The sequence below is a fragment of the Centruroides vittatus genome, unplaced genomic scaffold, assembly GCF_030686945.1.
Source record: "Centruroides vittatus isolate TY-2023 unplaced genomic scaffold, ASM3068694v2 contig_388, whole genome shotgun sequence".
Lineage (NCBI taxonomy): Eukaryota > Metazoa > Arthropoda > Arachnida > Scorpiones > Buthidae > Centruroides > Centruroides vittatus.
The window spans coordinates 1,514,163-1,621,203 of NW_027122204.1; the positions used below are offsets into that span (position 1 = coordinate 1,514,163).

At 29.6% G+C, this 107,041-nt stretch overlaps 6 protein-coding genes across 8 annotated transcripts; 3 read left to right on the plus strand and 3 right to left on the minus strand.

The window, feature by feature from the left end:
* Positions 1-10,628: 10,628 nt before the first annotated feature.
* Coq7 (ubiquinone biosynthesis protein COQ7, mitochondrial) lies at positions 10,629-33,994 on the minus strand. The gene is made up of 3 exons (XM_067270916.1): positions 33,839-33,994; positions 24,419-24,737; positions 10,629-11,111 (listed from the first exon to the last, which is right to left on the minus strand). The coding sequence occupies exons 2-3, from the start codon at positions 24,729-24,731 to the stop codon at positions 10,831-10,833; spliced, it is 594 nt and encodes a 197-aa protein (XP_067127017.1). The 5' UTR covers positions 24,732-24,737; positions 33,839-33,994; the 3' UTR covers positions 10,629-10,830.
* Positions 33,397-65,683, plus strand: LOC136975792 (DNA-binding protein P3A2-like). 3 transcript variants are annotated; one of them, XM_067270913.1, is made up of 13 exons: positions 33,397-33,543; positions 38,064-38,152; positions 47,357-47,414; positions 50,928-51,106; positions 53,533-53,647; positions 58,834-58,911; positions 60,230-60,356; positions 60,474-60,623; positions 60,700-60,858; positions 60,949-61,155; positions 61,551-61,709; positions 61,805-61,997; positions 64,943-65,683. In XM_067270913.1, the coding sequence occupies exons 4-13, from the start codon at positions 50,929-50,931 to the stop codon at positions 65,158-65,160; spliced, it is 1,584 nt and encodes a 527-aa protein (XP_067127014.1). In that variant the 5' UTR covers positions 33,397-33,543; positions 38,064-38,152; positions 47,357-47,414; position 50,928; the 3' UTR covers positions 65,161-65,683. The 3 variants fall into 3 exon arrangements, with proteins under 3 accessions (XP_067127014.1, XP_067127016.1, XP_067127015.1); XM_067270915.1 differs by having other exon boundaries at positions 60,949-61,053; XM_067270914.1 differs by lacking the exon at positions 58,834-58,911.
* LOC136975817 (SCAN domain-containing protein 3-like) lies at positions 39,920-40,999 on the plus strand. Its single transcript, XM_067270963.1, has one exon. It carries the CDS (start codon positions 39,920-39,922, stop codon positions 40,997-40,999), a length of 1,080 nt encoding a protein of 359 aa, XP_067127064.1.
* A 254-nt stretch (positions 65,684-65,937) lies between the features above and the next one.
* LOC136975794 (ubiquitin-conjugating enzyme E2 N) lies at positions 65,938-85,605 on the minus strand. The gene is made up of 5 exons (XM_067270917.1): positions 85,492-85,605; positions 69,926-70,027; positions 67,640-67,784; positions 67,428-67,568; positions 65,938-67,356 (listed from the first exon to the last, which is right to left on the minus strand). The coding sequence occupies exons 1-5, from the start codon at positions 85,519-85,521 to the stop codon at positions 67,319-67,321; spliced, it is 456 nt and encodes a 151-aa protein (XP_067127018.1). The 5' UTR covers positions 85,522-85,605; the 3' UTR covers positions 65,938-67,318.
* A 162-nt stretch (positions 85,606-85,767) lies between these two features.
* Positions 85,768-86,493, minus strand: LOC136975818 (golgin subfamily A member 6-like protein 6). Its single transcript, XM_067270964.1, has one exon. It carries the CDS (start codon positions 86,491-86,493, stop codon positions 85,768-85,770), a length of 726 nt encoding a protein of 241 aa, XP_067127065.1.
* An 8,214-nt stretch (positions 86,494-94,707) lies between these two features.
* LOC136975828 (tigger transposable element-derived protein 1-like) lies at positions 94,708-97,129 on the plus strand. The gene has a single exon (XM_067270975.1). It carries the CDS (start codon positions 95,001-95,003, stop codon positions 96,915-96,917), a length of 1,917 nt encoding a protein of 638 aa, XP_067127076.1. The 5' UTR covers positions 94,708-95,000; the 3' UTR covers positions 96,918-97,129.
* The last annotated feature ends 9,912 nt before the right edge of the window (positions 97,130-107,041 follow it).

Here is a 107,041-nt window from a genome sequence, read left to right on the forward strand (position 1 = left end):
TTCAATTAGAATAGTTAAAAGTTAACAAATATTTACAGAAACACGCAAGAGGTCCAGCAATTTCAAAGGAACCAGAAACCGGAGAAGCGTGCGCAGTCTTTGTATGGATTATTATTATTATTATTAATGTTTATGTAATTTATTATAAAATTGAAATTGCAATATAGTCACGGACCAAGCAGTTCTTCAGGAAGTTAATTTCCTTTTTGCTTTATGGATGTTAATGCCACGAACCTGTATTGTAGTTGAGTTACGTGTGTATCCATTGCCCATACATTATTACAATTTAGCCTTTAATTGTTATACCGTGTTACTGCTAGCAAGTGCAACCGATTGGCCGAAATCCATTTATCTAATAAATTAATTTAGGCCGTCGTATGTACAGTACGGATGATCGTAAGTCTGGGAATTACCTTACATAATTACAATTACGTTACATTACTGATGAAAATGTAAATGAATAGAAATTAATATGTAATAAATTAGACTTTTTTCACGAAAGATTGGAATCTCACATAAAAAGCCATCCAGAGTGGATCTGGGGATTTTTCCCCTGGCCAAGAGAAAATTTTGAGGCCCTCAGTGGTTACTACTACTATAAATTAATGTTATTTTTCCTAACAAAAAGAAAGAAATCTTTAAGACTGCAATTTATTAATAAAGAAACATTCTACGTATTTCATTTGTTTAAAAAATGGCAAAAGAGGCGCTCGCTAAGGTTTACAAGGGGCCCTCATTAATCCCGGGCCTCAAACCAGCGCTCGGATGTGGGGCCAACGTAGCAGGCAGGATTTCTATTGCCTCGATATTTTACCCTTTGACATTGCAGGCTGTTAATACCGTTAACAAATTATTCCCCTATAACTAAAAGGTCCCCGCCCATATGTCTATGCGCAATCTATTCTATAGTATACTAAACTGCTGAAATTATCCGATTTAGAAATTATCATTATATTATAAATCGTATTTTTCAATCAGGAAACGGGTCACTATATAATAATTACATAATAAAATATTTTTCCAATGCAATGCAGCCTAAATTTGAATTTAAATTTTATCACGTGACACGTGTAATGTTTCTTATTGGTTGTTTCTTATGAAAACCGATTTTATTGGCAAATTATGACGTTATAAATCTTTATCATTCACTAAAATTACGATTTATATATATATATATTTACTTTTATCGTAAAAAAAATGGAATAAAAGGTAAGTTTGATAGGGAAACAAACTATTTTTTTATATTTTAGTCGTTGAAAACCGTTAATTAAAGTATTTATACTGTCAAAAACACGGAAAATATGAATGGTGTAAAGGAATTTATTATATAGATTAGATTACAGAGATCATATGATTTTAAATACTGTATTGAATTTTAGAAATACGAATTTCCTGCCATTAATTATTACGGAAGAAACATTCTGTATGCTATGATTGTTTAGAAAATTGAAATGAGGATTTTCAAAATGAATACAATATAATTGATATTACATGTATATTAATAGAATATAAATGTTATTATAGAGATAAGCTCATAAGTTATATAACAATGTACAGAATACTAGGAAGTCTACATATATTAAACTAGATTTTCCGGTTGCAAACTTTTTCATCTATGAGAAATACTTTCAAAAATATAATATTTATAGAGTAATATTATCTTAAACGTGTTAAAATGTTTTTAAAATATAAATCATAGCGCTATTACGATTTAATTATTCCTTAAAAAGTTTTTTTTTACACTTTCCGTCCTATGAACACTAAAGGGTCTTTTCCAGGCCCATCGTGGGTTCGATCAGGCCCACTATGGAGCGGCCGGATGGCGAAGACGGGACCAAACGTGTTCGGGACAGACCAGCCCAAAAATTTTCTGGAAGCTGCTCTCCCGGATGCCATCCCGGCTTTCCCTCGGCTACCCGGTCCCTTCATAAGCTGGAATGAACGAATGCTTGATTAGTTTTATTGGTATACGGCAACACGACACATGGTCGATCTGCCAAAGGGGAAATGCCTCCCGAGAGGTGTTTTATGGGAAACTGAGCCCCTATTCGGGTGTTACTAAAACCCGGAAAACATGTGGCCAGCCCGTTGGCAATGCGCGAACTGACGATATTATCAGTATTCAGGGCCCACCAGTGGCCAAGTGGTGCCGTTCCCTGAACACTGGGAGTTCGGTCGTGGGTTCGTGCCTTGTCAGGACGTGGGAGTTAGTTTTCCGGATTTTCTCCACGTCTATAACGCCTGAATAGAGACCAGTTATGCTTAAAAACACCTCCCGGAAGGCATTCCCCTAGGCAGCTCGCCGATGTTGTGCGTTTCCATAACTTAACTAAACAAAAAATAAACTAAACAACCAGTGTTCAGTGGTTTTATCCACTCTGCCCGTAAATGCTTGATATTATCTTACTTAATGGTTTGTTGCGTCAAATGTATTTAGATCGCGTGTGGGGCACTGAGGACAGAAAGACGTATGGTAGATGCCTAATAAATTCACTAGTCCTAATATCGGTAGTGTGTAAAATCTGTACAAGTTTTATACTAGTGATATCGGGATTAGTATACTTTAAACAGCCTACGGCCCAATAGATCGGCGGCTGTGATTTTAAGCAAGATAAACGCATCGATTACCTTAAGTTAATAAATTTGAATTGAATTGAATGTTGGTTGTAGAATGGGAAAATGATATGAAGTGAAAATGGGAGAAATGGGGCTTAGCAGTAGGCCAATCTTAACGGAATTAAATTCTCGCATAAGTTAAAACTGTAACTGATTGTAACCAAGGACGAATTTAAACCTCATTCCATTCTTTATACTGTAAATTCTTAACTGAAGAAGCCTGGTTAGTTTAACACGAAGTATTTTTGTGTTTTTACTAAAATTTCTATTGTTTAATGTTGCGGGTGATTTATTAACTGATCTTATCGGCGCTCGTATGAAAATTAATAAATATTAATATCGTAGAAGAAATTAAATATATTTAACAATGAGCAATTATTTATTGTGACATCGTTACAATGCCAAAAATTGATGGTTACTCAGCGTTGTGTAGGTTCTACTTAAATTAATTTTATTGAATTATTAATTATTGAAGTTTTTCCTATTATTTGTTATTATTTTATATATTTTAATTAAGTTTTTGTTAGCGACTCGGCTCTCCCATTGTGGACTTGGCCGAATTCAAGATGGACATGATTAAACGTAAAGGTCTTCTTGGTGCTTACAAGGCAAAAAGAGCAGGAGAGAAAAGGGCCTGACTACGGCTAGATGTAACCTTTGATTGATCAATCGTCAAGGGTTGCACGAAATCATCGATAGTTTTCAGGCCATCCACAGCACTACACAGGGCCACAGAACACCACGCCTGGGTCAAAAATTACTAAAGGCCTGTGCATGTAAGATTGTGAGGATAGTTGACCCATGCATGCATGCACGACACCAATCGTCTACAATTATTTGACATTTTAAAAATACAAATCGGAGTATTATTTTATTGAAATGAACAAATCGGGACATTAACTAGAAAATAATTTCCAATCGGAATGAAGTGTTCCAAATCGGGACATATGGCAACTCTATGTTAAAGGCTTTTTGAAATAGATCTTGATTCTCTTCGTGGTCTTAACGTTCCTTATTGAGGGCCGGTTAAAGCGTCAACCTACCGTTGTGGCAGATCCGGGTTCGAATACGAGGTAAGCAATTTCTAGGAATTTTCCATGAATAGTCTGTCCCTTATAAGTCAGGCACCATCCCTCACCACCCGATTGCTTCCATTGTGGACCTAGCCTCACTATGCCTATGATTGAAAACATCTTAGTTGTCCATAGGGAAGCCAGTCTAAACTGAAAAAGTTCCATATGTAATTATTTAAGCTGATAAAACTGGACTGTAATCTTTCATTCTGTCGAAACTCAACACCATTTTGAAGTAAACTTTGTGCTAACTTTCTTGAGGAAAATAAATTACGAATATTTTTTAAAATTTATTTAATAACAGAAGTATTCGAATCGTATGATAAAATTCACACTTTTTTAATTGATAGAAGTCATTCTTCCGTTTACACTGTACACTAAAACCAATCAGAATCAGGAAGTATCCGAGGCTATTCATTCGCTTTGGTAGAGATATGGATGGATCCAATAGAATATTCATATATTCGAAGAATGTTTTATTGAGTTACCTTTTCTGATGTTGCAAATTGTTTCTAATTAAGGATGAGGTTAAGGAATAACGTGCATTTTGCTTGAAGTGCAACTGGTATGACAGCCTTTCGGAAACAAAATACTCTCATTCATTTTTATTAAGTAGCATACCGCCATCCAGGATATTGGCATGGAGTGGGAAGTACTTCTATCAGGATGTTTAGTCTGGAGTTATACGTATGGCAACTAGAACGTGTTGAAGATATCACGTTGTACGAACTCGTTCAATGAGATCATTTACTGTTTAAGTCTCTTGGAGGACATGGATTTTCGCTTGGAAAAGATTTTATTCTTCTCCTTCTTCGGCGCTTTCCTTAGAAAATATGCGAAAGGGAAGATATTACCGATGGAAAAATGGAAGGTACAAAACGAATGCTTCATTCTACTGTTTACTGTCTTAGATACTTGGTTTCACTTACAATTCTCAATTAGATATTTTCAAATATCGTAAAATAGATCTATCACTTTTAAGAAATTTCGAAAAAATTCTATACTTTTGTAATGCATATACTTAATTTCAATTAATATAATTTTTAAAATTTTTAATTAACAAAATAAAAATTAATAACTGAGGAATTAGTGCATAGAAGCCACTGGAATCCGGTTGAGGAGGATCAACTTTTTAAAAATTTATCCTGCTCCTGCGGGCACTAAAACGGCTTTTTTTTTTTTTAAATTTAATCATTGGTTCCACCAGATCCAGCGATAGGATGGTGAAAGAAATCGGAATATAATGAGATAAAACCATCCATGATAATTTCCAATTGATCTGGTTTGATCTGATTATGTTCTAAACTCGTACTCGAAAGGCCCTTTATGCGAGTAGCAATTCAAACTTGAGAATATCACGTGGTGGCATTCTTAAAGAATGGGCAATTATTCGGCAATTGATGCCGAATGATTGCCTATTCTTTCCCTTTGACTCGGCACAATTTGCAGACAAGGAGTGGGAAATGGCGAATACAGAATGTGTGCAGCCGCCTTAACTCGTGATATTGTGACGTCATGTCCGAGTGATAGACATGCCGGATATGTAAATTCTCCACCCTCAATTTCCGGTCGATCTCAGCAGTGATGTCTCCTAACAATCAATAATCAATGACTGCGAAATTGATTGAAATCGTACAAATATTGTTAATTAAAAAAATATAGAAATGTAGTACATGATTGTATTTCCAATTGTATTGATTTACCGGTAAATATATTATTATTATTTTTTTAACTTAAAATATATGAAAATTTCCACTTAATTTTGGGAAAATATACAATTACAAATCAACATTTTTTTTTTAAATTTGAAGCTAAATGATAAATAACTAACTCTTTAGTTATTTATCATTTAGCTAAAAAGTAAGATTAAAATATAAAGTACATATTTACTACTTACTCTAACTCCATACTGTGCGTAGGCCTATGTAAAGTGTACGGCGAATACACCTACTCAACTTACACTTCAGAAGTTATACATTATACAGAATCTATATATTTATCCCACACATTTCTTTCCAGTTATCTTACAATTTTCTTGACATATAAAACTTAAATCATTTGAACTTAAACTTTGTGTTGTTTAATAAATAACTTAAACACATTAAATTATTACATAAAGAGAGATTTTTTTAATGTTTTAAATTTGAATTTGCTTGTAATTTATAGAAATAAATGCATTAATTCTTTGATTTTATATTTCTTCGAAAGAATCGAATCGGATTTCCTCAAATTTACTTTCATTTACACGTATTCCGGTTCTTTTCCTTATCGATATTAGAAATATATTTTATGATTTTATGTGCGAAAGATGTATTGTTTTTTTAAATCTTAAATTCTGTTAAAATGTTTTTTTTTATTATTGTTTAAACATTAAACAAAAATATTTCAAAATGCTTATTATTTATCGCGTAGTTATTTTAGAATATGAACTACAATTTTTACATTGTAACAAGCCCAGCAGTGACAGAGTGGAAACACTTGGTCGTGGGTTCGCACCTCGCCAACGGGCTTTCTTTACTTTAGTAACATATAAATAGGGCCAGTTTTCCATAAAAGACCTCTCGGGAGGCATGTGGCATTGACACAAATAACAAACAATTTCTACAATTAAAAATATCCGAACTTCATAAGACGTAATCTTCTGGAAGTCCGAGCTTTGAGACATTACAAAAAGGGTAATTTATTAATTCCATCTTGCAACAATTGACAACCTCCAAAAAGCAATTTTCATGCAGAAGTCTCCATGAAATGTAAAACTTTATGTAAATTGGAATGAAATGAATGTCCCGAATCATTCAAGATGTTAAATGCCATTAACATTAACCGCGTTATGATAGGATTTCAAGGTGAAGAAGAAAATCGCGAATTAATCAATGAATTAAAAACTTTTTCTAATAAAATGTTTAATTAAACTTCCATAATTAATTTCTCAGAAATAATTAAGTATTTTATTGTTGGTATACAGAATTAAGTTATTTATTTCCGGATATCGTTTATGTAATTAATTATTCTATGATGTTATGAAGGCAATTATTGGGCAGCAACTGTTATTCTATGATGTTATATGTGATCAATGGGCACAACAAATGTCAGTGCTTTTGAAATGAAACAGATTATGTCATTGGTTTGCTTATCCTGCTGTAGTAAAGCCTTTTGCGAGGCAACGATGCTTTGATAGCTTTCATAGTTGTGCTTTACATTCTTAATCAATTATTACATGGATATCCGAGAATAAACACGCAAAAATTTACTTTTTATAAAAATTATTTTAAAATTTATAAACATGGAAATTCAATAATAATAAGTAAATTATTGTATACATAGGCCTATATTGTGAATAACAGTAGTAAACAGGGCTGTCGTGTACCGGGCGTGAATATAGAGCGGGCTCCCACTTCTGCTTAGCGGGCCTCTTTTGTCAATTTTTAAAATATTTTTCGTTAGTAAAAATACTGTAACGCTAATTTATAGTGTTTTAAAACTGCTAGGGTCCCTAGTTTTCTCCAGGACCAGGGAAAAATCCCGTTTCCCCTCCCTCTCGAAGGTCTGGTAGTAAACATTAATACATTAAACATTCAAAACATTTTTAAAATCTAACGAAAAATATATTTAACTAACATTTTCAGCCTTTTAAAAGCTTATTTGTATAAAATATCTAACATAACATAACCTTTTATTTACAAAACGTAGACATAAAATCGTTATATATGTTACATTACACCACAGTTTCGTATTATTATTATTATGTATTATGAAGTTATATCATTACACCCCGTGTATTATGGAGGAGTTACAAGACATGATTTGAAAACCTGTCATTCTCAAATGTCTAAATCTCCGTAAGTGATGACATAACGTAAACTACATTTTGTATGCCTTTCCATCGAGACACGTCAATTTACGTCATCTTGACGTAGAATTTATCATTGTTATGAGACCACGCATATTACTTTGCATAATTTGAATTATTATAAAAGTCTTGTGTAATTTTAATAAAAGAAATAGTTTTTCGATGTGGAATATTGATGTAAAAAAGAATACAGCGCAGGAAAATTTTAATGTTGTGTGTTAAAACTTTCTCGTGTGTTTTGTATATTATTTCAGGAAAAATTTAACAATAAACAATTATTTATTGCGACATCGGGCTGCAATCTTCAATCGTGTTTATAACTTATTTAATTTAAAATGTTTTCCGTCTCAAATTAGTAGTGGCTTGCCCCTGTACGTCATACTTTTCCTTTAACAATAGAGTCGTGCAGGTCATCTAACGCCTTTGAATGGAAAATTTAATTGAAATAATATGTCTTCAGGAACATCATATGGTTAATCGGGGTCTCCTGCTCCTAAGCTTACCATATTTGGTCTTGAATTTCACTTATCTAACACCATTTTCGACATTAAGGAAAGACAGACAAACAGTGGGAATTCATAGGTTACTTTTTTCCAAACTGCAGCCCAACAACTTGTTGCGTAACGGTTTGTGAGTAAAACGTCATCAGGAAAAACTAAAAATATTTTTATTTTGTGTATTTTTATGAAAAGTTTATAAGTGATTATAGTAGCGTTGCTGCTATGCTATGATCGATCCAATTATTCACACAATTGTACCAGCTTACACTGAGAAATCAGGCATAAATTCACCTGTAATCTATTCACAACCAAGGATCAATACTTAGTTTAACGTAACCAATACGCATTCACGTATTAAAAGTAAACTTTTAACTCTTCGTCCTTGGTTGTGGATAGGACCGTAGAAGAATTTTAACTTAACTACTACATCCTATTTATTAAGATAGGAAGGCCCGTTATGGCTCAGCAAGTTTGGACTATTATTTTGACCAATGGCCAAAATAATAGTCCAAACTTGCTGGGCCGTAACGGACCCTCCTACCTCATATTTTAATGAGAGCCTGCAAGAAATATGAGTTTCGGAGTATATTTAAGAATGTTTGGTAATGATTATGAATCTTATCTCAATCTGTTCACTAATTGTAATTCCTTTTGAGAACAAGAAATTATTAATCTAGTTATTCTGTATAGGAAGTGCACCAAAGGTCCCTAATTCTTTTTACCTCTGCAATCCAATCAATGCACTGTACACGTGGATTCTGAGGCCATGAAACTTCCCTCCCCTCTATTATCGTCTGTGATTGTTTCCAATCTAAATATAAGAAAGATCTAGTTTTTCGAACTCAAAATAATGTCAGACGCGTGGGGATCGTCCTTTGGAATGCATGGGGGGTCCTATTTAGGGATAGGGAATGTTTTGAAATAACATAGCATCGTAAATTATTATGTCAGAAACGGTTAACAAAACACATAATCCGCTAATTGTATTATATGTTAATAGTGAGAAACGAACTCTAACCTGTTTAGAAGTGAAGTAATGACAAAATCACGTTTCAACAATTTCGTGGATAGCAAGAATGAAAATCCACGCACTTTTAACAAACGAGACCAACCATAACTGAGCAATAACGATTCCACGAAATTCAAGATGACAAGATTGTGAAGTATTTACTCAACTTAACGCTAGTCTGCAAGGTAGGGATGAGACGTTGCCGCTTTTCCTTCATAGATTTGTCGGAAATATCGTTGATATTTTTGACATTTGATTATTTAAATATATGAATTACAAAATAACAACCAGTATATGTTGTAATATTTCGTATGCAAATTGTTATTTATAAATAAATAAAACACTATTAACGAATATTCGGTTAATAGTTGTTTTATACATTTAATCATCATCGAATTTTTTAGAATCTAAAACATTTGATATCCAATAAGTAACACATCTCTTATCAGTAGCATTATAATACTGTATCATCAACATGGAAACTTAAAAAACTTATCATGATTTACAAAAGTATATGAAATAATTGTTCAGTTTCTTGGAAACTAAATATATTCATTAAACTTTCATAAAACGAATATACTAATTCTTCGAACTTTTCCTGATTAAAATTTCGTTTTGTTGTCAGAATTTAATGGAAAAAAAAACTTGTACTCGATATTTTCGGATAAGATATTAAAAAAATAGAGCGTTAGTTGCATTAAGACACTATCCATAAATTGCGTAAAGCAGATATGGGTGGGTGGGTACACAGGTAAGCGTTACTATGCGTTACAAGGGGGTGGTGATGTTTGTTTACGTAATGCTAGGGTCTCAACAATTGGGTAACAGAATGATTCATTTCTGCTCTAAGTTTTGCATAACAAAGCGTATTGTTTGTCACTGCTTTGTACCGTGCGTTATATATGTAATAAAATAATATACAACACAAGATATTGAACGTTCAATACCTCCTGCTGTATATTATTCCTTAGTAATTGTGCTAAATAAGAATAATATACAGCAAGTTACGTTAAGGGGTTGATTGAGAATATGGCATTACATAATTTTTGGGGTAGATTTGTGTGACGGCATTAGGGAACGTTACCGGGTAAAATGTATAAAAATAGCTTAACGTAATTTACAGACGATTCCGAACTATGGCAGTATGTCATGCCATTAATGAGGGGTTTAACTTCTCAATTTTTTAAATTTGTGCTCAGTGGCAATTCAGCAAATAATCTGGACCAGTTTTCTACTGGTCCAGATAGGAACTGTATCAGTAGGAGTGGCTAATTATTTTTAAAATCAGTAAAACCTTTAAATCTTTATTTCAAAAGATTTATGAGAGTTTAAAAAGGTTGGCATCTTTTGCTTAATTTAGAAAACTTGTATATTAGTGCCATCTGTTGGAATTAAATATTATTTTCTTCAACAATAATGATCTGTGTAGTTATCTTATTAATCCAGATAATAAGTTAATCTGTTTAGATTATGTTGTTGCAGTAATATTCCCAGAAATTTCATATTTATTAATGTTATATTTTGTAAGAGGCTGTTTTTGTAATATAAAATATTGAATTATTCATTTTTAGGTGGGTAAATAAGATCAAAATGTTTAAGAACTTTTTAATTAAAAAGTTTTAATGCTTAATTCAAAATAGCATTAAAAAAATAACAAAACTAAAAACATATTATAATTGTTATTTCATACTATGAAATAAACAATCTTAATATCGCAAGTGTGAGTGCATTTTTTATACTTTGCATTATTTTGTTACAAAATTTAGAATATTTACTATTTTTTTATATTCTTTCTGCTATCCAAATAGCTCCTCGACATCCGATTTTAATAGTTTCGGAGAGGATATTATAAAATGGAGCATCGGCTGCACCAAACTGTAGTCCGGTGTGATGGTGGTGTTCTTCATCATCACGAAATTGTTTCAAAGTATCCAGAAGTTCTTGGTTGGAATTAGGATCGTCGGCCATGAGTTCTCTTATTTGATTGTTATAATGCTGCGTTATGACATCTTCTACCGCAACTGTACACGCCATTGCACTTTCTTTTCCCAACAAAGCAGTACCTGCGCGGAATGAAAATGACCATAATTATTATATAAATTCAAATTCAATTTTAAAACAGTATAATATGACAATTTTTTTGAGAACTGATTATAAATTTACTACTATTTTAAGAAAGTTCTCTAGAAATAATACTTATAGTTAAATACTATGATATGAACAAAATTTAGTGAGCTAGGATGAAATGTAAAAATGTATACTGGAATATATGAAATTTTAGCATATCATTAAAAATGTCTCGTTTAAAACATAATATTTTAAAAATTATTTTTAAAATCAGTAAAATCTTTAAATCTTTATTTCAAAAGATTTATGAAGTTAAAAACAAAGATAGTAAGATAGTTACATAAAATAAGTATTTCAAAAGCATTATATTAGTATTTTTGGAAATTTTCCACTTCAATAAGGAAAAAAACATTTTATGCTCTCAAAACATTAGTGTATAATTCTTTATTATTGATCTATCAGTACTAAATGATTTTTGTTACTTATTCTAAAGTTTCACTTACTAGTTAGTTATTTTATTCTAACGTTCTTAAATTACATTTTCTTCTTCACCTGAAGGTGACATTTATAAAATGTTGAAAGTGCTTGCAATGACAAGTAATAAAAATTATTTAATGCTGATATACAGTGGTTATCTTGTTCTTTAAGTGAGTAGTGTACTAACATGTACTGTACCACCATATACAATACTCACTAGACAGAAATACTTGTTACAGTTCTCCATACATTGTTGGATCACATCTACAGGAAACATCTCAATCTTGATGCTAATGATTGGCAGTTACACCATGACAATGTGTGTCTGCATGCTGATAACATGACAACTGAGTTTTCGACCAAGAAAAACATCTTATGCATCCCGTACCCAATGTACAGTCCAGATCTGGCATCCTGTAACTTTTTCCTATTCCCAGCACTGAAACTAAAATTATGGGAAACACATTTCATCCACAACAACAATAGTCAAAGTATGGGAGGTATAAAATGTATCTTATCACTACTATCATTTATAATAATCTTATATATCAAGTGTCCAAAGTGCAGCTCATGTAAAACATCTATTAAACAATTCAAAAATTTAATTTTTAAAAAATATTTATATCTGTTTTTTAATTTACTTTTTTTGAAAAATAAAATAGAATGTTATAAGATCCAACATATTTATTGACTGTATGATCATCAGTTGAATTAAACTGATGACAAACTAAGATACACTTATAAATATATAATAAATATATATATATATATATATATATATGATTTACATAAAAGAAATTGTACTATTCTTTTCCTTGTATCTTGCTAACCTTGATTTAAATATGTTAATGCATGTCTAGTCTTTCAGACTTGCTATATAATTTTTATAATGACAAAACGTTAATTTTCTACAGTTTGTTGAATCTTATATATCAGACATGGGCAAATTCGGCTCTTTTTGAGTTACACGCGGCTCTTCCTGAAAGTGTTAATTTCTGTTTTTTATTATTATTTTTATAATTTTATTTTTATAATTTTGTGAAAATATGTTTATTAAAAAAATTCAATATTTGTTTTATATTATATTTATATTATATAATAAAATCGCATGCCTTACCATACTATCCACCATGATAGTACAGAACTGTGGCTCCCATGCATTTTGCAAAACCTACATTTCGGCTCCCACTGAACTCTTGCTTGCCCACCCCTGTTATATATCATAGGTTTATTCAATTGTTAATTTTTATTTCTGTAATTTGAGAAGAAAATTCTCATCTATTGATAGTAATTGAGAAATCAAATTTTGATTTAAAAAAGGAAAAATAAGAGAGAATTTTTCTCATATTCATAATTAAATAATAAAACTGACTAATGCTGACAATATAAAATTATTTATTTTTATTATTACATATTTTATCATATTTTTATATTATTACTTTTATTTATCAATGATTCTAAAGTATGTTGGGTTTCCATGTCCTATAATTTTCCAACTAAAAGCAGAATAAGAGTGAGATGATAAAAATCTGGATTTAGTTCAATTTTTTGAACTAACAATTAATTATTATATATCATTTTAAAAGAAATTTTATTTACAATACAACATTAATTCTATACTACAGGTATCCTTGTTTAATGCAGGATTTGATTAACATGTGAAATTAATTGTGGCAATTCCTTTGTATATGTGGCAGAAGTTTTAATTAACGTGACTTTACCAGTTCTCTTTACTTAACATATATACTGTATTTAAACTATCATATTCTGCAGGCAGTTTTATTCTGTTTTTCCAGTTGGAAAATTGTAGGACATGGAAACTGCACCAATTCAGAATCCTCTGTATACTTTTAATATTATAAAATATATTTCATATACTTCATACAGATTGAGATGATAAAATTTGTTGATGTACTTTTCTTATTTTCTTAAAAGTTTTCAGTAAAAACAAAGTTAATCTGCAGAAGTGTTTTTAATTCTTGTGATTCCACAGAAAATCTTTAAAACAAAACAGTCAACAATATATTTGAAGTAATGAATTCAGTTTTATTATGTTTGTGTGTATATACACAGTAACAAAGCATTTATAATAAGCATAAGAGAAATATTGCATGTTTACAATATATTCATATGGTATTCAAATATATTAATGCTACAGTAATATTTTTCTTAATAGTGTGATTCACATATTTTTTAGTATTTTTCAATCATCAATGTTTCATTTCACATTTGAATATCTATTTTGTCTTATTTATGATTTAATTAAAACAATTTTATTTAATATTTTTTATTCTGTCAGTCTATAATTCACCCTTTACTTTTAATGGAATCCATTGATATATATATCAGTAATTATAGTAGTAGTAGTAGATGGTCAATTAAGCTAAGACATAATTTTTATTAATATATACAGGTATACCTCGAGTTACGTCGTTCTCGATTATACATCGTTTGTCAAAAAAGTATATGGAAAAATAAAAATCAAGTTTAAGTCATTTCATTTCATTCGACTTTACATCCATTCGCCACAAATAATGAAGTCGTAATATCACTAGAAAAACATTAAAAGCACATAAAATCATATTAAAATATGTACATTTACAGTAAATGTTAATATAATTATCATAAATCCTACAGAACGAAACATGAAAACATCTGTGTTTCTGTGTTGTTGTCTTATTTAGCAGTCTTTAATTGCTCATTATTGGCGTTTTCCACCGTAGTTTCGACTTACACAAGTAAATTCGACTTACGTCGCCTCTCCCGGAACCAATTACTGACATAAGGTGAGGTATACCTGTACTGATAATTCAAGAAATTTGTCTCCTACGTAAGCAAAATAGTAATCATTGTATAAGGATGACAAAACAGTTGTGGCTAAATGCCATTTGTATAATATATAGTTATATTTTATTTTAACTTAGAATATATTTTTCCTTCTCTTTCCTATTCATATTATCTTTACTTCCTGGAACCCTTCCCTGACCGGTGCTTAACGGCTTAACAATAATTGACCCCATTATGGACAATAGGACTGTACGCAGCCCTGAGGGGTAGAACCAAGACAAAGAGTCACTTTTGAGTCAGAGCTGAAGGAGGAAAGACGAGAACGAGAAAGCTCCCGAATACGTCTTCGAGACCACGTGGGTGAAGACAAAGAGAACTTTATGTGTAGTGAAAGTGTTGACTGTTTTTTTTTCTCGTGATTAAGAAGAGATTCGTCATCTACACCGTTATATGTACCGTTATGTGCACCTCATTGCATTAGCACCAAAATAGTTGGGTACCCATTCCTTTTTTTTTCTTCTCCTATCAGTTATTTTATTGTCATAAATTCTTCTATCATTCTTCATTAGTTGTAATTAATTATAAGTTTAGAATTAAGGTCTATATACGTTTGTAATCGCCCTTTGTAAAATAATTATCTATGTATCGGAATAGTCGTCACGAGACCTGAGGCTTATATCATTATATTTTTGTCGGGTTCCGTACTAATACTACCTGTGTTAGAGATAGAGATATTATAGCTGGCATCCCACAACCCTTCCTGTATCTATATACGCGAATAAAAGATCCTGTTGTAAATATTTATACCAGTTTCTTTGTCTACCACATTCGCGATCCTCACAATGGCGTCCGCGACAGGATGCCAGTATTAATGGTCCAATTCGACTGTGAACTTATCTCTATCCTGACGGTGATTTATTCGGTCAGTAGCCCGATCTGTGACTTTGTATTATTTTTTTGCTATTGTAAAAAGGTCTGTGGTATTATGGCGACCAACTGTCCTGTCGAGACAACTACATCAAACAATATGACCACATCCAATCCTCCTCTTGTGGTTACTGGGTTTCTGGGGATGATCCCCACGTTCTCGAACTCCCAGAATGACTCCGTTAACATCCAACAATTCTTTCAGACAGTGGAAAACATATCACGTCTGGCCGAGTGGAACGACGACGTTAAGATAGCTGTCCTCCAGGCAAAACTGAAAGGGGAACCCCTAAATACATTTTTTTGCCTCCTCGAACAATACCCAGGTTCATTTAACGATATTAAACGCGATCTTGTAAAATGTTTCGAAAGGAAGGCCCCTAAAGAAAGGAATGTAATCGATCAAATTATGAGCATTAGACAAGGTGTTAACGAGTCAGTTACGGACTATGTAATTCGCGTTAAAACGTTGTTCTCCAGGACAATTAAAGTAAATAACAATATGGCAACTTTGAGGGACAATGTTATCTTGGAAAGATTCGTGAAAGGACTGAGTAATCGAATCAAACCCAATGTTTTGAGGCGCAATCCTAAAACATTAGAGGAAGCGTTTGACTTCGCAGAAAACGAGGAGCAGATCGAGGCTGAGTGTAGTAATTCAGCTGACAAGAGGAACATCAACATCGCTTCCCAACATCCTCCTAACAATCAAGGTAGTGAAGAAGATATACCGGGAGAGGAAAAAGGGCACGAAATAGATCGTATAAGGAACCTGGAAGAGGAAGTTAAGTTGTTAGCTGATTCTGTAAACCGATTAATTCAAACGCAAAAAGGAAATACTAATCGTAGCGAGCGCCGTGCTTGCTTCATATGTGGTGAACATGACCATATCGCCCGGAATTGTCCTACCCGAAATAAGCGTAATTTATTTAAACTGAACAAGGAGTATGGTGAAGGTCAGGACCATACTCTCTATTCCGAAATTAATCTGACCCCTGATGTCATAATTTCCAAAAAGGGTTTACCCATAATTGAGGGCTCCAGTCTCGGAAGGAAGGTAAGGTTCTTAGTCGATACTGGTGCCGAAAATTCTTTATGTGATCTGACTATAGTTGAGGCCATTCCTAGAAGAATATTAGAGGGCCTGAGCATTGAGAGCGCTAATTTCGGGGTTAGGGGTATTAGCGGTGCGGTGAATAGTTGCGAATACCTCCTTCATACTAAAATAAAATTCTTGTGTATTACTTGCCCTATAGATATCGCTTATATAAGGTTTCCTGAGAACTTGGAGTATGAAGGCATATTGGGGGTTGACATTATATCTAAACTCCCTGAACTACTGGAAAGGGTTAACGATGCTTTTAGGAAGGAGTCCTCCCAACGATTAAACACCTCTAGTAACTCACTGAACTGTTCCAACTCTGTATCTGTTAAATTACCAAATTTAGAAGGGCTTACCGAAGATGTTAGAACCAAAATTATTGACATATTTAAGAAACATCCCCACTGCTTCGCTTCCGATATATCTGAGTTAAAAGGCACGAAAGATTTTGAACATCTACCCATTATCGAGACCCCAGTCCCCATAAACGTCCGTCAATATAGGATCCCAGAATGCTATTTAAAGGAGCTCAAAAGGTTAATATCCTCTTATGTCGAAGCAGGGATCATTGAGGAAAGCACTTCAGAATGGAACTCCCCAATCCATGTCGTGGAGAAAGATAACGGGGAATTGCGTATGACTCTAGATTTGAGACGTATCAATGAAGTAACTCGCCCCCAGGAATTTCCCCTGTCCAGAGTGGATGAAATTCTTAGCAAGCTTCATGGCAACCAATACTTCTCTGTCCTCGACCTAAAATCTGGTTACTTTCAGATCCCCCTTCACCCCTCTGCGAGGCCTATATTTGCTTTTTCCACTCCCTGGGGAAAGTATCAAATGTGCCGTTTACCCCAGGGAGCAAAAAACAGCGGCCGGTATTTTCAGTATGTTATGACTAAGCTCCTCGGCCAATTTATTGGAATAAATTGCTTCGTCTTTCAAGATGACGTCGTCCTTTTTTCAAAAACTATTGAAGAACACCTTACCCTTATTGATAAGATATTAAGCATCTTGGACTGCGCTAATTTGAAATTACACCCCAGTAAAAGCAAATTCATATTAGAAGAGGTCTCGTACTTAGGTCACATAATTAGACGTGACGGCATCCTCCCTGACAAAAAAAATGTAAGTGCCATTCTTAATGTCAACCCACCTGTAAATGTAAAGGGAGTTAGGAGTTTCCTGGGGATGGTTGGGTTTTTCCGCGCCTTCATTCCAAATTTCGCAGAGATCGCAACACCCCTTACCAATTTAACTAAGAAGGGTATAAAGTTCAAATGGGATGATCATTGTGACAATAGCTTTCAAAAATTCAAACTTTTATTAACTCAACCCCCTGTTCTTGTTCACCCTGATTTCTCTGAACCCTTCCATATATATACCGACGCCTCGGAGCTATGTGCTGGCGCTGTTCTGGGACAGATGAGAATAAAAAAATTTGCCCCGATCGGTTACTTCGGCAAAAAGTTTCATGGGGCAGAGCTCAGATATTCGACAATTGAAAAGGAGTGTCTGTCCATTATACTAGCCCTACGACATTTTAAACCAATCATCCTAGGCCATGAAGTAAATATTTATTCCGACCACAAGCCGTTAACTTATATCAAAACAATGCAAAATCACAACAAGAGATTGATGCGTTGGTCAATCGAATTATCTGATTATAGTTATAATATATGTCATATCAAGGGAAATTTAAACCCGGTTGCTGACTGGCTTTCGCGCCCTGAGATTCCCATTGGAGAGTTTGGATATACACAAGATTGTAATGTGAGCGCTAAGGATCGTAGTTTCTGGGAGAGGGTCGTCGAGTCTCAGGATCAGGATAAGTTTTTCTCTAAAATGAAGGAGAATCTAAAAAAAATTTGTACACTCGAACCCGTGGATTCTTTCGATGGCATCCAACCTGAATTTCAGTTAGAAGGCAACGTATTGGTTCACGTTAAGCCTGATCAATACAGGTTACGTCATTGGAGGCGACCTTGTGTCGGCCCTAATATGGTTAGCGAAGTTATTAAGGCCTTTCATAACTCGGATGTCGCAGGTCATTTTGGTGTAGAGCGAACTGCCAACCTAATTGATCGCCATTATTATATCCGTAATGTTCGCACTTTAGTCCGCCATTTTATTCAAGAGTGTATAACCTGTCAAAAATTTAATTTGCATCGGCATCGTGCCCCTTTTCAACAGACTGAAACGGCAGAGTTTCCCTTCCAAAAAGTAGCCATTGATATCGTTGGCCCCCTTCGTGTGACTCCACAGGGGAATAGGTACCTCTTCACTATCATCGACATATTTACTAGGTACGCAGAGGTGGTCCCTATAAAGGATCAATCAGCCCAATCTATTAGTGACGCTATATTCAATCACATTGTGTGCCGTTACGGTTGCCCAGAGGTCATCATATCCGATAGGGGCAGTAATTTCACTTCTAGGATTTTCCGTGAGACTTGTGAGCTTTTGCACACCAAGCATAACATGACGACTGCTTATCGTCCATGCTCAAATTCGGTGTGTGAGAGGTTCAACAAGTCCATTTGTAGCGTCATCTCCCGCATATCGGGCGGCAACAATAAGGATTGGGACTTATTCGTTAACCCTGCGACCTTTGCCTATAATAATACAACTCACGCTTCCACTAGAGAGGCTCCGTCCTTCCTCTTATATGGCTACGACCCCCGGTTACCTTGGACCTTCCCTAGTAATGATACTATGATCAATGGGGATGAAAACCAGAAAAACAAATGGATTGACCGTTTGAATATTATACGTGACAACGCTTTCGCGTATGGCAAGCAAAAGAATTCCCTTAATAGAGAACGCATAAATTATGGCCGTAGTTATAGCACCTGGGCAGCAGGACAGAGGGTATGGTTGTTGAGAAAAAGCACTACAAAGAAACATGGAAAGTTCTCTCCCAAATACTTGGGACCTTTTAGAATTTCTCGTATCTTAGGACCCGTCACAGTTGAACTAGAGGGTAACGCGCGCCGTGAAAAGTTTGCTGTCCATTCGGACAGGTTGAAACCATGTTTTTTTCCTGTAAAGTCACATAATTTGAAAAGAAATGACAAGACAACCCCTCTTGTTAGTGACGTAGAGGATAGTGAGACAGAGGACTACGATGTTCCTTTGGCCTACCTCCGGTATACTCCAACCGCTCCAGTTCAAGATCACCAGCAAAAAGAACAATCTGAAGATACAACTTTGGACGATTATCAACACCTTTGTAAGGGAGGTAGTGACAAGCCTGGCCCCACCCACAGTTACCATCTTCGTAACAAAAAAGTCGATTACCGGAGGTTACACTACGGTAACTGACTGTTTCGTGGGGGGCATATGTGGCTAAATGCCATTTGTATAATATATAGTTATATTTTATTTTAACTTAGAATATATTTTTCCTTCTCTTTCCTATTCATATTATCTTTACTTCCTGGAACCCTTCCCTGACCGGTGCTTAACGGCTTAACAATAATTGACCCCATTATGGACAATAGGACTGTACGCAGCCCTGAGGGGTAGAACCAAGACAAAGAGTCACTTTTGAGTCAGAGCTGAAGGAGGAAAGACGAGAACGAGAAAGCTCCCGAATACGTCTTCGAGACCACGTGGGTGAAGACAAAGAGAACTTTATGTGTAGTGAAAGTGTTGACTGTTTTTTTTTCTCGTGATTAAGAAGAGATTCGTCATCTACACCGTTATATGTACCGTTATGTGCACCTCATTGCATTAGCACCAAAATAGTTGGGTACCCATTCTTTTTTTTTTCTTCTCCTATCAGTTATTTTATTGTCATAAATTCTTCTATCATTCTTCATTAGTTGTAATTAATTATAAGTTTAGAATTAAGGTCTATATACGTTTGTAATCGCCCTTTGTAAAATAATTATCTATGTATCGGAATAGTCGTCACGAGACCTGAGGCTTATATCATTATATTTTTGTCGGGTTCCGTACTAATACTACCTGTGTTAGAGATAGAGATATTATAGCTGGCATCCCACAACCCTTCCTGTATCTATATACGCGAATAAAAGATCCTGTTGTAAATATTTATACCAGTTTCTTTGTCTACCACATTCGCGATCCTCACACAGTTCATTAAATATTAAAGAATTAAAGCTAAAAATTCTTTGGGCTTAGCTACAGTCAACAACTACTAAATGAAAAATAGAGTACCATATATTATATTTTTAAATATACAAATTAATAAAAATCAAGTCAGTTATACCTTCAGTCTTTTATAAAATTCTCATTTACCTTTTTTATAATTATATAACTAACTCATTAGCATTCAATTCATGTATTCAGAATCCGTTTTAATCAAAGAATTGATTAATTTGATTTTAGAAGACCAGAAAGAAGAGAAAAAGGTCATTTTAAGGTTAATGATAATTATGACTTTAATTTTAAAATATGCAATTTAAGAGGACTTAGCTAAAGAATTAAGAAGCAATAATTTCTCTTATTATCTACAGGATAAGAACAAAAATATAAAATCAATTAGTTCCATTAAATGGTTTATAAATTCCTATTCATCATTTAAGAAATATTTTCATGCTCTTAGTTAAAACAGTATCAATCAGTTTTTTTATAAATGTCATTTGTAAATAAAAAGATGTTAATGAGCTTTTATATTTATATTATAAACAAGAACTTAAAATAAATTTGACAATATATTTGATAAAAAAAAGTCAATATTCCTCCAACAGAAATAGTCACATAGAGAACTAATACAATATTTAAACAGCCTCAAATAATCAGGAAAGCTGGTAAAATAACAAAATTGTTAGAACATATAGAAATATAGTAAAGATAAAAGTCAAATAAGATGTATGACACAGAGAGACTGCTGGACTCTGTACAGCAGAATGAATTAAAATTATTGACATACTATTGTCTTAAATTATGCAGTGAATATGTTTTCATTTAAAAAATCTATTATGCACAGTAAGTCACGTAACTAGGATATTTAAATACTATTAAAGGCAATCAAAATATTACTATATTAAACTGAAATAGCTATTCTAATAAAGCTATATTTTTTTATTTAAAAATAAATTTGAAATCAAGGAATTATGTAGAAATAACAAAAACTTCAATCACAAACTAATTTTAAACTTGAATACTTTCATGTATTTTTTCATAATTACATAAACTTTCAATAATGAACATAATTAACTGTTTTAATCAATGTTTGTTTTGAATTTGATAGCCATCCATCAGCATATTTAAGGACACATTCTACAGAACTTTATGCAAGTCAAATTTTATTTAATTCAGAATTTTTCTAAATACTTGGATAGCATTCATTATTTTTGATTCAATCAAATTCAGCATGTATAATATCTGATAAACATGCTAAAACAATTATTTACTCAAGTTTTTTTTATTTTTATCTCATATCAAATGTACAAAGGTGTACTTTAAAATATATAATGAAAAGTTTAAGATGAGTATAAACATCTTATATGATTAAATGCCAGAACAAATAGATTATAATCAAAAATAAATAAATAAAAATAGAAAAATTTCAAGATAGATAACATAATTCATTGACAGAATGTTGATCAAAGCCTGAGGCATGAAAATTCAATGGCTTTTTTTGTTTTAACATTAGAACTGCCAGAGGGTCGTTTTTGACCCATAAGCTTATTAAAAATCTTGTAGAGTTTTAAAAGTAATCCTTTGAAATTTTATGAGTTACATAATATAAGTTAGCAGTTCTAGTGTTGTTTTACAATTTTTTTTAAAATTTGCACTGGCTAGCAAAAATTTACATATGTCAGAGACTGATTGTAGTAGTTTTTGAGTTAATAATTTTAATTCATTCCAGGAAAATTACTGTTAAGTAGCTCAATTATTAATTGACTATGGGATTCACCTGTAAATTCATAATTCACTCCAAAAACTTAGATTATCAATATGTTTTATAATAAAATCTGATTTTTAAAATTTATTATGGAGAAAATCTCATAGACACAAAAATCTTACACACGTTTTTTCTAGCAATTAAACTAATAAGCACAAACGTTTTCGGCCATTTTGAAAGGCCTTCTTCTGGTGCACTGAGGTCGGTTGGAAAGTGGGATAGCAAATATTTACGTGACGTCATTGTTTATGAGGGGTTTCTTTTTACAAGAGACGTCATAGCTAAGAAGGTTTAAACGAAACTGACATTGGAAAATAATTTTAAGAATAGCCAAGCTGCGTGAACGATTGTCGAAGATATGTCAATTGTTAAAAGCGGAAAAAGAAACCAGATAAATTAAGAAACTGCACGAAAGAATGAAACAAACATGGAGAGGGTGGATTGGCTTATTTAATTAAGGGGGTTATGGAGGAGTGACTGCCATGCAGGGGAGAGTGAGTCTGCGTGGAAGAGTTCCAACCGACCTCAGTGCACCTGAAGAAGGCCTTTCAAAATGGCCGAAAACGTTTGTGCTTATTAGTTTAATTGCTAGAAACAACATGTGTAAGGTTTTTTGTGTCTATGATTTTAAATTAGTTCTAGCTTTGTGTGCAGGGAGAAAATCTCCTTTCATATAAAACTATGATGACTAATTAGAGAAACAAGGTCTAGTGCTACTCTGTAATTTAGTCATGTCTTCACTTAGAACTTTTGTACAACAAAATACACTATAAAAACCTAAGTCCTTCCAACTAACAATACTTTAACAAAATACAAACTTTTGTACACTAACAGTTAATAAATGGTCAACTGTTTGTCCAAATATGAGGATTAGCTAGCATAGGGGATGATGTAAAGTTATAGACTTAATTCCTGTAATCATCCACAAGAGTTCTGGCAATGCAGAAATTCCAGACTTGCATTGCTTCAATTTAATGTAAGTTTTTTAATTATAATAAATTATCATAATAAATGTATATTTTCATATTTGTTTTCAAAAGAATAATAATGCAACACTTTGTTAGTGATACAAAAAAGATAGAAAAGAGAAATAAGTGTAAAATTCTGTAGAGAAAATGCAAATTTTCTGGCAGGTTTTCAGATTAGCAGGCAATAACACTAACACTAAATAAAAAAGTGATTGAACTGGGCTATTTTTGGTTGTCTAGTAAGTTCAGTGCCAACTGTAACGATAAGAGTCAGAGAAAAACCTTTTACTCTCTCATATTACTTGTGGTTGGCAGAGGGCAGGTAATGTTTAAGAATTTAAAAATAAATATTGTTTTTAGATGTTTTTTTTAGATAGCAATATATATAGACAGGAAATGATGTAATATTACTTTAGTTTCAGAATATGAAAGATCATTTCTTCTGGTTTTCTCAACACAATATTAATTTGAAAGCAATTTATTTAAAAAATACACAGTTGAGTTTATTCATTATTGGATGATGATGTAATTTAAAAAATTATAACATTTTAAAGCGTTGAAATATTCATAACAAGTACTTCATGAATACATTACAAGTACCACAGTTAATTACAAAGCTATCATGTCTGAGTCAATCCAAAAAAAGACTACTCTGTTTTTGGATTGAGCCAGACATGACAGAATTTGAAACCGATTCAATTCCGAATCTAAGTTTTAGAAAATATTCCTTAATAGATCTTAGGCCTAATTGTCATTCGATGCATTCTAACTATTATTTTGCATATTTCTGATTTTGCTCTGATAATTTTGGAATTGTACTTTTAATGATAAATAATTTCTCTCGTTATTTATTTGAGTCGTCAAATTTTATTTGAAATCAAAAATATAACTATATATATATATATTGAGCACCTTAATTAAATATAATGAAAAGGCAGGAAACAGTTTTTCATATTTTGCTATCTCTTGAATATAAATGCTCCTAGTTATATAGTTTGCTACTGTATATATCATATATAAATAACTTATGTATACGTAAACACACAATACGTAATACTTGAATAATATATATCTGGAATAGAATTTATCCCTTTTTCAGAATATTTTTATGACGTTTATCTTTGTTTAATATTTTATATTTTATTGATTAAAATATAGTATTGATACCTGCACCAAGTAAAAATCCTGCTACATTCCAAAATGGTAAAAGAGCAGTAGGTCTTGCACGATACTTTGGCAAGAGTTGTTCAAATGTCCTTAAGTGATGCTTTTCTTGATCCCACATTTCTTGAATAACTGGTCCAACATTTGTTTTTCCTAAAACTGCCATTTGTCCAGCATAAATTCTGTCGGCTCCAAGTTCACCGGCATGATCGACACGTAAAATGCGATCGTACAAAATTCTACGCTTCTTTTCAGTTTTGTGTGTTGCTCTTGTTGTCAATCCTCTTCTGAATATCACAAATGGTATTGAGGACATTTTTATCTAAAAACATAATTATTATTAGAATAAAATTGTACAAAATGCAAGAAATGCCACTTAAATTCCATTTAAAAACTATCAAAAATTAAAATTAATTTCTAAAAATAATTTATAATAGAAATTAAATGAGCTATAGGCTAAGATATAAGGAATCTTCAAAAGAATTTCTAAAGCTTTATAAATTTGAAAAAAGATATATTGATTTATTTGATTCATATAACTTCAAAGTAATGATATTAATTTAGTTTAAACTATCAAATGACTCATTGATTTATGTCTATATATTGATTATAATTATTTTCATACATGCTGTTATTGTTATTATTATTATTATTATAAAAAAATTATACTGTAACAATTATTTTCTCATCTTCCTCAAAAGAATAAGTCTGTTGAATGTTATTATTGGTTTAAAACAAATTCAAAAACATGAAATTTAAAACATTAAAAAATTCTGCAACTAAAAATGTTAAAGTTCAAAATAAATATAATGTTGATCTTTCTTAACAATGCAATGCAATCAAAATTCGAATTTAGATTATAAATTAACAGATTTGAATTATTCATGACTCTTTGAATTAAACAATAATGAATGAATAAAAAAAATAAACCGAACTGATTGTTTGCATTACTCTTTTAGTTTGTTGATTAATTCAGTTTTCTTGGATATCTGTTTTTTTTTTTTTTTTTTTTAAAGTTTATAAGTAATGGGTAAATTGAACATACATATTTTAAAAAAATCATTATTTTCTGTAAAAATTGATCTAATTATTTTATATCAAAATTATCTAATTCAATAACAATATTCGTAACAAAAAATGATTTAACTGAAAATTAATTCCACACATTTATCTCAAAATTAGTAAATTCTTATCTGACATATCTGAAGATGAACTTATCATTCAAGATCTTAGATATAAGTTTTTATAAATACTGTAATATTATTCCATATAATGTAGTCTGAAGATAATTTTCTTCATTTATTGTACAGTATCAAAAAACATATGTTTGAATTTATGTTCACAACTGCATTTTCACTACTGGTACATGAAATATTATATGATGAATTTCATGCTATTCTGTTTATGGCTAATTTATTTATATGAAGATGATATAAATTTTAGAGTGAAGATTATGGATGAAAGCAGATCATATTAGAATATGACTCTGAATTTCTCAACTTTTGAAAAAATTGGTATACATTATCAACATTACATAGACATACAAAGTCAACTAATCACAGTAAGTCATGGCCAGAGGCAAGCATAATGTGTGGAAAAATTAGATAAAATCAGCAGGCTAGTTATCCAATAATTGCAAAAATTCCACTGACATTAAATCTTTCCATTTCCAATAAAACAGACTTATTTCATATGGGTTTGAGATAGAACTTTCATACATTCCTTCAGCTTGGAATTCTTTTATATAATCTTTAGCTGTTATGTTAACATCCAAATGGCTTTCTCAAAGCATCCTTTTTATATGTGGAGTAGCCATTTATTATAACATTTTGTGGCAGCAGCATAGAACCAAAGTTTCAACACAAGTGCATATTTAAATTGAGGGTGAAACATAAGTTCTGTGGTAAAAACCTGATGTTCTCTTGCTTTAAGCTGTAGCAAAACCTGAAATTCCATGCATCTGCAGAACAATCAAGAAGAGAAAATTCCATTGGTTTGGGTTTATAAATATTAATTAAAACATATTATTTCTAGTTAATATATTTACTGCTATCATAATCATCCTAAAAACCATCATCAGAAAAAAGTGTTCCACATAATTTGCCTGACTCTAGTCATGGCTAATAAAAAGATGATCAACAAAGAGCATAAATATAAACTTTCAAGTGCAGTTATTTTTTAGAACATACTTCATTCTACTTTACTTTCATTTATTTGTAATTAACTACAATCAAACTGAAAATATTGCACACAGTGTCTTCACACTTTGCTTGTTCTGAAGCATAAATGACTACATATGAGTATTAGTAATTATTGAATACATAAATTTTTGATTTTCATAATAAATATCTTAATTATGATATAAACTCAAAAAATTCTGGAAATTTTTACAAAATCTGAATGTCTTTTTCAGAAAAGTTTGGTGTTATAAATTTACTTATATATAAAAAAACAAATTTTGCCATTTAAGAATGCTTCTATTTACTTATTGTATAATAGCACTACAGGAATGTGATATAATCAGAATATTTAGTTTAAACATACTGTATTTATTTCTTGTATGTTATATGGAATCCAAATAGCCTGAAAATAGATCTTTTATACAAAAACAATTGATATACTCTACACTTCACTAATGAATCACAGAATATTGTCACAGAAAATTTGTTGACTAATTTCAAAAATACAGAAACTAGATATCTGCTTCTAATACAGATCAATAAATAAAACAAACACCTTTCTTTTTATAAAACACATTTATAGAAAAAAAATAAATCAGGGTATTTATGAATAACAGGAATTATGAAGATATTGGTAAGTTTAAAGACATGGAGTAATATGATTAAAATGCAATATGTATTTGATGTAATGCATTCAACATAATGGTAAAAAATTAATTTGAATATTTGGAAAAGAGAAATGATTTTATCCTTATATAAAGTAACAGAATACAATAATTAAAATCAAAATAAATCAGTTTGAGTAAAGGAATAGTAGAACAAAAGCATATAGACTCATTTATCTGAATTTGCTAATGATTATAAGAATTTCATAAGCTAAAAAATAGATTAAATAGGCTAATTGTTTTAGCCCATTATATACTATTGTAGTATATCAACTGCTTTGCATTAGAAAGGCAAATAAAGATATTTTTTTTTAATTTCAAAATTATCATTTTGAAATTAATTTTTAAATTAATTTAAATATTCTTTTATTTACATAATAATTACATTCAAAATTTAACCTTAACATGGAATCTATTAATTAATCATCATTAAGAGTGGGTGTTTGAAAATTTTCCTCCTCTATTTAGTCAACTTCAATTTTAGCAAAAAAGTTAAAATAATTACCTGTTTTGTTTGATTTATTAAAAAAAACCACTGTCATCTTATTTGAAAGTAAAATTGATCTTCTACTTATGTATTATTTATCTTAATTTAAATAAATGATTTAAATCAAATGCAAATATGGTACAATGATATAAAATGAATTACTGATAAACATTTAAATTTTTTGAAATAAAAAAACTATTAAATTTTTGTTTGATATTTCACTTAATATATTTTTTTTTATTCTAATTACCACCAATTAAGCAGAATAATTTGTAAAAGCAGACATTATGTAATATGACCCATATGATTTATAAATCCATATAATATTTTAGGTTTTATAAATCATTCATATAGTGAATTTAATAACTTGATAAATTATTGATAAGATTTTTCTTAAATTTATTAGATCATTCTTCATTTTAAATTGAACAGTGTTGCAAATAAATCTAAATGCTACAAATATAATGCGTTTGTTTTGGCACTCCATTGTAAACTTTATATTCACATTAATTTATGTCATACAAGATAAAATGAAATCAAATATAACATCATAATGTATCAGAAAATCAATATAGATTATTAGAAAATACCATATTTTACAGCATGTGTATATAAGATGCACATCCAGTTCAGCACAGAACATTTAGGAAAAAAGAAAATGTATTTAGGCAATCCTGCCAACCTTTGGCACTTGGCACTAATTTTTTTTCAACTGTGTTCAGGTTTAAAAAAGTAAAATTAGAATGCATACTTTTAATCATCAGGGAAAAACAGAAGTTTAAAAGAAGTCATTTTACATGAATACAAGCAAAAGCTGCCTGGTAATAACAAAAATAAATCATAATAATTATGTTTAATTTAAATAATAACAATATTTATTGAAGCATTGGGTTAAGTAAAGGTTTCCTATTAAAGTCTGGAGAATTCATTAACTTATGAAGGTTGCTACTTCACATATAAAATGTATGATGACTTTTTAAGCCTTTTTTTTAAACAAAATTTGTGTCTTATATGCTGTAAAATATGCTAAGTTAAAAAATATATTATAATAATTAATATACTCTAAAATTCACAGATGAATCATAGAGTGCTATCATAGCAAATCTGAAGTCACTTAATTTCATAAAATTGTGGGATTTATTCGATAAGGCAATGCAACTCATGGGCAATCTGCCAAGGAGGAATGCCTCCCAGGAGTACTTTCTATGGGAAACTGGCTCCTATTCAAATATTAGAAATCTGAAGAAAATCCAGAAAACTCCACGCGGCTGCTGATGATGCGTGAATCTGTCTTCAGTGGTTTTTCCACTTGGTCACTGATGAACCAATTTCAAAAAATAGTCTAGATATTTGGTTCTAATACAGATCAATTAAATAAAAACAAACACTTTTCTTTTTAACATACAAAAAATGGGTTATGTTATTCACAAAACAAATTTGTTATTTGGATTTAGAATTTAAAGATATCGATAAATTTCAAGCCATGAATAACATGTCTGAAATGCAACATCTACAGTTAGAGAATATATCTATACTTATAGTCTAACACAAATTTTCTATATTAATATCCCAAGTGATAAAGCTGCATTTTGGCCAATTTAGAATTATTCTAAAAATAAATATAATTATTGTTAAGAGTTCACATTTCTATATTTACATAAAATACAAAGTTTATTCCTGAACAGTGAATGAAATTGTTTTAAACATTATACAGTATAATCTAATATATAATGAGTTATATAGACACCAAATATCACATTAAAAATTATTTTCTCAATTTTATCAACAAATTAAAAAAAAATTCATTTTACCAAGTCTTTTTTATAATCACTTTATCCTTATATTATTTTTGATTATTAAGAAAATAAATAATTAAAGATAATATTTACATTTGATTGGGCAATTAAAATAACATTTTATATTATTTACTTTTTAATAAACTCATATACATATATATAATGAAAAACAACAGAATAGTATATAGTAATATATTTTAAAAATAATCAATTAGAAGTGAATAGTGAAGATAAAACTTTATATTAATTATAGCATTGCTTCTGCAACAACAGCTTCCTTTTGAACATGAATTTCCCTAACATTTGTTTTTTGTTATTTATATTTTTGATTATCCATATCCCTTTCTCTTATTATTAACCCATATATATATATTAAAACTTATTATAATTTTTACTGCTGATTTATAGGTATGGATCAGCAATTTTAATTTCAAATAAAATTATTTTAAAAATACATGTATCTTTTCTATTAAAAATTCAAAATTTAAATTCTAAAACGAAACAGTTGTGATTCTATAATTCTTGCATTTACTATTTGTTTTGGTTTTTGAAAATGAGCTACTCAAAAACCTCATACCTTATTAATGAATAATGAACCTAGATTATTATTTTAAATTTATTTTAATACTAATAAAATTTACAAAAAATTTTAAATATAAAATCAAAATATTTAACTTCTGTCTGAAAATAAAATAATCATGCAAATTATTCTGTAAGTTGAATTTTAAAAATATAGAAATATTATAGCTATTTGTTTTGCTTGATTTAGGATACTGAATTTAAATTTTCATAAAATAATTTTCTATAAATTTTAAAAGAAAGGATAATTATCAATATAAAATTAATTGTTTTTGCATATAAAAAGTTTTCTATGAGCTATGTCAACATTTTAATAATAAACTAACTAGAATGAATCAAATAGCCAGATTCATTCAGATTCTTATCGGGCTCTACTAAGGCTAATTACTTAATAAGATACTGTATTAAGCAATTTGGTTAGAGTAGATGGTAAGAATCTGGTTGTTCATTTGATTAATGAAGTGTATTGGGCTGTATGTATATGTTATTAACTAGAATGAACTTATATTGGTGGTAGAATTTATGGTACTGTTTTTTTTTTTTGTTCAATAGATCAGAGTCAAATGTTAGATTTATGCATAAATACAGATGAACAAAACTGAACCATGAATACCATAAAAATATCTCATCACCATCCATGCATTTCTATCTACCAAATTTATTAATTAATAACATAAATATTTTCAGTTTGTTTCATAAACATGTGTTCTTAAATTCATAAATGTTTGTTTCTTAGATTTTAGTAAGAATTGTTGTTTAAAAAAAACCTGTAGAAACAAAAATATGTTGCAATATGCTTAACAAATAAATAAAAGTAAAAATAAAATCATATTTTAATTAATGATAAATTCTCAAATAACACACAAACTTAAATCTTTGATATCCAGTGTAAAAATTATACAAGAACAGACATTTTTGGCTAACTTAATTAGCCATCATCAAATTCTAATCAAAATACAGGAACCTGATGATGGCTAATTAACTCAGCCAAAAACATTTATTCTTGTGTAAACTTTACACTGGATATTAAAGATTTTAACTTAAGTAGTTGAACCATATCAAATTACTGCTTGTTTCAATACTTAAATTTATATAAAATTATTAATTTAAACAATGTAATAATAGATTTAAAAATATATATATATAAAATTGTTTTGCTGTAAATATATTTAATAATGACTAATAAGTATTAAACTTAAACTAAGGAAAGAAACACACTTCCTTAAAAATAATAGATTTATTAATTAACAGGCAAAAACTAAAGAAAAACAATTATTCATAATGTAGATTAATTGAAAATTAAGGAAAAAAATTGGCATTTCTCAATTAATGAAAAGAATTTTCAGCTGATCAAAAATCAAAATGCAACAGTATTCACAGATTCTTCATAGATATTAAAAAAAATTATCTATCCCTTATTTAAAAATTGTTGAATAAAGCCATGAAGATTATTAATTACATTTAAAAAAATATTAGATATTTACAACCAGGAATGTTGTAATACACCAGATGTTACAAATTTAACTTTCGTACATTGAATCGAATGTAAAATAATATGCAGTCTAAATAATATTTTCTTTGTACAAAAAATATATAAGAAAGGTCTTTATGAACTCGGTTCATTTCTTTATTGTATTATTGGATATTTATTGTAATTAAAATAAACCACTAAATTATTAATTTACATAACTGAATTTTGATGACTTTTTTTTTAAAATAAATACAGTAGTAGGTTTTATTTTTTAAATTCAGATTAAGTGTTCTTTACATTTAGATTTACATTACATATTAAATACTGTTTTTGAAACTATACATCTATGGTAAATATAATGTTAATTTCATAACAACATATATCTTTAGAACTTTTACTTAATTAAAACTTTGATTTTATATAAAAATTGTTATTAACAATTTTTTGAATGGGGTCAAGCTACATTAAGAAACACTAGACTAAAATCTTTGTAGTCTTCAACAAGATTACATAATGCATCCATACAAATCATTCTTCAATATAACAGAAGTATTAACATTTATCACAATTAACTTTGAGAAATGTCTACCTTCTGATTGAAAACCATAGTAACAGAATTGTTCAGAAAATCTCGAATTTTTACTCTAATTTAATGTATTTTTCATCAATATATCTTTATATTCATGTAAAAATTTTAATAAATTTCTATTAAATGTTTACTTAAATATAGAAAAATGTATACATGTGTATTCATGCTGAAAATTTTGATTTTAAATTAATAAACGTGTCATTGAAAAATATCAAAAACACTATTTTTTTGGAAAAAATATCTATTTTCCTAACTAAAAAAAATAACCATGCCTGTTTATTTAGACACTTATAATTAAACAATCCTGACTGTGACAATTGATTTATGTTCACAACAATAAACAAACCACATAATATAAATTCTAGTGCATATACTAAACATCTGCTCAGAAAAAAAAAACAGAAAAATGATTCAAAAAAGTAGTTCTTTGTTGTACAGATGGGCATGGAAGTCATTTACTAAAATTTACATTTCAAGCTTATTTTTATTCCGCCGATAGACCTAGAAAGTTCTGCAAATGACTAAGAAATTAAAAATAATGACTTTCACATTTTCTAATTCTGTAGTCTTTCTTTACACAAGAGAAAAATGAACTGATTAATTTAATGTTTTATGAGTTTATGTATTTAAAGATTCACAGTTTTAAAGACACAAAAGTTTAAAACAAGCACTTTTTCCTTTTTTATTTACGGCTTCTTCACGAAAACGAGAAAGTGCTCATTCGAAACTTTTTAGTGTTTTGTATTGCGAATAAAGCCGCAGATCTTTTATTTAATTTATACTTCTCAACAAGAAAGACGTCCACATGTTTCTAGTTTATGTATTTACCGTAAATATGTATCTTTTCTTAAATAATTCATAATGTAAGTGTAATTGAAGAGAATTTTGTAAATGATTTTTCCTTCATTTATTTAAAACATGGAGGAAAAAGGAAAAAAAAAAAAAAGGCATTTCAGCTATATTTAAATGAAGTTTTCATTTTCATTTTCTTCGTAAAAATGTCAAGGATCAATGAAATAATCCATTGCAAACTAAATATTTGCGTAGTTCAGTCTAATGGCTGTTGGATACATTAAACAAAATGCAATTATAGGTTATACATTGATAAAGTGACGAGAAGTGTAAACAAAAAAAAAAAAACTATTTCGATTTTCGCAAATTATACGAATATCTTTTTTCCTTCAGCGAAAGAATTCAAACCATCGATGACGTCAGCCAGCAGAGGGCGTGACGTCACCTCCGTCACGCGCCATTCTGATCATCGTCTCGATGTTCGGCTGCTTGCTCAGTACATCTCCATTTTAGTCTTCTATCGCGCATGGCACTGAAGACAATTTTCAACGGATTTCTAACCGATTTCGGTAAGTATATAAAAAAATAATATCCGACTAATATTACGAGTACATAATTAGACAGGTTGAGACGGATAAAACAGGCAGTTTCCTATGTTATATATCGTTTTCGTTAGTTAGAAATATCCAGCTGTAATGCTACCGCGCAGACGCAAAATGGCGACTAAATAAACGCCATTTCATGATGATTCCCGCATTGATTTGACCAATTTGAGTCAAATGGACGGGTTATTTTATCAATTCGTGTTAAATTAATAGGTAAAATATGAACGAATCGTCCGTTATTAACTTAAAATTCACTAACCAGCGTGCAGGTAGCATCGATCTAACGCCGAGTCTTCGTCCGGCACTCAACCGACGATCTTCTGCAAACGGAAAAGGGCATTTTTGGCGCAGACGCAAATGCGTTAGGGCTTGCTCAGTATTGCTTTAGGCTTCGATACACTACGCATGGGCCATTCCTCTTCCTATTCATATTGTGGACAAAATCAGCTGTTTGAAGACGTTCCCACTCCAAACCTCGATCTTCACTCTTCATTCTCGATTTTCCCCTTCCTCTAACCATTCGCTCGTTAGGCTTAGGGAGTTAAGCCTAAATGCAGGCTTAGCTAGTTTCCATGTTAGGCTTAAGAAAATTGTTCGCTTTACCTCAATACTCTCAATAAAATAACTCAAATTTTTTTAAAATAACCCCAAACATTCTACATTCTACGTTAAATCTGTGTGGTTTATCCATATATAATTCGTTACATTGAGTTTGAGATGGTCTTCGAATTATATACTTATACACGTGACTCAACTCTTTTTTTAAAAAATTTCTTGATTACACGTTTTTAAATAAACCTGTGACTAATGCTATTTATTATTACGTAAATATTCTTTTAATTCAAATTATACACAATGGATAACAAATGACAATGTTACATTGATTTTAAAAAAGTTCATTTTTAACACAATTTTTTAATAGTATTAAATCCTACATTTCCGAAATCATACATCATACATACACACTTATTAAACCTGAGACAGAACAATTACCCAAAATTTCATTCTATTTCTCTTTATTTTTATTCTCCAATATATATTTCAAGCCTTTTAAGCCTCTCTCCAGTACTTAAGATCTTAAAAAAATACATACATTATATTAAAATTTTCAAATTTTTTTTTACAGTTAGTAAAAAATAGACAAGAAGCAATTTAAAATTTAAAAATAAAAGACAATTTTTTTATTATTAATTTAAATTACTCTATGCAATTATTCAATTAAATATATAATTTTAAAAAATTAAGAGGAATTTAATTTGGTTTTATCCTTGTGATGAGTTTTTTTTTTCCTGGCAAAAATTTTCTTATTTTTTTAAAAGTTTTTTTTAATGTATTTTCCAGTAATTAAAATTAAATAATAAAAGTGAAAAATTTTCTGTGTAGGCCTGTATAATTTATAGTCTTGAAATTAATTACTTTTTTGTACGGTTTATTATTATTAAATTGTTGAAAGTGAAACATTTACGATGTTTCTGTTACGTAACAATAACGTAATTTTAAAATTAGGCTTTATTTATTAATGTTTATTTTAATCTTGACAAAATAAACTGTTTACGATATTGAAATAATGTTTGTTGCTCTTATTGTTAGAACAAAAATAAAAGATTAGCTAAAATATATACAGTATACTTTTTAACTTTGCAATTTTCTTGCAGTTTAACTATTTTTGGAAAGATTTATTATATTTGTATCCCTGCAAAATCGCTCAGACTAAGGGAAAGAAATAAGACTTGGTTAAATAGTGTATATAGTCTCCTTCGTATTAAATTTCAGGTGAAATGTTTCATTTAATTGCTACATATTCCCCGCCTTTTTCACACTTACTCGTTAAACTAGAAGCGATATTTAAGGGGGAAAAAAGTGTTAGAATATTATCAATAATTATATGCAAAGTCTTACAGATGTGATAATTTGTAGTATTGTATGCCAGGTTTTTATTGCAATCAAATATTAATAATTTTTGCGAATTTTACCCTTATGTATTTTACATTATTTGTGATGATGATTTAATAACGGATTTTATGCAGCAAAACGTTTTAAAATATATATCAAAATCGAAAATAAAATTTTATTATTGGTAAAAAATGTTGAAAAATATACATTATAATTTTTAAGTATAAGAAAATATCCGTTTGCCATTAAAATTTAGTTCAATAAATGTTATTAAATTCTTTTATCAATTTAACAATACACGTAGAATTAAGATATTTTCATGTAAATTTATAACTTGATACATGCTTTACACATACGTATGTATGTATTAAATATCATATTGAAATTATTCTTTACTCGTAGATTATGTTCACTATTTAAATATTTTAAATGTACTAATTATACTAATTAATTTTATCTAATGTATTAATTATTAAAATTTTTACATTAACTTTACGTCAATTGCCAACAGAATATTTATTTTTCAATCAAGCGGATATTTATTAATTTCAAAACAGTTTCGTGTCAAAAATTTCAAATATTTTACTCCCCAATGTTTTTAACAATTAGGTATAAACAGATTTAAAAGGGGGGATGCGACAAAACGCTCGTTGTAAGTGTTAATTAAATCCACCTCTTATCAAAAATTGAATTCCGGACAATTTACACGGAATGAACGAGTAGAAAGGGCCAACAAACGTTACCTATCGATTGATAACACATTTGGCCTAGGAAAAAACGAACTTATCGATTGGGAGCCGAAGGATGACGGTACCCGGATGCATTTCAGTTTATTTTTCTTCTTTACATCACTTGTCGTTCATTTATATACTTTCTTTTTTTATAATTAAAATATTTTTTAAAATGTAATGTTTTTTTTCGTATTCAATTTACTTCAAATTCCATTAACAATTGTCATAAAATTTAGCTTTTAAATGGCTTAGAAATCATCTAAAATGGAACGTTAATTTTAATAAACAGATTATATACGAACACATGTTTAATTAATTTTATTTAATTGTGAAAATCTGTGATTAACAAATATTAAAACAAATATTTTGGGATTTTCTGCTTAATTTCGTGTAAACCTTTAAAAGAATGTTGTGATAATGATTAAGGATTTATTTATTTTATTTCATTTAAAAAAAAGAAAGAAAACAAAAACAATGTTCTAATCAGTAAATTTAAGTAATTAGAATAATATATTTAAATATTAATGTTTAACAAATTTAAATTTGCTAAATATATTAATATTTAAATGGAGTATTATGATATTGAATCTGTAAAAATTGGATAAATAAATAAAGTAATTTTTAATTAGATTAACTGAAATTTAATATTATATTAAATATTTTTTTGCAGTGGTTAAAAAAAATATGGCTAATTAAAATATAGTAAATGCAATATTAATATATTTTAATTATCTTAGTTATTGATTAAATGGAATGTAATATTTAAGATAACAGAATTAATTAATTCTTTATTTGAACAGAGTTCTCTATTTTCTACAAAGAATTCTATGCTTGATTTACTGCCTAACTCCTAACTTTAAATGACTGTTTTTTCATTGAAACTGCTTCTGTTTTCTAATTAATATTTTTTTAATAAATTTTTTTCAGTGTGTAATTGATTTAATATATGTTAATGGCATATTTTTTTTGTAATTTAATTAAAAACTGAAATTTGAATATAAAAGTCGTTATTGTTTTTAGAAATGCCAAAATCATTAGTTGAATATTGGTATCATTTTCTAGTTAATGAAGTATATATAATGAGTTATATTAATATGGCTTTGCTAACATTTATTAAAAAAAAAAATTGATAATCATTTTTGAATTGTGTTCAGTTTTAATTTAAATGTATTCTTTAAAATTCAATGTATTGATAATCAGAAAATTCATAAATGAATATATATAAAGAATTTTTCTAATAATAACTAAATTCATAAGTGTCCTGTGAAGAGTAACCCAATTAAGCAATAGCAAAATACACTTGATGAAAATATAATTAGAAAACTTGATGAATTGAAAGCTTAACAAACATGTAGATGAGGTTGATGATGATGCTGATGAATTTATTACTATTAATTCTAATGAGAAATGTGTTTTATTTATTTGTTGTATGCAATGGCAAAATTAAAACTGAATTAAATGTACAGAGAATGCTCGTTAATTCGAAGCACTTTTGTTCATTCTACTGCTAAATATTTCAGCCAAAAATAATTATAGATTTTTAAAAATATATTCATACTTGTCTATAATATTTCTCGATCTCTTTTATTATATTTGTAATCATGTTAATCTGAACATTAATCCATACAATACTTTTGGATTAATGAATGTATACAAATTTTTCATAATATAATGTATGTATAATTTACAAATACAAACTTGATTTTTATTAAACTTCATATATAATTTTTTAGAGGTATAAACTTTTTATTTCGTAATTAATTTTTGTAATTAAATTGTCTATTAAATATTATAATATATATAATTTATAATAAGAAATGTTACGTACTAAAGTTCAATATTAATTTTTTTTCTTTTCAGGAAGTACCTTTTCTTTTAAATCATATATGTCATAACTTTATTCAGTATCATGTAAAGCTATATCTCCCATCCTTATTATTTTATTTCAGGTAATTAATGTTTAAAAGTTTTTTTCTTGAAATTTATAATAAATTTATTATTTTACATAGTTTTAAATAAAATTAAATTATATAATAATAAATAAGCAATATTGCCAGATTTTTAATCAGGCTATAAATATATATTTATTATCATTTGTTTATTACTGTGGGCTTGGTTTATATGTAATTAAATTGTGTAATGTAATGTTTTAATTAAAATATTTATGTCACTAATAAGAAAAAATTTTTATTTAATGCAATATTTTGAAAATATAACAAGTTGAAATAATAAATTTAATTAATTTTTTTGTATACATTTATCAGAATTATCGGTTTTAAGCCTTTATTTACACTTCATATAAGCATAATAATACTTTTCATATTGAATTTCAAATGGAAATAAATATAATATTAAAAACTTTCAATAAATGCATAAAATAAAATGTTAGATGAAATTGAATGTTATCTTTTAATTTAGTTTTTCTTCAAAATATTGATATAAATAAAAAAATATTTAAGTTGTTTAAAACAGAATAATTTATTTTAAAAAGAAACTAATTTTCTGTAAGTACAGTAAATTGTTCTTGGAAGATTAATTAAACACTTTTAAGTAAAAATTAAAGATATAAAATTAATTATTGAAATGATTCATTTATTTATAGAACTTTTTAAAATAATTGTCTAAATTATTTACAGATGTAATGATTAAATTGTAAATTTGTTTTATGATAATATTTTTTTAATCATCAAAAGGTTTTCGAATGTGTATTTACTTAATGTGTAAGGTATTTGTAATTATAACTAATATTTATTTTTCAATTTATGTAATTAATAAAGTCTAAAACATTTTCAAAATCAATTTCCATAAAAAGTAAATGTTAGTTATTGATCTTTATGCACTATTATGATTTTATTACTTTTAAAGTTGAATGAGTTCTTTCAAAATTATTCTACAAAATATTTTTTTAAATTTATTTAAACAAGTAAATGATTAAGAAATAAACAAAAATCAAAATACTAATTTTGTTATTATGTAGTCAAACTTTGGTATTAGTGTTATCCTTTGTTCACATCTGAAATTGATATTCAGTTGTGTGCAGTACTAAACTAAAATAGTTTAAACAGTAAGAATTAATGACATAAATACAAATAATTGAGATACATACAAAACTTTGTTTGAGAATGATCTGGTGATATTGTCATTTGCAACAAATGACACATTTAGTCAGTGATTCTCAACCTTCTTAGCTCCACGACCCCAAATAGTAAATATAAATAAAATTAATATTTTGTGACCTCCCACCCAAAGGAATAATAACAGTAAGCCTTACTATTATAATTGAATTTTGACTGTAATTATAAATGTAAATTTTTAAAAATATTATATAATCACATTGCACTAATTTTATACATTAAGAAAATGCCGACAGTATAAAAAATGTAATACAACTATTCCTATTATTTTATGTTGTTGCGTTTATAGTGATGGGTATGAACGTGCATGTATGATGTGTACATACATGAGCAATTTACAAGTTCTAACTTGATATGTACGTGCTCTTTGTAATTTGATCTCCTATAATACTCTCTGTGAGAGCATGTTTGAACATGCATATGGATGCATTTGAACAAGTCATGCTGTCACTATAAAAAGAGGCACTGGTGATTCCACCACTTCAGTTAAGTTTAGAATGTGAAGTGTGCATCTGGTGCTTTTATTTTAGTGTGTAGTCAACTGTAAAACTGAATTGTTTTTTTTTTAATTTCTAATGCAAAATGGATAAATTTGTGAAAAAACGAAGTGAGCCATTTACATCCAGTGAATCAGTTGGTAAAAAGACAAGGTTGTATAATGACAGTTATTTAAATTATAGTTTCGCCTCATTGGATGGAAAGCCACAATGCGTTGTTTGCTCTCAAGTTCTCTCCAATGAAAGCATGAAGCCATCAAAATTAGTTCAACACTTGGAAACTAAACATCCGGCTCATAAAAACAAACCTTTGGAATTTTTCAAAAGAAAATTACATACTTTGAGAAATCAACAAACTTCTATTTATAACTTAAGTCATACTGATAAAAGTGTACTTGAAGCATCTTATCTCGTAGCATTAAGAGTAGCTAAGATGTCCAAACCTCATACAATCGCCAAAAACCTTATATTGCCTGCTGCAGTTGATATGATCACTGTTTTAATAGGTGTGGAAGAAGCAAAAATATTGAAAAACATTCCGCTTTCTGACGACACAATATCAGGGCAAATCGATGACATGGCTGCTGATGTTCACAATCAGATAATTCAGCAAGTGAGTTCAAGTGAATTTTTTAGTATTCAATTTGATGAATCAACAGATGTAGCAAACATGTCTCAGTTATGTTTTGTGAGGTATGAATGCGATAGGGACACATCACTCAAAGAAAATATGTTGTTTTGCAAAACAGTACCAGGTCATGCAACAGGACAATGTCTTTTTGATGTGTTTTATGAAGCTACAAGAAACTATACTAACATAGATTGGACAAAATGTATTGCAGTATGTAGTGATGGTGCAAAGGTAATAACAGGAAAGAACAGTGAATTAATGAAAATGTTAAGAGATTGTCTTATTATACCAAGAGTGGAATGGATGCACTGCTTCCTTCACAGACACGCTCTTGTCACAAAAAATATGCCAGAAAATCTCAATCAAATTCTTTGTGAAGTTGTAAAGTTGGTTAATTTTATTAAAAGCCAATCATTACAGAACAGGCTGTTTGCTAAACTATATGATGAAATGGACGAAAATAAAAAATCTCTTCTTTTCCATACAGAAGTTAGATGGTTATCGCAAGGGAAAGTGTTAATATGGTTTATATAATATTATATTAATTAATTATTCAAAAATGCAAACACAATATTAATATTGATTATGTCAACTGAAGTTCAATCTACTAAATTTTAATTGTTTTATATAAATTATATAATAATGGAAGATTTTTAAATATTAAAAGCAAAGTTATAAAAATAGCATAGATCAATTATGAATTAATTTTTTTAAATAAGCAAAATATTACAAAATTAGTTCAAAATAGGATAAAGCTCTCCAAAGTTCTACAGAACTAAAGGCTACAATAAAAGTTTAAAGTTTTTTACTTCTTTATGATTCTATTTTATTTAGGTATTTAATTCCAACTACATAAAACAATACATCTATCTAATAAATGATAAAATTATACATATATATATTAAGTGTTTCTCAACATGTATTTTAGTTAAATTCAATGTTATTACTTGGTTAACCTTAGTTGTTTTTCAGTTTTCAGAAATATCAACAGATTATCTTAACTCTGAACTGTTTTTTTTTTTTTTAACAAATCGTCTTCATCAAATTGTATTACATTTCTCCATTCAAATTTATGTAGGCAGTTTTCGTTTCAACCTCTGATCGTGCAGGTAAACAGCCAATTGAATGAAGGCAGGCAGGTATGTGCGGAGGGTGATTGCGCATTTCCTCCACTATAGCCACTGCCAGTTCCAATGTCATTTTGCCATTGTGAGCTTAATTGCAGGCATGTAAACATGGCTGCTACAATTGACTTTCTCACTAAGTGCAAGTGTCATAGTGTAATTAGATTTCTTCAAGCAGAAAGGAATAGTGCTGTGGAAATTCATCAAAGAATGAGCTGGATATATATGGTGAAAACTTTATGTGATGGTGTAGGAAATTTAAAGAAGGCTGAACCACTGTTTATGATGAAGAGAGACAAGGACGCAAGTCTGTTGCAACAGAAGACATTGTTCAACAAGTTGACAAAGTGGTTCAGAAAAAAGGAGGTTTACCGTAAGTGAGTTGTGTGCGGGATTTCCTGAAATTTCAAGATTATCTGTTTACAGGATCATAACAGATCACCTTTGCTTCAAAATACTGTGTGCTTGATGGGTTTCCAAAGATGATATCTGATCACCACAAAAGTTGCCAAATGACAGCATCACTGACATTTTTCACCCATTATGAGACTGAAGGTGATGATTTTTTGACATCAATTGTGACTGGAGATGAGACTTGGCTTCACTATGTCACCCCCAAAACAAAACAACAGTCGCGACAATGGATGCACTCAAACATACCAAACAATTCGAAAAAGTTCAAACAAACCTTCAACAACAGGAAGGTTATGGTTACTGTGTTTTGGGACCAAAAAGGTGTGTTGCTTGTTCAGTTTATGGAACTGGGAACTACAATTAATACAACTGTTTATTGCAAGATTTTACGATGACTGTGGAGAGTCATTCAGAACAAAAAGAAGCATGTTGACTTCTGGAATTATTCTGATTCATGACAATTCCCGAGCTCACAGTGCTGCTGTAACCTAACTGCTTCTTCAGCAATTTCAATGGAAACTTTTTGAACATCTGGCGTACAGCTCTGATTTAGCGCCAAGTGACTTCAATCTCTTCCCTGAACTAAAAAGGTGGCTAGGAGGGCAGAGGTTCGAGACTATTGACAGTCTTAAAACAATGTTAAAGCCCATCTCAAGTCACTGGTAGCAACATTCTATAAAGAGGGGATTGCAAAGCTTAGCCACAGATATGACGATGTGCCTCATTCTTCATGGTGATTATGTCGAAAAGTAACCATGTTTATACCTAACTTTTGGTAATAAATTCATTTTGTTATTTACACTTGTCTTTGTTTTATGGACTATCGGAGGTTGAAACAAAAACTGCCCTCATAGGTACAAAACTATTTTCAAATTTTTTTCTCACATTTTATAGTTTTGCAATTTAAACTCATTCACTTCTACAATACAGATTAAACATTTCAGTTATTTAAAATAGAATAATTATGCAATTAAAAACACAACATTTTTGAAGTTATCAATATATATATATATATATTTTTTTTTCAATAGCAATTTGACAAAACTAGTGTATTATAATTTAAAATTGTTTTCAAAAATTAGCATTTACATCCAAAATTTTAAGCATTAAATCTTGCAATTTTTCAACTAAACTACAATAATTTGGTACTTCTGTTCAATCAACTATTTGTATGTAAAGAAAGTAATATAAGAATAGAGCCAGGATTATGTTAAGTACGAGCAGATGAGCCCCAGTGTTGCTTAGACAAAAAGTAACAATAGCAAAGATTAAGATTATTAGATTATAGCCGATCTTACCCATTTTCATCAAGTGCAAGAATTAGGTCCCCCTTCTTCCAAGACTAATTAGAAAATTTTTAGATATCTGCTTATCACACTGGGATAACGATAATTAAGATTCACAGCAACCACTAACTGGTGGATAGTACCACTAAATGATGAATAACAAATCAAATAATTTCGTTACCCCTTCTGAGTTCTTCTTCAGGTTTACTAAATTCAAAAAATAAGATGGATCTTCCTGAATTATTCATAAATATAAAATTAAACATTAAGACAGTTTGAATAAAGCAAACTTATGTGCATGCATTCCCTGTGTCAACTTTATATAAGATGGAACACTAAATATCATTGAGAATTTTTAGAAAGGTCTAAAAATATGTTTGATTTCCTGCATAAATGCAAAAAAGACGTCTAAAACAGTAAAGTTGAAGCCAAGTTCTTCGAGGTAATCCTTAACTCTCTCGTCTCCCCCCCCTGCAGTGGGAATTTTGAAAAATCCCTTCTTAATGTGCATTCTCATGGCATACCCTATTAAAACGCATCAAAAATGCAAAAAACTGCATCTAAAATAGTATAATAGAAGCCGTGTTCTTCACGGTAAGCCTTAATCCTTTCCCTCTCCCCCGCAGGGGAATTTCGAAAAATCCCTTCTTAGTGTACGTTCTCATGACGTACCCTAACTGTGTACGAAATTTCAACTTTCAGCTCCTAACCATTTGGGCTCTGTGCTTATTATTAATATTATCATTATCAACCCAACATTATTTATCCTACAGATATGATGAATCTTTTATAATCTGATAAAATTTACTCAGTTTTCTACTAACTAAAATTTCTGATTTTATGTTTGAATATTTAGATTTCAATAATCTCACTAATTTTGTAATTACAATATTTTATAGCATACAAGATGCACTGCCATTTCAGTACAGAATATTCAGGAAAAAATATTTAGTGTATTTAATTTAAGCCATCCTACTCCTATGATACTTGATTTCCAAAATTTTTATTTACTGTATTCTAGTGTAAAAAAATAAAATAAAATTAGAATGCACACATTTATTTATCAGGGAAAAAGAGGACTTTAAAATATTCTATGTGAATACATGCAAAAGTTGCTGTAGCTATAACTAATAATAATAATAACAATATGTTTAATTAACCAATAACATTTTTATTCAAGAGTTGGCTGGATAGAAGTTACCTTAGCTTACTGAAGGCAATTTGGGAAATTTATTAGCCTATAGGAGATAACAATTACACAGGGGGTAATTTTTTTATACAAAAGTGGCATCTTACGTATCATAAAATATGGTAATTCTAAAACTTTCAACTTCCTCTTATAAAAATTGTGGAGGAATTTTATAGACTTCACTTTTGAATCTGTGATTAATGGGATTAAATAATCTAAAACTCCATAAATAAAATGCATAGACTTTCCTCTTTTTCTAATTAATACACTATTTATCAATTCCAATATAACAAAGTATTAACTGTTTAGAATTAGATTTTACAGAAATGTACTGTACTTGCATCTTATGTATCAATTTTTTATAATCATATTATTTTAATAATTTGTTATGCATTAAAGCTGCAAAATGCTTATTGGTGTGTTTAATTATTAAATATGTTAAATAATTATTTGGTTACTGTATCATTATTAAATAATTATTTGGACATTTTAGAAACATAACTAAACGATTGCCTTAAATAATCAAGCTATAACTCTGCTAATTTAATGATTAAGTAATTTGTTGCTAGAGGTAGACATTAGGCACCATCTCGTAACTAAATTAGTAATTATAATCTTAATAATTTATTAAATAATTTAGAAGGCTTGCTTGGGGTCCAGGTGGCGCAACTGACGTGCACACCGCACAGGACTTGAACCTGCAACCTCTTGCGGTTTCAAGCTCCACCCCGGGTCAGTTCTTTTCTTCCAGATGGTTTTAAATTATGTTCTAACATCTACCTCGCTTTAGCAAATTATGTAATATTAATCATTAAATTAGCAGAGTTATAGCTCGATTATTTAAGACAATTGTTTGGTTGTGTTTCTATATACATACTGGGCTTCACAATGTTTGATATACTTGAACATTTTAGCATGGATCATGCCAATTTCTGGTCTTGGGCAGATAATTATTTATATATATATATTGTACAGAAATCCAAATCTTGAATTCTGAATTATATCTTAAATATATTAGGAATTCAAGAATATATATATCTAATATCAATATAATTTTCAAATAATGTTCTGTATCAAAAACAACTACCATTGCCTGCTCATTTATAAATTGATCAAGTGATAGCATTGTTTATGAAATGTTCTGTTGGGAATGAATGAGAATTAAGAATTTCCAGTTATAGGATACAATTTGCCAATAGAGTTTTTTTTTATTCAGATATTTATTGAATTAATTTATATCAAATTCTGCATTTTTATTTCATGACTTCAGAGAAACTCTACATCAGGTTAAGGTTACAAGTGAATATTTCATTTTAATTTGAGTCTACACAAAATTTTATCCATTGAATAGTGTTGAAATAAAAACAGATTTTCTGGTTTGGTTCTTTTAAAGTTCAGTTTCAGTTTCAGTTTTTCATGAAAATTCAAACTGTGGTTCAGTAAATGAGACTGACTTGTTCTTATTGCAAGCACGTAATCATATAAGTGGGACAACAAGTGACTGAACTGATCAGTAACAAAGTAAACATTTCAAGTTAACTTTTAAAACACAAGATTCTCATGTTGGCAAATTTTCCCAGTTAATGTCTATAGGCTTTTCTGAGACACTGCTACATTTTTTTTATGCTACAAAACTAATATTGTGGCTACTGCCACAATATTAGTTTTTCTACCACAAATTTTCTCACTATTACAGTAGAGCATCGATTTTCCGACCCCCGATTAACCGTCACATCGGTTAACCGACCGCGTTCTAGTCGGCAAATTCAAATGTCCACTAGTGATATGGCGCTACAATATTTGGCTATGTCTTGGCTACTTTATTATTATTTTTGTTAAATTTTTGTGTGTTTTAGCTGGCAACACTGGCTCGATCATGAAAGGGAGGCCAGTATTTAAACCATGCTTAATTTTTTATTTTGTCTTTATTTTGTGGAAAATAAAGAAACCATTTTTAACAATACAATAGTGACAATTATTATTTTATAAAAATTTTGTTAGGCTTAACATCGATGAAAATTCAACACGAAGTAGGTTAATAGCGATATACTAATAGCCCTATACAAATTACATGGGATATACTAATATACTAATAATGTATTTTTTCATACTTTTGGTTATCCGTTTTTTCAGTTATCTGACTAGCCCCAGTCCCCAATTGAGTCGGATAATCGATGCTCTACTGTACTTTAATTTCTCCTGAACCTCATTCATGTGATGAAACATATTCTCCATCTATGTATCAGGATGGGAAAATCTTTTAAATGTTCCTAAATGTATGGTGAAAAGTGCAATTTGACATATACCATATAAAACATGATAGCATGATGACTAAGGCAGATAAGGCACATAATTCTGAGAGGTGTGGATTAAAATTATGCACATTCAGTTATTCAATTTATAATGCCATTTTACTACAATACAAAAATAATAATAATATACTGTAATAATAATAGATTCTGTCGACATAAATTCACATTAATGATAATTTAAATTACATGTGATAATTAATGTGAAATTAATTGATTATTTATTCATTTATTGTTTAAATAATATACATATTTTGAAATTATATCTTGAACATAATATATAAATTTTAAATGCAATGTATTCGAATTACGTAATCAGTTGGAACATTTGAAAAAACATCCAATTTTTGTTAGCCATTTTGTTCTGTATCATTTTTACCTGATGACATCTATTTCACATAAGCAAAAACATTTGTAAATTTTTTCTTTTCATGGTGCTGGTGTTGGTTTTGTGCATTGTGTGTTTAATAATATAACATTAATATTAAGAAAACTATAGTATTTAAAATAAATTTAAAATGTTAATTTTTAACATTATAATTTTCATTGAACGATTTTTTCTTTTTCAGAAATATTTATTATTTATCAGAATGAAAATTTATCAAGAGAAAAAGAAAATATTGTGTAGTAAGTATTCATCTAATCCCAACAATTTTTAATTTTAAACAAAAATGATAAATACAATAGAATAAAACATATACAAATGTAATAATTCAAGTAATTAAAAAGTCCTTATAAAGTGAATACTAATTTATATTAGTGTAGAAACAAAATTTGATAACTCTGACCAGACATCACATCATATATGACAGAGTAAAAAGCTACCTATACAGGGTGTTGGGAAAAGCTGGAAATGGGTGATAGAACTTATCAAGATAAGAAAAAAATGTAGAGTAACATACTTGCAAATATGCGGTAGTTACTGAAATATTTGAGGTTAAAGTTGAACCCACTTTTTTCATGAACTATGCTATAGTTATTGCTTTTAAAGATAAACATTTATTGAACTGAACAACATTTTAAAATGAGAGAAAAAATGCAATAATTTCCACTTTATTTCTCACAAAACTTTCAATAAAAAGATGTCTCCAGATTATTTTAGAATCCCAATGTTGCCAGTTTAGAGGAAAAAATAACCACAATGACAAGCTTTTTGTGATTGCTTTTCAATTCTGTCTTCCATTTTCAGTGATAGGTCAACAGTTGGCAGATCTATAATGGTGGCCCATTCTAGCATTGTTTGGCCAAACTTTAACTTTGAATATTTTGGTAATTATTGCAAGATCCTTTTAATCTTCCAATAGTTACCAAAATCTTCTGAAGTTTTAATCTTAAGAAATGTCTCTGGAATGAACACAAATTAATTTGGCAATTTCTGTTTTTAAAAAATTATTTTGTTTTCGCAGAAAAATTATCTGTATATTTTGTTTGTTCTCTACACAAGGATAAAATTTACATCTAGCTGTTTTAGTATTATGATTCAAATTTGATACCAAACTAAAGCAAAATTAAATCATATAGAAAAAAGATTAATTTTTTTCCAGTAGAACATATCAAATATTATCAGATAACTTTCAAAAAATTCCAGATTATAAAAAGAATAATTATGTTAGTTTAATAATCCATAAACATGTAAAGTGCAGATAGGTTTGCTATCTTTTAGTGTTTTTAATAAATTTACAGTAACTTTAATTAAATTTTGATATATCTGAGAAAATAATTGCCCAGGAGAGGATTTAAACCAACAAATTATTGTAAATTTACTTGTCTTACTGTTTTCTTAACTCGTATTTTATTCTAAAATAGTCACCATGGACTTATCAGATTAATAGGACTATTACACTGGTGTATTGGTTATTAACATAAAGAGGAGCTCTTAATCAGAAATCAAAAAAGCTTTATTTTTTCACCTGTAGAAAAAATAAAGCTTTTTTGATTTCTGATTAAGAGCTCCTCTTTATGTTAATAACCAATACACCAGTGTAATAGTCCTATTAATCCGATAAGTCCATGTTGACTATTTTAGAATAAAAAAACAACAAATTGTTGCTTTATATGTATGCATTTCACTCGTTATATTGAAAATAATGATGTTTGTAGATTAGATAGAGTTTAAAATAATTGATTTGAGAATTGTGCCTAAACATATCACATAAATAATAATTAATATTGTATCTTATGTATTTTATTGATGGGTTCATTTGAATAAAAATCGATCATTTAAATGATATTAAAGGAGTCCTTTTAGTTCTTTTTAATCTGTAAAAAAAAATGCTCACAAATTTGTAAAAATCCCGTAGTCTAGAATTGAAAATTTACTCCAAAAATTATTTTTACTTTTGAAATCTTTATTTTTGTCTACAAAAAAGATTATTTTTTTTTCTGTTGGGAAGTACTACATTAGATAGTTGAGCAGTTTCCTATCACATTCTGTAAAAATCAATGGCTAATTAAATGATTTTAGATTGACTCTTTGTGGTTTGTATGGATTGATATCAGTTAGACTTCTTGGGTGCAATTTGAAAACGCTGTAGACCTATAAATTCCCATTGTTGTCCGTTCGTCTGTCCATCATTCCGTAATCTCAAGAACAAAATTAGATAGATAAAAGATGAGATCTGATATGGAAACCTTGAGTGGGAGGCCTCAATTAACTATATACAAACGTCCATGCAAATTGGAAGTCATGTTACTTCAATTCAAAAATTTTTCCCTGAAAGGTGTTAGATAGATGACCAGCATGACTCTGTTGTTAAAGGTAACATATAATATACAGAGGCATTTGAGGTGGAGAGCATATATTTTAAGTAAATTAAAAATTGCAGCCCGACAATGTGGCAATATTGTCACAATAAATAATTGCTGGTTCAACATACATTTAAATGAAAACATTTTAATGTTTGTTAATTTTTTTGTCAGATGAAAAATTATTTTTTAAAAATTAAAGACAAAGTCTGCCCAAAAGGGACCACCATTTATTTTTCTTGCATTCCAGACAACACATTCTTGGCAACTGATCTTTCTCTGTAGGCTACTTGTTGCCAGAAGTTTAAAAATGTCCGTTTAAAAAACACAAAATACATCCAATTAAAATTATAGGTAATTTCTAAAAAAGGAATTGGTGACATACAGACTCGTTGCTTTTATCCATCCATACCATCCAATCCCAATGAAGGTATGGATGGATAAAAGCAACGAGTCTGTATGTCACCAGTTCCTTTTTTAGAAATTACCTATAATTTTAATTGGATGTATTTTGTGTTTTTTAAATGGACATTTTTAAACTTCTGGCAACAAGTAGCCTACAGAGAAAGGTCAGTTGGCAAGAATGTGTTGTCTGGAACGCAAGAAAAATAAATGGTGGTCCCTTTTGGGCAGACTTTGTCTTTAATTTTAATGTTTAATAAGTTCATAAATCAGAGTGAAATAGTAAATTAATAATTTATTTTCAATAATGTCTAAAGTACAGTAAACTCTAGTAATCAACTTTGAGATTTACCTATCTATACTGATAATAATAACCAATTGATAACATTAAGTGGAATAAGTAAATATGATTACAGTTAGTGAAATTCTGATTTTATTGATTTTAATATTAAAAGGACATGTTAAAACAATTAAAAAATGTATAACTTGAAGACTCGTTAATTATAATTATTATCATCCTTTTGCATGTATTGAGATAAACTAATTTTGATAACATTAACTGACTAATAACAATATCTACAATTATAAGTGAGGTCTATTGTATTACATTATTAATAATGGATTTTTAAAAGTTGTTTGAGCACTTTTATATTTTTATGCTTAATGTGGAAAATATGAAGTGATTACAATATTATCTTAGCATTAAATGTCTAAGATATTGCAAGAATATAGCTGTAAAAATATCTACACATTTGAGTGATCATTTGAATATGAAAACCATTCAAATGAACCCTGTCACTAATAAGTTTTAAAATATTCTTAAATTGAACTAATAAAAATTATTTTAAAATTTATTATATTAAATGTAGTATTTTTTTCAAATTATAAGATTTTTACTTTTCATTAATGTAACAATATAAATATTCATAATTTTTAAACTTTTGATATCAGTATATAAAATTAATTTTCATTTTACAATTGTATAAAATATAGGATGAATTCCACAGCAATTTTAACTTCTGGGATGAATTCAACAGTTAATCACACAATCATCGTTAACGATGAAATGAGTGATGGACCGTCATCTCCAGAGAGTCCATCATTTGATGATTCTGATTTGTTATCATCTTCAGGAGTGACAGATGATGTCACAGCCCAATTGGCTGCTGCAGGTAAAATTATTAATATGAAAGTATAAAAATATTATTGTTTTCAATATATTAATAATTATAAATGATCTGCTTTCAAATTAAAGAAATATATATATATATAACTAATGTTCTTTAAATAACAAATGGCTTTTATGTCTAACTTTATTTATTACTTTAACTTTAACAATTAAAATAAATTTTAACTTCACTTAAAATTTATTCTTAATTGTTTTACTACAAATAAACTTTAATTTTTGAAGATGAATATGGTGCATAGTAATAAGTATTGTAATTATCTAAACTAAGCACAGATATGAAGCTTGTTTTAAAGAGTTTATTTTGTAAAGTTGGTTATAAAATTAGATATTGTTGATTTGTAGAATTCTAAAATTAATATAAATTTGAAAAATTCATATTTATTCTTGATAATTTCAAAAATAAATATGAATTGCCATCATCTTATTTCTATTTTGATATCCTAAATTATTTTCTTTCAATTTTTGTAGAATATATCATAATATTATCAGAGATAATATAACTTAGTCAACTCCATCCAGTGAACAAAGCGATAATACAAATACATCTCACTAACCTTGTATAGCTTAGGTAAAAAAACTCAGAACGTATCACTAACGTTTTCAACCCACTTTTTAGGGTCTTCTTCAGTTGTTCTATAAATATTTTCTGGTTTTATTCTAATTTCAAATTTCCAGTTTCCAATGTTTTCTATCCTCGAATTTTATTTTTTTAATCTTTTAAAATTGTGCGTTTGCACTATAACAACTAGCTCAAGCACACATCTTTTGAATATTTAAATTTTAAAAGATTCAAAAAATAAAATTTGAGGATAGAAAACATCGGAAACGGGAAATTTGAAAATTAGAATAAAACCAGAAAATATTTATAGAACACCTGAAGAAGACCCTAAAAAGTGGGTTGAAAACGTTAGTGATACGTTCTGAGTTTTTTTTTTTTTTTTTACCTGCAAAGCTATACAAGGTTAGTGAAACGTATTTGTATTAATATACATAACTTAGTTCATTTACTAAAACTTATATTTTGATCTTATTGGGAATAATTTGTTTAAGCTACTTAAATTTTATTCAATGCATGTAAGTGGTTACTGAAGATTCATTTCTTCTTATGGGGATTAATTTTATTGCTCACCATCAACCTTTGTCAGACTTTATGAATTTTAGGCAACACTTGAATTCTACTCAAATTTGCTGCTTGAGCTTGACTGTTTCCTTTCCTGAAATCCTGTTTTACTTTTATTTCACTTGCTAAAGGAAGGTTTCAGGAGTTTGAAGATCAGTCTGTACTGTCTGTAAATTTTTCCTCAAGCAAGCTGTTGCATTACCATTGTTCTCCCATGTTTGGAGACCCTTTCCATTAGCCAATGTGATACTCTTTAAGAGATTGAGTTAACTTTCTACATACAACATGTTATTAAAATTTATGTTAAAGATCTGTGTCAGATTTAAACATTTTTTTATTTATAAAACATGGAAAGAATTCAGTAGGCTATATCTGTGATTAAAATAATACTTTCTCTAAAAAATTAATACAGAGACATAATCTACAAAAGTTGAAATCTGAAATTGATTTTTAGTAGTCATTTGGATCAAGAATGATAAAATACAAAATTGTCTAAATTTAAATTTTTATGAAGGCATAAAATCTATTAATTCTGTGATACACCACTCTAATTTGTATTGGTTGTTAGCTTTTTTATTTGCATCCATTCAAGAGAGAATATATTCAACTTTTCTGGTGATATTTTCTTTTAATTTCTCTTACGTCTCTTTTAAGTATATGATTTTATTATATCAAAATAGAATTTATTTCAAAACTGTATTTCAGTTCTTGTAAATTATTATTGATAATTATTGTTGGTGAATTGAATGACGTAAAATTTTATTATTACTAATATAAAAATTTTTAAATATTAGTTATTTAAATATAGAAATAATTTAAGACTGAGATGCATTAATCTTAATTTAAGTAAAAAAAAAAAAAATTAACTTTGAATATTTGATATGTCAATTATTGTAGCTATGGATTTGATCTTATTTAAATATAGTTGTTGGCAATATAGGGATTAATATGCTGTATAGAAAGATTAGAGATAATCTCTCTTAACTATTTACTTTAATAAAAACCAACACATGTTATTTTTCAGTAAATTTACTATGAAATTTTTAATGCTTTATTTCTAATAATCCCAATTATTAAACCAAAATGATAAAAATTGTTTTAGCATATTAAAATATTTAAAACATTTGCATACTTACATATATTAAATGTAAATTATTGAAAATGGAAATTTCTAATTTTTAGTTTAATCAAATAACAAAATTATGTTAAATTATTTTTAATTCATAAATATAAAATAAAATTATTAATTGGTATTTATAAAAATAATTATTACTTCAAAATCAAAACAGGGCCTGTAGGTGTAGCTGCTGCAGCAGCCGTTGCCACTGGAAAGAAACGGAAACGACCACACTCTTTTGAAACAAACCCATCCATAAGAAAGAGACAACAGACAAGGTTATTAAGGTGTGAAAATTGTTCTATAAATTAGAAATTCTGTTGTAATTAATTTTATTAAATTATTTTAATATTTTTAGTATAGATTCTTATATATATTTATACACTTTTAATATTTATTATAATCACTAGTCATAAAAGAATAAATACATGATCTTCAGAGCACTTTGTAATTATAAATACATTCACTGATCTTAATATAAATAACTAATATTATAGCCATGACAAAAATTTATGCATGGCTATAATATTTATTAGCCATGCCTTATTATAGCCTTAGCCATTTAATATTATATATAGTATTATAACCATTCATATATAGATTTATTTGGAAAGAATATTGGTATTTTACATGTTTATAATTTTGGTTATTGAACATTTAAAAATGTATACTGTGAATCAAAAAGTAAAACTGTCTAAGTTTAATCTCTTGCCTTGCATGCTTGTTTTGTTATATGTCACAACTATAATCCAATTCTTTCCACAGTTGCTCCAACTGATCTCTTAGTATTCTCTTCACAACAGTCTTGATTCAATTATTTGAGTGTAGAGATGTTTAGGTATAAGTGACATGTTGTAGATTGTGTCTTTTATGTACACTTATAAAAAATTTACATGATTTAGGAACCTAGTGGCCTGCAGTTTAGATCAAAGTTAACCAGGTTTCCAAAACTTGCATCATCTACATGTCACTTCTGTTTGAAAATCTCTACATTCAAAAAATTGAATCACTACCCTCTGTGGAAGAAATAACAGGGGATCAGTTAGAGGAAGTGTGGGAAGAATTGGACTATTGATCAGATGTCTGTCATATAACATGAGGAGCATACATTGAGTGATTGTAAAGTAAGAGAGATAAACTACTAGGATAGATTTATAAGTATTTTTAATTATGCAAAATTGATATACTAGCTGGCAGAACAAAGTCTGAGCAAGTTAATGAGATGCTATAAATTTACTTTCATAAAAGATTTTTTGTTTTTAAAATTTTTTATAAATTTCTATTAAAAAGTAGAAAGTATGTAAAAATAATATGATTTAAATAAACTTTATAAAAATAAAAATTGTTTGTAAATAAAAATTTTGCAAAATATATACAGTAGAACCTCAATTATCCAGAGCTCTATTATCCGGATTGTTCAAAATAAACAAAAATTGTACGAATTTGCTAATTTGCACTTTGTGAATTGTGACACTATTTATGTACTGTACATACGTGATGGAATGCATGGAACAAAATTTTGAAAAGACCATTAGTAAATTCCAGTAACAGTAGAAAGTGGTATAGGAGACAGTGCGGAAGCAATAGCACAAATTTCAATATGTGCCGAATGTGACGAAGAAGATGTAACCGAGTGGTTAAATTGCGATGCGAACGATCCTGGATTCCAAATTTTGAATGATGAGGAAATAATTAAAGAAATATCTGCCTCAGATGAACAAGATCAAGAAGATGAAGAAGAGATTTGCGAAGTAAGAGATATTGATCCTACACATTCTGAAGCTTTTCAGTGTTTAGATGTCGCCATGAAGTGGTTTGAGAGCTAAGAAGAGTGTAACTCAGGACAACTTATATGTCTTAAAAGTATTCGTGATTTAGCAGCTTCAAAAAGAACAGCTAGCTTTAAACAAAATTCATTAATTGAATTTCTTAATAAAAAATAATTTAATATTGAAGTTATATGTAAATCTAGACAAATAAAAATTATTCATACTATATGCATTGTCAATTATTACTTTTTCGATTATCCGGATTTTTCCTTATCCGGACTACTTTCATCCCCAATTAGTCCGGATAATAGAGGTTTTACTGTATGTGGAAATGGCATTGCCATTCAGCAATAAATTTTCTTAAATTTGTATGATTATGTCTTTTCCAGTTTATAAATTTTACAATGATTAATTTTTAATGCATTAAATTTATAAAATATTAATTCTGTGCAAGGTATCCAAAAAGATTTATGGCATCTTCTGTAAAATTACTTTATCTTTATAGTGGTATAATGACTTTATAGAAACACGAGTTCAAATTTGGGAATATGTTATATATTAAGTTGATGATAGTGATTCTCAGCATCATTAATTCAGTAAATAGTAATAATGGTCATTGCAATAATCTAAATTTCTTTTTGGATCATGCAGTTAATTTATATTGAAGGTTAAAATTATAAAATGTAGATGGATTAATTAAGCATAAACAACTAGCATTTCAAAGTTGCAAATGAAAACTGCTAAGAAATAACCATCTATTCTACATTGTATGGTATACACCATTTTAGTTTTTACATTTGTTACAATTCTGTTTTTTATATCATGTTGTTTTGATAAAAGTAATTATAAATAATAATTGCTTTTTTAGAATGTTTCAATTTTTATTATTATTATTATTTTTTTAATGCATTAGATATTGTGCTTGTATAAATATTGCAGATACATCAGGTATACCATAAATTTATATATTTTTATTTCATGCAAAAAGAAATCTGTTTCTTGGCATTTTCTATTGTAAGTTTGAAATTAGAGTTATCTTGTATATAAATAATCAGGTATAGTTTTTTTAATTTCAGTATTTTTCTCACCTTTGTTAGTTAAAAAGTTAACTTTTAACCATTTGATACAAGAGATATTACTATTTTATTTCTTAAAATTAATTGTGCAAAATCATGCAATTAATTTTTGTATTTAGTATCATAAACTTAGTATATACATACACAATCCTAGTAATGAATTTATATTTATTTTGAAATCATTATATCCTGAAAAGGTTGTCCAGAATAACTATTAAATTTTAAAAACAGTGTAATCTTCTATATATACATGTCTTATTAAATACCATGTTTTTTACTGCTTTTTACCATTGAAATTTGCTATTTAATGAAATTGCATAACTCATTAAATTAAGTAAAACAGACAGTCAAACCAACAATAACAGCTATGTCCCAACAGAGGCCATTTTTTTCCAAGAACTTTATTTTTGAACAGAAATGCTTACATAATAATCCCTAAGCAATGACCATTTTTTATGTTCCTGTCACTGGTAGTTGTTTAGAGGTACTTAATTTTCTATACAATGACCTGTTGTCATATTATTTCATTGTAATAAATTACTTCATTCACTAAAGACAGATGTACTTTTTTTTCCTTTAAAACTGAAATGTCATTGTTAAATTGTTATATTTTTTATCAAAAGAAAAATTATTATTATAATTCTTGATGCAGATATTGAACAAGTTCATAGATATAAGTTAGATAAAATGTGGTGAATAAAAGTCTTGATGAAAATAGGTGAAAATATTATCGTATTCTCTGTAAATTAAATTAGGAAAATATATTGTTTAGTGTATATTGTTCTATTTTTTAGATAAATAAATTTTGTTTTTATACAATTTCAAAGTTACTTGCATCAATGAAAAGGATTATATATAATTGAACGGTATGGATATAGCATAATAAAGTTACATGAAACAAAAAATTTCAATGCACAGTATTTATAACAAAAGTGAAAGATTTTTATTTCAATTTACTTTTTCCTCGAGTAATATTCAGACGAAAATTTGTTTTAATATCTACATAAATAAGAATTAAAAGTAATTACAATAAAGCACACCAAGCTTTTAAATGTATTATAATTACTAAAAAGCATATAAAATTAGTTATAAAAAATAATTGTATTTTATAAATATAAAAAAATAAACAATAAATGATCAGAAGCATTTGTTAAAAAATTATTTAACAAATGTGTATGAATATATTTATTGTTGATTTTTTTCAAATATCCAAATAAATTTACTCATTTTTTTTTGTAACATATACAGGGTGCGTGAAAAGTTCTGTCAATTTTTTGAAATACTTCAACAGTATAAAAATACTGTACAAATAAATAAATTCACAAAACTAAACAAACAATAAGTTTTATTTAACGAATAACAATAACAATAAGCAAAAAAATTTACAACAAATGCTCAAAATTGCTTCCTTGGGCTTCAATGCATTTACGTAGTCGCTTGCAAAAAGTTCCAACGATGGTCATGCATTCTTCCACCGAAATTTCGTCCCAGGCACGCGTCAGCACTGCTTTCAGCTGGTCCATGGTGGCATATCATGTTCCCAAGATTTTTTGCACCAGGATTGACCACACTGAGTAGTCCAACAAGTTAGGCAGCCAAACGTCTTTGCCCGAAAAGCCCAGAAAGAGCTCTTCACAGATGGTAATTGTCGATTGGGCCAAATATGCCAGTGCCCAGTCTTGCTGAAGCATGAATCCTTCTGGGCCCGAAGTGCTGTGATGCCCACAGCTCCAATACGTCACGTAGGACCCGTTGCTGGTAGATGGCAGCGTGGATCTTGATGTTCTGCTCGATGAAGACCAGCGGCATCTTCCCAGTGACACAGATGCTGGCCCACACCATGATTGAGGCTGGAAAATGGCTGTGACCAGTGGTTTTTGCAGCGGCAGTCTTCTGTTGACCCTTCTTGAGCAGCTGTTGATGGTTTTGGCAGTTTTGAAGTGGCTTGAGGATGAAAATCTTCTCGTTGGTGAAGAGCACCTTGTTCAAGCGACCAGTGCCGACCAGCCGACACATTCGGCGAGATTTCTCAAGCCTCTTTACCTTTATCACTTCATTTAAGAAGTGGACGCGGGCGATCTTGTAACTGCAAAATCCCAGCTTCTTCTTGACGATATTACGGACTTGCTTCTTGCTGATTTGGAGCTTCTTGGCCGTTTTGCGCATAGACACCTTCGGATTGCAATGAATCCAGCATTGCATCCTGTTGATGTTCTCCGGAGTGGTCACGGTGGTTGGACAACTGCTCCGAGGACGGTCCACAGTCCCTCCAGTCTCCTTGAAACATTTCACGATCCTGTAGACAGTCCTCTGTTGGAAACCAGTCGCACGAACAATGTCGGCTGTCTTCATTCCCAACTTGTGCAACTCGATGACGATATGTTCATTTTCACGAGACATAACATTAGCACAACTAAAAATAAAAAAATGATTAGAGCACTTTCTTGATCAAAATTGCATGTACTGTACAATCCAATAAAATCATTAAAAAAATAACAAAAAATGCAATGACAAATGCCAAAAATGCACAAAAATAAAATTGACAGAACTTTTCACGCACCCTGTATAATATCACTTAAGATTCAAATTATGAAAAATTGACTAACTTATTTCAAACATATTGTACAGTGTCAAATCTGGATTGTTGACAGAGTTGAATGCCACAGTACTTAGGGTCTCTCGAAAGCAGTCACATACTTTATACAGGTATGCACAGTGAGGTGTTTTCATCAAATGTATTTGTTCAAAATCACAATTTATAATAATTTTTGAAGTACTTTTTTCAAATTTTTGTATTTAAAAACATCACTGACTCTAGAGTGTTGATATTATTAAAATATTCACTATTAAAAATAATTTTAAACATTATTTTTAAATAGATATCAAAATATAAAATTTTGTATTTGTTAATAGCTTTTAAAGCTTTCTCTTTTATTATTAGAGGGAAAAGTTGAAAGTTGAAATAAAAATTAACAATAAAGTTTAAATTTAACCAATCATCAATCCATTTAAACCAAATATTAAATGCTGTGCAATAAAAATAAATATATTTTTTGAAAAACAGCTTTTTTTAAATTTTTTTTAATATTAATTAATTTAACATTTATTTAGAGAAAAATTTGTTCTCTGAATAGGAACCAAGGCATTTCCATGATGAAAGACGATGCTTTATTATTCAATATCTGCTTAAAATATTTCAATATTGATGACTTTGATTGATAATATAATAATAATTAAATGTGTTTCTATGTTTTTATTTTATTAAAACTTACTACAGAAAAATTATTTTAAAATAGAAAATTTTTTATTCGTTTTTGTGGAGCTTTACATTTAGAAAATGGACACACAGACCTAATAACTTTCTAAAATTATAATTCTTTTTTATTAATAATTAGTTCTTTAACAGAATTAGGCATATTAAATTATTTTTTATTATGTAGGATTAATCCTGACCACTATTAACAAAACATTTATTTCAGAGAATGAATTGTCATAAATAATTTAAAGATCTCCGCTTTAATCACTGGATAAGTTGATTAGTTAATGCAAAGTAATTAACCAGAATATTAAAGCCATACTGCAGGTCTTCTGGCCTGTAGTAAGGTTAGCCAACTTGGACAGGGAATGATGATCAATGCCCCAACTTACATTATTCACACAAAGTATGGGAAAATGGATTTGGTTCATATCTGGACCTTCCCAGAAATGGGCTAGCCACCCAGTCATCTAGACAACTTTAATCAGTAAATAATAGAACAATTTTCAGATTTCATTTAGATTCATATTCAAATACAGGAATAATTCAGCCAACTTTGTTATTAATTAATAATAGTGAATTTATATGTATAATGAAATATGATAGATTTTTAAGAAAAAAAATTTTATTCATACCTGTGCACAAGGTGGATATTTATTCATTTAAATAAATTTATATTTTAATTTGGTTCTTTACTATTTAGATACATATGAAAAAATATGTTACTGAATGCTTTATATATATTTTATAATGTTTTTTTTATAACAGAAAATTAAAAGCCACAATAGACGAATATACAACTAGAGTTGGGCAGCAAGCAATTGTTTTAATAGTAACACCGGGTAAACCACAGAATAATTTTAAAGTTTTTGGTGCACATCCATTAGAAAATGTGGTATGTTAATTACTTTATTTATGAATTTTGAAAAAAACATATAGTAATTTTACTCGGTTGGTTTGATAATGTTATTTAAAACTTGCTTTAAACTGCAGATGTTACAATTTATTACAGGTGCGTAATTGCCGAGGTGTTATTATGCAAGAATTGGAAGCAGCATTAGCCCAACAAGCCCCTCCACAAACTCAAGAAGATCCAACTCTTCATGAGCTTCCTCCATTAGTAATTGACGGTATTCCTACTCCTGTGGAAAAAATGACACAGGTCAGTGTGTGCCATATAATAACAATAAAACTGTTGTGTTTCTATATGTATTTAAATATTTTTTTTTATATGCTAGGCCCAGTTAAGAGCATTTATTCCTTTAATGTTAAAATATTCTACTGGAAGAGGTAAACCTGGATGGGGCAAAGAAACTACTCGTCCTGTATGGTGGCCTAAAGATCTTCCTTGGGCTAATGTTCGAAGTGATGCACGTTCAGAAGAAGAAAAACAAAAGGTAATAAATGTTATTTTAAAAAATTTTTGATATGTCATTACTGATTTTATATTATATTATTTTACAATATTTTTATTTTCATTTTTGCAGGTCTCTTGGACTCATGCACTTCGAGAAATAGTTATTAACTGTTATAAATATCATGGTCGGGAAGATTTGTTACCTGCTTTTACCGAAGACGATGATAAAGATAAGGTGAAGGCTGCCATACATGCTCGAGGCATAACAACATCTGGTGCATGTGGAACTGCTTCTTCTGTTGCTGTTGATAGTGCACTAGCTGCTGGAGCCCAGAGTGTAAGTCAGCTAGTCCGTTCCACAATATATTTATTGTGATTGAACTTGTCCCATTACAAAACACTTTGAAACAAAATTTCATCAGCATTACAAAGAAGCAAAATCATCCATGTTTTTGGGTGTTTGTTCTGTTGCATCAAATGTTTAGTTAGTCTCCAGTTTTTTCTGTTGCTTTCTTTCCAAATCCCAGTCTTGTTTTCCTTTCTGAATAATTATTAAAAATTCTTTCCTTTTAGTTTTTAAATTTCAGCTTTCCCTTAAATTTCAAAAATATTTTTATCTAAAACCTTTTGATTCATAAATCCTAATTTTAAAAATATATAATTGTATTTATTTATTATAATTATTATTTATGAGTACTTTTAAGATTTTAATTTAAAATATATTATTTTTAGGCATTATATGCCCAACCAATAGCAACACATTATGCACCAACTGTAGTACAAACAATAAATAATCCTGATGGAACTGTATCCATAATCCACATGGATCCAAATAGTGCTGTTGTTACATTATCGGATGGCACACAAGCACAAGTTCGAACAGTCAGTGCAGTAAGTAGAGATCAAATTTATTAAATACATTTTGAAATATTTTTGATAAAACTCTCTAACAGTTATGTCAATACAAATTTTTAAAATTATTTTAGATTCAGAACTCGCCAACAGATGCCGAAGTAGCTTCTCAGCAGGTTTCTGGAGGTCAACAAATCACTCCAATCAGTGCTGTTAATGTTGATTTAAACGGCGAAGCGGCTGCACAAGCAGTAGCAACACTTGCCGAAGCAACACTAAATCATGACGGTCAGATAATTCTTACAGGAGAAGATGGTACTCAAAGTGGTATGTTAAATTTTTTTATAGTAATGAATTTTCATACAGTATTTCAAATTTAATCTATAAGGTGTTAGGGTTTGCTTATTAGTATAGAAAATAGTCTTTGTTTGACCATTTCTTTCTTTTGATACATGTAAAAACATTATTTTTAACTTGAAAATAAAATTAAATACAATAAGGTAACCATGCCACTGTAACTTTTTATTTTATAATTGAAATTATATTATTTTAAGAATATACAGTATTTAAAAATATTACTTTCCTGGCTGTATTTATACAACAGAGGGAAAGTATGGCAATTGGTCAAAAATGATATACACACAACCACTGAATCTGAACAATATATCATATTAACTGCAATTGTAAATAGAATTGTTCTGTTGATTCTACCATTCCATTAACTTGAGAGCATTTAGTGTAATTCAGGATGTTATATTCTATTTTCAATGCAATATTTTTCAAATTGATGTGTGTGAAACAAGATCTCTGATCACTTATCATCCTTTCTGGTAACCCAAAATTGTTCACAAAATCTGTTTTTTTTATATTTTTTTTCAGAACATGAAAGGGAGAGATGCTTTTCACTGCTATTAGATGAACAAATCTTGTGTTTCCTCTTAATGTGATTTTTTGGAACTGTTCATAAAAAGTTCTAGATGGAATTAACAGTTTTGGCATCTTTATTTTATTAATTTACCAAATAACAAAAAATACATAAAAAATTAATTTGTTTAATTAAAATGAAAACAACAAAAATCTTAACATAACTAAAAAATTAATTAACAAGTGAGAGAAGGGAAAACAACAATCAAGCAAATGTTGTTATTAGTTAGTTTATCATTTGTAACCTTGTGAGTTATTGTTCTCTGGACACCCACAATTACTATTGTTTCTCTGAGTTTTGGTCGCCTTCAATCTTTTGTGAAGTAAATGCTGTGAAAGTGACATCTAAATGAAAGAAAGTGGTTGCTACAATGGAGAAGTTAGAAATTAGAAATATATAAACTATTATTTATGTCGATGAATTTTCCAGATTTTTGGTCATCCAAATCGAGCTTGGTCCTTTGAGCCGAATAAACTATATAAACCTGGAGATTCATAATATACTTAAAATGATTATCATCATTCAGATAATTTTAATAACCAATCATTTTAAATTATATGTAAATATTTTGTAAGCTGCAATATGGTTGAATTTATGGATAATTAATAAATCTTATAATTATGTTAAACAGTTAAATGGAACTGGATGCTTTTCATTTTTAAGTTCAGTCTTCTTTCTAAGTGCTAAAATAATAATTTAAATTAGTGTTTATTGACAATTTGTGGAAATAGTCAGTTAGCTAAGGAATGACTGAACAGAATCTAATCATTATTATTATTATTAGTAAGAACATTCCAAACAAATATGTATTAATGATGTTCATTAACATAAATTACAAAAACTTAGTCATACGGTTCTTTTGTTATTCTTTCTGGATCAAAATCATAAACATGCAAATTAATAACTTTAGACACATTCAAGTTATTAAGAAATGAAGTTACATAGAAGTAACATTTTTACATATAAAAATTACAATTGTATTATGTGAAAAAGAAATCATAAATTTTTCCAAAAAGTTGTACACATTGATTCACAAAATCTCATTTTAATCTTTGTTTTATAGTACAGTCTGTCCGCGAGGAGTCGGTGCTATAGCATTTATTACATTTCCCCCATAGTAAGTGAATCTAACTTACCCCTGTTTAGAGGACACCATTTTTTATCTTTTTTTCTTGTGTTAAATGAGAATTTAATTTTGGAAACTGGTAATTTTTTGTAGGTTCTAAATAATCTAATATCTTCAAGTGGCAAAAAGGAAAACTAGAGGGACTAGTTGGTTGTGCACAGACTTCCATATAATATTGAATATTCTTTTTGGTAATCTTTGTATCCTGGTAAAATGGATACACACACGAGCGTAAAAAAATTAAGACAGGTCGTGAACATTATTAGAGTGGTTAGTCTTTGTGGACCTTTTTTTGTAATTAATAACTTCTATATCAAAATTTTGCAAACAGTAAACAATATGGTCTATTCTGACTTACATCATGTATGATTATTATTATTTGAAACATTTAATTATATGGATCTATTATGGTGTAAGACAAGTGAAGGATTGATTTACAAAATCTTTATGGATATAAAAATTTCATATAAATCTTGAAATTTTCGAAACATTGGAAATTTATCCAACAAAATTTCATGAAATCCTGGCATTCATAAACATTGAGGGTGTAGTGTATTTGTTAATGCATTACTATTAAGAGTTCCTTAAGTAATAATTTTTGCAAAATTTTACTTTGTGATGTTTCTAAAACTACCATTTCTTAGAAAAGATTTGAATTTCCAACTAAATAAAATAAAGATCCATAATTTGATTTCAGTTATGATGTGAGTTGGGTCTTGGATTCACAAGCCATGTGAAATTTTCCAGATTTTCTTCACTTTTCTTACACCTAAATAGGCCCAGCTTTCCATAGAAAGTCCTTCCGGTAAGAATCCTGTTGGCAGATCACCCAAACAATGCATCGTCTTCCATCAATCCGAAACAGATAGTGTTTGGCATCTATTAGGTAAATGCCAAAGAGCATGGAATAAAGTTGTGTATGTAATGCGTTGTTAAGATTATCTAACAAAATTCTAGATTCCTTGTGTCCTCAGCATTAAATTTGTTATTACGCAATAGCTTTATTCAATTGAACAAGAAAAAAATTTTATAAACCTAACTATTGTTCTGTACAGAAAACTCTTAACACATTAAACCAACCAGTGATATGCCTAAGTATAAAATTTATTAACTATAGATTCTATTCCCAAAGTTTAAATAATTGACATAAAATTTATAATTAACTTTAGATTAAGTTTTCAAAAAAACATTTGTTTAAATGAATTTTTTTTTCTTTTGTAGCATTTCCTGTGTCTGGTATGGTAACAATACCAGTTTCGATGTATCAGACCGTCGTGACAAATATTTCTCAGCTTAGCGAAGCCCAGGCGCACGGAATGCAAGTGACCATGGCTCCCATCGTCACGGAAGGAGAATCGGGCACCAACGCCACGGAGGGAGTCGAAGTGTTGACGGTGGCGGCCACCTCGTCGTCGACGAGGACAAGCGAACAGAGCTAGGGAGAGACGAACACGATTTGTATATAATATTGTGTAACTTCCCATCATTCTCGTGTACAGGTTTTCATCATATTATCCGCAGGTTATTCTCTCGGCCATCATCTGTCGTTATTTCAGAATGTATCGGTGTGCATTACAGGAAAAAAAAAATCGATGCACTAATTCCATTCAACTGTGGTTTCATGTTTATAATAGCATGCCAAGGATCATCACGTGTTTGCATGTTAGATGTTGTCCACAAGTTGATCAAAACAAATCGGCATTAAATTAGTAATAGATGTCCCAAAGATCTGAATTTTATTAGCATTACAGGCATGTTAAGTCGTACCATACTGTGCTTGTAAAGCTCCGAAAAATATTGGCCAAATGCTCAATGACAGTGTACAGTGATCTGTGTACAAACTTGTGATTTTTGTGAAATAGATAAATATTTTAAATCTCAACTTATCCTCTTAAAACAAACTAGAAATTTTAAACTAGTCAAGTATCCAAAAAAATAAATAAAGGACCTATTAAAATGCCACCCCATCCGATAAATTTGATTTCAAAAGTTTTAAAAGTTTACATTCGTCACAGCGTATTTTCATAGTGTACTGTTATTTATACATAAGAGAGGTGTTTCCGACTACAGTATTGTATCGTTAATTTATGGAAAGATCTTCTCCTAAAAAATCAAAAACAAATTCTTTTTTTTTTTTTATGTTTTAAAATAAAATTTCAAAACAGTTCTGGATGCAGGAGTTAATATTTGTGATTCTTGATTAAATGAAAAAGCAGTGAATTTTTAAATTTTTATTGGAATAACTGATACTTTTTAACAATGGTTCATAAGCTTTTAAATTATATTACACTTCCAACAGTAGAAACTGAATATCTGCAACATTATATAATTTCAAACACATCAGATTTGTATACTTTTACAGAGTTTGTTTGTTTGCTATTTTACATCGAGCTTCTTGCATTTTGAAACGCTTTAGTGTTTCCTTCCTTTAAATTATTTCGTATCGGTCGTCAAAAAACAAACTGCCGATAATAATAATTAAATAATAATAATAATAATAATAATAAAAGGATTTCCGAAAGATACTTTTAATCAAAAAAATAATAAAAGGTTCCACAGAGATGTAGAATTAAAATAAAGTGTTAAACCAGAATATATAATATTTTTACCTGTTTATATTTCGAACACACAATGTACTATTATACGATCCTTAAACGTATTTTTTATCAGCAATCTGTTAGGGTGAATTTTGTAATATTTCACAGACACACAACACAAATTAATGAAACAAGATTTTGAAGTCTTTAATTTACACACTCAATTCGTAAAATTATAAAAAAAACTGTAAAATTTTCCATCTTGCACCAAGAGACGATCAAAGAAATACAATTCGTCGTCACTGGCAGTTCTACATTTAGACGTGATGCACAGCATGCGGCCCTGTGAATTAAACTGTAATGACCATATTTTTTTATATATATAATTATCGTCGGCACAGTTCAGGCACAATTTGCAAGCTAATTTTTCGGATGAATTTTGGAAATTTTTTTTTTACACAGGAATGATTTTTGCTGGTCATAGAGTGAATAGTTGCCAATTTTAAAGAGAAGTGTTTTATCACACAAGCTGGTGACAGAAACAGGAATGATGTGACTAGAAACATTTGTGACATCTTGAAAACGAGCTACATATAGATGAACCCCAAGAAACGAGACAAATAAAACAACAACAAAAAAAAAGGCTTGTTTAATAGGTTAAGTTACTTGCAATGTACACCTTATCGAGGGACCGGGTAAAAAATTTTTTCGTCTTTATACAAGAAAATTTAATTTGAGAAAAACTATGAATTATAATTTAGGTATGTGATGAATTGTTTTTTTTTTTTTTTTTTTTTTGATTTGATCAAATTTTATCCTAGGTCAGATGAATAAATCTTACAGTTTACTGAAAAGAATTTTCCGTACAAACATTTTATTTACAGAACATGGTGGGAACAAAGCAGTAGATTTCAGAAACAAGGGGTCCACAAAACCTAAAGCTAGCAGTCAGGTGACCAGGACAATTTACATCATTAATTGATGCTGCCTGAGTGTCTATGGCCAGCAAATGAACCATGACCCCATGACCTCCCAAAGAGTGTTCTTAACCTAAAAATCTTCAAGGATTCATTGCGTATAAGCGTGTCCATTCTCGGGCTATAAAGTGCATCAAGAATTAGAACAAATTAATTACTACAATAAAGACCGCTCTTATCGTCATACGTTACCGGTTCTAATAGCTTCGGCTTCGTTTATTTTCCACTGTTCTGCTACGTCGTTTGCTAACGGATCGTCTGGATTGGGAGCACTCAGTAGTGCCTGAATAGAGAGCAATACTGTTCGGATTTGAAGTGCGGGACTCCATTTATCTGCAATTAGTAACGACCGGTCTTAATTATCGTGAAGTTTACGACGCTTACGAACGGATAAAAAGGGTTACCTTTCAAAATATCTAGACATATTCGACCTAGTTTATCGATATTAGGATGATATATTTTGGTCATAAAGCGAACTTTAGGAGCAGACATCGGATACTCTTCTGGCAGAAATAATTCCAATTTAAAAACACCGCCTTCGAACGGAGACTGAAACAGAGTTTATCAATTATTTTCAAAGTAAGATTAATATAAAAGACTAAACTACAATAAATTTTCAGTTTAAATATTCAACGTTCTTAAACTTCATAATCATCAGATATTCTAATAGATATGAAATTAAATAATACGATCAAATTACTAATCAAACGATCAAGCCTGATTCATTATTGAGCCACATTTTGGCTAATAAAATATCTTTAGTCCAAATACATCATATCTGTACAAGTGAATAAGTCACTATCTTGTATTAAATTTAATAAGTACAGTTAAGTTAATCTATACTACTATATAAACAGAGAACATATTTTTTGTTTTTTCAAACTAACTGCGAAATCTACTGAACCAATCATTACCAAATCTTAACTAGAATCTTTAAGATCCCTGGAATGTTTACCACTAATCAAATATACAGATTTTTTATAAAAATTTCATAAAAATGTGATAGATGATACGGGAATGTCAAGGTCTGCAGGATGCCACACGTGCGCTCTTACCGCCCGCAGCCACTCACTACTAGTGTGTAGTTTGAGAATCACCCACTAGGTGATGAAGCTTCACTTTTCGCTCTTCCACAAGAGTTGGAGAGTTCAGGCTAAAATGTAGGCTAGATGTTGAAGGCTATCCTGGAATCAAAAGAGATACAACACTTGGCGAGTTTACACTATTCATCCTAATCAGGGCAAATGTTTTCACCTGAGGATAACATAATAAATCTAGACTGACCTGTTATTGGGGGCTAGTGATTGATCACCCAAAAATAATGAACAATTGGTTCAAATTTTAAGTTCTATATGTATATAAGAGTAGGTGAAGCCGCGACGGGGGATGCTAGTTTAGAATATTCTAAACTAGAAGGAAAGACGAATCAAAAACAGGACTCAAACTCTTAACTGCCACTTACTGAGCGCATTTTCATTGACAATTATGCTACTCAGACCTCTTTAAATTAGTCCGTAAATAGATATTATTTAGAAGCTACTAATCGACGAATCCAGCTCGATTAGTAATGCGATTCGGGCTCAGTTACCAATACGACAGTCAAAATTACTTCAGAACAAATTTGATGATTTAGATATTTTACAATATTAAAAAAAATTCATTTGAATCCATTTTCAAATGTAGTTTCACAGATTAATTAAGATTTAAAATTTGTTAAACAGACAACAGATTAGAAAAAAGCCCTAAGTATAAAACACCAGATGACACATCATCACATCCGAACAAGTACATTTAAACAATTATAACCATCCACAAAACGAGTTTTTGTTATCAATGAATTCATTCAAAGAACTTCCTTTCCAAATAAAATTCTATGAACCATACAAATTCAACACAAATGTTATTACAAATTTGTGAAACGGAAACTTGACATCATCCTAAACTTTCAAAGAATAACCTAAAATGCTAGTTTATTAATAGAAGAGAACATTTTTTATATCATCATTTCTTAGAATTAATTAAAAACTTTTTGCATTAGAATTAATTCTTCTTTAGTACAGACGAATGTAATCTGGATGTAAAAATGAATTAGCCCGAGATGGAAGAGTCTACATCAGATGAACGGGATGGAGGAAATGTGGATTTGACTTCTCTGCTTTTTTTTTACATATTTAAAACGTTTTATACTATCTTCATCATAAATAATTTTATCTCAACTAATCACATCTCCTTTCATCCAGACATAGACCCTCAACTCTTTCACTGCAGAGACTATAGTAGCAGATAACAAGATAAATTAGCACATCTGCTACCAATAAAGCTGTATTCATCAACTGTACTACAGAACTAATTTTTCTTCATCAGAAATTTAGTTTATTCTTGGAATTTAAATATAATTAAACTTTAAGTTAAGGGAAACTAATTTTTTTTTATCAAACTTGTTAAAAAATTAATTAATACAAATTTGTGGACAAAATTTCTTTGAAATGTGATGCATCATCATCATCGTGTTTTTTTTTTAAAGATTTAAACCAATCCAAAATATTTATCATCATCATCATCATATCATTTTTCTTTACTGCCTGAAAATATTCTTTGATTAATAAACTATAATTGCATATGTAATAGAAAGTATTTTGATGTTAGCCAAAATGCATTTAAACAAGTAACTAAAAATATTAAAAGTTTACCTCTTGTGGTCCAGTGACAACAACATGGAAATACCTAGCATTATTTTCATCTGGAATGGCACTTATACCAGGTACTGGTTCAGCCATTAATCTTTGTGTTTCCTGGGGGGAAAAAACACAATATAAAATAACATTATAAGCATTCCCGAAATCTGAAGAACAAAATTATAATATTAAAATAATATAAATTTGCATTTCTGCAAACTACAAAGAAAAATCAAGATTTTTACATTTCCTAATTCTAATCTTGTCTGAATATAAAACATTAAAAATTACAAATAAGAAGAAAAAGTATATTTTACATAAATTTCAGTAACTAAAATTATTAAACATTTATTAATTGCCAATTACAAAAGTAGTATGAGTAATTACAGTTAAATGGAAGATATTTTAACATTTCTGACCAAATAATTTCAATTTTAATCTATTTATAGAAAGCTAAAAGAAATATGCCAAATCTCTGTATTTGTTCTCTTCCAATAAATATAAGAGTAACAGTTAATCCATGTAAACAGGCATTTTATTTTCATGTTTACAGTGTTTCACAATGTCCACATTTTTAAACGTATTCATTTATGAGTGCAGAGTAAGGGTATGGATGATCTGCGACCAATACAAAATCAGTCAAAACTACCATAAGATCAACATTTTAACAGTGGGATTTCGTGTCTGTATATCTAAGGATGAAATTTACTAGATATGAAGTGCGGGGGCTTGGGGACCATCAAAAATTGGATTACGGGAGTTTAGGGTAGGATCCCGCCACCAGGTGTGTTGTCACCTAACACTATTGAAAACGGGGGAAATGACGGTCATCCTATTCGTCTTTTCCTTCTAATGTTGAGAGATTTATGACAATTGGTCATTTTTTATTCTAATTTGTTTCTCTTAATTATTTTTAATTGGTATTGCTAAAAATTTAGAAGGAGGGGTCCCTAGATTCAGAAAAATAGGCAAAATTCCTTTACAACATTGCTTAATAAACATAAACAATCCTGGTGTCACATTCACACACACACATCTTTGAGAAGTGGGTGCAAAGGGCATCTTGTCTACCATCTAACAATTGTCTGATGAATTCAAACAAAAAAAAGGGGATATAAAATACATAGTTTAAAATACAATAAAATTTCTAACTTATTATTTAAAGAGAACACATTATTAGCTAAAAATTAAAATAATAATGATAATGTTCATAATAATTCATGAATATATATACAGGTATATAACAACAACCAAAATTTGGAGAAAATGGTGGGCCTAACACATTTTATAAGTGAAAAAGAATTACATAATGATTTGCATTTATGATTTTACACATATTACTGTCATAGTAGTGCAAATGGACTTGTGTTTACTATCAATGTAGCATTTTGCTACAGCCACATTCATAGTGAGAACATTGCCATATTAAAGTAGGAAAGTTAAAACAGTGCTGTAACTTTGTGAAAGTGTATTGTAATATCTTTAAATAACTGTATTTAAATTGTGATCAATACGCAAGATAATTGCATATGTAACTTATTTTGCAGACAGTGATTGCAATTCAACTATCATCTGCACAGTAGTAGTTTTTGTAGGAAAATTGCTCAAAACATTCAAAAATAAATAAATAACTAACTTTCAACAATGACTTTAAATGATTAAAATAATTTTTAGCCAATTTATGGCAACTAATTACGTATTTAATCCTATAGCCTCTATTGCATTTGAATACATCGTATTTGTCACTGTTCAACATTTCTCAACAGTGCAAAGCTGTACAGGAAATGATATATTGGTCTGATGAGCAGCTTTCAAAACATAAATATAGCATACAAAGGTTAATGTGCAACTGACAATAATATATTCCCAAACAGATCAGAAATATGTAACATATTTCTATACAAATAAGAGCATGCTCTTATATGTAATAAATCACTTAGTTTTGTTTCTGAAACATCTCCTGCTTTGCTTATGAGTCTACCTTGCATACAAAAACATCCTTTTGTGTGTGCCAGCTTACTGTGGCTAATAAGAGCACTGCACTTCTCTGTCAATGTAAATTACCTGTAAAGGTACCAATACAACAACTGTTCAGTGACTTCTCTGTGATAACCAACGTTAAAAACAGAAAGCAAAAATAAAAAATTCTTTTTAAAAATGGCAAGATCTTTTAGGTATAAGGGTGGATCAATAAATAACTGGCCATGCAGTTGTTTTCGGCTGGTTATTTATTGATCCATCCTTGCACCTTGTAGACTATATTGCCGATTTTGCCCCGTCTATAAGAGCTCTTATAAGTATAGTAGTACAATATTAACAACATATATAGATGAAAATGTAAGCACAAAAATCTATGAAACTTATATATGTTTTTTTAACATTTCAATTCAGTTTTTGGAGTTTTTAGAAGCACTAACTTATAATATCATTTATAATACAGAAATCAAACATTTTTATCATTTTTACTTTATTATATTATCTTAAATATGTTCTTATTTCTTCTTTAATTTCTTTAAATCAATTATTAAGATATCTTATCGTAACAATTTGTTTATCATCATCACTCTAGTTATACTATAATAAACTATAATATAAACTACATATGTTATAGTTTATTATATTTATCCAAAAATCTACATTCTTGCCAAAACAAATTTAAACTTCATTTTTTCTTTATCGAAGCATAGCATGAAGTATCCAATAAAAAATATAATTGGCTTTCTAGAAATCTAATTAAATATTTTCAGAGAATTATATTCATTTTTAGAACTTATAAATTATAATTATTTTATGAGATTATATAACTACCACCTGAAACACCATCAAATCTGCAATTAATTTTACAATATTTAAATAACGAACTCACAAATAATCAGAAAAAACCATAATTATTTAAAGTGAATGTGAAAGTGTATGTAATGTTTCATTTCAACACAAAATAAAAAAAATTATTTTTTCACTTTTTACAATAAAGTGTAATAGTTTTAAATGATTTATCACCCAACAAAAATTTACGTTTCATAAACAATTACTACAAAATTTTTACTAGACTATAGTGAATTTTTTTCAATTTAAATTTATCTAGTATTTACGATTTCTAATGATACTTTTACTACAGTCAGTTTATATAATAGATAACATATCAATATGATTTAGAAACATTTTCACTAGTATCGGTCTAGAATCTGCCTACCTAAGCCGTCCGTAAAGCGCTTTTTAATTAACTCAAAAATATTAAAAATCTGTACTTAAGACAATTCAAAATGTATCTGTATCGACATAAACACTTGTGTAAGTCATTTCCATTTGTTAATTTTAAAATTTAAAACATAATTCATATGCTAATGATTTTTTCCGACGAATTTATAAATTGCTACCGACACGTTTTTCAATTTTTTTCCATAAAAATTCTTTTGAATAAATAATTTAAATAGTTTCTATACATATTTATATTTAATTATAAAAAACAATTTTAACAATATATAAATAAAAAAAATATTTAAAAGTAGTGAAATTCTTTTACACAGCTGTTATTTTTCATTTCCAGCCTTTACAGACCTATTTATAATCAATATTTACTTAGCTTATATTCACCTAACTGAAGTTTCAGTAATTATATATTTTACTAGAATTTAAGTCGTGGCAAAATGCCAGATAACTTTTTTTATCTAGGCAATTTTTACTATTCAAATTTCTTCTGTAACTGATTGTATCATGATTATTTTATACTTATTCATGCATGTAAATTTCAGTATTTCACATCAAACAGTACTTTAATTTTACAAATATTCAGTCTACATTAACAAGATTTAAACTTTAATAATTCTTTTATACAGCAAATACTATTAAAATTCTGTACAATGATTTATGAACAAGAAGATTAATCTCTTTCATATCATCATATAAAAACATTCTTACAAGAAAATATGTTGCATTAAAATAATATTTTAATAAACCCAGATTTTAAAAAATAAAAATTACATTTTAACAGGAATTTTATTTGCATATTCGTCCACTTGATACACGCATTTTACTGGCGTATACAGTAAAATCGCACTCACGTGGTTGCCTTTGGTATACAATTTCTAGCCACATAACCGAGATGGCCATCTTGGTGGGGTTACGAGAAAATTGATATACAGAACTGTAATTAGCGTACTGTACTGAATCCTGCTAAAAGTTTAACAGAGGTTATAAAAGTCAACAAAAATATAATAAAATTTACACTTGGACTCTTTTTAATGTTTAGCACTTACAACTTTTATTTCTTTTGCTCATTAAAATTAACTTCACTGCATTTTTCTCTAAATATCTTATATAAATATTTAGTCATAACCATTTAAATTCAGAAATAAAGGCTCCATTATTAAAGCAAACAACAAATTAGACTAAATTATAGATGTCATTAGTTATAATTTAGTAATTTTATTTAGTTTTTGATAAGATAGTTTAAATCTCATACCCTGAAACTCTATCTTAATCGTTATCAAAATTTATCATAATTGCAATCAATGGCATTAAACTAAATTTGTTTCTTTAATTTCATTATATAAACTTGCTCATACAGGAACTGATTAGTATGATTTGGAATGATGCATTTTATAGAGTGGAAAATCTGAATTAGAGAAGTCACCAGTTTTTATTTCAAGATCAACTGCATTTTAAAAATAGCCATCAGTGAGTTGTATAACTTTCTCGGAAAAAGAATTTAAAATTGTGACATCAACTGTTATCATATTTTATTAAAAAAACGCATTATGTATTATACTATTAATTATTATAAAGTGATTTTTTTTTGCATTTCTAGACGTTTAAGGTCCCAAGTCAAAAAATGTAAAAATCTTGGGTCTTGTTTTTGACTGGTCACCATACTTTCTCTGTTATATAAATAAGATTTAAAACCTGAAGATGAAACAGAATCATTTAACTGCACAAGTCAGACTTCTACATAACTTTATGTAATAATGTTTACTATTCTATAAAACTTTTCTAATTTTTACAATATAAAATTGTTTTCCTATATATATTTTTCTATTTTAATCCAAATAAATTATAAAAAAAGACTTTAAAGTTTATTTTATTAATAATTAAATGCCTCAAATATATAATTATCACAAGAACTTATACTGGAATTATCTTAAACAAAATAAACACCACCTTTAACCATCCAGTTAAACATTTTTCATTGCTGGATGGTTAAAGGTGTTATTTATTTTATATATAATTATCTAAATATATAAAATTACTTGTCCTGACTGACTGATTCATTTAGGTTCAGCGGTTTGCTCTGGGCCATCGCCCAGAGCAAATCGCTGAACCTAAAGAGGTGAAATTTGGTACACGTTAGGGTATGTCATGAAAGTGCACACTAAGAAGGGATTTTTCAAAATTCCCCTGCGGGGGGATAGGGAGAGCATTAACCTGAAGAATGGCTTCTACTGTACTATTTTAGATACGATTTTTTGTTTTCAACTATATTTAGTCTTCATTGAGTACTTAGGCATATTAAATCGATAGCATTTCAGACGTTATAAAAATTTATATATATTTTGATTTTTTAACCAAATGTTCGAACCATTTTAAATTCAAATTTGTTATTGCATATTGGTTCGGTTATAGAACAACTGTAAACGTTCCAGAAAATTGATCAAATTGAATACAGTTTATTTGATTCTCAGCGGTAGGTGTTATATAACAATTACTATGGTTGTTGAAATACTGAATATAAATGGTGTTTTCTTGCAAAATCCATGAGGGCGAGTTGCAGGTAACTGCTAGTTATTTATATAAATAAAAAATAGAAGTTCTAGTATTAATTTATGAAAAAAAAATAGAACATCAAAAACTAAATAGTTACATATTCCTATTTAAATAAATAAACATTTAGTTTAATAATTATTTATTTAATTCTACTATGTAAAAACCTTGCTCATTACTACAAATAAACTGATAATTGCTAGAATTTAAAATATACTTATTAAACACCGATTTGAATAATGTGTATAGAATTTTTCAAACTTGTTTGCTATAAAATATCTACCAATATATATATTATAAATAAAAACTTATTTATATAGGCAAATCATATTCTTGATATTTTTACAAACGAATCGCTATCATTGTAAGAGAGAAAATTTAAATACAATTTAAATAACTTGGACATTCTTTTCTACAAAACATGATCAAAAATCAGAATTTATATAACATGTTTGAAAGTTGCACTGAGCGACTAAATCATTATTGGCTTTTATATTCTGAGACATGAATTATTTGACTTTAAAAATCAATATCTGCTGTAAAATCTAACATTCCAAAATAAGAATGTTTGGCATTTATCTAGTTTTGGTTATATTATAATCTTATAAAGCTTCAAGGTATATGTAATATCTTAATTTATTTTTTTTTTATTTGATTACAAATATATAATTGAAATTATAATTTGTAGTCAGGTTAGATATTTATGAATTTGTTTATGTTTATTATTATATTATTCAATACTTTTATAATCAAAAATAAATTCCTATAGCAACCTGAATCAATAAATTGATTGTAAAACTAGTCAGTAAAATACAAATCTTTTAATTCCAACCTTCAAATAGAATATAAATCAGAATTTAAAAGTAAAATTACATCTACAATAATGTATACAATACAAAATATCATTCAAATAGTTTATTTGAAAATTAAACAATAAAATAGTTAATACGCAGTTTCAATTCAATGTATTTACCGTCAAATTTATTCTAGGAAATTCCTCTGCCTATTTTAACTAAACATATTATTCAATAACTTCCTCTGTACAGAAAATTCTGGGTCAAATCTTCAGTTTAAACTTCTTAAAGAAGAGATTTAAATGTAAGGTAGTGCAATTAGTCTTAAAAAGTTTTTATACAACAGCAACTTCTACTGAAAGAGGCTATTAAGTATATATTTATTATTGAATTTAAATATTGCTGAATTGTAAAATTTAATTTAATGAATACTGCAAAAATTACAAAAATGATAAATTATTAGTTATAATCATAATCATATTTTACTTTGTTCTTCACTAAAAACAGAATAAATAATGTTTTATAAAAAAATAAACTGTGTCACATCTGTGTGTCTTTATAGATAGAAATGATTTTGAGAATTAATATTAAGAATCAATTAAAATATACCAATAACAATTATTTACCTAGATAGAGATAATTATGAATAGAAATTATTATAGACAAATAGTAAATTCTGAGCATATGAAATTTTCAGAACTGAATTATTTTACAAATATTATTTTTTATATTATATGTAAATTTCAGTATGTTTTCAAGTTAACAGACTAGTATAATGTTACAATGTAACGTATTCTCTCTTACAGCATTAAAATCGATGTTTCATTCAAAAAATTGCAAATACTTTTGATAGTTTACAACTATCCACTTCAGGCTGACTCAAGTTGAGTCTAATCAAATCAATCTGAACAGGATAGTCTTAAACTATCAAAAGTACTTGCAATTTTTGAACGAAATGTTGGTGTTAATGCCTTAAGACAGAATATGTTACATTGTAACATCACACTAGATCATTATTTAGTGTGAAGCACAATTAACTCTACTAGTTTACAGACTACATGGAATCAAAGAAAATTAAAAAAAAATGCTATATAATATATAGAAATCAACATTTATTAATGGATAAAATGTTTTTGAGGGCTTTCTTGTCTCAACAGATCCTCTATGCATTCGAACTGAGCAAGAATGACAAAAAAATTCATTTCAATGATTAAATGAAATTCAACTCCTGTATGTTATGTACTGTTTTCATATTTTTCCTTGTTTCAATACATTTTTATTGCAGTACATACAAAATTCACATTATGAGTGATTTTATACATGTAATTTAACAGATACTCCACAAAATTCTATTGAAATTTTCATTCCTATTAAAACTTAAATAATTATATTCTCTATACTTTTCTTCTCTCTTTTTTTAGACTTTTCGTATAAATGATTTATTATTTATTGTTTTTTATAGTAAATCAAATTAATAAAAATCCACTTGCAATGTTAAACAGTAAAAATTTTTAAGAAAAGCAATACACAAAAGCACCCTCATCTAAATTAACTAAACTGTATCAAGAACTTAGAACAAAGAATATTCTTAAATATACCAGATTTTAATATTCAGATGTTTAAACTTATTATACATTTGCATTGTATCTTATGCAACAAACTATTGGGCAAACTAATTAAATGGTATAAATAATTCAAAAGGACTTTATAGTTCTTAAACAAATAAAAATGTAGGCCATAAATTATTTTAATACATATAGACAAGCAGTTAACACATAATTGAGGTTAAAGAGATTGGCTAATAGTAAGCAAATTGAGAATACTAACAATTTCATGTAGGAAATTTACAGAATTATCCAATATCTTTAAGAGCTCATCAAGTTTACCACATTAATAAAAATATGGGTCAAGAATTTTAAGATTTAGTAATGAGAAAAAATACGAGAGATCGTGTGTATTTTTCTTTTCTTTTTTCGCTAATATTTACAGCCTAGTGACCACACATTTTATGCACCATTATCCTTTTTGGTTGATTACCTCCTTTGATATTTGTGGAAGTTACTAGGATTAACATGCTTGAAGTAACAATCAAGTGTATGAGTTGCTTTTATCAGAATGGAAGAATAAGCAAAGAATATCAGAAAGAAAATGTATATTGAAGAAAACAGAAGAATCATAATGAGTAATTCAGCAGACAAATGGACAGTTATTCATGTCAAGGAGTAAATACATCATAATGAAATGTATATTGACATGTGATACAAGTAAGCCCATTGTGTTAAACTGGCCATCTTTTGTGTTCAAATTTATGTTGTTATCAATTAAAAGCCCTGTTAATTGTTTTAGTCACTTGTTTTATTTATGAAGTTCACATCACTATTACTATTATTTTGAGCTATCCTAGAAACCTCTTTTCAATCCAGCTGTCTGCTTGTTTTGAAACTAGTCACCTGTTCATAATTATACAGCATAATTTTACTATTAAGGATATCATATTTTTGCTTGAAAGCCTTTAAATTTCTGAATGCAGGAAATGTAAGAAATTTTTGGTAAACATATGAAATATTTGAATTCTCTAAATATTGTGCTTTATATTTTTAATAATAAAAATTATAAATATGAAAAACTAGCTATGAATAAAGACAGATCACAGTAAACTTGTGAATAATAATATAGGCAAATAACCATTAAAAAACCAAATTTTAATAACACTAAAAACCTAGTATCCAGTGGAGAAGTTCAGAGGTGCTAACATTTTTGCCCATGTCGAACAGGCATCATCAGGCAAACTAATCCCCCAGCTGCTGAATATTTAATTGATATATTGTTATAAAATTGAATCAATTAAATACGATTCAATTTTATAACAATGTAATATTTCAGCACTTGCAATTTTACTAACAGTTCAATTATTAGCAATTTAACAATAGAAAATTACTGTATCAGTTTGTTTCTATGTTATATTCTATGAAGTTCTATCTTTTCTACTCTTCACTGAGTAGTTTTTAATATAAAAATCTATTCCATTACAAGCAATTCTGTTTGTTGACATGTCATTCAATAATATTTTTCTGAATGTGTTTATATCCAGTAAGACAAATGTTAGCTCTGCAGTGGGCAGCAAATGCAGTAGATGCATGTCAATGTCAACTTTTTAGCCATCACTTAGAATTTTATTAGAAAGAGCTTTTTACTATTTACATAAAAATGTCATCTAAATTTTATTTATGCACTTCTAATTGGTCCCAAGAAAAGGAAAGGTTGAATAAAGATCTAACAATCACTTTCTGTGAAAAAGGTTCGTTAAACTTCTCATAAAGTGCAGATGATGTAAATAAATGAGATAGTAAGGTCCTTCAAGAGCTATAGTACAATGAAATAAACAAGAGCTGTAAATATTCAAAAATAAATGAAAAAATTGGCAATATTCAAATCCTATAGCCAGAAACTATTTAATAGGGTAAAAGTTACAATAATTATAAAGAATTTTCATATTTACTATATTTCTATTTACATATTAACAATTTTTGACTTGAATTATATCATCATATATTTTTTCCACGAAAAATATTGCATACAGAAAATATTCCAATTCGACAATCTATATCATCAAATACATATCTCATAGGAAAATAACTGATAATTATTTTGTTGCATATATAAGAGTAATAGAATGATAATACACACTCTTTAAAAGCAATCCCGAAAGCAATAAAGAAATACAAGATGCCCATTCAATTTCCATATAAGATCTCATATTTCAAGGCATGCTAATAAGAATTTTCCTACCCTCATGATCATTAAGTATTGAATTATATTTTTCATGCAGAATTAAGCTAATGGTTTGCTGTTTGAAACTATTTATTAGCATTTGTCTTTACCATTTTGCTTAGATATTCCTGAGATATATATTTATTGATATATCAAATTAAACAATTATAACTATCAGATTAAAATAATTTTTCAATCTATAAAGCAAAGAATAATAGTAACAAAAAAATTATTGAGTTCATAATGGATTTAAATTCTAGTAAATCATAACAGTATAAAACAGTTCAGAAAAATGAACTGAAGTAAATCAAGATTGAAAAAGGAAACTTTAAAATTGAAATAGTAATTAGGTAGGGTTCCTTTGTAATGCATAAGTTACTGCAAAGAGACATTATATTGATGGATGTTTATTAAGATGTAATCAAACAAAGATTTATAAATAAAAAATGTGTATTAGTGGTGTAGCAACAAAATTAGGAATGTGTGATAAAAAGTTTATTAAAAAGTATAAGCATTCCCTTATATAGTCAAAGTCTTAAGTTAATTTTCTGAAAATATATGCAGTTATTATTGATTTAATAAATAAAATAATATTGATAACTTATATCAATTGATACCTACAGCTGGGCACATAACCATATTTTCACTGCATCTCTGCTTCCTATTATGTTTATAAATAAGACAAGATATTGTTATAGTTTGTTATGCTTCTACTATTATAATAATGAAACACTGATATTTATCATAATTCTTTGAATTCAACTTCAATTTATAATGAGCATAAAAAGTGATCTCAAACAATTTTGATAAAAACTGTTGAAGTAAAATAAGGAAATTATTACTGCTATGCATTTATTCAAATTTTATCATAAACATTTTAAATCTGAAAACACACACATATATAGGTTATTTATTATTTTTACATGGTATGTATAGATCTTGATAAAACCAAGTTATAAATAAGAAAGGACCAGAAATTATTTCTGTCAAAGAATGTTTAGTGAAAAGATTGTATTGTAGTCAAACCAGTATATTACATTGCATCTAAATAATAATAATAAAATTATTCTAAATATATAAAACAGAATTAGTTTGTACATAAGTGTTTGGAATTTTATAATGTAATAAATGTATTCACTACTTTTACTTTTTGATAATGTCAATGATGATGACACATGATCTTGTTATTTTTGATAACATTACATATTAAAAAATTGTAACGAACTATAGACTGGTTCAAATCACAAAAAATGTTTTCAGATTATCTTTAATGCAATTCCTATAAATTTCAACCTTTATATCATTTTGTTTCCAGGAAATGCACACATACATTAGAATTATAACTTTTCTATCTGATCTAAAGCAAGGGTCACCAAACTGTTTTGACTGTTGATCCTTCCAAGGGTTCCTTGATCTTTATTGGCCTTTCTTTTTTGCTAATACTACAGTATTAATAATAATAATAGTAAATAAATATAGTGAACCAGTATTAATTCACAAACCTTTTTCATACAAAAAAATCTACTTAGTGAGCATATTTATAGCATTCTAAACTGTTGTATATATAACCCATTTGATTAATAACTCAATTGATTCCAAAAACAGCCTTTTTGAACCTTGGGAGTTAATACCATTTTGGAGACCCTGATCTAAAATGTACTCAAATTCAAAAAGTTTAATTTATCTTTCTGAAATAAATAATCATCAAATTTAAACTTTGTCAGATAGTTTTAATTATATTATTTAAATTAATAAACAGTATTTTAAGTAAGATTTTTTTCTATATTATAAAATTTGTATAAGAACTATTAAATCAATGTCTAAAATAGCTAAATAATTTCATGGTATTATTTTCAATGCATAATTTTCCAATTAACTATTTTACATAATTTACATCAGCATGCATAAAATTTATTATAAAACTTCTTATTATAAAATATTACAAAATGACCAACTAATAAAACTTATCAGATGATATTTTCCATATCAAATGATAAAAATATTTCAAAATTTACAAACAATACATTCTATCATTATACTGCAGCTTTTTGCAATGGTATGCGATTAAAAAATCATTTATTTCTTTATTTCTCGTAAATTTACTTCTTAATATACTTGTTTATTAATTTTAAGAATTCTATTTCTCTTATTACTTAGATAAGATTCAATTCTTCAAGATCAAATCATTATCAATGTTTTGTGTTATAATGTTTTTAACAAGTCCATTGGCATCAGCTTGCAGTTTATTTTCTTCTAAGAATTTATATGAAGATCAAAGTACAAACAAAATCACTGATTGGAATAAAGATGACAATAAAAATGTTTCCCCACTTTAACATGATTTATTTCCCACTTAATACATATAATAATATGTATTAAAAAGTTCAATCTAGAATCAATATTTACTTTATAATCTTCAAAGTATTTTTTGTATAATAAATATTTTTTTATAGAATATTTTTCTTTAAAAATTCTAAATATCTTTTTTCATTTTATTTTAATATCTTTTTAAAACTGATATTTAATAAAACATATATGTCATAAATATATATATATATGTAGTCATGAATTCTCACTCTGCATTATTATTATTATTATTAGTATTAAATCCAAATAATGATTAATGGTCAGTAGTAAATCTGATTTAAAATTCATTTGCAATTAAACTAAAACACAGAAGCAAAATGTCATCTACAAAATCATTTATTATATAAATTATTGTAGAGTAAGACAGCAAGTGAAATATAAAGACAGTAATTATTATTATATAGTCTATATGTTATCTGTGAAAGTTATAAAAAAAAAATTAGAATAAAAACTGTAAAAAAATGCTCTGTTGTTTATAATTTGTGTGTGAAATAAAATTTAACAGATTTACTTAATTTTATGTTATGATAAAACGAACTATACTTGTACAAATACCAACTCTAAACCATCTAATGCAGTGAAACTTTATTCAAATGTTTTCAATCGTCTTAAATGATAGAATCATCTTTCTAGAATGTATTTGAATTAGTGTTCTATAATTCTAGAAAAACTGTTTGGCATTCATTATTGTAGAATGTAATTTTTCCCAAAGATGATCATTTAAGATGATTAAAAACATGAGTAAAGAAAGTTTTCTGCATTAGATGGTTTGAGTTTGTATATGATAAAATTTTTTCTAGTTTTGAAAAAATTCACTAGTCCATAATAAATAGAAAATTTGCAGAAATTATCATTTCATTCTGTTAAAATATCAGAGCTCAGCCACATGTGTAACGCTAAAGTGCCAATATCTTCAACACCAATGAACCAATTTGAAAGAAATTTAAAATATTTAGTGTTTGTGATGAGAACTATGGAAAGCCTTAAATTTTGAAAAAATTTATTGGATCATTCTGGAATTACACAATACCAAATTCAACATTTTTTTCACTAGATTTATGAGAGAAGTTTTAGCAACATCAAACTACCAGAAAATCTAGGAGTCTGCAAATGCTTAATAGCTCTTTCGAGAGATGATCACCTCTTTTGTGGTACTTTTGAAGGTTTTATTAAACATTTATTATTGAGTATTTATAATATTATAGCCCATTTTTTAAATATTAACATTTCATTGGCTAATTGGGTGACATGATGTTTTGCAATTACTTTTAATCCATTAATTAATACTTTCACCATGAATTCACCCCCTTATTAATTAGTAAACCCTCTGCCCGATCAGCACCAGATTTTTCACACTTATTCTCTGGGACACTGAGAAAAATCTGCAAGCTATCACACGATTGTCAGACGAATATAGAGTTAACATGAAAACTATTCTCTTACGAAGTTATTGATGACTGGAAAATACTTGAAATCCCATTAAAAAAAACTGGTGAAACCGGGTTGTAAAGGTAAGCTCGGCAAAAATATATAAATGAAAGAAACTTTTGAAATTTGTGACATAAAGAATAGTGTAAGCAGAATTGACAGTAAGACTCAACATGTGAATAAAGTGAACATTATATAAACTACAACTGCAGGAAATTTTGGATGAAGCAACATCATGATAATAAATTGAAAAAATAAGCATCGTCACAGAAAAAGGCTTCAAGCTTTACTTTGCACATTAAAGTTGTCGCACCTACATTAATTTGGTTGAACATTAGAACATCTTCGAGCAGTATCAGCTAAGAAAGCTAGCTACGAAGTAAAACTCGAAACCTTTTTCTGCGACGACGCTCATTTTTCCGATTTATCTTCAAGATGACATTGCATCATCCAAAACATCCTGTAGAGATGCTTTATTCACAAGTTGAGTCTTGCTGTAAAATCTGCTCACACTATTCTTACGTCACAAGTTTCAAAACTTTCCTTCATTTAGATATTTTTGCTGAGCTTTTACAACCCGGTTTCACCAGTTTTTTACGAGATTTTACAATAATTTATACCAGTAATAATAAGTTCGTTTAAATTTCTTGCATGTGTACATATAAAATGTTAAAATATCCACTGCCAATTTTTTAGTTTTTTAAACGAACATATCGGCTTGCCAAGTTTTAGAAAACCGAAATTAATTATTAATGATCCATGAAAAATTATATATCGGATCAATTTTAATCTAAAAGTGCATCGTAGCAAATAAAGAAACCATCCGTTTCATAACAGGCGTTTAAAATTACCGGGTTCGGTAATTAAATTTTGCATTTTTAATTACATTGTCAGAAAAATAATCGAAGAACGTAAACCTTTACGTTTATGTTCTTCAATTATTTTTGTTCAGTTTTACCAATTGTTCAATTTTAATTGTTCGTGTAATTTTTCCACGAACAATTAAAATTCTAAATTTATATGCAAGTGTTTTAAAGCAAGTATTTAGAAAATTTATTTTATAACTAATTGGAAACTGTTAAAGTGCACTTAAAATACATTTAATTAATGGAGTTTTCTCTAATTTGATTTGTACTAAATTGAAGTTAGAGGTTAGAACGTGTGTAATATTCGGTATATATGATTTTTCCTTTGGGTCGATGAATAAAGGCTCGGGATTATGACGCTTTGTTAAGAGTGTAGAATCTGTACTCGGATCTCGTTTAATTTATCGTACGAAATGAGATTCTGGAAAGCAAACGGAACCGAATGACTATTATAATTTTCCCAATCGTACAGGGTTATTTCCTGTTGGTTACGAATTAGGCTTAAATCATGCGGCATACACCTATAATTAACTGTGTTTTTAGTAGAATTACCGAATTATCGCGTGTAAATTTACGTTAAAGTCGTTTGCCATCTTACTTTGATAATTCTCCTCGGTAATCCGGTCATTCTGTTGCCAAACTGACGTAATTCCGAGCCAACAAAGAAGACCAACGCTGATCAACAACGTTAATGGCCGACGACCAATCAAAGGTATAACGCCTCCTCGCGGATTTTTTAGAATTTTTAATGTAAAATTATTTTTATTTTAATAATATTAAACTTGTTCAAATATTTTATTTATTCGAAAGAAATTTTGTAAAAAATATATATACATATTTTTAAATAGTTCTTGAAATGATCAGTAAATGTAAATCAAACCGGCCATTGTTTATCCGATTCTTCTTCGTGAATGTCGGATTTATAAGCTTCCTCTTCCGTTTCTTCGAAGTAGGGATGTTCCTCGGTAGATTCTAGAAGTTCAGTATCTTTTGTACTTTCCATTTTCAACTCCGACTCTTGTGTATCCTGTTCGTCTGATGTCACTATTCCGTTTTCTGGTGTCATGTATCCTTCGGGTGTTACCTTTTCTTCTGATGTGACGTATTCTTTATGTGGCACCAATTCTTCTTGTAGTGTTTCTTGATCTTTCTGCGTTGATGGTTCCTCGGACGTTAAATATACATCTTCTAAAGTATCATATTCTTCAGATTCCGTACGTGTCACCAGTTCTTCGTGTGATGTTTCTTGATCTTTTGGCATTAATGGTTCTTCAGATATTAGATATACATCTTCTATGGTTTCATATTCCTCAGATGGTACCTTATCATCTGATGGCAAAAACTGCTCTTCTGATGATTTTTGTTGCCATTTTGTTGTATCATATATTTGTGAGAATTGTTTTTCCTCTTTCATTTTAACATTTTCATCTTCGACTGATTTGTCTATTTCATCAAAATTACATGTTACTGTTTCTTTAATTGAACTTTGTTCTTCACTCTCGTTCATTTCAGTATTCTGTAGTAATAATTCTTCCTCTCTTTCTGTCTCATTTGCGTCGTATATTTCTAGTTTCGAAAATTCTTCTTTATTCATTGACATATTGAAAAAGTGGAGCAAACAAATTCTTCCAAGTATAATGAGTAAAAAAACCGGAAGGATCAAAGTAAGACCAGATCAATAGGAAATATTTTATATAATTGTAATATGCTACGTATAAAAGTAAAAATTTTATACGAGATCCTTCTTCCAAAAATACGAAAAGAGAGAAGACTATCCAATATGTTAATATCTTTCTATGATCGGTGCCGATAGGAGTATAACTGGTTTTTCTTACTTGATTTAGTGTTTGAAAGGCGGTATATGTGATGACGAAACATAAACCCAATATGTGTGGAGATATTCCATTTACACACCAGATGATTAAAAATAACAGTAATGTTGTAAACCAAGCCACTCGAGAGATTTGGGTTTGGTTTTCTGCAATTTGGAATAAAAAAAAGATACTATTTTCTAAAACATGATCCACAAAACGATAATACCACGACATTTTCATGAAAGCTCTAATGTTTTTCTTACTTCAAATTCAGTTTTGTTAGCAATAAAATGATTATTTGTTAAGCATTATTGTTAGATTGTTTTAAATTAGTTAAAATTTGGCGTAATTAAACAATTATTAAAGTAACAATAGCTATTATTTTTGTAAATCACTGTTTTCTATTATACGGCCGGATAGCTGAGCGTTGTTCTATCGCTATGGTGTACCCGGGATCGGATCCGGCGAGCAATCCCAGGAATTTTTCGGGGATGGTCTGTCCCAGGAATTTGTCGGTCTCTATTCCTCACCATTTGGCCGTCCGTTTGTGGACCTGGCTGAACCCGTAACGGGCTTGATAAAATGTCCTTTTAGTGCCCATAAGGCAGAAAGAGTCAGAGAAAAAGAAATCATTGTTTTCTTGTCTTCTATTTTATATTTTTTCAATAAATGAAGATTGTTAAAAAGTAAATATTCTAGCATAGCATCAATATCGTAAAATAAGTGTCTTGAAATGTTTAACTGGAATTTCGAAAAAATGTTCTGCAAAGTTGTTGTATTTAATACGTACGATGGTATGTGCCTGTACCGTACCAATGCATCGTTAAGTAATAGTAAACTATTAAAGAATTTAGAAAATAAAATACAATCGAAATAAAATATAAGCTGATTAAAATCTGGAAATTTTAACATTGATCTAACTATTTAAATCTAATTATAAGGCCAAGAACACACATGCATAAAATTGTGTGGCAAAATACTGAATCAGAAATCAGCTTTCAGTTCAGTTTTTGTTTTACGTTTTTATGCCAGAACACACATACGTAAAAATTCTGGCCGAATAGGAAACACCACTGCCACTAACAGTGCTAATTTTATTAACTTTTTTCCTCTCATATATCTATCCCTTTGTACCTTCCATTTTTTCTCCGCTTCCTCTGCTATAATATAGAAAATTTAAATTAATAGACTTGTATTCCGAATTCAAATAAAGAACGTGTGATCTAAATACTAGGCCTATATATTTATTCTACTAGACCTACCTGTTATTTGAAATTTTGCACCTATAGCCATCCATAAATATTGTTTAAATACAGTGTCTTTATACATGACACTGATGTGGTCGAACAGATTCAATAAACTCTTTTATTTCATTTATTTTTTGTTTTTTCGAGACCGTCACAATTGTATAGTTAACACTCATTGCCGCCATTGTTAAAATAAAAACCACGTGTCTACTTTGATGTCAAAAGAAAGACTTGTAAATCTGAGAGATTACCGAAGTATACAGAGTTGCGGAGGAGTAAGAAAGCCAACAAAAAAAGAAGTGAACCACACGAATTCCTTTATTACAGTACAATTTAACAATTTGTCGAACGTACCCACCTGAGTGGGCTACAATAAGATTTTCAAAAGTAACGGAAAAGGACGGCCGGATGGCCGAGCGGTCAAGGTGGCAGCCTACCGCTCTGGGGACCCGGGATCGAATCCGAACGGGTCGAAAATCCCCAGGTATTTTTCGGGGAGTGGTCCGTTCAGATATGTCGGGCCCCGTCCCTCACCACCCGGTCGCCCCATTGTGGGCCTGGCCGAACCCATAATGGGCCTTCTATAAGAGGCCCTCTTAGTGCCCACAGGGCGGAAAGAGTTAAAAAAAAAAAAAAAGTAACGGAAAAATTCACGGCTCTATATCTAAACTCTCTAATTATTTATATCTAGTCGTAGAGAAACCGTTCGAATACTTATATCTAGTTATTTACAATAATTACATAGGCGATCGTATTCGATGAGTCTATTGGCAAGCGCCAAATCCGACAGAAGGCGCTCAAGATGGCTGCCGAAACAGGTAAGGAACCGACCACGTGTTTGTTAAATGCCTGAGCCGATTCAGTTTCCATCGGTGACGACTACTGCGATGACCAAATGGAGAACAAAATCATTGAATTTATAAAGCAAATAATTAATAAAAAGTACATGGCCGGCGTTATTTACATTTAATAAATATATATAAAAATAAATACGACTATACAAAGATAAAACTTGCTTCTGAAAGACAGAAGCAAGTTTTATCTTTGTATAGTCGTATTTATATTTTTATATATTTATTAAATACATTGAATTTATGTCAAATTCTAGACTGTATCGGCGACAGGAAACGTTGTCTTGTAGAAGGTGAAGCCGTTTTGGATGCTGGACACATCGTATTTTGTGGATTAAACTCTAACAACAACACTGGAAGTTCATGTTGCTTTAGTGTTGCAATCTCAGATATTGTCGTTTTAATACATCTCAATTACGGGGAGAATGCACGTGCAAAGCGGGGCTGTCTGGTTTTCGTAAACAAGTGATAGCCGAGCATAATACTAAAATGAAAACAAAAAACGTAAATTAACTTATATTTTCAATTAAGAATATTTTTAAAAATTCGACTGGAAAGTTATCTCGACATACGTATATGAAGATAGAAGATTTACCTATTTTCTTTCCGATCTGCGTACAAAAACAATTTTTCGACAGGCATGTCCATTTACAAAAAAAAAAATTAGACATTTTTTTCTTTTTATGTGGACGGCTTCAGATTTTCAAATGAATAATTTTCAAACTTGAATGGGAATATTATATATTCCCGCTACGTCATGACTACATAAGAATTATTATTTAAAAATAAAATAAAAGACTATCGTGTGTAGAATTAAAACACTTCTCACCTGTTAACGTGTAACAGGTGAGAAGTGTTTGAATATTTTAAGCAGTATACACCATGTTCTAATATAAAAACATAACTATTATGATAAATAAAACTATGTTCAGTGTTGTTAGAGTTTAATCCACAAAATACGATGTGTCCAGCATCCAAAACGGTTTCACCTTCTACAAGACAACGTTTCCTGTCGGCTCATTACCTGTTTCGGCAGTCATTTTGAGCGCCCTCTGTCGGATTTGGCGCTTGCCAATACTCTTCACCATATATTAACTGACCTGCACGTGGGGTCAATCGTTGAGCGCCAGTCCAAAAAATAATACTCTCTGCACTTGTTCTTCCTATTTTGTACTATCCAACACAGTAGTTCTTCCCTGTAGTTCTCGTGACGCCGATGGAGATGGATTTCTCTTTCTTGCTTAAAACGTCACCTTCCTCGGACAAAATGGCGGCGACTCTTGCCTTCCTTCGTTCTTCCTCCTACTCAGGGGAAACCCAGCAACAAACAAAAGGCCTATCTCCTTTCCTTTCCTTTCCTTTCCTTTCGCTTGTTTGATAGGCCTATCTCCTGTGTGGCAGTGCGCCTTTTATACCTCTTTTCTAACCGAGGTCACGTGATCCACTTCCGTAACTTGGCAAAGAGCCAATCACGATGTATTTAACGTGACACCCAAAATGCGATTCACGACAGCAAAAAGGCGCATAAAAAAACCGATACAGTACAATAATACGAAAGGAAAATAATATAACAAAAATAGTGTCAGAGCACTACAGACTTCTCTTTTCTGGAGGAATTTCGGTGTAAAAAGTAGAGACATGCAGAAACATTTTTACGCTTTCTGTTTTATGCTAGATTTTACGCCGAATTTTACGCATGTGTGTTCTTGGACAAACATGTCCTGAAATGTTACCGTACCAGATTTAGTTGTATTTGTACTGCTAAACACCATCCTAGACATCGTTGAATAGGATGGATACTAGAGGAATTATGATCATCCGGATATAGAGATAGAATTGTTACCAGTGGCGTGCCGTCATTGGAAGCGATGGAAGCGCCGATTCCACCTTCCAATGACCTTCCCTTGTATTTTATAAAATATAAATTTTCATATTTTAACGTACTTTGAATTAATTAAAATTAATATTTTATTATAACTGCATTATGTATCTTTTATAAATTTATATACTACATGTGAAAAAAACGATAAGATTGCTATTGTATATTCGAATAATTCGGTGGCGGAAGGAATGTCGAAACCGGGTCAGTCTCCAATCAGCCAGATTATATAGGCATTAGCACATGCGGTTTACAGTGCACCAACCTCACCCGGTTTAGCTGGTAGAAGCGACACACGCGTAAAGAGTACGCGACTTTATATCCCGGAGCGGTTGTGGGCTGTTAGCCGCCTGCTAGATATTCGGCCACCCTCGCCCGATTATGTGAATCACGAGCAGACTAGATCAACGGCGGGCAACCCGTGGGCCAGCTACGGCTGGCGAAAAGTTTCTATCCGGCCCGCGAGATCTTTAATAGATTATTAAATTGGAAAAATAACTAATTAATAGTTATTTTTCCAATTCTTTGTAATTTTCGAAAACGATAAGAGAAATAAATGTAGTAATTAACTTTTTATTTATTTATTTCATATTTGCAGACTAAAAAAATTACGAGTCACAAGAAGGCGTCAATTAACTACTACGGCGCGGAAAAAAACGTAAAATTTATTCTGGCCCATGTTATAAAAAGGGTTGCCCACCCTAGACTAGATTTATAACAACCCAACCGATAGGAGTTTACTGGCACGTTTTTATGATAGTTCTGTATAGTTGACAGGAGTTTAAAAAAACTCCATTAAAATATTTGATATACTTATCCTGCGTTTATTCCGCTCTCCTATCTTATATTACTTACGGATTTCAATGTTAAACCGGTGATATTACGATTTAGTATGTCCCATCTGTAAGGGGATGCAGAAAAAAACGTGTACAATTCTAGTACAGTGTTAAAAATTAACTGTTACTTTGGCAGCATCATTTACAACCAAATTTAATGAATGAGATGTACAGTACATACAATGGTACAAAAAAAAGCTCTAGAATTTATTTTCCTTAAATTTACGATTTATATATCCGTTGTCATAAAAATTTGTCTTTCCACTGTTTTCTCAAGACTACAGATATTCAGGTACAAAGTAACTGGTTTCGACTTATTTCTACTTAAGAAGTGACTAAATAATTAAGAGATTAGGGAATGGGGACATAAATAAAACCCTGTTGAAAGAGCCAGAATTTTACTTCAACAAAAGCTTAACAGAACCAATCACTCGCTCAGTACAGTAGGAAACTGATTTCCGTGTACACCTGGTATTAAAACGAATTAGTTAGAAAACGAATGACTATTAAGTTTAACATAGTTAGATTTTTACAGCTACGGTGAGAAACGTTTAAAATTTACAACAGCCCTGTGGCGTCCTTTCAGATATACTAGTGATGCGACAAAAGAGGCATTTGACATCGACCGGTATCGGCACCCTCGGGATTTGGCACGCACACACTCACTACACACCTACCTGGACCGTCACTAGTTCCATCCATTAGCTACTCGTATCAAGATATTTGACTAAGTGGATTGTTTTAAGATTTAAAAAGTAAAGAATATTTTATGTTATTTTTATGTACGTTTCTTTACAAAGCTATATTTTAATTATAATTTTCTTTAAAAGTATATTAATACAATCGAACAATACATTGTACCAGGTATGTATATCCACCGCACATTTTATTTCACCGAGTAAGTTTTTATAATTTATTTTTAATTTTAGCTTTTATATCGTGGCTAGCGATTCAGAATGTAATTGTGATATTAAAAATACATTTAGAGAAGTCTACAGTTTTTACTGGCTTATCGAACAAATGAATACGAATGGACCCTAGACCAGTGATTCTTAACAGGGGGCAGCGGCCCCTGGGGGTCCATAAGAAGTTTGCCGGGGGCCGCCAAATTATGCAAAATTTCCTTCAGAATATAATAAAAAGAAAATTGATGTATAATCCGAATATCGTATTGAAAAGTGAAATAAGAAAGATAAATAAATAAAAACTAAATAGGAAAACTTTATTTTTGTATTTCTTCCTACATACAACTTTGTTAGTACAGAAGAAATAAATGTAAATATGCTACTTACACCGCAGTATTTACTTCTTTTATTCCAAAGCAATTTTAAGAAACTATTAATGCTTGGAATTTTAAAAATAATTAGGAAAAATAGTAGGCTTTGAAAATTTAAATATTTTTGCAAAAGTTATGCAAAATCCTTACGACAAGTGGGCGTTTTAGTTTTAGTTTAGTTTTAGCATCGACATTGGATCGATTTATCGACATGTTTCTTATTTTATTTTCTGTTAAAAATTAATGAGTTTTCATGTTTAATTGTGAAGTTTGAATGTTATTTAAATAGATAATGAAATAATAAAGTTATGATTTACATTTATTATATAAAAAATAAAGCAATAATACAAAAAAATTGATTGATTTTTTTGATTATCTAACAATAAATTGCAATTATAAAAAAATCAATTTATTATAGATAAATTATCAAATTATCAAATATAAATTATTATTAAAAAATGGGGGTCACAAAAAAATATTTGGTGAACCGCGAGTATAAAAAGGTTAAGAACCACTGCCCTAGACCATCACTGACGCGCAATTAACTGATTGCCCCTGGAAGTCGGCTTCTTACAGAAACACAGCTTCCCTGTCATCAAATGTCACGGCACGCCACTGATTGTTACTTTAATAAATATGAGCTCAACACTTTATACTATAGCTTTAAGTGCATATTTTTAAATGTAGAATATTCCTCTGTATACATCACTGAAAAAAGAGTATTCGTGGAGGAAAATTGCGTGGTACAAGTGCCCGCATTCGCTGTAAACGATACGAATACAATTAATATTCTCGGAAAATACGCCGTACAGTTGAATTGGTGACACCTATTATTCTAGCTATTTATCTCGTACTAACATCCTCACCAATTCCAGTAATAACTGCTCTTCCTATCAAATGCTTATATGATTATTGCTCTTCCTCCATCAACGGTGGCTATTGATGATATCTCCGTTTCTCGAAAACGTAGACGAACAGCTGAAAAGATATTCTTGGCTGGATTAATTAATTTAATTTAATTGGAAGGAATTAATTTAAAACGGATGGTTTAATAAAGATCCTGCGGTTAGCAAGCAAACTTTAAAAAACGGAAAAGAAGTCACTGCATTTTGGTTCTTAATAACTTGCTAATTAAGCATCAGATCGAAAAGATCCTCGATTTTTATACAGGTTTTCATCTTCTATAAACCTGTAAAATTTGGCCAAATATTTCTGAAATTCCCTGCGTAACTATCGATTGACTTATAAATTGTGAACTTTGTAATGTAATATTAAATCTTATAACATAGTTTTACTTGTTACGTGATATTTTGTCCAATTTTTTTTTCTTTCTTTTTTAATTCTTTCCGCACAGCGGGAACTAAGAGTGCCTCTTTTTTAGCAAGCCCATTACAGGTTCAGCCAGGCCTGCAATGGGGCGGCCGGGTGGTGAGAGATGAGGCCCGACATATCCGGATGGACCACCCTCCGAAAAATTCATAGGGATTTTTCGATCCGTCCGGATACGATTCAAGGTCCCCCGAAGCGCTAGGCTGCCGCCTTGACCGCTCGGCCATCCGGCCATCTAATGTTATTAAACTTTGACTTCTTTAGATGATACACCAATTTTGCAATATTCTTACGCAGATATATTTTTTTAATCTATAAATTTTACACTTCTTACAGTCAGCGAATTAAAGCTTACAAATTAAAGTTGGTTTTCTTAACTACGATTTTGCTCATTTTTAGATTATAAAATTCATCTATATTTTAAAAATTTCTTTTGATTACGCTGCGAAATATTTAGCGTTCAGTTATTAATATTAATAAATTAACAGTTTATAAATTATTATATTATAGAAAATATGAACAATATTTTGCAATAATTAATAATGATTCTTAACGCGAGAGGGCGCAAGTGTATGTTAGACCTTGATTTACAACGTGGCTTCCGTTAACGAGTGTTCGATCTACGAGAATTTTATAGAACGAGCCGTTTTCTTTTAAGTGTTTTTCCTATTTGCAAGACAAAATATTTGATAAAACCGGCGTCGACCGATATTTACGAGAATCGCGAGAGGAATGAGATTGAAACCCCATGGTTAGATTATACAGCTCACATGTTGCAATCCATTTCATTGTTTCGTTCACATAGTGTTTTCGTTTTAATGCGATTGTGCCGTTTGTGAATTTTACGTTTGTGTATTGCATCTCCACCCTTCATCATGAATCGGAAAAAAATATATAAGCCTGTAGAAAATATCAAGAAGACACGAAAAGTTTACACAATAGAAGAGAAAATGGAAGTTATTAGGAAATGGGAAAGAGGAGAAAGAACAAAAAACATATGCCTGGCCATGAATATGAAATCGTCTACCGTATGTACCATTCTTAAGATGAGTGAACAGATTAAAAAACAATACGAGAGTGCCGTCGGTGCTGGCAAGTTGCATCGGCTAACGAAGTCTCGACATTCGATATTTATTGAGTTTGAGAAGTTTTTGGTTCAATGGATCGATACCCACGATTATCTCGGATTACCACTAAGTTCGTCCCTCATAAAGGAGAGGGCCATTCAATTGTTTAGTGAATTGAAGGAAAAAAAGACTGCAGAGGGGGATACTACGGTGAAAGATATTGAATTTAAAGCAAGTTCTGGATGGTTTGATCGATTCTGTACTCGATCACAAATAAAGAACTTAAAATCGTATGGAAATGTTGCGTCGATTTCTACTGATGCGGCTTCGACATTTCCTAAAGAATTGAAAAAAATTATTAAGGAAGGTGGCTATACACCACATCAAATATTTAATATTGATGAGACTGGTCTCTTCTGGAAGCGAATGCCATCTTCTACCTCTATCTCAAAAGAAGATGCCAGGAGTAAGGGGTATAAAGCCTCTATGGATAGACTGACATTATTACTAGGTGGAAACTGTGCAGGTGATATAAAGCTAAAGCCTCTTCTTGTGTACCATTTGGAAACACCTAGAGCTCTTAAGAGAATAGCCAAGAGTTCGTTACCAGTGATGTGGAGGTCAAATCAGAAAGCATGGGTGACACAGGATTTATTCAATGAATATATACATGGTTATATGTCACCATTTATCAAGAAGTATACTGAGGAAAGAAATCTTGCCAATAAGGCTCTCCTAATAATAGACAATGCTCCAGCCCATTCTTCAGATATTGGTAATTTGTGTGATAACATTCAAGTTGTATTCCTTCCTCCCAATATAACACCTCTTTTACAACCCATGGATCAGGGAGGTATCTATGCTTTCAAATCGCATTACTTACAGCTTCTTATGCAATATCTTACTTATTCCTCCATTGAAGATGAAAATATTTCCATAAGTGACCTATGGAAGAAATTCAATATAAAGGACTGTATTGAATTTATTGATCAAGCAGTAAAAAATATTTCTAAAGAAACAATGAATGCAATTTGGAAGAAACTTCTTCCACAATATGTAGCCAACTTAGACATTGATGAGGTTGTTGAAATAAAAACAAATATTGTTGCTCTGGCTAAGATGGCTGGCATGGAAGAAGTTGAAGTGGAAGATATAGATGAATTATTATCATCTCACTCTGAGGAACTTACACTTGATGAAATGATTGAGCTGCAAAGACATTTTAAGTCTGAAGACCAAGATGAGAAAGAGGATGAAGAAGAAATGAAAAGTAAAGAAAAAATTTTGGATGACAGATCTTTAAAAGAACTTTTGGATACTGCAGATAAATTGACTAATATTGCTGTTGAGTGTGATCGTGATATGACAAGAAGCATAACATTTAAGAATGCCATCATGAATGCATGTGAATGCTATAGGAAACTATATAGGTGTAAGATTCAACCCTGTAGGCAAGTGCCTATTTCAACTTGTTTTAATTCAAAATCAGTGAGGTCTTTTAAAGATGATATATCAAAACCTTCAACTTCTGGCATTCAAGCTACAAAAAAGAGAAAACTATCAGAGTCTTTATCTTCTCTAAAGACAAGAAAATTATCAGGTTTATCCTCTGGCTCAGGAATAAATAATGTTGTTCCACTTGAGCAATGTTTTTCTCCAAAATCCCTCCTCCATTTATGCCTTCATCGTCATCAGCAGCTATCCAATCATCGTGGTGATGATTGAAATCCTCCAGTAGAAAAAAGATGCCATCACTCATCTTCACAATCAATCATTTCTTCTATTGATGATTACAATTTCATTAATAAAAAATAAACACAAGTTTATTATAACCTATTTTACTTGTTTTATGCTTCCTTATTGTTTTAACTATTGTTTTCTTACCATTACAGAAATGTCTGATTGGACTGCAATTTAAAAAAATTGTAAACCTATAAATTCCCACTGTTGTCCATTCGTCTGTGTTTCCTTAATCTCGAGAACGGAGATAGGTAGATGAAATCATAGATGAAAATTAGCTATATAAGAACTTCTAATGCAAACTGGAAGTTATGTTATTTCAATTCAAATCGTTACCTCTGAAAGCAGTTAATAGATGACTGGCACAAATCTGTTGTTAAAAGAAAAAGTATGATGTACAGGAGCAAGTCACTACTAATAATTTGAAGTGGAGAGCATATTTAAATTGAATAAATTAAAAAGTGCAGCCCGGCATTGTGATGTTGCAATAAATAATTACTCGTTACTTATACATTTTCTTCTTTGCATGTATTTACTTCTTTCATTTCATGAGTTACTTTTACATTAGTGAATAACCTAATAAAAACTTTTATATTCTTTAGAATCTTGATATTAAATGATGGGTAAATAGATATTTTGTAGCATTTTGTTTGTGGAACATAATTATAATGACTGAATTATGCTGGAAGGAGGTACAAATTTCATAAGTATAAGAAATAATATAAAAGCTCTTATATATTTATCAGAGGTTTTCAAGACAGGTAAAATTATAAATTGTGTATTTTTCAGAAAGATATTATTATTACTCTGTATTATTGATGGAAGATGTGAAAGCTAAATTATCTGCTCTCTTGTCTTTCATTTGTAAAGGAATAAGAAAGACTTGAAAATGATTATTAGAAATTTTTCTAACAATTATGAAAAGTAGCATGAAAAAATAATTTAAGAATATTACCTGTTTTGTTGAATTGAAAATGATAATTTATATAATATCCAAATTATACATTAAATTCAATTATTGTATTGTATGTACAAAAATCTTCCATCTTTTAGTCCGTCCTTCAGTAATTACTTGTAATATGCCTATATGTAATTGTTATATCTATATATTTAATTAATCTCTATTTTTCTGTAAAAGATTTCCATATGCTTTTCTTCCATTGACTTTCTGTGAGCTCATTAAAACTGCCTATAGAATTAATCTCAAATAGTTCTCACCTTTCCATTAATATAATTTAAATTTTATCTTATCCTCATATAGTGCTACACTTCATATATTATTCTTGATAACTTTCTTATTTGAAATCTCATGTATAATGTATTACGGTATATGGGAAATTACTTTGTCAAAGGAATCATTGCTTTGTCATTCTTGTTTGTTTCTCCCATCTGATTTCATCTCATACCTAAAACTTATTCCACTTGTTCTGTCTTTTTCAAACTCTGTGTTGTTTATTATATAATGGGTGTTTGCAATGTTCTCAAAGTTCATTATTTGCTTTTTACTTTGGTTATTACTTTCTTAGGAAGTTAACAGTAAAGCTAACATTAAAATAACAGTAAAGAAACATTTAATCTTTCAAACAGATTTATTATAATCCTATCAATTGATACATGACCAAATGATTTTTGTTTTTTTTAGTCAATGTGCCAAAAACTGGAATTTTTCATTTAATATTCTGACTTAAAATGGCTTTCCTGTACCTCCTAGCTTTTCTGAATTTAAATTGTTAACCAGATAAATTTTGTTTTCTTTTCTATTTGTAATTATTTCTATTAGAATTTTAGAAGTATGTGATGACAAGCTGATGGTGGTGACTGATGTGATGGAAGCTACATGTTTTCTTGCATTTTTTTTTTTTTTAGAATTTTTATTACAGTAGATGCCGCTTATTGTAATAATTTTGGAACTACTGTATAGTGATGAGTGATCATTCAAGCATTTGCACTTGAATAGTAATCCATTAGTAAATATTTCACACCCTTAAAACATCTAGAATATTAATTAAAAATTTGGCAGATGGTACTTTGTAGCCTCAATATACTGTATTTATATATTTTATATCTACAGTAGAATGTTTATTTTTCAATCACTAAAAGTTATTTTTTCTCCTTTGCATTGCAAAGAACTGTAATATGTTTTATTTCAGTGATTTAAATCCTTAGCACTCTTACGTTCAAACATGTAGGCCTAAGTAGGTCGTGCTAATAGGTGAAGCAAAGAGGCAACCACTTCAGGCGGGGGAACTTAAGGCCGTTACACACTAGCAGCCCCAGCCCAACCTCAAATTAATTTTTGAAATTTTAATGAATATCGCAGAATTTTTAACTTTTTATATGATATTTCTAATCTCAAACATTTACCCCAGTGGTTCTCAACTTTTTTTTTACCCATGGACCCCTATCCCTCTTAATTTTTTTTTTTTTTGTGGACCCCATAGACATTGCACAGAAAAAACCTTATATTTTTCACTAATAAAAAAAAAGTAAGGAAAACGTTCAGAAATGTCACTGTCAAATGACATGATGCTGATGGTATAAGATTCTCCTAACAAACCCCGGCTTTATAATCTCTCTGACCTTTGTCAATGAGATATATATGTCGTATACGTATTCAATATTTTAAAAAATTTATATTTTAATCCTTATGCAAGAAATGAGTAATAAAGAAATTGACAATGTATATACTGTAGATATTTAATTCTCAGTAAAACAATTATTCTGGAGTAGAATTACCCTATAGACAACTAAAATATCACCGTGAACCCCCAATTCGGTATTTTTTTCTGTGGACCCCTGTAATGTTACATGGACCCCGGTTGAGAACCACTGATTTAGATTAGTCATGGTCAATGGCGAACCAATATGGAGGAAAAGAACAAACCAGGAACTGCAAACAACCTACGACAAGCCCATGATCACAGGTGATTAAGGCCAGAAGATTACAGTGGCTAGGTCATGTTGTAAGGCTACCTACAATGGCGACAGCGTCACGAGGGCTCCACTATGAGGGGAAAGGAAGAAAAGAGGCCATTCCAGAAAAAAATTAATAGATTGGGGTCACTGAAGATCTTCAAGCCCTCCGAATCGGACCATTCTGCTGTATACGGTACTGTCCTTAGTAACTTATCGATTGCAGTATCGTAAAGACTTCCGGATATCGAAGAAAATCGTTCATTAAAATTATAATTACTCGTTATTTATAATTTTTCTATTGTCAAGAAATTTATTGAGGTTTATTGTATTTCTAGACCTTTATGTGGTTTAATCTGTTTGAAAGCTGCCTAAATAATGTTTAATTGTGTACGGTATTTTATGTAATTAACGTTGAATCAAGAGCGCCAGTAGAACTACCAAAACTGTTTTGTACAACCCTGGGCTGAAGTATGATCAGACAATGCACAAAAGTAAAATGCTGTTAAAAGTAAAGAAGGTTTCGTCTGCCTTGTAGACAGCGGTGTCCGCAGATTATGAAAAAGGAGGCACAAGCTATAAGAATAAGGACATCGTACATTACGCAAGGAGTTTCAAACTACGATTCAACGTCGGATTAGCGCTTCCATAAGGTGGAGCTGGTTGCACTCGAGGCTAACTTGGCCTTGAAAACAAGGAATGGGGTTTTGATCAACATAGGACGAAGTTGTATGGGCTCAATGGACAAATATCGTTCATTAGTTTCTTTTATATTTGCAGAATAAGCTAAAAGTCGCGAATTTTCTGTTGTTTGGGGAAAAGTGCAACCGAGACGAAAAGAGGGCAGGCACCCCAATGTACGGGCGTCCCTGATTGTAGATATCCCTTGGTAAATATTCAGCAATAATTTTTGGTCATTCTGTCTTTATCTACAGTTCAGCTGACTCGAATCAGAACTTATCTCTTCATCGTGATAATGTCTATATCTAATGTTCTCTTGTTTTGCATCGGTATCGGTTGCACTTTATTACTCGGCTTCCTAATGCATTAAATTTTTGTTTGCTTTTTCCAATAAGAGGGTCTTTATTTATATCCGTTGCGGGCTCAGCAGGCCCCCAATGGCACTCGGTTCACAATGGGTGCCACCGAGTGGTGGGGAGGTGTTTTTCCGGTTCGATCCCGAATCCTCGAATTTTTCAGTTAGTGCTACATATATCGGACCCATCTTATCGGCCTCCTGATCCTGTGGGCCTCCCGACCCACAATGGTTATAAAAAATCTTATGTCCTCAGGGAGGAGTCAAAAATGGAAAAAAACATAATTATTAATATAATCAAATATTTGATTACAATAAGCGAAAGTTTTGTAATGTTTAATTTATATATTTTATGACATAGTTGTGTAATATCAGAATTAACATAACAATATGTATTAAATTTTTCTGTATTAAAAAAACTTGTATTTCATATTAATTTGGTTAAATAACTGAAATTTGGCTTTTTTATTAGATTCTTGAGAAGTTTGGCAGATAGGCCTAATATCATTTTCTTGTCATTATGCCATTAAACATGTCAATGCCCTGTTCCTGTTAATCGAGAAATTCTTCAAATTCTCAAACATTTTCATTCAAGTTCTGTTCTTCGTAAAAGTCTTCTGGTACTCTTTCTACATAATTTAATTTCATTATCGTTTATTAGATATCATCTTTCTTATTTTTAATTACACTATTCTTAATCTTTCTTAGAATTTTATGGGCTTGATCACATTTCCCTTGAACCAACTTCATTTATTTCTTTATATATACTCTCCATCCATTTTTTTTGTTTGCTTCGCTATTAATTTTTATTTTTCTCAAATGTCTGCAATTTCCCCCTTTTTTTATTTGTGGTTTCTCAATTTAATTTGTTAGTTTCATAATTTTTTCTTACCGTCTCTGTTTTTAGCTTATTTTTAATTGACATCCTTATTTTCAATATCCAAATCTGCGATGGTTTTAATTTTTTTTTTTTTTTTTTTTTTTTTGTTTAGAAGCGTGACGTCAACATCTGAGTGGATAACACATCGAACACTAGTCTTTGTTCTGGGTTCGGGCTTGACCAAAGTGTTGGTCACGTGGAGTTTCTTTTTCATTTCAATTCTTTAAGTTTTCTAGGTTCGTTTGAGATTGTCTCAATCTCCTATTTACTCGTCTAACGTTTAAATTATTCTTTATTTTAGTGAAAAACAATTTTTATAGTCTTTACAATAATTAAAATTATAATAATCAGTGAAACTTTTAGATGGGATCGTCTCTTGAGTCTTGACTGTCTGATAAATTCACATGTCAAAATAGTGAGCTGCTTACAAATTGCTGTCTTCTGTTTCTATTTGAGGAAAAGTAACGTGGAAAAAAAAGAAACAGAAAAGTAACATCACTTTATGTCTATAAATTTCTCTTCAGAATCCGAACAGACACTTACAGCAGAAAATACTTAAACTTTTTTCTGCTAGGATTTTCCAACGAAGAAAGATTATAGTTATGAATTCTTATTGGAGTTGATGATTTCTTACTACATCTATAAACAAATGGTTAGGATAGCGCTATAAATTACAGAATTCTGATATAGTCAGTGGCGTAACTATTAAGCGTATTAAGCGACGCTTAAGTACAGAATGACACAGGAGAGCTCATAGTCTCCTTGGCACTGTTTTCTAAGGAACAGTATAAACATGGGCGTAGCCAGGAAGGGGCATGGGTGGGCACGCCCCCCCCCCCCCCGTTAACCTGGTGCCCCTCCCCAGAAAAATAGCCTCTACTAGACCTCCCCATAACAAAACCCTGGCTACGCCAATGAGAATAAATATGAGAATTTTTAAAATTATAAGTGTAACTGTTTCAAAACTTTGATTTTCAAAAAATATGGTGGTCTGATTGTGCTTAAACAATAATATGACAAGGAAGAATATGTTGTCCAATGGCACCACTCATATCAGATAGATATATTTTACAAAAATAGTAGATTTGAAATGTTAATTTGGTGTTCGTATGAGAATATTTACATTATTTACCCACTAATCTAATTATTTAACCAAAATACTGGCTGTAATTTTTACTTTTTTATTTTTTTGTTATGACTAATAATTTTTTTTGTTCATAAATCTTTTTGTAGATTACTTTTGGAACTTTTTTTCCTTCGTTATTAAATTTTCTTACAACAAAAGAAATTTTTAATGTACCTAATTATAATATTTTCTGACAATTTAAAAATTCTGTTTAAACTCTTGTATCATCACGAATGTGGAGGACTTGGCCTCTAACAAATAAGCATTGAAGGATCCTTTACCATATTTTGCTTAAGGCTGATTGTAACTCCTTTAGTTATGCACGCGATCTCCAGCAGATGGCGTTAACAATGTAATGCTTTTTCTACGGAATAATAGAGGATTCTGTTTGGTTCTATCTATTTCCGTTTTCGAGAAGTTTTGGAAAAGAATCTTCCCATAGAAAAAGCATTATGTTTTTAACGCTATCTGCTAGAGATTGTTTGAATAATCAAACAAGTTACAATCAGCCTTAAGGGACTAAAATTTCTAGTTATGCCACTGACTATAGTAAAAATAAAACTAGAAAATGATCATATTTTTAATTTATTTCATTTAAAATATATCTTTTCCACCTTAAATTAATAGGGTCTTACCCCAACATTATATTTTTCCTGTTAAGTGAATACTTATCCAGTCTCGATTTTCATCTGTCCAACTCCCTTTTCGAAATTAAAGGAATGTCAGACAGACAATGGAAATTTACAGGTGTACAGTTTTTTTCATATTGCAGCCCAACAAACGGAACTGATTTTACTAATTGATGTCATTCTAATGATATCAATAGTAGACATTCAAATCTCTGTTTTCCGCTAAAGAAATGTTCTTCTTTTTTCGGAAAATTGAATCGACTTGTAAACAGAATTTTTGTGTTTTCCGAAGTTTCTACTTGCGCAATTTTTCCGTAAATTGTTTGGTTGTTTGGAGCTAAATTGCTAATTTTTCTGACAAACCGAGAAACCCTAAAAATTTAGCAAATATGAAATTCTCCCGACTCCTAAATTGAGATATGTTTATTCCGTTTTTGCTCAATAACAGCAATCAACTTATGAATGACATATTACAAAATCTATAGAATAAAAGAAAGAGCTTTGATGTTGCTGAGAGTACAAAAAAATATCAAATTATACGACCGTGTGTACTAGAGAAACGTGTGTACATCTCACTAGAGAAACAGCCTATGTTAGTAAATAAGTGTTATCTGTTTGCCACACTTTACAATAAGCTATCTAAAAGGAGGGCATGTCCTATTTTTAGATACCATATGGAGGATATGTTTTTCATTTTAAAAACTGTCCACCCTCTATTTAAAAACAGTCCAAGAATGAGTATCAGAATTAAGTAACTAAAAATACAATTATTGTCTGTTTTTGTAATAATAGAATGAATATGCTTGTATTAAAATAATAATAATAATAATAATAATTTAATAATAAATAAATCAAACATATTTATAACATTCTCCTTTTTCAGAAATTTTATCTTGTAAATCTCTATACTGATAAACAATAGAATAAGATATTTTCTATTAAAAGAAAATTTTATATTAAAGATTAAAATTGTCCTTTAAGTTTTCACAGTACTGCAACGCATTGCAGGGAAAATCTACATTGTCGGATAGTTATTTGCCACTAATAAACTATTAATTAGGAAAGAAACACGTTAAGTATCAAGTTACTTAAGTTTCAACCGTAGTTTACTGAATGTAAAGAACTTCAAATATTCGTAAGAAAACAAATGTATATATGTAGTCTGTATATCTTGCCCTGTCCCTCACTATCCATTAGCTTTCATTGTGGTCCCGGCCGAACCCACTCTAGGTATGATTCGGGATTGATGGAATAAGGCAACTCTAAACATGGGCGATCTGCTAAGGGAGAATGCCATCTAGAAGAACTTCTTATGGGAAACTTGCCCCCTATTTAGGAGTTATTAAGGTGATCGTTCGAAATTTTTACTTCTGGAATGGAGAACATTAAGAGTCAACTTTTTAGAAATTAGCAAGCCTAATGGAAACTCGGACTTCATACGACATTTTCTCGCCCGAAAACGGAAAATTTTTGTTTTTTAGTTTATTTTTTATAAAAGTAATCAGTTATTTGTTCTTATTAAATATAATAATAACGCTAGTTAAAGTTATACCAGAAAACGGCATTCTTTAGTTATTTTAAGACTGAGGGAACCAGAGGAGAAAAGATGAGGGCGATCACCCCTACTGTTTTTTTATTGATAACACGTGCTTCATTATTTTTTTAAAAAATAATATGCATATATATTAACGTTTTTATCATTATTTTTCAATTTTGTTACGTTCTCTAATATTTGTTTTTGGAACCACCCTGTTTTAAGAAAGATGAACCTGATAAGTATAGCGGTGAAGGCACCAAATTAACAACAGATTCTTCGATTGTTCACATTGCAGAGGCTGACCAGTGTGATGAATTAACTCTGCATAAGCTTAAATCGCTTTAATATAAACATTTATGAGGAGTATATTTGAAAATCAGAAGATAGAACGTCACTTATTTTCAATACGATTAATGTATACAAGTCGCTTCTTTCATGGAGCTAGTTCAATCTCCACTACTAATTCATGGTTTACACTTATACAACAATTATTTCCGCGCTCAGTTAATGGAAAGTAGATTGCAAACTGAAGGAATCTTTGGCCTAGTACCTTAATTAAGTGTTGGGACTATACGATAGAATCTGCTAATAGTAAGCATGGATATTGTTATCAGAATTAGCAAGAATTAGTCATTAATTGACATAATACTGATAAAACTTCGCTTATTATAACCAGAGTTTCGGATACAGTTATCATTATCTTCAGATAAATATGAAAAAAAAGTTTTTTCGCACTCTCTGCTTCGTTATGTGTCTGATAACGTACTCAGTTATCAGTCTTAACCGATGCTAAATCATTTTAATCGTTATTTTCTCACAGTACAGTAATCTAAATTGCTGGCATTTATAATATTCTAGCTATTAGATAAACAGAGTAATGTAAAAACAGCGTGCAAGCAGCATTGGAGGAATTATTAAGTTATTAATTAATTAAGAAATCTTTAAGTTAAATATATTTTTAATTGTTTTAACGTTTCCTTTTACTGTCAGTCAATAAAATTAGAATTTCCAGTAAACTGTAGGCTTATCTATTCAGTTAATAAAATTAGCACAGACAAACGTTAAAGCGATTACAATAAACGGATTTTTACTGTGTTGTGTTAAGTTACACATTTATTCATTCGGAAGAATGAGGTGTTCTCTTTACACAAAACAGGAAAGCATTTGATATTTGAACTCTTCTGTTTTTTATACGATAAAATCTGAATTCATAAATATAGGATTAAAAATTATCCATAAAAATCAGAAGTTCATACAGCATGACAACGTTCAAGAGAAGAGTCTTGTTACATCTATAAATCATCTCAAAATGCATTGTGAGTTCAACCTTGATGAACTCGTCAGTATACAGATGTAGAATATTAACATTACTTTGACTATATATTTTTATAAACTAATTTTTTAGAGATTAGAGTATCTGATTATTCCAAAAAAAAAATCCGCTTTATTTATAATAATAATAATCATTAGATTTAAAATTTTATAATTCTTGCCAGTACTGTTTTCTGCGTTTACTCCATTTTATCCACCAATAATTATTGTCTGTATACTGTAATAATTACCATAATAACTATACAGTATACTAACTTAGCTTTTGCTTTGTTTTACCTTTATCTTCTTTGGTTTGTATGTCTTTTTTTTGTACTCTTTTTAAAAAATTATATTATATATAATCAAAGCATGCTCCGAAAATTCCACTAATCGTTATCTTCTCTCAGATCTTTTTCCTAATTTACATTTTCCTACACTTCTTCCTGTCCTTCCTTAACCACCGCATTCCAGTCCCAGTTTATTATTAAATCTTCATTTCCTCTTATCATTCTCGGCATTTCTTAATTATATACATATATTCATCATCATTAGCATTAAAAAATATTAAATGCCTTTTAATTTCTGACAAATTTTAACAATACATTTATACAACTATAATTAGTATATAGTGTATAAAAGTACATAAAAAAACAGCTTTAATACTCATAAATATGAAA

Excerpts from the sequence above, each read along its gene's own strand:
- Coq7 (XM_067270916.1), bottom strand. The coding sequence starts at position 24,731 with ATGTCCTCAATACCATTTGTGATATTCAGAAGAGGATTGACAACAAGA. Across the intron at positions 11,112-24,418 it reads AGGATTTTTACTTGGTGCAG|GTACTGCTTTGTTGGGAAAA; the intron begins GTATCAATACTA and ends CATTCCGCGCAG.
- LOC136975817 (XM_067270963.1), top strand. The coding sequence starts at position 39,920 with ATGGATAAATTTGTGAAAAAACGAAGTGAGCCATTTACATCCAGTGAA.
- LOC136975792 (XM_067270913.1), top strand. The coding sequence starts at position 50,929 with ATGAATTCCACAGCAATTTTAACTTCTGGGATGAATTCAACAGTTAAT. Across the intron at positions 51,107-53,532 it reads AGCCCAATTGGCTGCTGCAG|GGCCTGTAGGTGTAGCTGCT; the intron begins GTAAAATTATTA and ends AAATCAAAACAG. Across the intron at positions 58,912-60,229 it reads CAGTCACATACTTTATACAG|AAAATTAAAAGCCACAATAG; the intron begins GTATGCACAGTG and ends TTTTTATAACAG.
- LOC136975794 (XM_067270917.1), bottom strand. The coding sequence starts at position 85,521 with ATGACCGGATTACCGAGGAGAATTATCAAA. Across the intron at positions 70,028-85,491 it reads TACCGAGGAGAATTATCAAA|GAAACACAAAGATTAATGGC; the intron begins GTAAGATGGCAA and ends TTTTCCCCCCAG. Across the intron at positions 67,785-69,925 it reads TTGTCACTGGACCACAAGAG|TCTCCGTTCGAAGGCGGTGT; the intron begins GTAAACTTTTAA and ends ACTCTGTTTCAG.
- LOC136975818 (XM_067270964.1), bottom strand. The coding sequence starts at position 86,493 with ATGTCAATGAATAAAGAAGAATTTTCGAAACTAGAAATATACGACGCA.
- LOC136975828 (XM_067270975.1), top strand. The coding sequence starts at position 95,001 with ATGAATCGGAAAAAAATATATAAGCCTGTAGAAAATATCAAGAAGACA.